The sequence below is a fragment of the Lithobates pipiens genome, unplaced genomic scaffold (genome assembly GCF_037356315.1).
Source record: "Lithobates pipiens isolate NorthernLeopardFrog02 unplaced genomic scaffold, aLitPip1_a1.2 Scaffold_8, whole genome shotgun sequence".
Lineage (NCBI taxonomy): Eukaryota > Metazoa > Chordata > Amphibia > Anura > Ranidae > Lithobates > Lithobates pipiens.
In genome coordinates this window covers 124,409,062-124,553,240 of record NW_027507903.1, presented here as the reverse complement: position 1 = coordinate 124,553,240, position 144,179 = coordinate 124,409,062, and the positions used below count along the sequence as shown (strand labels likewise).

General features: G+C 44.4%; 2 protein-coding genes across 4 annotated transcripts; one reads left to right on the top strand and one right to left on the bottom strand.

Annotated features, from left to right (window-relative positions):
- The first annotated feature begins 50,198 nt into the window (after positions 1-50,198).
- On the top strand, positions 50,199-82,341 carry FBXO22 (F-box protein 22). 2 transcript variants are annotated; one of them, XM_077468630.1, is made up of 8 exons: positions 50,218-50,404; positions 52,801-52,939; positions 56,191-56,278; positions 59,169-59,264; positions 69,647-69,811; positions 71,194-71,359; positions 72,322-72,366; positions 78,106-82,341. In XM_077468630.1, exons 1-8 carry the CDS (start codon positions 50,238-50,240, stop codon positions 78,515-78,517), a joined length of 1,278 nt encoding a protein of 425 aa, XP_077324756.1. In that variant the 5' UTR covers positions 50,218-50,237; the 3' UTR covers positions 78,518-82,341. The 2 variants fall into 2 exon arrangements, with proteins under 2 accessions (XP_077324757.1, XP_077324756.1); XM_077468631.1 differs by lacking the exon at positions 72,322-72,366 and having other exon boundaries at positions 50,199-50,404.
- A 322-nt stretch (positions 82,342-82,663) lies between these two features.
- Positions 82,664-136,636, bottom strand: NRG4 (neuregulin 4). 2 transcript variants are annotated; one of them, XM_077468633.1, is made up of 7 exons: positions 136,334-136,636; positions 131,622-131,963; positions 121,101-121,167; positions 110,491-110,581; positions 100,094-100,243; positions 84,102-84,173; positions 82,664-83,639 (listed from the first exon to the last, which is right to left on the bottom strand). In XM_077468633.1, the coding sequence occupies exons 3-6, from the start codon at positions 121,108-121,110 to the stop codon at positions 84,137-84,139; spliced, it is 288 nt and encodes a 95-aa protein (XP_077324759.1). In that variant the 5' UTR covers positions 121,111-121,167; positions 131,622-131,963; positions 136,334-136,636; the 3' UTR covers positions 82,664-83,639; positions 84,102-84,136. The 2 variants fall into 2 exon arrangements, with proteins under 2 accessions (XP_077324759.1, XP_077324758.1); XM_077468632.1 differs by lacking the exon at positions 131,622-131,963 and having other exon boundaries at positions 136,334-136,635.
- Between the last annotated feature and the right edge of the window lie 7,543 nt (positions 136,637-144,179).

Here is a 144,179-nt window from a genome sequence, read left to right as displayed (position 1 = left end):
AAAGGATGTCCTATCACCACTTTTATTTGAATTAATAATAGAACAGTCAGAATTTTTATAAGGTCAGATACAAAGGTGAGGGGCCTTTTTTGTAAACAGCCTAGAAGGAAAAAAAAAAAGTCACTCTATGCTGACAATGTTAACTTATCTCTTGGACTCCCACAACTGCCTGCATAACCTACTGTAACTGATGAATTTCAGTATGTTCTCTGGATTCCAGATAAACTGGGTAAAATCTATAATCCTCCCCTTGGACCAGAAGGCCGTCTGTAATATACCAAACGCCTGTCCCTTAAAATGTCATAAATTTTGCCCTTTAAATCTACTGGTCCATAGTGCTAAAAAGAGAATAAAAAAAGTGATTTCTATACATGCTGGGTAACTCGCCATTATATACGAAAAAGTAAATTTAAAGTCATTGACTTTATTAATAATACTTTCCTATAGGGAAATTAACTAGCCAGAATCTTCAGAGATACCCAACACTTACCACTAATAGAATGGTTTTTTCCCTGCCAAACCTACAGTTATACTATATGGCTTCTCAACTTTGCCATGCTTATTTGTGGGTTTCTGCAAAGCTATGAACGCTGCAACAGTGGTTGAAGCTGCCATCCTTCTCTCATTTGTGGCTCTGCAAAATGTTATGCACAGAAAACAGCCAATTATTTGGGTACAAAAGGTTGTCTGTATGACATGTATTATCTGCTTAACCAGTAAGCTTCTGAGGGTGAAACCTTTTCTTTCTTTTTTTTTTTTTTTTTTTTTTTTCCTTCTCCCCCCCCTCTCTCACTGAATAACCCCCTATGGTGTAGTCCTTAACTCAGACTCAACAGAATAAGTCTATTCAGAGTTGTGTATTGCCAATATCCCTAATACAAATGCAGACTGGTACATGATACTTTTTATAGGGGTAAAAAAAGGTTTGTATAAAACACGCATGTATATTTTATTTGTACAAGTTTACTATGTACCCTCGTTAAAAACATATGTTCTGGTAAAGTGGTACATCTCAAAAATGAGGGACACTAGATTGTGATACCCATATCCCAACTTGCAGGGGTTAATCATATATACACATTCAATATTAGAATTTCTTCACAATATCAACCCGTTTTGATTTATTTACAAATCTTCAGGGGAAGGGGTATGTCAGTCTACACTACAGAGAAAAAGAAAAAAAAAAATTAAAGGAACACTTTGCAAATGCATCAGATCTCAATTGGAGAAAAAAAAAATTATATATATATATATATATATATATATATATCATCCTGGATATCTATACTGATATGGACTGTGTAATGTTAGAAATGAAAGGATGCTACATTGTTAATGAAAATGATCAACCTACAGAGGGCTGAATTCAAAGGCACCCCCAAAATCATAGAGCAAATGATGCAGCAGGCTAGTCCATTTTGCTGAAATTTCTTTGAAACAAATTATAATGTAGTAGTTTGTATGGCCCCCACGTGCTTGTATGCATGCATGCCTGACAATGTTGGGGCATGCTCCTAATGAGACGACAGATGGTGTGCTGGGGTAATATCCTCCCAGATCTGAACCAGGGCATCACTGAGCTGAGCACACTGAGATGCAGCCTGGTGGCTTTGGATGGAGAGACACATCATGTCCCCAGAGGTGTTCTATTGGAATTAGGTCAGGCGAGCGTGGGGGCCATTCAATGCTATGAATGTGCACCAGGAGGAACCCAGGACCCACTGCACCAGCGTAAGGTCTGACAGTGGATTCAAGGATTTCATTCCTATACCTAATGGCAGTCAGGGTTGCATTGTCTAGCCTGTAGCGGTCTGTGCATCCCTCCATGGATATGCCAACCCAGACCATCCTTGACCCACCACCAAACCGGTCATGCTGAATGATGTAACACAGCATAAAGTTCTCCACAGCTTCTCCAGACCCTTTTACGTCTGTCACATGTGCTCCGGGTTAACCTGTTCTCATCTGTGAAAAGCACAGTGCGACTGTGGCGGACCTGCCAATTCTGGTGTTCAATGGCAAATGCCAATCAAGCTTCTTGGTGCCGGACAGTGAGCACAGGGCTCACTAGAGCACAATTGGGCCTTTAGGCCACCCTCCTGAAGTCTGTTTCTGATATTTTTTTATTTTATTTTTTTGGTCAGCCATTGCAGCATTGGCCTGGTGAAGGTCATTTTCTAGGGCTCTGGCAATGCTCATCCTGTTCTTCCTTGCACAAACAAGCATAGACTGGTTCTGCTGTAGGGTTAAGGACCTTCTTCCGCCCTGTCCAGCTTTTCTAGAGTAACTGCCTGTCTCCTGGAATCTCCTCCATGTTCTTGAGACTGCTGGGAGACACAGCAAACCTGGCAATGGCACATATTGATGTGCCATCCTTCAGCATTTGGACTACTTGTGCAACCTCTATAAGGTTCAGGTATCTCCTCATGCTACCAGTAGTGACACTGACCCTAGCCGAATACAAAACTAGTGAAAAACATTCAGAACAGAAAGATGAGTAGGGGAAAAAAAATGTCTGTGGCTTCCACCTGTAAAACCATTCATTTCTGTTTTGGAGGTTGTCTCGTTGCTCTGTTTCAGCTGCTTTGGTGTGAATACAATTAACAACCCCCTCTGCTACTTAACTGACCAGATCAGTATCCCAGGAGTTTAATTGACTTAAAGGGGTTGTAAAGGTTTGTTTTTTATTTTCTAATTGGGTTCCTTTAAGCCAGTGCATTGTTGGTTCACTTACCGTTTCCTTTGCTTTCCCTTCTAAATATATTTTTTCTTTGTCTGAATTTCTCACTTGCTGTTCCTCCTCTGTCAGTTTGCCCTTATCAGCCCAGCCGTTCTGGCTGCGGGTTAGTCATCATGCTCGCCCCCTCCCTTGGGACTACATCCCTGTGGGGAGACTCTGTATGTTCACAGGCACGGGGATTCGCAGGCGTATCTAAGACGCTGTAGCTCTGCCTTCTGTGCCTTGTTATTGTACTGTATAACCATCTAAGCTGCACAGCCCCGCCTTAAGTTCGCCCCCTAATTTGCTGAATTGAGAGTTTGACTCAGGATCGTTGGCTTGGCTGCAGAGTTTTATTGAAACGACAGTAGCAACTAGAAAATGTTTTAAACAATATATATAATAATATATAGCCTGATATTGAAACGAGAGCTAGGCTCGTTCTCGTTTTGTGACGCGCCGAAAAAGCAGCACTGCGCATGCACGATGCTTCTAAGCCTCAAGGGAATTGTAGTTCCTTTTGATTAGCATAGCTTTAATGAATGCGCTCCAAAACTCGGAATTTGAGGAGAGAATCAAGCGAGGGAACGAGGAAGTGGAGAAATAGCATAATTATTTGAGAGGTAACTAAATATTTTAAGCAGAAATAACTATATTCATTATGTATATAGCACAGAGAACACCTTGGCTAAAAACTTTTTACAACCCATTTAATGCTATACTCTGATTAAGTGTTCCTTTAATTTGTTTGAGCAGTGTATAAAGATATTATGTAGCATACTGTTATAAATTTTAATACATAGTTGTATACATATCTTCATTATTTATGATGTGCACTTTAATCTCGGATGTGTCACCACTGAATACCAACCAAAGAGCTTAAAAATGGATACCATAAAAGATGTTAAGAATTTTGCACGACTCCATCCCTACATTTCTGAAAGAATGGGAACCTTGGCTATCTTTTCCCATGTTACATCAAGCCAGTTTAGGCAACCTGTTACCCTCTATTTGACTAACAACGGAACCAGTGGGATTCTCTTCTCCTTCCTCTTTTCTTCCTCTAACTGCACTTCTGCCCTCCTCTGCTTCCTCTCTGGCCAGCTCTTTCCTTCTATATACTGTATTATGCTTGGGTCTTCTGACTTATTCAGAGTTGTTTAAGCCAATGGTCCACACCATATGGTTATGTGGCCATGTTTAACTTTTTAAATACTGTCCACAGCTTGCTCCTTGATTGTGGCTTGCATGTGGATTTTCTGAACACAAGTGGATTTTTTGAACTGAAGTGGAGAGTTAACAACCAGGAGTTGTGCTTTGACTGCTTCTGCTTGCAAGTGTTGTTTTTGGGGGTGTTTTATTTTCTCCCCTCCTTTATTTGATACATTTGCTAGCAGTTTTTAAAAGACCTTTTTTTCTGACACTTTTTAAACAGCATTTTTTTTCCCCTCTTTCTTCCTGCCAAATTAGGGGAGGGGTTAATTGTTCATAGGTGTATAAAGGTAGTTATACAAACTCCCCCTTGAGCTTGCTCCCTGATTGTGGCTTGCATGTGGATTTTCTGAACACAAGTGGATTTTTTGAACTAAAGTGGAGAGTTAACAACCAGGAGTTGAAAACAGGAGTTAAGACAGGAGTCTCTAACCTCTATCTTACCTCCATCCTCCCCTCCATTATAAAGATCCCACTGCAAGGGGCAACCAGACAGCTTTCCAGAAATGTCAGGCTGACAGCAAGCCAGATTCACCGGAACCAGAGTGTTTAAAGGGGACAACCGCAGCCAGGTAAGCTCGCACCTCCACTCCCCCCCCCCCCCCCCCCCCTAGTGATTGTTCCAGGGACTCCGTCCGACCGCCTACGGGGGTCAGGAAGGAATTTTTGCCCCACTGGTGCATTTGGCTGCTACTGTCGGGGTTTTTCGCCTTCCTCTGGAACAACCATAGGTTAGCATACCCCTACCTCCGGCCTCCTTTCCATTTTTTACGCTATCCTAGGACGACTATTCCAGATCACAGCCAGACTTCTTTTCTAAGCGGAGACCTCCACCTTAAGTAAAGGCAGCTGGAACAGCCAGCAACCGAATACAACAACTCCTTCCGCATCCATATAGGCATCCCCTGATCAACTTGCGCGCTAATAGCCTCAAGCACGGCGGCAAGTCTGATACCTAGCCCCACCTCAGGATCGATACCCTGATCAGGATCATCATCTTAGGCCCATAGTACCATCAACAGCATCCACAAACCATGTGCTATTTCAAATACTCAGCTGAAGTTCTGCACAGACTAAGGAACATCAACACCACATTGCCATCTTCCATACAAAAAATACTTCAAAGAGAACAACTATTAAAAACCGGACGACAACCAGCTCCCAACCACAGGAAGACATCTACTCGACCACTACAATTAGATTGCGCCTTGATTAACGCCAGGTCTGCAGTCAAACATAGACTGGAAGTACACGACTTCATCATCGAGAACAATGTAGACTGCCTCTTCATCACCGAAAGCTGGTTAACCTCTGACTGCAACACCATCTTCACCGAATTGGTGCCGGAAAACTACAGGATCCTAACCGAACACCGGATAGGGAAAAAAGGAGGAGGCCTAGCAGTGATCTTTAAAGGTCACCTGGATCTCACTAAACCATCATCTTAGAACCCAGTGTCTTTTATGGAAACCCTGACGCTACATTTTCAACCAACACCCCATGACACCACTCATATTCTACTGTGCTACAGACCACCGGGACCAAAGTCCAATCTTCTTTCACCCCTCACGGAATCCTTTGCAATGCACACCCTAAAATTCAAAAATTTCCTGGCACTCGGAGATTTCAACCTTTGGGCAAACGAGCCTAAAGACCCCATCGCGACTGCCTGCATCAATCAACTAGAAGAACTGGGTCTACAGCAACTGATAAAGACTCCCACGCATGGGTCAGGACACACCCTGGACCTCATTTTCAAACAGAACATCGACGTCAACATACTCGACAACATAACTCTGCCATGGACGGATCACCACGCCATCAAATTCAAAATCACTACCAACATCACCAACGCAAAACGGAAACCTGTAACAACGCACTGGACCAGATCGCATAAAAAACTGTACTCCGAAGGCTTCAAAACCACTCTGTCCAAAAAAATATCTACAATAACTTTAAACCACTCTACGGAGGAAACACTCAACTCCCTGAACAAGGAATTACTGCAATCAGCAGACTCGGTAGCACCAAAACGCAGGGCTCTCATCAGGAAGAAAAATTCTGGATGGTTTAATAGCTCCCTCTCCGTACTAAAGCAAGAACGCAGACGAGCGGAAAGAACATGGAGAAGAAATCCCACCGAGGAAAACCTATTTAACTACAAAGGTCTGACAGAGAATTATCGGAAAGCAATCTTCAAAGCCAAAAAGGACCACTTCTCATATACAATCTCAACGGCCGCAAACCAACCACGGGAACTGTTTAAACTGGTTAATATGAATCCGGTGTGCCTAGAACCCCCAGAAAGCGAATCCCAGGATTACTGTGACAAACTGTCGGATTTTTTCATCGATAAAGTCAAAACCATCAGGGAAACAATTTGTCAGAAGAAAACATCCAACCTCAGCCAGCACATACATAAAGAGGATGTCCGCACCAACATACCGCAACCGGCAAAATTTTCACTATCCCCAATTACCGTAGACACCGCAAAAAACATCATTAATAAACTGCGTGACAGTACCTCACCTATTGACATCATCCCCACAAAACTACTGAAAGAATGCTCCGACATCGTGGCTCCAACCATAACCCACCTCATAAACCGATCATTCCACGAAGGGATTGTTCCCAGCATCCTCAAACAAGGCATCGTCAAACCTCTACTCAAGAAACCAAACCTGGACCCTCAGGATCCAAACAACCGTAGGCCGATTACAAGCCTCAACACCATTTCTAAGATCATGGAGAAAGCTGTAGTACATCAGCTACAACTTCATCTGGATACTCACAAACTCCTGGACCCGCTGCAATCAGGCTTCCACCCGGGTCATGGAACAGAAACAGCTCTCCTCAAGATTTGGGATGACGCCCTCGAAGCAGCAGATGACGGAGAGCCGTGTCTCCTCGTACTGCTAGACCTAAGTGCAGCGTTTGATACAGTAGCTCACAATACTCTACTCGTCCGCCTCACAGAAGTAGCCGGAGTCCAAGACATAGATCTCCATTGGTTCGCGTCCTTCCTAGGAAATCCGTCACAGTGAAACTAGGAAAATTCCTCTCCGAAACTCGGGCAGTCACCTGCGGAGTCCCTCAAGGCTCTCCGTTGTCACCCGTTCTCTTCAACATTTACATTCGCCCACTCCTTCAAATCATCAGATGCTCAGATCTCTGCTTCCACTCTTACGCTGACGACACGCAACTTTTTTTTTTTTACAAACCAGAATGTTCCTTTATTGCAATCAATTAAGACACAGTCCAGATGGTAGACCAACATGGACCACATCCAAAACATTATAAGTAAACATAAGGCAAACAGTACAAGACATTGTGTAACAGTTTAACTGGTAACAAGCCATATTGTAAGTGCCGGCGTGGCCAATCCACGCCACCCACCGACATCCATTATTCCACCACCTACAATGAGGTGAGACTGGGGAAGCATAGGAGGCAGAAAAGTACCCAGGGATCCCACCACCCCCCGTGAGCCCCACCCCTTAATCCATCCACAACCCCCAAACCTTACGGAATTTCTGGGGGCAGTTCCTATTCATATAGGTAAGTTTGTACAATGGAAGCACCGCAGCAATAGATTTTTCCCACATGCCGATCGTAGGGGGGGAGGAGGCATTCCACTTCAGCACAATTTCCCTTTTAGCATAAAACAGAAGATATGTCAACAGCAGTTTAGTGTATCTGGGTCTTTGGTCATCATCCTGGATCCCCAGTAAGGCTAGCTCCGGCGACAGGGGGAGCTCCAACTGGAGACGCCCGTTAATGGTGTCAAACACTTGAGCCCAATAATCAGCGATCTTAGGACAGCCCCAGAACATATGCAGGTATGTGCCTATCGACTGTTTACATCTGGGGCAGTCCCTCGACCGCTGGGGGTAAACCTGATGGAGCCTCTGGGGAGTGTAATACACCCTATGCAAAAATTTAACCTGTATCGACGACACGCAACTTTATTTCCGGATCATTGGAAAAAAAGATCACCAACAACAACTTGAAAACTTCCTCAAATCAATAGAGGACTGGATGACCACCAACTCCCTCCAGCTGAACCAATCAAAGACAGAGCTTCTTATCTTACACCCAAATCATAACCCCGCAACCAAAACCTCCTGGTCTCCACCAACCGTCTTTGGGCAGACTATCTCCCCAAAGACCAAAGCGAAGAGTCTCTGGGTTATTTTAGACGCACAAATGTCAATGGATGCGCAAATAGGATCTGTAGTCAGTCGATCTCACCATCTGCTGCGCATGCTTCGCAGACTCATCCCTTTTATCCCAAAGAATGACAAAGCAGTGGTAGTTGGAACAATCATTAATTCACGACTGGACTACGCAAACTCGCTTTACATAGGATTACCACAATAGCAACTTGCACGATTACAACTGATCCAAAACACGGCGGCAAGGCTGATAACAGGAAAAAAAAACCCTGGGAATCCATTTCTCCTTCACTGAGGAGCTTACATTGGCTAACCGTAAAAAATCGGATCACGTTCAAGAACCTTTGCCTCACCCACAAATGCGTGCATAGAGAAGCTCCGCAATACCTAATGGAGAAAATAAATCATTACACACCAAACCGCAGTCTTCGATCAGCCAACAAAAACCTCCTCCTCGTGCCCAAAGCCCGGTATAAATCCATCGGAGATTCGCTGTCCAAGGGCCTCGGCTATGGAATGCTCTACCAATCAACATCCGCCTGGAAGAAAATCACCTGGCTTTTAGGAAAAAACTCAAGACCTTCCTCTTTTAGCAGATGATCAAAGCTCGCCACAGCGCCTAGAGGCGATTCAGTTCGCATTGTGCGCTATATAAGTATTTCATTCATTCATTCACACTGTTAAGCATGTACCCACCACCTTTCACATTTGCTATTTCAAAGTGTATATGATTTATGGTACAATAATTTTTATTCATGATCTTGAGTATGACAAAACAACTGGTCATCCACACAGGGGATCACCACAAAAGAGTATATGGTAGAAACATAGCTAAAATCTCGGTGTGTGTGGAAGATGCACGGTATCCCAGAAACCATCCAACCTGCACAACTTCACCAATATGCTGAAGACTTTATTTCAGCGTTCCTACCATCGTTACCCTCTTCAGAACTGGTCATTGATAAAATACATCACCTACCAAAACCGTCACATCTCCCGGATAACATTGCCAGGGATGTTTTGATGCGGGTACATTTCTTCCACGTAAAGGAGCAATTTCTGCTAGCCTTTTGGAAAAACGTACAATCCCCTGAGCAACACTCTGCTAGTGAGGTTTTCACAGGTCTCTCACAGTATACCATTCAAAAACACAAATCATTGATAACTGTGACCAAAGCACTGTGCAACCATAAAATTGTATACAGATGGGGCTATCCAACCAAATTTACGATTACCCGAGAAGGCAAATCCTCAGTGATCACAAACCTAGAGGAAGCCCTAGCGCTGTTACGCTCGTGGGATATCCTACCAGAACTCCTGAAGGATCCTCCTCCTCTTCTAGGTTGAACACCCAGAACAAGTGGCAGGTTGTGTCACACAAAAAGAAAACAAATCTAACACCCAATCGCCTCGATTGTAATAAGCTACCCAAAGCCACAAGATTCCTGATACACTCTGAAGCTCATAGCCCAAGAAGTTCCCCCTCCTGAGTAATGTGCAGCATATCTGCTGTCAGTTTCTGGTTGGAATCTACCTTTTTAACTTAACAGTCCTTTGTTTTTTTACTTTCTATTTTCTCCACTTCCTACTTCTTCAAGTTCACACAGGAGAAGACGACTTATTCCTCACCAACGCTCACAATTCACCAATTGAGAATTCGGGAGACCAAATTTGGATTTCCAAAGGTACTGTTATCATTCCCTCCTACATATCAGAAATGGCAGTTAAAGTGACTTCCTTTAATGTCCATGGCCTGAATCACCCTGTCAAAAGAGCCTCAGTCTGGAAGGAAGCTCTTTAACTACATTCTGATGTCTTGTGTATGCAAGAGACACATTAGGTAGCCTTGGCAGCCCCCAACTTCTACCATAAAAAATTCCCTCACGTATTTCATGCATCAGCTTCTAAAAAACAAAAGGGTGTCTTAATTACCATCAGGGACTTTGTGGCTTTCTCCCTTCAGGAGAATAACGCAGACCCGGAGGGACGCTACCTGATTATGGTCGGTGAATTTAAGAACCTCTACACGATAATAAATCTATATGCACCTAACACCCACCAGCTTCGTTTTCTGAAAAAACAAATCTGCAAAGTCAACACAAATAAGCGGGGTGTAGTCATACTGTGCGGTGATTTCAACATGTCAGTAGACTACAAGATGGACACCACATCCAAAGCACAACGCCCTCTACCTTCACTACAACACTCCATGCTGAAGAGATGTATGATGCCTGGAGGTGTCAACACTCTAATGAACGGGATTACACCTTCCATTCCTCCAGACACAATTCATACTCCCACATAGACTTAATTCTGGTGGGCAGAGCTCTGTTACAAAAGATATCCTCCTCTACCTTCCATGATATTGTGGTCAGACCACGCTCCTGTCTCTATTAAAATAAACAAGGGATCCACAACAGCTCCAGCCTTCAGTTGGCGTGCTAACCCTCCCTTAGTCCAACAAACCTCACAGGTTGCTCTTTTAACCAAACAACTAAATGAATACTTTGCTCTTAATGCTCATTCTGTGACCAACCCATTTACTGTGTGGTGTGCTCATAAAGCATTTATTAGAGGTATTTTGCTTCAAATGTGCTCGTGGGCAAAAAGGCAGAGGACACAAAGACTAGACGCTCTCCTAAAAGATATCAGATTCCTAGAGTCCCAAAACAAACATTTATCTGATGCTTCCACATCAAACAAACTAACTAAACTACATTTGAATCTCAGGCACATACTTTTAGAACAGTATGACAAACACATTAAATCTCGCAAATTAAAACATTATTCTTCTGGCAACCGAGCTGGAAAATTTCTAAAAGAGACTAAAAGATTGCAAAACACGAATGAAAATTCCCTTCTTAAAGGGGTTGTAAAGGTAAACTTTTTTCACCTTAATCCATTCTATGCATTAAGGTGAAAAAAAAACATCCGACAATACCAGCCCCCCCCCCCCCCCCCGTTTTACTTACCTGACCCCTCGAAAGTCCCGTGCTCGCCCCTGACATCCTCTTCGCCACTCACCCTGGCCGTTGATTGGCTAGAGTGGATGTATTGAAAGCAGTGCAGCCATTGGCTCATGCTGCTGTCAATCACATTCAATGACACATCCCAGTGGCAATTGCCGCTCACTGTATCACGGGAGCACGCCAGCAAGCACTCCACACTATGTGAGGGAGCTCGCATGAAGTTGTAGAATCCTTGCGGGAGGGAGCAGAGACAGCCGCCGAGGGACCCAGCAGGTTCGGGGCTACTCTGTGCAAAACGAGCTGCACAGCGAAGGTAACCATAACATGTTTGTTATTTTAAAAAAATAATAAAATTACCTTTAGTGATCCTTTAATTCGTAATTCAGATAATAGCAAAATTTTCAGCCCAAAAGAGATGGCAAATACTTTTGCGGAGTACTATTCTTCCCTCTATAATCTAAAAGAAGATCCACATAACCCACAACCCTCTGATGATGCCATTCAAAAAATTTTGGCAGATCTCTCACTCCCCTTTCTCTCACAATCACAACTAGAATCCCTTAACTCACCTTTCACAGAGACTGAGATCCGAGAGGCGATTAAAAACTCTTCCTAGTGGCAAATCCCCAGACCCAGATGGATTACCAAATGGCTACTACAAAACCTTTCATGAAGTCCTTTCACCTGCACTGAAAGAGATCTATACCGAAGCAATGTCCTTTGCCTCGTTTTCTGCTGAAATGTTCAAAGCATACGTTGTTACTATCTGAAAGCCAGGTAAAGACCCTAATATGCCAGCCAACTTCAGACCTATCTTTTTATTGAATACAGACGTAAAGCTGTATGCCAAAATCCTGGCCCACAGACTTCTGACAATCTTGCCAACTTTGATTGGGCCTGACTAGACAGGTTTCACCAAGGGCAGGCAAGCATCAGATGCCACAAGGAGGGTTGTTGATATACATTATGCTGGACCCTGTCAGGTGCTTTCTCTACTACTCTCCTTGAATACAGAGAAGGCATTTGACAGGGTCCATTGGGGATACATGACTCAAACACTTAAAAAAAATGTGGATTCTCGGGCCCCATTCTTTCTGCTATCTTAACTTTATACTCCTCCCCTTGTGCACAGGTATACACATCTAACACTCTCTATCTCCCCTTTTCCATTACAAATGGTACTAGGCAGGGGTGCCCTTTATCCCCCTCAATTTTTAACCTTCTTATAGGGCCCCTATCAGAAAAAATTAGAACACGACTGAACACACCAGGATTCTCCCTCTTAGGCAAGGGTCAAGTCCTGGGAAAAGAAGTCTAGGAATTCATGCAAGATTCCCCCCCCCCAGCCTTAAAAATAAAAATAAAAAATGCGTGTGTATATAATATATATTATGACAGGGAGGGGAGAGCAGCGTGACAAGGAAGAGCAGTGTGACCAGTAACATATAATACACAGCACACACACATCTCTCTGTGCACCAGCCTTACTTTTCCCCCAGCAGCCGCAGCAATGCCTCACACAGCTTACCCTCTGCCTCCTCCCAGCTCTGCCCCCTGTTCTCTCGTCTCATGCATCGCTCCGGAGCAGTCAGGTCTCGCAGCACTGCTGTCAGAAGCTTCCTCCCCACCACCTCCTGCTCCACTGCTGTACCTAGCTGACCCCAGTGTGAGGAAACCCAGAAGTAGCATGGAGCTGCACATGCAGTTGGACCGGGCCAGGCTGGAATCTGCAGGCCTTACTGCTAATGGGAACGTCGTTCCTGCTGTGCAAAAAGTACAGGAACGACGCTCCCATGCGTTCCCGCAGGACTCGAGCCCTGATATCCTGACAACATCATATATTATGTCTGTTTTTTTTATTTTTTGATACAAAAAACAAAATAAAAAACAAAAAGAAATGTTGTTCTTAGTTTCTGTTCTAACATTTTGTAAATAAGTAATTTTTCTCCTTCGCTGATGCACGCTGATGAGGCTTCAGTGATAGGCTGCAGTAATGGGCACTCATAGGCAGCACTGAAAGGCTATCATTGCGATGTGTGCTATAGATGCGGTGCATGTGATGTCATCACGTCTCATGCCATCATCAAGGCAGATGCGACTGATAGATTTTTCTGCCTCAGTACATTAGGATGCTGGGGGGACCAGGTGGGATGCACCTTTGGGCCTGTGCAGCAATTTAACATACTGTGGTGGTGCTTTTTAGGCCAGTCCTTCAACTTGAAACACACCTGGTGGCTTCAACACCATCATCTTATTGGTACAATTAAAGGGCAGACAATCTCTCCAACTACATAAGAAGGTTCAGAATAACATGTTAAAGGAGTACACCCTGCTATGAACTGTGTGCCCTCTTTTATACTACATTATAACACGTTTTACCTAGTGTTATCTTGTGTTTTCAAAGCTCCCCAGGCCTTGTGCTGGATGTGTCCAAACCTGACTTGGAACTTTCCTGGGCCTGCAAGTTGGCTGGTGCAGCACTGTCCTTGCACTGCTGCTTAATTTACAGAGGTCTCATGGGAATCCTACTCCACCCGGTCAATGTTACGCCTTGATATTATTGTAACTTCACTTTTATGCTGTAATAATTACAAGGAATCTGATGGCACCCTAACCTTTCTCCATTTCAGCACCTTTTCTCTCCTTTAAGCCATGCTACCCCTCTGTGGGTGGCCATGCTGGTTACGGTGTACCTAATATTCCCACATTTTTGGCTATTGTCTCCCCTTCTAGGTATCTTTTAAACGTAAACCACCCAGAACAGCCATGTATCTAGTGGTAGAGCTTCCCCACCTTTTTACAGTATCTCACAAAGGTGAGTACACCCCTCATATTTTTGTAAATAGTTTATTATATCTTTTCATGTGACAACACTGAAGAAATTACACTTTGCTACAATGTAAATTAGTGAGTGTACAGCTTGTATAACAGTGTAAGTTTGCTGTCCCCTCAAAATAACTCAACACACAGCCATTAATGTCTAAACTGCTGGCAACAAAAGTGAGTACACACCTAAATGAAAATGTCCAAATTGGGCCCAATTAGCTATTTTCCCTCCCTGGTGTCATGTGACTCATTAGTGTTACAAGGTCTCATGTGTGAATGGGGAGCAGGTGTGTGAAATTTGGCTTTATCGCTCTCACTCTCTCATACTGGTCACTGGAGGCTCAACATGGCACCTCATGGCAAAGAACTCTCTGAGGATCTAAAAAAAAAAAAAAGAATTGTTGCTCTACATAAAGATGGCCTAGGCCAGTGATGGCGAACCTTGGCACCCCAGATGTTTTGGAACTACATTTCCCATGATGCTCATGCACTCTGCAGTGTAGATAAGTATCCTGGGAATTGTAGTTCCAAAACATCTGGAGTGCCAAGGTTCGCCATCACTGGCCGAGGCTATAAGAAGATTGCCAAAACACTGAAACTGACCTGCAGCACAGTAGCCAAGACCATACAGTAGAGCTGCACAATTAATCATCAAGAATCGTTATCGCAATTTTTCCCCATTGCGATCTTGCCAAAAGTATTTTATGATTCTTCCTATGCAAAGAATTCTCTCTGCTCTTCTGAAACCACAGCCCTCAAAAGAAAGGAAGAAAAAAAAACGGGCAGTCTGCCAAGATTTGAACATTCTTTAGCAGTGGAACTGAGTCCAAACATTGTAACAATTTGTCAAAGGAATAGACTGTGTGTGTAAGTGAGGAACGTTTAACATTTAAACACTAAACCTTTTTCTGACATTTGTTGGTTTCAAGTTAAAATCATTATTTTTGCTTGAAAATTACTTAGAATCCCCAAACATAATATATATATTGGAAATATATTATATATTGGAATTTTTGGGGAAAAAATTACTTTTAATGAATTAAAAAAAGTAACCAGTTAAGTTAGCCCATTTTTTTTGTATAATGTGAAAGATTTTATGTTGCAAGAATCCTAATCTTTTTATTCTAAGCAAAAAAAATTGTAATTCTCATTTTGGCTAGAATTATGCAGCTCTACCATACAGCGATTTAACAGGACAGGTTCCACGCAGAACAGACCTTGCCATGGTCGACCAAAGAAGTTGAGTGCACATGCTCAGCGTCATATCCAGAGATTGTCTTTGGGAAATAGATGTATGAGTGCTGCCTGTATTGCTGCAGAGGTTAAAGGGGTCAGCTTGTCAGTGCTCAGACCATACAGTGAACACTGCATCAAATTGGTCTGCATGGCTGTCGTCGCAGAAGGAAGCCTCGTCTAAAGATGAGGCACAAGAAAGCCTGCCTTTTCTGAAGACAAGCAGACTAAGGACATGAATTACTGGAAACATGTCCTGTGGTCTGATGGGACCAAGATAAATTTATTTGGTTCAGATGGTGTCAAGTGTGTGTAACCAGGTGAAGAGTACAAAGACAAGTGTGTCTTGCCTACAGTCAAGCATGGTGGTGGGAGTGTCATGGTCTGGGGCTGCAGAAGATCTCCCGACACTGGAAAGCTTCAGTTCATTGAGGGAACCATGAATGCCAACATGTACTGTGACATACTGAAACAGAGCATGATCCCCTCCCTTCAGAGACTGGGCTGCAGGACAGTATTCCAACATGATAACGACCCAAACACACCTCCAAGACAATCCCTGCCTTGTTAAAAAATCTGAGAGTAAAAGTGATGGACTGGCCAAGCATGTCTCCAGACCTATACCCTATTGAGCATCTGTGGGGCATCCCCAAATGGAAGGTGGAGGAGCGCAGGGTCTCTAACATCCACCAGCTCCATGATGTCCTCATGGAGGAGTGGAATAGGACTTCAGTGGCAACCTGTGAAGCTCTGGTGAACTCCATGCCCAAGAGGGTTAAAGCAGTGCTGGAAAATAATTGTGGTCACACAAAAAATTGACATTTTGGGCCTAATTTGGACATTTTCACTTAGGGGTATACTCACTTTTGTTGCCAGCGGTTTAGACATTAATGGCTGTCTGTTGAATTATTTTGAGGGGACAGCAAATTGACACTTTTATACAAGCTGTACACTCACTACTTTACATTGTAGCAAAGTGTCGTTTCTTCAGTGTTGTCACACGAAAAGATATAATAAAATATTTACAGAAATGTGAGGGGTGTACTCACTTGTGAAATACTGTACATTGTATACTTGGGATGTGGTTCACTCTTGTAGTATGTGCCTTGTATTTTTTATTTTTCCTTTTTTTGAATGCTGTGCCCTTTTTTTGCTTTTCCCCCTCTATGGCTACACTTTTATGCCTTGGACACCCTGGCTCCTGGTCACTTTGGCTTACCTCCTTCCCTTCACCATGGCTAATGCACCCCTGCTGATCTATTCCCAAAACATACATGGCTTCAACTTCCCTATCAAAAGGTCAAATGTTTTCCACCATATTAAATCCAGCTCAATTAATATTGTGTGCCTCCGCTTTTTTTCCGGAAGTTTCTGTCCCTGTACTATCCCACCTTTTAATTGGCTTCAGCTCCTGAGAAATCCCAGGGGGTGCTCGGAGATGGCTGTGGGATGTTGATAGCATTCCATAGTAATCTATTTTCCTGCACAAAGGAAATCACTGATCCCACTTGAAGATACTTAATACTTCAGGGAACCCTGAATGGCCATGAGGTTGCCTTGGTAACTTATTATGCCCCCCACTGATTCCAAAAATAGGATTTTTAAAACAGCTTACCTGTAAAATCCTTTTCTTGGAGTACATCATAGGAGACAGAGCCTTAAGTATTTACTTAGTGGGTTATAGCTACCTTCAGGTGTTGACACTGGCACACCCAATACTGGATGTTGACTCCCATATAAAACCCCTCCTCCTTCCAGGAGTACCTCAGCTTTTGTAGCCAAGCAATTTAAGCAATATACTTACACCCCAAAAAAAGAGGGGTGGGACCTCTGTGCCCTATGATGTACTCCAAGAAAAGGATTTTACAGGTAAGCTGTTTTAAAAATCGTATTTTCTTTATCGTACATCATAGGACATAGAGCCTTAAGTATTTACTTAGTGGGATGTCCCATAGCAATTCTACTTGAGGAGAGGGAGACGCAACCCGTAGGGCACCCCCAGACTTTGAGGACTTATACTGCTGCCTGCAGCACACTGCGCCCGAAGGCAATATCCTCAATCCTTCTTACATCCACTTGGTAAAATTTTGTGAATTTATGGACTGAAGACCAAGTTGCAGGCTTGCAGGTCTGAGCAAAGGAGGCTTGGTGACGCACTGCCCAAGAAGCGCTAACCACTCTGGTCGAGTGCGCCCTAATTTCAATAGGGGGGATTTTACCCCTTAAATGATAAGTTTGAATTATAACGTGCCGAATCCACTTAACAACAGTGGATTTTGACACTGCCTGTCCTTTTTTAGGACTTTCTGGCAAAATAAATAAGACATCTGTCTTACGAATCTGAGCAGTTTTCTTTAAATAGATTTTCACTGCTCTCACTACATCAAGACAATGTAATGACTTTTCTTCCCTAGAACATGGTTTTGGGAAAAAACAATGGCAGGACAATATCTTCATTCAGATGAAAGCCTGAAACCACTTTTGGCAAAAAGCCTGGACGAGGGCGTAACACCACTCTGTCCTCATGAATAATCAAATATGGCTCTTTGAAAGAAAGAGCAGCCAATTCTGATACCCTCCTTGCTGAGGATATAACAACCAAAAATATCAGCTTCCTAGTCAGAAGGATTAAGGGAATATGCTGTAATGGTTCAAATTGCTGTTTTTGTAACACTGACAAAACAAAATTCAAGTCCCAAGGGGTTAAAGGTGATTTAACTGGCGGATTAATCCACATCACCCCTTGCATAAAACCCTGGACTAAAGAATGAGTAGCAAGCGGTCTTTGAAATAAAACTGATAAGGCTGAGACTTGGCACTGCAACCTCTTCCATATACTCTAGTTTTATTGCAGGAATTAGCCCTGCTGCAAAGCATTGCATCAAAAATTGTAATTAAACGCCCCTGTTAAACAGGGGCATAAAAATTGGGCCTTAGGCACTGGTGCTGGTGCCACCACACTGCAACCTCTGCCATATACTCTAGTTTTATTGCAGGAATTAGCCCTGCTGCAAAGCATTGCATCAAAAATTGTAATTAAACGCCCCTGTTAAACAGGGGCATAAAAATTGGGCCTTAGGCACTGGTGCTGGTGCCACCACACTGCAACCTCTCCCATATACTCTTGTTTGATTGCAGGAATTAGCCCTGCTGCAAAGCATTGCATCAAAAATTGTACTTAAACGCCCCTGTTAAACAGGGGCAGAAAAATTGGGCTGATGGCATCAACCAGAACCAGAAATGTTCTTCCAACATATCAGAGGAGGAGGAAGAGGATAGACAATCAACATAACAGGACAGTCACTCAGCATCAGCATAGGCAGTCTTGAAGGGATGTGATATTTCAAAAAAAATTATTCTGTTACATCAGCTTCAGGTGCTTGGTAGCTGTGGGTGATCCAAGACTGATTCATCTTGATGAAGGTCAGTCGATCAACTGATTCGGTGGACAGGCGCACCCTGTGATCGGTAACAAAGCCACCAGCAGCACTGAAGGTGCGTTCCGAAAGAACGCTGGATGCAGGACAGGCCAGTAGCTCAATTGCATACTGTGCAAGCTCTGGCCAGTGATCCATCCTCAAGACCCAGTAAGCCAGAGGATTTTCAGTGGGAAAGGTGTCCAAGTCTGACCTTGCTCCTAGGTATTCCTGCACCATGTAATTCAGACGCTGGCGATGGGTGCTGGAACCGATCATACCTTGGGGCTGCGGACTAAAAAATTGTCTGAAAGCATCAGTCAGATGGCCACCTTCTCCACCGCTCCTTCTGACCGATGCCTCAGCAACACGTTGTCCAGGACCAGGAGTTTGTAACCTCCCAGTCTCTGGGAACGCGTTGCACAGACCTTTCTGCAAGGCCTCCCGGAGATGTCTCATCCTCTGCTCCCTCTGCGATGGCAAGATAAGGTCGGCAACCTTACCCTTGTACCGTGGATCAAGGAGAGTGGCCAGCCAGTAATGGTCCCTCTCCTTGATCCGAAGAATACGAGGATCCTTCCGCAGGCTTTGCAGGATCAGGGAGGCCATGCAGCGTAGGTTAGCTGAGGCATTCGGTCCGGAGTCCTCTGGGTCACTAAGGACAACATGATCCGCAGCTACCTCCTCCCAGCCACGTACAAGTCCACGTGTTTCTTGGGACTGTAAATCATCCCTACAAGACTGCTGCTGCTGATGCTGAGTGCCAGCCTCCACCTCCATGCTGACACAATCATCCTCCTCCTCCTCCTCATCCTCTTCCTCTGTGATGGGTGGCACAGCAGGAACACTGTCTGGATAAAGGGGGCCTTGAGAGGCAAGGAAGTCCTCCTCTTCCTGCCTCTGTTCTGCCTCAAGTGCCCTGTCCATTATTCCACGCAGCGTATGCTCCAAGAGGTGGACAAGAGGTACAGTGTCACTGATGCATGCACTGTCACTGCTCACCATCCTTGTGGCCTCCTCAAACGGTGACAGGACAGTGCATGCATCCCTGATCATGCCCCACTGGCGTGGTGAGAAAAAACCGAGCTCCCCTGACCCTGTCCTGGTGCCGTAGTCGCACAGGTACTCATTGATGGCCCTCTGCTGCGTGAGCAGCCGCTGCAGCATGGCCAACATTGAGTTCCATCTGGTGGGCATGTCACATATAAGGCGGTTCTTGGGCAGGTTCAACTCCTTTTGGAGCTCAGCCAGCCGAGCACAGGCATTAAATGATCGGCGGAAATGCACACAGACTTTCCTGGCCTGCTTCAGGACATCCTGTAAGCCGGGGTACCTGCCCAAGAACCGCTGCACCACCAGGTTAAGGACGTGAGCTACACAGGGCACATGGGTCAGTTGTCCCTGTCGGAGGGCGGAGAGGAGGTTGGTGCCATTGTTACAAACCACCATTCCTGGCTTAAGCTGGCGTGGCATCAACCACCTCTCGGCCTGCCCCTGCAGAGCTGACAAAACATCCGCCCCAGTGTGGCTCCTGTCCCCCAAACAAACCAGCACAAGCACGGCATGGCATCGTTTTGCCTGCGTACTTGCGTAGCCCCTGGAACGCCTACGAAGCACCGCTGGTTCTGAGGACAGAGCACTGGAAGAGGCCATGGAGGAAGAAGAAGAGGAGGGGGTGGAGGAGAGAGGTGTGTCACAACCAATAGTAGCATTTTGGAGGCGTGGTGGCGGAACAACCTCCAACACTACTGCACCTTGTCGTGCATCCTTCCCAGCTGCCAGAAGAGTGACCCAATGGGCCGTGAAAGACAGGTAACGTCCCTGTCCATGCCTGCTGGACCATGAGTCAGCGGTAATATGCACCTTACCGCTGACCGCCCTGTCCAGCGAGGCAAGGACATTGCCTTCCACATGCCGGTAGAGAGCCGGAATCGCCTTTCGTGAGAAAAAGTGGCGTTTGGGGACCTGCCACTGAGGAACCGCACATTGTACAAACTCACGGAAGGGGGCCGAGTCTACCAACTGAAAAGGCAGCAGTTGAAGTGCTAGCAATTTAGCCAAGCTAGCATTCAACCGCTGGGCATGTGGATGGCTGGGAGTGAACTTCTTTCGCCGGTCCAGCAGCTGGGGCAGGGACATTTGCCTGCTATAATCGGACGTGGGTGTACCGCTAGCAGAGTTCCCGGAAGCACTTGGCTGTGACACACCTAATTCTACACCTTCATTCCTCTCAGAGCAGACTGAAGGTCTAGTGGGGTTGGAGATGCCAGCTGATGAGGAGCAAGGAGAGGTCCGCTTTGTTCTTTGGTGTGGGTCTTTGAGGTACGCTTGCCAACGAGCTGCATGGCAGGTCAACATATGTCTGGTCAAGCATGTGGTGCCCAAGCGGCTGATGTTTTGGCCACGCGAGATACGCTTGAGACATATGTTGCAAATAGCAGCGGTGCGATCTGATGCACTCGTCTCAAAAAAGGCCCACACCAAAGAACTTTTAGAATAACGCGCAGAGGCAGCGCCCTGCACAGGCGGAGCTCTGCGGTGTGATTCAGTCGGTGTGCTGCCCCTAAGCTGGCCCCCGGAGGGCATCCTGCCTCGTTGGACATGTGCCTCCTCCTCCTCCTCTCTCCTTCCAGGCACCCACGTGGAGTCAGTGCCCTCATCATCCCCTCCCTCTTCATAGCTGTAGCAAACCTGGCAGTATGCTGCAGCTTGTGGAACATGACTGCCAGATTGCTGTCCTTCTTGAGCATCCCCTCTCTCTGCGCTCACGCTACTGCCTTCCTCTAGCTGAGTGTCATCATCAGAGCCCACAAAACACTGGGCATCCTCCTGGAGCATGTACCCAACACTGTGCTCAAAGAGTTCAGGAGACTCCTCAGGAGGACGTGGTGGGTCTAGGGAAGGAGTCACTGATGATGACATTGAGAGGAGGGAAGACGATGCGTTGGCAGCTGCTTTGCTAGTACCCTGAGACTGGGTGAGAGATGATGAGGAGGATGAAGAGGGCTTGGTCATCCACTCTACCAAGTCGTTGGCATGTTGCGGCTCAACATGTCCAGCTGCCGAAAAGAAGGACAAGCGTGTCCCATGGCCACGTGCTGATGACAATGCACCGCATCCACGACCAGCACTGTTGTCTCTAGACACAGAGCCTGCTTGCCCTCTTTTATCGGCTCGCGCCTGTCTGCCTCTCCTTGCTGGCCTTCCAGACATGGTAATGGCCTGAAGGGAGTTGGGTAAAAAAGCAGTTGGGTAGTGTATATTGTGCTAGAGGCACACAACACCCACTTACTCCTGCAGATGCCTTTATTATAAAACACCAGAGATAAAGGGGTATATACAGATGTATACTGTGCTGTGCTGGAGGCACACACAACTTCCAATAACTCCTGCAGATGGCAAGTGGTCTCAAATAGAGAAGAGCTATGTAGGTGGATATAGCGGTATGTACTGGGTACAGAGCACGCAGACAGCACGCACTAGCTCCTAACACTACTGACTGCAAGCTCTATTATAAAAGATAGATCACTAGCTATATAGGTGAGGTGAATATAGAGGTGTATACTGCGGTCAGGGCACGCAGACAACAACCACTACACAACAGCAAGATCGAAAATCGTCCGAAAACGATCGGTGTGTACTGTGTTGAAGGTACACAGAACACCCACCAACTCCTGCAGATGCCTTTATTATAGAACACCAGAGATAAAGGGGTATATACAGATGTATACTGTGCTGTGCTGGAGGCACACACAACTTCCAATAACTCCGGCAGATGGCAAGTGGGCTCAAATAGAGAACAGCTATGTAGGTGGATATAGCGGTATGTACTGGGTACAGAGCACGCAGACAGCACGCAATAGCTCCTAACACTACTGACTGCAAGCTCTATTATAAAAGATAGATCACTAGCTATATAGGTGAGGTGAATATAGTGGTGTATACTGCGGTCAGGGCACGCAGACAACAACCACTACACAACAGCAAGATCGAAAATCGTCCGAAAACGATCGGTGTGTACTGTGTTGAAGGTACACAGAACACCCACTGCTTCAGACGCCAACACACTACACAAGGCCGCCGCGCTGGCGGCCTTATATAGTGTGGGGCGTGCACTACACAGCCTGAGCTATGATTGGCCACAGGCATCCTGCCTGTGGCCAATCATGGCTCTCCTCGCTGCTGGCGCTGCGATTGGCCAAGCATGCGGGGTCACAGTGCATGCTTGGCCAATCATGAGCCAGCAATGCACTGCGCCATCGCAGTGCATTGTGGGCCGTGAGCGCCACACGAATTTGGTGTGAACGGACCAAAATGTTCGGACTTCGCCGAACGGACGAACAGCCGATGTTCGAGTCGAACGTATGTTCGACTCGAACACGAAGCTCATCCCTAGTGCCAACCCTTGGATTCACACCAGGAAACGTAAGCTTTCTATACTCTTTAATATATAGTTGTTGAAGCTGGCTCCCTTGCATTTATTAAAGTTGAGATAACTGACCTGGAAAGCCTACGCTTCTTCAGAATGTGGGTTTCAATAGCCAAGCCGTTAAATTTAGCGTTCGTAAATTAGGATGGAATATCGGTCCCTGCGAGAGCAGGTCTGGCCTTAGTGTGAGGGGCCAAGGACCCTCCACTGCCATTTTTAAGATCTCTGTGTACCATGACCTTCTGGGCCATGCTGGTGCTACCAGAATTATCCGCTTTCTTTCCAGCTTGATCCTGCAAAGAAGTCAAGACAGCAACTGAATCGGGGGAAAAGCATAGATCAGTCAGAACTGATCCTACGGGGTTACCAGCACATCTGTTCCGTATGCGAGTGGATCCCTTGTTCTGGACACAAAGTTGACTAACTTCATGTTGAATCTGGACGCTAGAATCTATGTCCAGAGTCCCCCATCTTTGGGAAACAGCCCAAAACACTTCGGGGTGAAGAGACCATTCCCCTCAGAATAACTGCTGGCGACTTAGATAGTCCGCCTGCCAATTTTCTACTCCCGGAATGAAAACTGCCGATAGGGATGGGACATTCCTTTCTGCCTAAGTTAGGATATGGTTCACCTCTCTCTGAGCTGAGACTCTTGGTGCCCCCTTGGTGATTGATATAGGCCACAGCCGGCATTGTCGGATTGAATCCGGACTGGACAATTCTTTAACCTGGAGGTCCAGGATTTCAGAGCCAGATACACTGCCTGAATCTCTAGGATGTTGATAGGCAGGGCTCTTTCAAGTTTTGACCACTGTCCCTGGACAGTCGTCTCCTCTAGTACCACTCCCCAGCCTGAGAGGCTGGCATCTGTCGTTACTACTTTCCAGATTATTAGCCTGAAGGATTTGTAACCACCAACTGAGGCTTTGAGACACTCTTGGGGACAGCGGCATTGGCAAGTCCAAATCTTGGATCATCTTGTTCCAAGCAAAGAGGATTCTATTTGCAACAGTCTTGAATGGAACTGGGCATAGGGGACTGCTTCAAATGAAGCTACCATCTTTCCTAACAACCTCATGCAAAGGCAAATTGAAGGATTTGTTTTTGACCTGAACATCCGTACCAGTTCTTGTATGGAGCTGATCTTTTCTGGAGGCAAGAACACCCTTTTCTTGGCTGTATCTATGATCAGGCCTAAGTAATCCAGCCTTCTTACTGGTTTAAAGGAAGACTTCTCTAGGTTGAGGATCCAACCAAGATTTATTTTCTTACATCAGGGGACACAGAGCCATAGTAATAACTATATGGGTTATATCGGACCATCAGGTGATGGCCACTGGCACGCCCCTTAAGGCGTGTACTTCCCCCCATATAACCCCTCCCATTGCTGGGAGTCCTCAGTTTTTTCGCCAGTGTCTAAGGTTTTGGGCACGAGTAAGCATGTGTTGTGCTGAGCTCCACAGGCAGTAATCCTTTGAGAGCCAGCCATCCTGAATGGATCCGTTCTGATGTCTTTGTAATGGGCTAAATAAATGGTACCCAGGCCTCCTAATCCGAAGAAACAAGGTTTTGCTTGCTTCTCTTTAAGAGCTGGGCCCTGGGATCCAGTACTTTTTGGTAGTGAGGCCAATAAAAGTTTACGGGCAAGGTCCAGGATTGTGGGATAACCTGAGAGTTCCCCGGTTCCTGAAGGTTTCCTTTAAGGTCTCAGAGCCTATCGTGAAGGGCGAAGATTGTTTTTTTTTTATCTCTGATAAAACCCTGCTGCGAGGATAAGGTAGGGGAGATTTTCCCAGGATTTTCTCCTTCTATGTATTGTGTTGTCATGTCTATGTGTCACCACTGGGGTCTGTATTGAGCACTCACCATCCCTGATGCTGGAAACCGCAGAAGCTTTCACTCTCCTCTCCTTCAGCCGGCTCAGACCCTCTGGTAAGAAAAAGGGGGGTCTGATCTCTTCCTGGGCCCCCAGATTGGCGTTTTTTCTTATTTGTATGCCAGACCAGTTGCCTTGTTCTTCTAAAAAAAAAATTTTTGAGCAGACCTTTTGCTGGTAGTGCCTCTGCTTTGTGCTGTAAGCTATGAGTGGCAAAGGGACCAGGAACTCTTCTAAGGGTTCTAAGGGGTTAATGGTATAGAACAAGCTAAAAACCCTTAAAAAAGAATGTCATCCTCCCCTGAGAGGTATACGGCTAGTCAGAAGAGCCGTCAAGGGTAGAACACTTCTGTCCCTGTGTATTTCATAAAAACTGTTTTTTTTCTTTTACCATTTAAGATTATTGCTATGATGTCTCTCCATAGTAGGACTAAACATAGCAGATTCTCATCTAGTCCTCAGGGCCCTTTTGTTGAGGTGCAGGAGGCTGGAGATCGGATAGCTTGCTCCATGATGGTGGCTTGCATGTGGATTTTGTGAACACAAGTGGATTTTTGAACTAAAGTGGAGAGTTAATAACCAGGAGTTGTGCTTTGACTGCTTCTGCTTGCAAGTGTTGTTTTGGGGGTGTTTTTATTTATTTTCCCCCCTCCTTTATTGATACATTTGCTAGCAGTTTTTAAAAGACCTTTTTTCTGACACTTTTTAAACAGCATTTTTTTTCTCTTTCTTCCTGCCAATTTAGGGGAGGGGTTAATTGTGCACAGGTGTATAAAGGTAGTTATACAAACTCCTCTAGGAGCTTGCTCTATGATGGTGGCTTGCATGTGGATTTTGTGAACACAAGTGGATTTTTGAACTAGTGGATTTTTGAAAGAGTGGAGAGTTAATAACCAGGAGTTGAAAACAGGAGTTAAGACAGGAGTCTCTAACCTCTATCCTACCTCCATCCTCCCCTCCATTTTAAAGTTCCCACTGCAAGGGGCAACCAGACAGCTCTCCAGAAACGTCAGGCTGACAGCAAGCCAGATTCACCGGAACCAGAGTGTTTAACGGGGACCACTGCAGCCAGGTAAGCTCGCACCTCCACTCCTCCCCCTAGTGATTGTTCCAGGGTCTCCGTCCAACTGCCTACGGGGGTCAGGAAGGAATTTTTGCCCCACTGGCACGTTTGGCTGCTACTGCCAGGGTTTTTTTTTTCGCCTTCCTCTGGAACAATCAGGAACAACCGTAGGTTAGCATACCCCTACCTCCGTCCTCCATTCCATTTTTCACGCTATCCTAGGACGACTACTCCAGATCACAGCCAGACTTCTTTTCTGAGCGGAGACCTTCACCTCAAGTAAAGGTAGCCGGAATAGCCAGCAACCAAATACAACAACTCCTTCCGCATCCATATAGGCATCCCCTGATCAACTTGCGCGCTAATAGCCTCAAGAACGGCGGCAAGTCTGATACCTAGCCCCTCCTCAGGATCAATACCCTGATCAGAATCATCATCTTAGGCCCATAGTACCATCAACAGCATCCACAAACCATCTGCCACTTCAAATACTCAGCTGAAGTTCTGCACAGACTAAGGAACATCAACACCACATTGCCATCTTCCATACAAAAAATACTTCAAAGAGAACAACTATTAAAAACCGGGCGACAAGCAGCTCCCAACCACAGGAAAACATCTACTCGACCACTACAATTAGATTGCGCCTTGATTAACGCCAGGTCTGCAGTCAAACATAGACTGGAAGTACACAACTTCATCATCGAGAACAATGTAGACTGCCTCTTCATCACCGAAAGCTGGTTAACCACTGACTGCAACACCATCCTCACCGAATTGGATGGAAACTACAGGATCCTAACCGAACACCGGAGGGGAAAAAAGGAGGAGGCCTAGCAGTGATCTTTAAAGGTCACCTGGATCTCACTAAACCATCATCTCAGAACCCAGTGCCTTTTATGGAAACCCTGACGCTACATCTTCAACCAACACCCCATGACACCACTCATATTCTACTGTGCTACAGACCACCGGGACCAAAGTCCAATCTTCTTTCACCCCTCACGGAATCTTTCGCAATGCACACCCTAAAATTCAAAAATTTTCTGGCACTCAGAGATTTCAACCTTTGGGCAAACGAGCCCAAAGACCCCATCGCGACTGCCTGCATCAATCAACTAGAAGAACTGGGTCTCCAGCAACTGATAAAGACTGCCACGCATGGGTCAGGACACACCCTGGACCTCATTTTCAAACAGAACATTGACTTCAACATACTCGACAACATAACATTGCCATGGACGGATCACCACGCCATCAAATTCAAAACAACATCACCAACAAAAAACGGAATCCTGTAACAACAACGCACTGGACCAGATCACATAAAAAACTGTACTCCGAATCCTTCAAATCCACTCTGTCCAACAAGATAACTACAATAACCTTAAACCACTCTACGGAGGAAACACTCAACTCCCTGAACAGGGCATTGCTGCAATCAGCAGACTCGGTAGCACCAAAACGCAGGGCTCTCATCAGGAAGAAAAACTCTGGATGGTTTAATAGCTCCCTCGCCGTACTAAAGCAAGAACGCAGAAGAGCGGAAAGAACATGGAGAAGAAATACCACAGAGGAAAACCACTTTAACTACAAGGGTTGACAGAGAATTATCGGAAAGCAATCTTCAAAGCCAAAAAGGACCACTTCTCATATACAATCTCAACGGCCGCAAACCAACCGCGGGAACTGTTTAAACTGGTTAATCAATCAATAAATCTGGTGTGCCTAGAACCCCCAGAAAGTGAATCCCAGGATTACTGTGACAAACTGTCGAATTTTTTCATCAATAAAGTCAAAACCATCAGGGAAACAATCTGTCAGAAGAAAACATCCGACCTCAGCCAGCAAATACATAAAGAGGATGTCTGCACCAAAATACCGCAACCTCCAAAATCTTTCACTATCCCCAATTACCGTAGACACCGCAAAAAACATCATTAATAAACTGTGTGACAGTACCTCACCTATTGACATCATCCCCACAAAACTACTGAAAGAATGCTCCGACATCGTGGCTCCAACCATAACCCACCTCTTAAACCGATCATTCCATGAAGGGATTGTTCCCAGCATCCTCAAACAACGCATCGTCAAACCTCTACTCAAGAAACCAAACCTGGACTCTCAGGATCCAAACAACCGTAGGCCAATTACAAGCCTCAACACCATTTCTAAGATCATGGAGAAAGCTGTAGTACATCAGCTACAACTCCACCTGGATACTCACAAACTCCTGGACCCGCTGCAATCAGGCTTCCGTCCGGGTCATGGAGCAGAAACAGCTCTCCTCAAGATCTGGGACGACGCCCTCGAAGCAGCAGATGACGGAGAGCCGTGTCTCCTCATACTGCTAGACCTAAGTGCAGTGTTTGATACAGTAGATAACAATACTCTACTCGTCCGCCTCACAGAAGTAGCCAGAGTCCAAGACATAGATCTCCAATGGTTCACGTCTGTGACAGTGGGGTCACTTTGGGACACAGGGTGAATAAAAGAAACCCACGATATGGTCTGTGATAGCCATATTCAAGGCTGTATAATACATTGTATACTGTATGTGGGGGTTAAGTGTCATTGTTGTGAGGAATTAAGTTGTTTTGCATTTCTATTGTTCATTTAAGTCTATCCTTGTGTGTAGTGTAAAGTGCCAGACAGACTGGCTGCTAACCCTTTGTGAAAAGATGTGTATTGGGTGGGATCGTTTGAAGCATAGCAGACGTCTTGGGATGCTGGGCTCTTGTTCATGTTAAAGCATGTGCCTTAGAATTGTGTATAAAAATACATTGTTGGTTTTTAATAAAGGCATTCCTACTTCAGCAGAGTCAGAGTGCGTCTCGTCTTTTTGCCAGAGGGATCAGCTCCTATAGGAAAGGGTCGTTTAACTGTGGATATTGGTACCGATTGGATGTGTGTCTCGGAGAGGGAACATCGCAAACGGCGTTAACCCCCTTTATATTAGGGGAGCCGTTACAGCGTCCTTCCTAGGAAATCGGTCACAGACAGTGAAACTAGGAAAATTCCTCTCCGAAACTCGGGCAGTCATCTGCGGAGTCCCTCAAGGCTCTCCTTTGTCACCCGTTCTCTTCAACATTTACATTCGCCCACTCCTTCAAATCATCAGATGCTCAGATCTCTGCTTCCACTCTTACGCTGACGACGCGCAACTTTATTTCCGGATCAATGGAGAAAAAGATCACCAACAACAACTTGAAAACTGCCTCAAATCAATAGATGACTGGATGACCACTAACTCCCTCCAGCTGAACGAATCAAAGACAGAGCTTCTTATCTTACACCCAAATCATAAGCCCGCAACCAAAACCTCCTGGTCTCCACCAACCGTCTTTGGGCATCTCCCCAAAGACCAAAGCGAAGAGTCTCGGGGTTATTTTAGACACACAAATGTCAATGGATGCGCAAATAGGAGCAGTAGTCAGTGGATCTCACCATCTGCTGCTCATGCTTCGCAGACTCATCCCTTTTATCCCAAAGAATGACAAAGCAGTGGTAGTTGGAACAATCATTAATTCACGATTGGACTACGCAAATTCGCTTTACATAGGATTACCACAATATCAACTTGCGAGATTACAACTGATCCAAAACACGGCGGCAAGGCTGATAACAGGAAAAAAAACCTGGGAATCCATCTCTCCTTTGCTGAGGAGCTTACATTGGCTAACCGTAAAAAATCGGATCACGTTCAAGACCCTTTGCTTCACCCACAAATGCGTGCATAGAGAAGCTCCGCAATACCTAATGGAGAAAATAAATCATTACACACCAAACCGCAGTCTTCGATCAGCCAACAAAAACCTCCTCCTCGTGCCCAAAGCCCGGTATAAATCCAAGGGGGATCGGAGATTTGCTGTCCAAGGGCCCCGGCTATGGAATGCTCTACCAATCAACATCCGCCTGGAAGAAAATCACCTGGCTTTTAGGAAAAAACTCAAGAGCTTGCTCTTTTAGCAGATGATCAAAACTCACCACAGCGCCTAGAGGCGATTCAGTTCGCATTGTGCGCTATACAAGTATTTAATTCATTCATTCATTCATTCATTGAAAAATGTGGACTTCTAAGGGTTAAGGAGCAGTTTGTGAGATACCTGAAATTCTGCCAAAGGAGGTTCAATTATTTCTCCTGTAATTGTGCTGTCTCTCCTATGCCTGAGGCATCTGCCTTTAGGCAGTCTCGACAGTGTCTCAATCGTCAGGTCCCCAAGGGCAGCACAAGGATTTTGGGGGCCAAAAGCCTATAAAGCAGAATGCTAAAGCCTTCTCACGAAGGAACACACCCACTCATTTGCATGAGGGGAAAGGTCCTGCGATTCTCAAAGTCTGGCAGAAATGTCAAGAGCAGGGGGATTTCTGCTATTTTTTCTCTAGGTTATGACCAGAGTTCCAGGAGCCTGGATGGCTCAGTCGGCGCTGATCTGAGGGTTCGGGGTTCGGGTCCCTGTTTGGGTGCTGCCTGTGGGATCCTTGGGCTGCTGATGCGGCAGTCTTTTTGCAAGAGTTTCTGTCTCCTCAGAGAAGGTTCCTAAGGATCCAGAAAAAAAAGAGAAAAAAGAAAGGAAGTCTCTCTTTCTGGCTCTTGATCAGCTGTTATACCAGTCAGTGATATCAGAGGTTCCCTTAGTGGAACAGGGGGTTTTGGCTCAAACCTTTTAAGGTTCCAGAACTAAACAAAGAAGATCTGAATCGGCACTTAAACATCCAATTCTTTCATAATTCGATGAGCTGTGTCCATCCTGCAAGGAGGGTTGCATATCTCCATGTGCCAAAGTTTCCCACTTACCAGAAATTTCTGCAGTTTGAAATATAAAATGATTTTTTTCAGTTGTGGCCCTGCCATTTGGCTTAGCCACAGCACCACGAGTTTTCTGAAAGATTCTGGCATCTCCTTTAGCCAGGTTAAGGGCTAAAGGCATAGCCGTCCTAGACTGTTAGAAGATCTTCTTTTAATAGATCATTCAGTCTCAGGTCTAAAACCAGAGTCTGATCTCAGCCGTAAATATCTGAAATCTCTAGGTTGGATTCTCAACCTAAGAAGATTCTCCTTAAAACCATCAAGGAGATTAGAGTACTCGGGGGCTGGTTATAGATACCATACAGAAGGTATTCTTACCCCAGACGAGAATCAGTTCCATTGTAGGATTAATTCAACTTATCAGGACAAAGGAAAATTCCTTCATTTGACTGTGCAGGAGATTTTTAGGGGAAATGGTGGCCTCCTTCAAGGCTGTCCCTTACGTGAAGTTTGGCTCAAAGACTGCTTCTAGACACCATCCTGTCGGTCTGGAATAAAGAAGATTCAGGCCTTGTTTGTTTCCAATACGCTTGGCTCCCGACATAACCCTAGAGCCTAAATTGGTGGTTGTTATCCAGCAAAAGGGAAAATCTTTATCCTGGAAGGTGTTAACAACAGATGCCAGCCTTCTAGGCTCTATGTCGAACAAGGGGTCCACTAGCAGGCGGAACAGATGCATTAGTCTTACCAGGGGATCAGTTTTCGCTGATCTATGCATTTCCTCCAGTTCTGTAACTTCCATGCCTTCTCTGCAGGATTGAGCGGGAATGGAAGGAGGTGATTCTGGCGCCCCCGGCGGGTTCCAGAAGATCTTGATCTGCCGAGTTCATAAAGATGGAGGTGGGAGTCCTTTGGACTCTGCCGTTGTGGCCAGACCTCCTTGCACAAGGTCCGGTATTTCACCCTACCTTACGGACAAAAAGTTTAACAGGGTTGAATCCAACTCTATAAAAGATCATGGGTGATCTCCTTTGGTAGTTTCTACTTTGACTAATGCCAGGAAGACGGCTTCCAGAATCACTTACTTTAGAGTCTGGAAGGCATAGGTTTCTTGGTGTGGATCCAGGGGTTGGCACCCCAGGAAGTATGTCAATAGGCAGGATTGCTGATGCACATGGGATCTGAAATGAAGCTGGCCTTGTCTTCTATCAAGAGTCAGATCCAGGCCTTGTCAGTGTTTTTTCCTATGGCCTCTTACTTCCCACTCTTGGTACGTCGCTTATTCAGTGGGTAACATGGTTTATTCCCCTATCAAGGCACCTGACTGGGTGACAGTCAGGAAGGGTAGAGGGGCAAGTGCCAGGGAGGCCGATCCAGGGCTGGAGCATCCCAATAAGTACGCTCCATTGAGTGACATTGGTGATCCCAGTCAGGGACCAGCACTGCTGGAGCTGAGGGATTCTCCTAGCTGCCAGGGGAAGAACTCCTCCAGTGAGAGTGGGGGGGGGAGCGAAGGGAAAGGAAAGACAGATTCTGGTGGTAGGGGACTCAATTCTTAGGAGAACAGAGAGGCCAATCTGTAACGACAACCTGAAGTGCCGAACTGTATGTTGTCTGCCGGGCGCTTGGGTTCGGCACATCACGGATCTGGTGGACAGATTACTGGGAGGGGCTGGGGAAGACCCAGCTGTCATGGTGCACGTTGGCACCAATGACAAAGTCAGAGGCAGATGGACTTGGGAGCTAAATTGAGGAAAAGGACCTCCAAGGTAGTATTCTCAGGAATACTACTGGTACATCGAGCCACACTGGAAAGGAAGAGGGAGATTAGGGAAGTAAATAAGTGGCTCAAGGGGGGGGGCGTGGCCTGGCTGGCGATGGAGTGAGACGCATGTGAGCTGAGCTCCGTACCATCCGATATCCTTGGCGTCTATCCTGAGTGCCCGCAGGCCTCTCTGTACTGACTTACCGTGCTCATTGGTGCCCGAATCGAGTGTGGACATGTCCCCGCCGAAAAGAAGTACCACAGCGGCTGCAGCGCTCGATAAATTCCGGAGGCAGGAGCGAGACCACGAAGGACCAACATGGCGGCCCGGCCTCTTCACCAGCGGAGCCTGCTGCGCCGGATACGGCGAAGGTGCTGGAGGCAATCTCCTCTTGCCAGTCCGTTCTCACCTGTAAGATCGAGGAAGTCAAGGTGGACATTTCCCTGATCCGCCAGGATCTATCCAAGCTGAGAGACAGGGTTACAGAAACGGAGACCAGGATCGGCCAGGCTGAGGATGTCCTGTTCCCGCTACAGCACGCGCAGGAGGACATCCAACGGAGAATGCAGCAGTTGGCCCAGAAGCAGGACGACCTAGAAAATAGAGCCCGTCGGTTCAACCTACGGTTTGTGGGTTTACCAGAGGGCTCAGAGGGCGCAGACCCGGCTACGTATTTGGAGAACCTTCTTATCAAGTCCTACGGCAGGGAGGCCTTCTCTGCCTCATTTGTAGTGGAAAGGGCTCATAGGATGCCGGCACGTCCGCCGCCTGACGGAGCCCCGCCGCGTACCTTCATTGCCAAACTCCTGAATTACCGGGACAGGGACACCATCCTGCGACTCACCCGAGAGAGGGGAAACATCCCCTTCCAGAATGGTCACATTTCGGTCTTTCCGGACTTCTCGGCGGAGGTCCAGAAGCAACGTTCCCGCTTTGTGGAGATCAAGCGACGCCTCCGGGCCCACCACGTAAAGTACGCTAAGCTTTTTCCAGCCAGGCTTCGCGTGGTGGGGTAAGACCGTGCCCACTTTTTCGAAGATCCGGCGGTGGCTTGGCTGGACCAGAGGGACGCGGCCCGTAATCGGCCGCCGCGGGACTGATCGCTTCGTGGGCTTGTGAGTACACTACCTGCAATATCCTTTTCTCGATCCTTGCTGCCCCGGCTGACGGGGTATCGTGGGTCGGATCCTACTGCTACGGATATGATGACTGCTTATCTCGGCACCTGTATCCCCTTTATTTTTTCCCAGTTCTGCCTGTGGATGTAAGGGGGGATTATGTTTCCCCCCCCCCCGATGTCCCCTCTAATGCACGGGTGTTCTTTGACTATGGTTAGGCATCTAACTGTCATGGCAGGAGCCTCACTAATGTCACCAGGATCTGCACCAGGCTTCAGGTTCAACGGAACTCATATGCCGGCCTTCTTCCCCCCACCCTCCTTTTTTCCTTCCCCTTCCCCTCCCCCCTCTTTCCCCCCCCCCCTATCTCTGTTCCTCCTACTGCTTCATTTTTTCGTCCCCTTCTTTTTCCCCCCTTTCCCGATCTGATCTCCCCCCTTCTTTCTCCATCCTTTGTGTTCCTCTTATCTCTCCTTCTCCCTCTCTTCCCCCTCCTCCCTTCCCCTCTACCTCCTCTTGTTCTCTCTAACTTACTTTTCCCCCCTCCGTCTTTCCCCAAGGCCATGGTTCTTTTGGAAAGAGTTCATATTCTGCATAACGCTAGAAATTGCCCTGCAAGTGTATGCAGCTGAGAGACGGAACCTTGCTTGTGACAGACTTTTTCTAAGACCCACGGTACCGGAGCCTTGTTCTCTAAACTAACAGACTCTGCTATTTGTACGCACGGTGATGTGATAATGTAGGCACTTCATAACTACGGTGATGTGAGTTAAGTTCTACATGTTCAGCTGCTGGTTGCTACACCGGTGCGCGGTGTGCGTGTGTTGCACTCCATCGCTGGGAATACACCCAGCGAATCTTTCGCCCCCGTAGCTTACTGTGGTTAAGCCGGTTAGGAATTGTTCAGGAATGTATGCTCTGGCATGGTTGGGGTGGCTGAGAGCTGGGAGTGGGGGGTTGGGATGTTTATGTTCTAGTTCTGGTTGCAGGTTTTATTTATGCCCTATGGCTTCCACTATGTACTTAGACACGGGAAATGTTTACATGCCAATTACAATACGATTGTTTTTATATATGCTATACGACCGTTTTAGGTTGGGGAGGGTCACTGCTCTGGGGATTGTCCGCCTTCCTCGTATCCATGCATCTGCAGGATCTCCCTCATGGGTGAGTTGAAATTTCTGTCCTGGAATGTCCGGGGGCTACGCGACAAATTAAAGCGCACGGCGGTATTCAACCATCTTAAATCTTATAGGGCGAATATTATAGTTTTAGTGGAAACCCATATTACCGGACAATTACAGCTGGCACTGAAGCGCCCCTGGATTGGCTGGGCCTATCATGCCACCTATACCGCTTATTCCCGTGGGGTCACTGTCCTAGTGACTAAAACTACCCATTTTGAGTTGATTTCTTTGCGAACAGATCCCCAGGGCAGGTACCTATTCTTGCATTGTGTTCTCTATGGGGTTCAATATCTTGTGTTGGCTTTTTATGTTCCACCGCCATATAACTCTACAGTTATTAATGAGGGGCTTTCATACATGGCCATGCACCCCACCACCCCTGCCGTATGGCTTGGGGATTTTAACATGGTTCTAGACCGGGTGCAGACAGGATGCGCCTAGATAGGGGTGACCAAGTTCATGGTGAGACCAGACTAGGTCGTACATTCAGGGAGTTCTCCCTCATCGACCCGTGGCGATACAGGTATCCAGAGAAGCGGGAGTATTCGTGCTTCTCGGCAACCCACTCCTCTATGTCCCGCATTGACTACGTTATGACATCAAGGAGCCTACTGCCCAGACTGCTGGACGCAGGATACTGTGCCCGTTCGCTCTCGGACCACGCTCCTTGCTGGGCTGCATTTGAGCTGGCACATCAGGCAGGTCCGAGGCCGTGGAGGCTACACCCCTTTTGGCTGTCGGCACTGGGCGAATGCGAGGGCATAGAGGAGGAATGGCAGTTCTATTTTGATACTAACCGCGACACGGCCCGGGTGGATCACGTTTGGGAGGCCTTTAAGCTGCATGTCCGCTCCACCCTTTCACGGCGGATAGGCCGGTTGAAGAAAACGTCCCAGACCCAGTTGACACAGGCTGCACAGGCACTGGAGACAGTTAAAGCTGACTTTAGCGCTGCCCCCACTCTGGCCAAGGCACAGCTACTTCGGCATCACACTCGCGCACTAGAGCATCTACAGTATGAACAAGCTAAGCAGAAGCTCTTTTTTACTAGACAACGGGTATTCGAGCAGGGGGAACGTGCGGGGAAGCTTTTAGCTTACCTGGCGCATCAGGACTCCAGGCCTCCGGTGGTAGTCTCCTTGACTGATCGCCGGGGAGTGGAGGTGACTGATCCGCCAGCGGTGGCAGAGATGTTTCCGGAGTTTTACATGGCGATCTACACCTCCCAAGTGACTACTCCGAGAGTAGAGACCAAGACTTATCTGGAGGGAATCTCTCTCCCTAGACTGTCACCGGCACAGGTCGTGGGCCTTGATGCCCCCCTGACCAAGGATGAGGTCGCACTGGCAATAGCATCTCTGGCTTCCGCTAAGGCCCCCGGACAGGATGGTATTCCCCTAGATTTCTACGCCCAATACTCCAACGTACTAGTTCCGGAACTGTTGAAGTTATATAACTATATATTTGACTCGGAAACCCTTCCTGAGACTCTGCGACAGGCCACCATTATTGTGCTGCCCAAGCCGGGCAAGGACCCTCATCTTCCTGAATCTTACCGCCCCATTTCCCTACTTCAGACCGATATTAAAGTCCTAGCAAAGATTTTGGCCATCAGACTAAATAAGATAATATTGTCCCTTGTTCATCCCGACCAAACCGGTTTTATGCTGGGGAAAAACACGGCGATGAACATTCGTAGTTTATACATGAATATTCAAGCAAGGCACGACTCGGTGGGGTCGAGGGCGGTGGTGTCCCTGGACACGGCCAAGGCCTTCGACTCCATCGAGTGGGGTTACCTCTGGGAATGTCTGGGGCGTTTTGGTTTTGGCCCCAACTTTATAAAATGGGTCACCTTACTGTATTATCGGCCGATGGCTAGGGTCGCGGTAAACGGCTGGGTGTCGGATCCCTTCCCTGTTGGGAGAGGTACGCGTCAGGGATGCCCACTCTCCCCTCTTTTGTATGCCCTTGCGGCGGAACCCCTGGCGGCCAGACTCCGGCAACATCTGGAGATAGTCGGTCTCCGCAGTGGTACCCTGGTGGAATCAGTGAGTATGTACGCGGATGATACCCTTTTGTACTTGGAGGATGAGGAGCCGTCACTGCGGATTGCTCTGGGGGTGTTGGGGGAGTTCGGCAGCCATTTGGGCTTAAACATAAATTGGTCCAAATCACAGGTTTTGCCCCTGGACGTGTCGGTGCCGGACCGCTGTGCGGCCTCCCTCCCACTCTCCAGGGTATCCGAGATTCAGTATCTGGGGATACGTATTACCAGAGAACCGCGGGATTACCTTATACATAATATTGAACCTCTGTTTTTATTTCTAAAAACGCGCACTCAGGCCTGGTCCCGTCTCCCTCTTGGGGTGATGGGCAGAGTAAACTTGACAAAAATGATTTTGCTGCCTAAAATCCTCTATGCGCTCTGGCATTCCCCGGTTCTGATCCCTCTCCGCTTTTTCAAAACACTAGACAATATTCTGAATACATTTATTTGGGGTTCCTCCAGGCACAAGCTGGCGTGGAGTACTCTAAAAAACCCGTCGTGTTCAGGGGGGGTGGCCCTTCCGGACTTCCGGGCTTACTACATGGCGGCACAACTATCACATTTCTACCACCTGCACAGGTCGGATGGGGTAAGATATCAGGCGCTGGTGGGCGGCGGAGAGGGTCTACTTACTCATACTCCTCTGCAGTTGCTCTTCCGGGCTGGGAGGGCAGGAGATACCCAGACCCCATTGTTGTCCTACCATAGGAGGATCTGGAGGTTAGCGATGGGGGTTGTTGGCGCTGACTTTCACCATTCACACACCCCCCTGTGGTGTAACCCTGCTATGCAGGAGCTACTAGTTGTCCCTGGGGTTGCCTTATGGGCCTCTAGGGGTATTATTTTTCTACACCAGGTCATATCCCCACTCGGCATACGTGATTTTTCTTCATTGCGGGCGGAGTTTGACCTGCCCCAATCTATGCACTTCCGATACCTACAGTTGCGACACGCACTTAGATCCCAGTTTGCTGAAGGCCTCCCAAACGTCCAGACTCTGTCCTTGGTTGAGTTGCTGATGGGTGACACCTCGGCTCAACTGATCTCTAAATTATACACCTTACTGAGGGCAAGGGCGGTGATGCAGATTTCTGAGAGAGCCAGGATTAGATGGGAGGACGACACGGGTCCGCTGGAGGGGTCGGATTGGGATAAGATGCTTGAAAATGTTAAGCAGATTTGGGTTGGTCTACATCTTCATTCTGGGTATTCAAATCATCAGTTACGGTATGAGGCATTTTTGTGGTATGGGAGATATGGTTGTGTTCATAGAATGAGCTAAGAAGTTGAGCGGAGGGCTGCACAAGAAGGAGTTTGTTGGGTGGGGGGTGGGGGTTTGGGGTTTTGTTTTGGGGTCACTTTTGTACGTTTGTATGTTATATGTATGTTAAAAAATTTTCAATAAACATAAATTTTCAAAAAAAAGAAAATGTTAAGCAGGTATCATTGAAACTGCCAGACCGTCTTACGCAACTGTATATAATTCATAGATCGTATCTAACCCCTGTCAGGCTGGCGAAATTCCAGCCCGATCATAGTCCGGGATGCCCTATGTGCCCAAATCCCACTGGAACTTTTTATCATTTAATGTGGACATGCCCTGAGATCCAATCTTACTGGGCGCAAGTAATCAACTTCCTACACGACCACATGGGGTCACCCCTCCAACTAGACCCGAAAGTGTGTGTACTGGGGATGTTCCCGGACGTTACTATGGATACGTACCTGACCACATTTCTACAGTCAACGTTGTTTATCGCGAGAAAACTGTTAGCGAAACATTGGATGCGCCCGGCTCCTCCTATGGCCCGTGACTGGATCATAGAAGTTAACAGTAAATTACCATACAGAAAGTTAGTGTATAGACACCGTGGTTGCCCTGCCAAATACAACAAGGTGTGGGATAGATGGATGAATGCTGTGGAAACCTGTGTAGTTTAACATGGAAACAAATCGCGATTGTGGCCCGGGGACAAGGGGGGGTGGGGGGGGTGGCGATCCCGAGTTGGGGGTGGGCGGGAAGCTCCTATCGTAGTAATATATTGCTCTCCACGATGTGTCTCCTCAATGTATTGGGGGTGTACCCCCGTTGGCATTTGTATTATGTATAAGCTATGTGGTTGCACCCACTACTTTCTGTAATCTCTTTAAATGATTAATAAACCTGCGTTTGTTTAAAAAAAAAAAATAAGTGGCTCAAGAGCTGGTGTAGTAAGGAGGGGTTCCTGGAGGACTGGGACGACTTCCCAGTCGAAAAACGGTACTATAGAAGCGACAGACTGCACCTAAATGAGGAGGGTGCAGATCAGCTGGGATTAAGGATGGCCAGAAAGTTAGAGGGGTTTTTAAACTAGGCGATGGGGGAGAGGGTCCAGATATAGAGATAGTCAGCGTGGAGCATATTCCAGAGGGTAATATTAGGGGCATTAGTGATAGGGTAACCAAAGCACATAAATCCAAGGTAAATATAGTAGCAAGTCCTAGTAGTAATCTTGGAACACCCAAGAGGATAGTATGTGACCGATCAAAATATATTAATACATTAAAATGTTTGTTCACCAATGCCAGAAGTCTGCCAAGCAAAATAGGTGAGTTGGAAGCTCTGGTGCATCAGGAGAGCTATGATGTAATCGGTATTGCTGAAACTTGGCTTCATTCCTCACATGACTGGGCTATTAATATTCCTGGCTATGCACTCTTTCTGAAAGACAGAGTAAAAAGGAAAGGTGGAGGGGTCTGTCTTTATGGGAGAAGTGATCTCAAAGCGAGTGAGAAAGAGGACCTGGTGGACGGAGAGTGTGATGAGTCTGAAGCATTATGGGTGGAACTGCATACAGATGTACGTAGTTCAAAGTTAATCATTGGAGTTTGTTATAGACCACCCAATGTTAATGAGGAGGTGGAGACTCAGCTCCTTGCACAGATAGAAAGGGCTGCAAGGGCTGGGACAGTGATAATAATGGAGGATTTTAACTACCCAGAAATTGACTGGGGAAATGACACTGCTGGGACAGTTAAAGGGCAAAAATGTATAAACCTATTACATGACAATTTTATGGTCCAGTTTATTGAGGCCCCAACTAGGAATGATGCTCTGTTGGACCTGGTAATCTCAAACCATGCAGAACGTATTACTAATGTTCAGATAAAGGAACACCTGGGTAGCAGTGACCATAATATGATTTCATTTGATGTTAGCTGTAAGCAAAAATCACATACGGGAAAGATAAAAACACTTAATTTCAAGAGAGCAAATTTTCCAGGGATGAGGGCTGCTCTCCAGGACCTAGACTGGGAGAGAATATTGGCATCAATGGGCACAGAACAGAAATGGGAATTCTTCAAAAAGACTGTTTGTGATCTCACAGCAAAGTATATTCCCATGGGCAATACGTTTAAAAGGCTAAAAATAAAACTAATGTGGCTCACAGGCAAAGTTAAAAAAGCTATAAACTATAAAAAGAGCTTTTAAAAAATATAAAAATGAAGGGAAGCTAGTGTCATTTAAATGTTACAAAGAATACAAAAGAATATGTAAAAAGGAAATCAAGGATGCAAAAATTCAAAATGAAAGACAGATTGCAAAAGATAGTAGGACAAACCCGCAAAAATTCTTCAAATATATTAATAGTAAAAAGGTCAAGTCTGAGCATGTAGGCCCTTTACAAAATAATCTGGAGTGGGTGACTGGGGACAAAGAGAAGGCTAGCTTATTAAATACTTTCTTCAGCTCTGTGTATACAAAGGAGCACGGGGGAGCTCATGTCCATAATGGGGGTGGTAGTGACGCAGCCCCAAATCCACAATGGCTCAAAAGTGATACAGTCCAGAAATATTTGGACAGAATAAAGGTGGATAAAGCACCTGGACCTGATGTCATCCACCCACGGATCCTAAATGAATTGAGCTCTGTAATTTCAAAACCATTGTATCCAATTTTTAGGGACTGATTAATGACAGGAATAGTACCACTGGATTGGCGCAGGGCCAATGTGGTGCCTATATTTAAAAAGGGAACAAAGTCTTTACCAAGTAACTATAGACCTGTTAGTTTAACTTCTATAGTTGGGAAGATACTGGAGGGATTAATAAAAGACCACATAGACGAGTTCTTGCAGGAAAAAATATTTTAAGCAACAGACAGCATGGATTTATGAAAGATAGAAGTTGTCAGACAAACCTGATTTCTTTTTATGAGGTTGTAAGTAAAACCTTAGACAGAGGGGTGGCGGTGGATGTGGTATACTTGGATTTTGCAAAAGCGTTCGCTACAGTTCCGCACACACGGCTCATGTGCAAGATAAAGTCTACAGGTTTGGAAATATCAGTTTGTAAATGGATAGAAAACTGGCTAAAAGACAGAATTCAGAGAGTAGTGGTTAATAATTCTTACTCTGAATGGTCTAAACTTATCAGTGGTGTACCCCAAGGTTCAGTGCTGGGACCCTTACTTTTTAATATCTTTATAAATGATATTGGGTCTGGGATCAAAAGTAACATTTCCGTCTTTGCAGATGACACCAAGCTATGCAGTGGAATAACGTCCTTACAGGATGTCTCCAATTTACAAGCCGAACTCAATGCTCTGTCTAATTGGGCGACTATGTGGCAGATGAGGTTTAATGTTGAGAAATGTAAAGTTATGCACTTGGGGGCTAAGAATATGTATGCATCATACATGCTAGGGGAGTACAACTGGGGGAATCCATAGTGGAGAAGGGTCTGGGGGTTTTGGTAGATCAATAATAGCATGCAATGCCAAGCTGTGGTTTCCAAATCAAGCAAAGTCCTTTCCTGTATGTAAGAGTAAGAGAGGTATGGACTCCAGAGAGAGAGATCATTTTGCCCCTGTTCAAATCATTAGTAAGACCTCATCTGGAATATGCAGTTCAGTTTTGGGCACCAGTTCTCAAAAAGGATATCGGGGAACTGGAGAAAGTGCAGAGAAGGGCAACCAAACTGATAAGAGGCATGGAGGAACTCAGCTATGAGGAAAGATTAGAGAAACTGAATTTATTTACTCTTGATAAGAGGAGATTAAGGGGGGATATGATCAACATGTACAAATATATAAGGGATCCATATTGTGAACTTGGTGTCGAGTTATTGACTTTACAGTCAACAAAGAGGACAAGGGGGCACTCTTTACATCTAGAGGAAAAGAGATTTAATCTCCAAATACGGAAAGGTTTCTTCACAGTGAGAGCTGTAAAAATGTGGAATAGACTCCCTGCAGAGGTGGTTCTGGCCAGCTCAGTGGATTGCTTTAAGAAGGGCCTGGATTATTTCCTAAGTGTACATAATATAACTGGGTACTAACATTTATAGGTAAAGTTGATCCAGGGAAAATCCGATTGCCTCTTGGGGGATCAGGAAGGAATTTTTTCCCCTGCTTTAGCAAATTGGATCACGCTCTGCTGGGATTTTTTGCCTTCCTCTGGATCAACTGTGGGTAATTGGGTATATAGGATTGTATGATTTTATTATATATTTTTTTATTTTAATTTTTTTTGTGGTTGAACTGGATGGACTTGTGTCTTTTTTCAACCTGACTAACTATGTAACTATGTAAATCCTTGGGATTTAAAATTGGTCTTATCGGCTTTGCTGAATCAGCCGAGAAGTTCCCTTGGTTCTTTGACAAGAAAGATAGAGTATCGGAACTAACGGCTCTGTCTTGTAAGAGCCATATTTCATCATGCATAAGGATGAGGTGGTTTTATGTCCTCATCCTGAATTCTTAACAAAAGTGGTAACAGGTTTCATTTAAACCAAGATATTATTCTTCCTTATTTTTGCCTAGAGCCTTAATCTGGGGAAGAGAAAACACTGCATTCTCTTGATGTAGTAAGAGTGAGCAGAATCTATTTAAAGGCGACTGTTCAGGTTTGCAAAACACAGATTTTGTTTGTACTGCCAGAGGGTCCAAGATGTGGACAGGCAGCATCAAGATCCATATTTTTCAGATGGATTTTCAAGTGATTGTTCAAGCTTCAGCTTAACCACTTACAGACCGGAACATTTTGCTGGTCAAAGACCAGACCACTTTTTGCGATTCGGCACTGTGTCGTTTTAACTGACAATTGCACGGTCGTGCGACGTGGCTCCCAAACAAAATTGACATCCTTTTTTCCCACAAATAGAGCTTTCTTTTGGTGGTATTTGATCACCTCTGCGGTTTTTATTTTTTGCGCTATAAACAAAAATAGAGCGACAATTTTGAAAAAAACGCATTATTTTTTACTTTTTGTTATAATAAATATCCCCCAAAAATATATAAAAAAACATTTTTTTTCCCTCAGTTTAGGCCGATACGTATTCTTCTACATATTTTTGGTAAACAAAAATCGCAATAAGCGATTACTGATTGCTTTGCGCAAAAGTTATAGCGTTTACAAAATAGGGATAGTTTTATGGCATTTTTATTAATAATTTTTTATTATTTTTTTTTTACTAGTAATGGCGGCGATCAGCGATTTTTATTGTGACTGCGAGATTGTGGCGGACACATCGGACATTTTTGACACATTTTTGGGACCATTGTCATTTATACAGTAATCACTGCTATATAAATGCAGTGATTCCTGTGTAAATGACACTGGCAGTGAAAGGGTTAACCAGTGGGTGGCAGTGTAGGGGTTAAGTGTTCCTAGGGGTGTGTTACTAACTGTGGGGGGGTTGGGCTTTAATTTAGTGAACACTGATCTCTGCTCCAATCACATGGAGCAGAGATCAGCGTCACTAGTTGCTAGGCAGAATGGAGAAATGCTGTTTACAACGGCATTTCTTCATTCGGCAGCTCTGTGAGACGATCGCGGGTATGCCCGCAGCGATCGAGTCCGCGGGTCCCGCGACCGGACTCACGGGGGTCCCGACCAGCGATGGCAGGGCGGCAAATTTAAAGTGACGTACAGGTATGCCCATTTGCCTGCCCGTGCCATTCTGCCAACGTACATTGGCGTGCGCTGGTCGGCAAGTGGTTAAAGAAGAAAATTCTCCCTTCTCATATTAAGAGCACACTCATCCAGGGCAATTAGTGCCTCTTGGGTGGTGCATCATTGTTCCTCTATGGCCTCTATGGCTCGGATCTGTAAGGCCGCGACTTTGTCTTCAGTTCATACATTTATCCGATTTTATCAAATCGATATTAAAGGTCATGATGATATTGCCTTCGGGCACAGCTTATACTGCAGGCTGCAGTATGAGTCCTCTGGCCTCCTGTTTTTTGTTCTGTCTCCCCCCTTGAGTTGCCATTGCTATGGGACATCCCATATAGTTATTACTATGGCTCTGTGTCCCCTGATGTAAGAAAAGAAAATAGGATTTTTAAAACAGCTTACCTATAAAATCCTTTTCTTTGATGTACATCAGGGGACACAGAGGTCCCTCCCTTCTTCTTATACACTTATATTGCTTGGCTACAAAACTGAGGACTCCCAGCAATGGGAGGGGTTATATGGGGGAAGTACACGCCTTAAGGGGCGTGCCAGTGTCCAGCACCCGATGGTCCAATATAACCCATATAGTTATTACTATAGCTCTGTGTCCCCTGATGTACATCAAAGAAAATGATTTTACAGGTAAGCTGTTTTAAAAATCCTATTTTTCCAGGTAAATTGTTGTAATGCGTACGCTTTGCTTTAAACTAGTCACTGACTGATCTATTAACAATAGATGGTCTAGGTATGCCAACACTGTTATGCCCTGTGCCCTCAACCTGGCTAGTGGTGAGGCCAATATTTTTGTGAAATACCCATGGTGCTTTGGCTAAGGGTAATGCCGCAAACTGAAAGTGCTGTTCTACTTTGAATTGCAGAAACCTTTGGTGAGCTGGAAATATATACATGCACGTATGCATCTCTGATGTCGATGGATGCCAGAAGTTCTCCCCCTCGCAGGATGGAGACCACTGACCTGTTTGACTCCATCCAAAATGAGCGAATTTTCAGGAACCGATTTTAGATTTTTTAGATCCAGAATGGGTCTGACATCTCCATTCGGTTTCTGGTACCGTAAACAGGTTTGAAATAGAATCCCAAACCTTGTTCTTCTGTGGCAATCTGTATGATTACCCCTTGAGTCAATAATCGGCCTTGATCTCAGAAAATGAGATAGTGGAAACTCCCAAAGCTCTAGCTTGTATCCTAGAGTCACTGTGGAGAGAGCCCATCTGTCCTGAGTTTCCATTTGTCAGACTTCTGCGTAATGCAGAAGTCTTCCCCCCACCTTGTTGAGGGGAGATGCCTCTTCATGAAGAGGTCTCAGTATTCTGCTTTGCAGTTTTGCAGCTCCAGGTCTTTCTTTGAGCCTGGGCCTGACCATGCGATTTTCCTCTGGAATCTGACGGTGGAAGGCGTCGCCGCTGCCTGGAGGCGGATGCGCTTGGCGCAGGAGAGAAATCCCATTTAAATAAGGGACCTTTATACCTTCTTTTGACTGGCAAAAGAATGCTCTTTCCACTGGAAATTGTCTGGATGTATTTATCCAAATCATCGCCAAATAGCCCCTCCCCATGAAATGGGAAACTAGACAGAAGCTGCAGACCAACCCTTTAGCCAAAGGGTCCTACGCATGTGTACTTAACACAAGGGCCAGGCGAGACGCCTGGTGAATAGAATCTTTCATAGCATCTATGGCAAAACATAATGCTTTTGGTAATTCGGCCAACTCACAGGCCTGTTGTGCAGGGAGCTCTTTAAGAGCATCTGTGAACTGGTCCGTGACAGGTGTCTATGGCTACAATTGCAGGCTGAGCCACAATACCTGCTAAGGAAAGAACATTTTTTTAACAGGAATTTCAACTTTTTATCTGGATCCTTTAGCATTTGTGCATTGTCCACTGGACAAGTTAAACTTTTATTCACGCTGGAAATTGCAGCGTCTACTGCTGTAACTTTCCATTTTGGTGATTTTTAATTTTTTTCCATGGGATAGAGAACTGAAAAAACTCATTTTGTATCCAGCTCTCAAACTTTGTTGGTCGGACATTCCGACGGAAAAAGTCCGATGGAGCAAACACATGATCGTATTATCCGACAACACGGTCCGATCGGACATTTTCCATCAGAATTTCCGACCGTGTGTACAAGGGCTAACAGTTTCTAAACAGAAAGAAAGTACACACGACATAACACAATCCTTATTCCCAGGGTTCGAGTCCTGCGGGAGTGCATGGGAATGTCGAGTCCAGCCTGGCCGTGGCCAGTATGAGGTGTGCGATGGCTCCTTCTCCTCTCTCAGCGCCCGGTCCAACTGCATGTGCAGCTCCACGCTACTTCTGGGTTTCCACACACTGGGGTCGGCTATGTACGGCGGTGGAGCAGGAGGCGGTGGTGAGGAAGCTTCTGGTGGCAGTGCTGCGAGACCTGGCTGCTCTGGAGGGATACATGAGACGCTGAGCCGGGAGGAGGCAGAGGGTGAGCTGTATGAGGCATTGCTGTGGCTGCTGGGGGGAAAGTGAGGCTGGTGCACAGAGAGCTGTTTGTGTGTGTGTGATGTGGGGGTGATCTGGGTGCTGCTGTGCACGGTGTGTGCTGTGTATTATATGTTACTGGTCTCACTGCTCCCCCCACCCTGTCACTCTGCTCCCCCCACCCTGTCACTCTGCTCCCCCCACCCTGTCACGCTGCTCACCCCCTCTCTGTCACACTGCTCCCCCCTCCCTGTCACGCTGCTCCCCCCTCTCTGTCACACTGCTCCCCCCACCCTGTCATTCTGCTCCCCCCTCTCTGTCACGCTGTTCCCCCCTCCCTGTCACACTGCTTCCCCCTCCCTGTCACACTGCTCCCCCACCCTGTAAAACTGCTCCCCCCCTCTCTGTCACGCTGCTCCCCCTCCCTGTCACGCTGCTCCCCCCTCCCTGTCATGCTGCTCCCCCCTCTCTGTCACACTGCTCACCTCTCCCTGTCACACTGCTCCCCCACCCTGTAAAACTGCTCCCCCCACCCTGTCACACTGCGCCCCCTACCCTGTCACGCTGCCCCCCCTCTGTCACACTGCTTCCCCCTCCCTGTCACGCTGCTCCCCCTCTCTGTCACACTGCTCCCCCCTCCCTGTCACACTGCTCCCCCACCCTGTCACACTGCTCCCCCCACCCTGTCACGCTGCTCCCCCCTCTCTGTCATGCTGCTCCCCCCTCTCTGTCACGCTGCTCCCCCTCCCTGTCACGCTGTTCCCCCCTCCCTGTCACACTGCTTCCCCCTCCCTGTCACACTGCTCCCCCACCCTGTAAAACTGCTCCCCCCCTCTCTGTCACGCTGCTCCCCCTCCCTGTCACGCTGCTCCCCCTCCCTGTCACGCTGCTCCCCCTCCCTGTCACGCTGCTCCCCCCTCCCTGTCATGCTGCTCCCCCCTCCCTGTCACACTGCTCCCCCACCCTGTAAAACTGCTCCCCCCACCCTGTCACACTGCGCCCCCTACCCTGTCACACTGCTCCGCCCACCCTGTCACGCTGCCCCCCCCTCTGTCACACTGTTTCCCCCTCCCTATCACGCTGCTCCCCCTCTCTGTCACACTGCTCCCCCCTCCCTGTCACACTGCTCCCCCACCCTGTCACACTGCTCCCCCCTTCCTGTCACACTGCTCCCCCCTCCCTGTCACACTACCCCCCTCCCTGTCACGCTGCTCCCCCTCCCTGTCACGCTGCTCCCCCCTCCCTGTCACGCTGCTCCCCCAACCTTGTCATGCTGCTCACCCCTCCCTGTCATGCTGCACCCCCCTCCCTGTCACGCTGCTCCCCCCTCCATGTCACACTGCTCCCCCTTCCTGTCACACTGGTCCCCCCTTCCTGTCACACTGCTCCCCCCTCCCTGTCACAATATATATTATATACATACACATTTTTTTATTTTTAAGGCGGGGGGGATCTTGGGTGAGTTCCTAGACTTCTTTTCCCAGGACTTGACCCCTGCAGGATATCAAGCTGCTGCGCGCCCCTGACCCGAACGTTGTTGCGGCATGTCAGTCTGACACACCGTAACTCCGATCTAGGTAAAGAGTCTCTGACAGAGACTCTTTACTAAGTGATCAGCCTCAATCATCACGGCTTATCACGATGTAAACAGGAAGAGCCTTTGATCAGCTTTTCCTCACTCGCGTCTGACAGACATGAGTAGAGGAGAGCTGATTGGCTGCTCTCCTGACATGGGGTCTCTGTGCTGATTGTTTATCAGCACAGCCCCCCATCGGATGCCCGCTCAGGACCACCAGGATGCCGCCAGGACCACCAGGGATGGCCACCACACTGGACCACCAAGTATGCCACCCTAGACCACCAGGAAAATGCCTAGGCAGCTGCTAATCAGTGCCAATGATAAATGCCTGCCAGTGTTACCAGTGATGCCTATTAGTGAAATCTATCAGTGCCAGCCAGCAGTGCCATCTATCAGTGCCACCCATAAGTACCCATCAGTGCAGCCTTTCAGTGCCGCATATTAGTGCCACCTCATCGGTGCCGCCTTATTAGTGCCCATCAGTGAAGGAGACAACTCACTTAGACCCCTTTCACACTGAGGTGCTTTTCAGGTGCTTTCACGCTAAAAAAAGCACATGTAAAGCTCGTGAAAACCTATTTCCATTAAAATCAATGAATGCTTTCACACTGGGGCAGTGCACTTTCACGGCAGTGAAAAAAATGACCCTTTCCATTGAAATGAATGGAAAGCTCTTCAAAAGCGCCTGAAAAGCTCTTCAAAAGCACTGTTATTTACTGGCAGTTTAGAAGCACCTCAGTGTGAAAGGAGCCTAATTTACAAAATTTTATAACAAAAACAAAGAAATACTTTTTTTTTCAAAATTTTTGGTCTTTTTTTTTATTAGTTTAGTAAAAAATAAAAACCGCAGAGGTGATTAAAATACCACCAAAAGAAAGCTCTATTTGTGGGAACAAAATGAATAAAATTTAGTTTGGGTACAGTGAAGCATGACCGCACAATTGTCATTTAACCACTTTCCGCCCGGCCTATAGCAGAATGACGGCTGGCGGTGGTTCAGTTATCCTGACTGGGCGTCATATGACGTCCTTCAGGATAACAGCCACCGCACGCCTGTGGGGGTGCGTATCGCAGCAATTGGTGGTGCGGTGTGTCAGTCTGACACACCGCTACACCATTCTTGGAAAGGCTCTTTACCACGTGATCAGCCGTGTCCAATCACGGCTGATCATGATGTAAACAGGAAGAGCCGTGATCGGCTTTTCCTCACTCGCTTCTGACAGACGCGAGTAGAGGAGAGACGATCGGCGGCTCTCCTGATGGGGGGGGGGTCTGTGCTGATTTTTTATCAATGCAGCCCCCCCTTGGATGCCCACACTAGACCACCAAGGAAGCTGCCAGGACCACCGGGTAAGTGGGCAACATGTGGATGGCCAGGTATTTATCCCATGGCCATCCACATGTGCAAATGAATGCCCAATCTGTGCCAATCAGTGCTCACAAATGGGCACTGACTGGAACCATTATGTAACAAATGAAATCAGTGATGCCAGCGATGCCATCCATCAGTGTCCAGCAGTGCCACCTATCAGTGCCACCCATAAGTACCCATCCGTGCCACCTATGAGTGCCCACCGGTGCCACCTATCAGTGCCTATCATCAGTGCCCGTCAGTGCAGCCATATCAGTGCCTATCATTGAAGAAGAAAACGTACTTATTTACGAAAAAAAATTTAACAGAAACAAAGAAAAACTTGTTATTTTTCTAAGTTTTCGGTCTGTTTTTATTTGTTGCGCAAAAAAATTAAAATTGCAGAGGTGATCAAATACCACCAAAAGAACGCTCTATTTGTGGGAGCAAAATGATAAAAAATGTGTTTGGGTAAAGTGTTGTATGACCGCGCAATTGTCGTTCAAATTGCGACAGCGCTGAAAGCTGAAAATTTGCTTAGGCAGGAAGGTGCGAAAGTGCCCGGAATTGAACTGGTTAAATACCAACAAAAAGAAAGCTCTGCTTTAAAATTTTTGTTTGGTTACAGTGTTGCATGACTGCTCAATTGTCATGCAAAGTGCGACAGGGCTAAAAGCTGAAAATTGTCCTGGGCAGGAAGTGCCCGGTATTAAAGCGGTTAAAAGATCCTGCCCACTCACAGTCAGTTTTCTTTTTTTTATAAGTTCCATTTAACTGATGTTTCGTTTTTTTCACACCCTCCCACTATTTAGCATTGGATGACATAAGGTAGAATCTGGATGAAAAGTTGTTATGCAGATACTTGTGGCGAGTGTATAGTATGTTTACACATAAGACAAGCTCCTTCCAAGCACCGTATCAGCTCACTCAATGCCTCTTTGGTGCTTTCACTATCATTCCAGCTCCTCTTAGAACAGACATGCGCTTTACAGCTCTCTCCCTACACAGCTCTTCCCTGATCAAACATGGCGGCGACGTCAGCGGCCTGGCTACGGCTTACGTGAATGACGCCAGTTCCGGCGGAAGTGGAAGGCTTAGTAACAATGTCGGAGATGGATCTGGATCTGTATGGAGACATGGGGGACAGCAATGGGCCCAGGAGCCACAATAGCCTGGACACCCAGGAACACTACGTCCTCAGCAGCCTGGCCGAGGTGGTGGAGAGAGTGATGAGCTTCCTGCCCAGCAAAACTCTACTGAGAGCGGCCTGGTGTGTGCCTCTATTATGGGAAGGGCCCTTTCACTTCATGTATTTCACTCATGGGGGGCGGAGGTGCCATTGTTATCATTCAGACTTTGTAATGTAATTCCAATTAACCACTTAAGGACCGAGCCTATTTTTGAGATTTGTTTACAAGTTAAAAAGTTTTTTTTTTGCTAGAAAATTACTTAGAACCCCCAAACATTATACATTGTTTTTCTAACGCCCTAAAGAATAAAATGTCGATCGTTGCAATACTTTCTGTCACACTGTATTTGTGCAGTGGACTTACAAGTGTATTTTTTTTTTGTGGAAAAAATACACTTTTTTTTTTAATTAAAAAATAAAACAACGGTAAAGTTAGCCCAATTTTTTTTTTTTTTATATTGTGAAAGATAATGTTACACAAGTAAATTGATACCCAACTTGTCACGCTTCAAAATTGCGCCCGCTCGTGGAATGGTGACAAACTTTGACCCCTAAAAATTTCCATAGGCGACGTTTAAAAAAAACCTACAGGTTGCATCTTTTAAGTTACAGAGGAGGTCTAGAGCTAGAATTATTGCTCTCGCTCCGCCAATCGCAGCAATACCTCATATGTGTGGTTTGAGCACCGTTTTCATATGCGTTCTCTTCTGCACGCGAGCTTGGTGGGACGGGGCTCATTTACATTTTTTTATTGTACCTTTTATTTTTACATGGTTCTGAGCATGACAGGACCTCTTAAAGAGGAGCTGCACAAAAAAAAAAAATATTAAAAGCCAGCAGCTACTAATATTGCAGCTGCTGACTTTTAATAATATCACACTTACCTGTCCCAGGTTCCAGCGATGTCGGCGGCAGATGATGAGCGATCGCTCGTCTCGCTGCAGCCACCGCCGCCATCCTCTGTCAGGGAATCGGGAAGTGAAGCAAGAGGGCTTCACTGCCCGGTTCCCTACTGCGCATGCGCGAGTCGCGCTGCGCTGGTTCCCCGCTGTGTCTCTGGGAACTGTGTGTTTCCCAGAACACAACGGGGGGCGGAGCCATGCGGCGGTGGGCGGAGCCATGCGGCGGTCTGGCCGGAAGTGGGTGCAGTTACCTGGATTATCCAGGTAACTGCACCCCCCTCCCCCCCGAAAGGTGCCGATTGTGGCACCGGAGGGGGGAAGGGATAATACTAGCGGAACTTCCCCTTTAGGGTGAAGAACCGCTTTAAATATGAGATCTGGGGTCAAAAAGACATCAGATCTCATATTTACACTAAAATGCAATAACAAAAAAAAAAAAAATGGCTCTTTTAAGAGCTATAGACAGAAGTGACCTTTTGACATCGCTTCCGCCCTGCATTGTTATGGATGCAGGTGGGGGCCATCTTCCCCTCGCTCATCTCCATGCCCAGCAAGGGGAAACATCCGATCACCTCCACTGATGCTAACGGCTCCGGTAAGTGGCCGAGGCCCCCCCTCTCCCTCCGCCCATAGAAGAGATCTCTCCGCGAATCTGCCTCAGCGGACCGCCAGCCAAAGAAGAGGATATCGGGGTTATGGCAGCTAGCTGTTGACATAACAATGATATTCCTCTTCAAAGTTAGGACGTATATCGGCGTGCGGCGGTCCAGAAGTGGTTAAAGTGGAACTAAACCCTCAGCAGCTACAAATCTTGTAGCTGCTGACTTTTAATACGAGGACACTTACCTGTCCAGGGATCCAGCGCCATCCTCATCCAACCCAGTTGTTCAGGTTCCTGGCACAGGCATCCTAACTGTGGGCAGCTGACTATGCTGCCTTTGGCTTCACAGCCGGCTGCCCACTATGCATGCAAGAGCCACACTGCACCTTGTGGTACCGCAGTCTTCTGGGACCTGTGATGTGTCCTAGAGGACTGGTGGGGGGGGGCGACTTGTAGGCGATCTGGGCAGAGCTACACTTATGGGTGAAGTTCAACTTTAATATCTCTGTAATCTACTTTTCATAAAAATATATTTTACTCTTTTTTTTTTTTTTTTTTTTTTCTGCTTCCTTGTATTTTCATATATGAGCTACTAAACCTTTCCTTTCCCCCTCACATCAACATTAGTAGTCGGCCTGTACATTGCTCTATGCACACTATACAGCCTATAGTTCATCTCAGGGGGGAAACAAGAGCGGGTGGTCACATTCCTACATACAGTGGAGTGATAGAGAATAAACCTAGCCACCCTCTAACAGGAAATCCAATCACAGCAGCCAAAAAATAAATAAAAGGGATTAGGAGGAGCGAGATCAATGGAAATGGCTTTTTATTGTTAAAGGATAAATATGAAGTTGTATAAAATCAGATCGCTGCAGATTAGAATGTAATTTCAATTTGTTTTCATGAAGAAAGCATAGTGATCATGCCTTGTTTTGATATATTTCAATTTAATTTTCTGTTTTTGGTCTCAGTGTTTGCAGACTGTGGAGGGTTTGTGCTTGTCGAAAGCTGAAAGCAAGGCAAAAAATAACCTGGATATCATCCATTGGAGCAGGAAGCATGGATTCAGGTGGTCATTCTCTGGTCCATGCTGTGACAGAAGAACTTGAGGTATGACACTTTAATCCAATCTAAAGGCACAGGCCATCATTTAAAAAAATGTAATAAATGAACCCACAATAAAAAAAAAAAAGTGCATTTATTAAACTTTAGCATTGGAGAGCATTGCAGATGCAGTGCACAGGCTCCTGTTGACTCTTCCTTTAGCCCCATGTTCATACAGAGCTATGGACCTTCTGTTATGGGGCTGGAAGAAGTGATCAGTGCTGTGACATCACTTCACTTGTGCTCCCTTGAGCTGTAAGAGTCCCGCAGCCAAAGAGGCAGATGGGACTTGTAATCATCTTGTTCACAGATCCCTGTGACTGGATGATGTGGTTGTGCAGGGGTGGTTTGAGTGGGAAGGATAGCTGGGGAGTGTGACCATGTTTCATGTTATACCCTAAAAATAGCTGTAACCTGAAATATGGTCAGAAAGGTGGACTATGCTCTTCATTTGCATTGCAATTTTTTTTATGAATAAGATAAAACATTTCAGTGTACATACATGAGCTGCACGATTCTGGGCAAAATGAGAATCACAATTTTTTTGCTTAGAATAAAAAGATCACGATTCACTCACGATTATTGCGACGTAAGATCTTTCACATTATACAAAAAAAAATTGGGCTAACTTTACTGGGTATTTGTGTGTGGTTTGTTGTTTTTTTTTTTTTTTTTGTTTTTTAATTCATTAAAGTAATTTTTTCCCAAAAAATTGCATTTGAAAGACCGCTGTGCAAATACAGTGTGACATAAAATATTGCAACAACCACCATTGTATTCTCTAGGGTCTCTACTAAAAATATATATATATATATATATATATATATATATATATATATATATATATATATATATATATATATATAATGTTTGGGGGTTCTAAGTAATTTTCTAGCAAAAAAGATGATTTTTAACTTGAAACCAACAAATATCAGAAAAAGGTTTAGGGGGTTAATCTTTCCTCATTTACACACAAAGTCTGTTCCTTTGACAAATTGTTACAATGTTTAAAACTTGGTTCCACTGCTAAAGAATGTTGTGATTCTTGGCAGACTGCCTGTCTTTTTTTTCTTCCTTTCTTTTAATGGCTGTGGCTTCAGAAGAACGGAGAGAATTCTTTGCATAGCAAGAATCGTGAAACACTTTTGTCAAGATTGCAACGGGGACAAAAAATTGCAATAACGATTCTTGACGATTAATCGTGCAGCTCTAACATACATTAAAAAACATAAACTTCCAGACATACCCTAAAGTTTGAGAACATGACATAAATATACTCTAGGGGATTTTAAAGTTTCTAAACAAAGGGCCAGTTTACTGTCCTTCAAACTTTAGGGGAGGCCGGACTGTGGCCAACAGGAATAGATTTTTTTTTTCTGGCATGGGGGGGCAGTAAACCCCTTGGTATTAGGGGAGGAATAGTGCCCCATTGTTGGTGTCATTGGGAGAAAGAGCACTCCATTGTTGATGTCAGTGGGCAGATTAGTGTCTCATACCAGTGGGATGAATAATGCCCCAAGGGCCGCATAAAGGCAAGCAAAGGACCGCATCTGGTCCCCGGGCCACAGTTTGGAGACCCCTGCGCTTGTAATGTAGAGTGTTAATCATAGAGTAAGCCATCTCAAAAGCAAAACCAGAAGAAACAGAACCCAGATGTAAAGAAAACCATACATTCTCTCAGTGTACATTGCAATTTATGATTTGTTTAATGTTTACTACATGTCATGGTTTTAGCATAAATGAGGGAGAGCACTGAAGCAGGACATGACGGCAATAGCAAATAAAAAAAAAAAAATATTGCATTTATTAGTTTTTCCTGCATAATCTCCCTCCAGCTTTCTTGTAGGGCTTTCAGTTAGAATAGTTATCAGCTCACTTGTAGTCTGTTGCGGACTACAATCCGTCTGCCATGGTGGAAGACAGCAGTCTACAACAGTAGTTTCTTCATTCACAGGTCTCAGGTTTAGCCTGCACAGCCACTTTGATTTTCAAAGTGACAGCAGCTGTGGGGGGAGGAATCTCTGCCCACTGTCACAGGAGGGGGGTAAGGGGGAATGGTTGCTGGAACATGTTACACCATAAATATGGTTCTAAAGGTGAACGTAGCCTCTGCATTGCCTGACCCTTTGTATTTGTGTTATTTACAGCCTCAGGAGATTTTTTTCTGTTTGGTTAAGATGTGTGTTACTTTTTTATATAGAATTTTTCTATTGATGTGTACCTGTTTATTAAAGCGGAGTTCCAGTCATGTTTTTGTTTATTAAAAGTCAGCAGCTACAAAAAATGTGTAGTAGCTGACTTTTAATAAACAGCCACTCACAGGTCCCACGATCCAGAGATTCACTTACCTGCGCTGTGTTCTCCCCGTGTCCTTCCTTGGCGGCGCCAGCATCTCTGCTATGGGCACCCAGCTGTGACAGCTTGCATCTTCACAGCCGGGTGCCCACAACAAATGCATGAGTGGCACTGCGCTCTGTGACTGGTACAGAAGTCTTCTAAGACATGTCATGTGTCCCAGAAGACTTCGGTAGGGAGAGCTTCCGATCTCAAAATTGGGTACTTGCTTCCCTCCAAAAGCTCTGTTTCGTAAACAGGAGCTGGGGAGGAGGCCTTAAAGTGGAATTTCGCCGACAAACCATTGTATAACATAGTACTAGTACTGTATTTTTTGTAGATTTTTTTTTTTTTTTTTTTTTTCTTTTTTATTCTAGAAAGTGGGTACCCCCCTTATCATCACAGGTATTGACAGAAAGAAAACAGTTCCACCCAGTGGCTCTCAGGTGTCTGAAAGCATCATGTCATCCACAGCAACCAATTCCATTTTGGCGCTCTGGACAACACAAGCATTTGGTTTTAAACATGATACATGAGTAAATCTGATGTCTGATAGGTGGATAGAGTTTGTTTTTTATTCTGCAGCCAGAGGTTCAATTTAGTAGCCAGCTTGCACCAGGGTTTAGCATATGATGCCAACTATGTAACCAGAAGATTGTTTTCTTCTTAGAGGTGATCAGGAAGTTTTACAGACTTTTTTTGTGACTATATCGGAGCGTAGGAAGGTATCCATTGCATTTAGTAGAGAGATTGGTTGACGACTTTAAACATAGCGTTCCCCATCAGTCAAGATGTAAATGGATCCTTTCCCACTCCTTTGTTGAAGCTCTCCTTTTAAATATAATTGTACTGTAAATCTGTCATATAATACATTGATTATGCTTGGATATAACTAAATGTTTAATATGTCCTCTCTCTTGTAGAAAATATATATTATTCCAGAAATGTTTCTGTACTTCACAGACTTTGAGTCACTTAATGACCATGGGGCACACGGTGGACCAAAGAAAGGTAATCTGGTGTAAAATACACTTAGACTTTGTTAGTGCATGGCTGCCCATAGTAACTCTATGTCAAGCTTGTCCAGGCTTTCCCATTGAGTCCCACATTAAAAATACAGTGTGTACACAGTTGCAGGGACCTGGAGCATTAACAATCCCACAAGTCAATGCTGTTTAGAACATCTGAAAACATTTGATGTGGAACATTAAAGCCAGATTACAACACTAACTTTGTTTTTAAGAATCTGCAAGTGTTACTAGATACGATTATATCACCAGAAAGAAAGCATTGTTAGACTGGCATGCACCCATGGACATGTGACATGTGATTTTGTTTCAGGACGCACAGAGGGTACGTAGGAATTCTAGTACTGATCAGAAGCTGGGCTAGTAATTTCCCTGCACGGTGTTCAGGAATCATACATTACTGCACTAAACTGCCATAATATCAGCCCCTGCCACCAAAGAGTTGATAGCCTGGAGCTATAGATAGTATACCTGCAGGATATATGTTGTACAATATTGCTCTAGTCTATACAATGGTAGACCCTCAAATTTTCCACTCGCCTACCCGCATTTTGCGAGTAGAAAATGAGGGCTGGTGAGGAGCTGGGCTGCCTGGGAGCCGTTCTCCTGGTGGAAGAGTGCATGGAGTTAGAGGAGAGCCACAGGTTAATCGAGCGGTAAAACACGCTGTAACAGCTTACATTGAGACTGTCTCCGCTCAGCTCACTCTCACACAGCCCCGCCTCCTCCTATCCCCGTGCCTGTAATAGGCAGAACGTGGGTCCAACGCTGGAATGCATTCTGTCTTTTACAGGATGGGGTTAGGAGGAGGCGGGGCTGTGTGAGAGTGATCAGGAGAGCGGAGACTGTTTCAATGTAAACTGTTACAGTGTGTTTTACCGCTCGTGGCTGTCCTCTAACTCCAGTCACAATCCGGTCTCCCCTCTCACTTCCTTCCGCCCCTGGCAAGGCTGCAATGTGGGGCACGGTGAGCCTGCATTGATGGGTACTGGTTAGGCTGTGCTGAGGGGAATTGATAAAGTTGTTGTTAAAATGTATTTTTGTAACTTAATTCTGCATAAAACATTTAAGTGTAATTTTCATGAGATAATTTATGATGGCGTGATTAGGGGCAGGACAGGGTAAGGGTTGGGTGGGGCAACTGGTGGGGAGTAACCCTTGAGGCCTGGCTAGTAGCTCAGGACTTGAAATTTTGAGCCCTGCAATGGTGTATCCCTCCACAGGACTTAGTTTTTTTTTTTTGTTTTTTTTGTTTTGTTTTTTATATATCAACAACTGTTTGTTATTATTTTTATATAGTGCCTGCAGTTTACACAGCTCTTTATAAGGGCTGACAGTAGTTACAATACAATTTAATGCAATAGGACTCAGAGGGCCTCTGCTCATTAGACTTTACAATCTAAGAGGGAGGGTCAAGTGATACAAAAGATAACTGTGGGGTATGAGCTGATGGAGAAAAATAAAAGTACAGTTAATAGATGGGGGCAGGATAGGCCTTTCTGAAGAGGAGGGTTTTTAGGGATCAGGGATTTAGGTATATATTTAGGGGTCCAAATGTGTACAGACAAGGAGATAGTCAAGACAGATTGAGGGTTGCAGAGGTTGGGGGTGAAGTCCTGGGGATGAGTATGGCAGGAGGTGACAAGGGAACTAGAGAGGAGGAGGAATTGGGAGGAACAAAGAGAACAATGAGGTTGGTATTTCGAAATTAGGTTACTGATGTATCTGGGGGCCAAGTTGTGGATGGCTTTGTAAGTTGTTAGTATTTTAACATGAATTAGTTGGATGAGTGGAAGCCAATGGAGGAATTATCAGAGAGGGGTAGCATACACTGAGCGGTTGGTAAGATGAATGAGTCTAGTTCATCCTAGTAATATCTGTATGATATTCAGTCAGGGGCCGCTGGCTTGGTGCACACACTAAGACCTGTTTATGGAATGACAAGAGTCAGAATCACCCACTAAGCACCTCCCTTACAAACAAAGTGTAAACAATACTCAAGTGAAAATGTTTTTTCTTCATTTTGATAGGGAAAATATTGGATTTTGCTGGACCACAGGCACAGATGAAAATAGAGTGAGGAATGATTAGACATCTGACTGTATATTTGATGTACATGCCTTCTTGGACTCGGTGACCACTGCTGTCCCCTTTACTTGTACAGGCATCGAGTTCACACCTCCGATGGATGCGGCTTGCAGTGGGGGTCCGGTGCATCCCTGTTCTCTGTTTCAGTGACGAATCAGAGCCAAATTTTTGCCTGAATTCGGCCCTAAATGGAGCGAAAGACGCACAGTTCAATCCGCACCTGAGATATGTGAACTAGCTCCATAGAGAGTCTGTCACAATCTCCTGTCATACGAATTGGATGTGGAGAAACCTGCATCCAATTCTTATAGGTGTGCCCAGCCTAAAGGGACAGGGAGTAAGGGAAATTCTCCACAATGTGGCTAAAGACTAATCTAATGACATGAACAGTGATATGTGATCAGAGTGGCAAATATAATACGAGCATACAGCAATCTAGTTTAAAAAAACTAGTTATGAGATTAGGTCACTTTCATTTGTTCTTCAAGATATCTGACTTGTAAGTATTTAAAATATATGGTTAAAGCAAAACACAGTTTTTTTGGTGTTCTTAAATTAAAAAGACGAAGCTATAATTATTACACTTATTCACAAAATGGAGTTAAACACAAATTTTGATTTTGTTTTTCGGGTAGATGACTATGCACAAAATTAAAAATGATCCGGGACTGGATTTTGGTAACCTCATTATGCTGCACCGTCTGGTTTGTCCTTTGATTTGTATTACCTATTCATTCTGCATGTCTACTGACTTCTGCTTAAGTTGTCTTTTTCTCTTTTCCCAGCAAAAAAGAAACATGGTTCAGAAATGGCAACGGCCTTGGAGAAGCTTCTACCTAGTGAATGTCAAATTGTTGGACTTGCTACACCAGGAATTGTAGGTAATATAAACTCAGGGCAGGTTGTATCTCCGGTAAATTTCCTTTTGTGTGTTTGTTTTTTGTTTTGTTTTTTCTTTCCCCTTTCATGTCTAAGCCTTTTTCTGATATTTATTGCTTACAAGTTAAAATCTGCATTTTATTGGTAGAAAATTACTTGGAACCCCTGAAAATATATAATCGGAGACCCTAGAGAAAAAAACGGCGATCGTTTGCAATTATGCCACTTGGAATTTTGCACAGCGGTCTTTCAAACACAATATATTTGTAATAAAAAAAAATTAAAAAAAGACACTTTCATGAATTAACAAAACCGTAAAGTTAGCCAAATTTCTTTGTATACTGTGAAAGATGATGTTACGTCAAGTAAATCGATACCTAACATGTCATGCTTTGAAATTGCGCACACTCGTGGAATGGGGACAAACTACAGTACGTCACAATCTCCATAGGCGACGTTTTAAAAATTTCTACAGGCTACCAGTTTAGTTAGAGGAGGTCCTGTGCTAGAGTTATTGCTCCCGCTCTAACAATCGCGGTGATACCTCGCTTGTGTATGCGTTTGCTTCTACACACAAGCACGTTTTTATTTTATTTTTTTACACTCTCTTTAAAAAATTTTTTTTTTTTTAAATCCTGATCATTTTATTTGTTGTCACAAGGAATGTAAACATCCCTTGTGACAGTAATAGTCAGTGACCCCAAATTTCTCCTTTGCACTTAAAAGTATTCAAAAAGCCGAAATCTGCATTTTGGAATACTATGGATTTTTTTAAATTTGTGCCATTAGCAGCCGAGTAACCCGGAAGTGATGTCATGACATCACATTTGGGTTACTAGATCGGAGACCTGATCGAAGCCGATTCCAGCTTCATTCGGCTGGTGGCCGAATTAAGGTGTTGGCTAGTTGCTCGGGCCTCCCAGTGGGAAAAGAGAGCTGCAGGAGGGGGGGACGGCCCCTCCCGCTCTTTAGGATAACAGCCGAGCGGCTTTTAGCCCAGCATCAGTTGTCATCCCAAGAAAGCCAACCATTGGCTCTAAAAAAAATAAAAACAGTACCAGGGTGATCAGGCATCCCCCCGGTATAACACCTTCAAGCCGAGAATGCATATTTGCATACGGTCGGCGTGAAAGGGTTAATATTGTAAATTGGCAGTATACTTTTTTTTTATAATTGACATTTGTACCAAGAATACTTAACAGCATGTGTGCCTCCAAGAAGGGATTGTGGAGCAAGGGCCAGTTCACACAAGGAAGGATTTGAGTGCAGCGTATTTGCTGCCTGGCTTTAGGATGTCACTAGCATTGCTTTGACACCTGCTGAAGATCATTTTCCACATTCTGGGCCCTTAAAGCGGGAGTCCACCGGGACTCCGCGTTTTTTTTTTTTTTTTTTTTTTTTTTTTAAAGCCTGCATCTACAAATACTGCAGCTGCTGACTTTTAAAATAATGACACTTACCTGTCCAGCGCGCCCGCGATGTCGGCACCCGAAGCCGATCTCTAGGTCGTCTGTCGGGTCCTGCCGCCGCCATGTTGGGTATGGGAATCAGGAAATGGAGCCTTTCGGCTTCATTTCCCGGTTCCCTACTGCGTGAATCGCGCTGCGCCATAAGGACGCTCCCCACTGCCTCTGGGATCTGTGTGTTTCCCAGCAGGCAGCGGGGCACTTGCGGGAAGGGGCGGGCACTTGCGGAAAGGGGCGTAAGTTACGCCCCTTTCCGCAGAGAGCTATCCCGGAAGTGGGTGCAGTTACCTGGATTATCCAGGTAACTGCACCCCCCTCCCCCCTGAAAGGTGCCGATTGTGGCACCGGAGGGGGGGAGGGTTCCGATGAGCGGAAGGTCCACTTTTAGGGTGGACCTCCGCTTTAAGCATTTGTTTTATACGTGTACTGTTTAGGTCAGTGGGTGAGTGTGAGGTGCAAGTAAGGACAGGGAATGCAGGACAGTGTTTTGATGGAGGATTTTAATTTCCCAAGTGTTCTTCCAGGACAGCCCTTGAGAGATGGAGCTCCTCCCATCGACACAGGAAACACATTGCCACAGTTCAAAAGGCGGTCCCTCAGGTCCCTGGTCAGTCATTTGTGTTTCCTCCGTCGGAGGAACATGTTGCCAGGAACCTGGAGGCCCCTCTCAGGGGCTGCCTGAGAACCTGCAAGCCTAAGGGACCGGGTCCTGGTTTATGGCTGCAGTTTGGGTCCATACCTTTTTTTCTTTGGCTCGGGTACCGTCCAGCTGAACCGGAGCAGACCCGTTACCCTCCTCCTTCCAGTGCCGAGGTGGCCAGGGGCAGAATGACGCCGGTTTCCCCCAGGAGTGGTGAGTGGAACCTTCCATCTTCCCTCCTCGTTGCAGGGGGTCGGAGACGCCGAGCGTTCACTTCCGGCGGAACCGCGTCATCACTGCGTGCCGAGACTTCCGGTTCCGGGTCTCTAAGGGTACAAGGAGGAGAGGGAGAGCCAGCGCTGTGCCTGTGAAGCCCGACCAGCGTCCAGCTATACCGGATTAGCGGCGGGATTCGGAGCGTCAGAGGGGGACCATGGAGGCTATTCCCCAGGATACTCCGGCGGAGACAGGCACCAGCCAAACCCAGGTAGGCTGCTGGGCATGCTATTACTCTGGTGGAGTGGTGGTGTTTGTAGGCTGGGCCCTGTAGTACCCCACGGTGGCGGTTTACTCACAGTGAGGTTGTTTGTTAGTGGTGATTCTAAGAGGGACATGGTGCTGACGCTAAGAAATCCTTTTGTCTTCTTATTTTCAGGCTAAAGAGATGCCAAGGGAAGACAAGACAGGCCGCAAAAAGTGCCCTAATTGTGGGAATAGGTTGTCCTCGGGCTCTAACAAAGCCCTATGCAAGCAATGCATTGCAAGCTTGCTTAAATCTGAGGCAGATTCCCCTTTAGCAAAGTTTTTGGGCTCCTTTAAAGAGGAAATGGCGTCGACCTTTAAGTCCCTCCGGGAGTTAATCACTGACGTGGGATCAGCTGCAGCTGCCTCCACGAGTAAAACAACTATAATCTCATCCTCACCATGCCTTACAACACCCAGCTCAGGGGAGCCCCGTATGGTCAGGGAGCCTAGCCCCACGTTGATTAGTCCCGAATCCTCTGACACTGACTCGGGTCAGGAAGAGGATCAAGCAGCATCTAAAGCCTCAAAATATAGATTATCTCTCGAGGAAGTAGATGAGCTAATGGGGGCTATCTATGATACGCTGGAAATTGAGGAGGAAGAAACTCAGTTATCCAGACATGATCAAATGTATGAGGCTCTGGGGAAAAAGAAAGCAAGGGTTTTCCCTATACATAAGGTGCTTTCTGACCTTGTCCTTAAGGAGTGGTCTGAACCAGACAAGAAGGTTTTCTTTCCTAAATCCCTTAAGAGAAGGTTCCCTTTTGATGAGAGCCCAGAGGCGGTCTGGAATAAAAATCCAAAACTAGACGCCCCTCTGTCCAAAATCTCAAAGCAGGCTGATCTGGCCTTTGAGGATATGGGCCACCTGAAAGATCCCATGGACAGGAGAACAGACATTGTCTTAAAGAGGGCCTGGGATGCCTCTATGGCAGGCTTAAAACCAGCTCTAGCCACTTCCTGTGTAGCTAGAAACCTGGAGTTCTGGTTATCGCAACTACAAGAACACTTAAAGGCAGGCACTCCTAGGGGGGAGCTTTTGAAATCCTTCCCTATGCTTTTTAAGGCCACCAGTTTCATCTCTGACGCCTCCACGGACTCCGTTAAATTTACGGCTAAATCTGCAGCACTTTCAGTGGCAGCAAGGAGGTCAGTATGGATGAAAACCTGGGGGGGAGACACGGCGTCTAAAACCCGCCTGTGCAGCGTCCCTTTTACAGGAGACTTAGTCTTCGGGCCTGAATTAGACTCCGCCTTAGAAAGGACGGCGGACAAAAAGAAAACCTTTCCCGCAAAAAAGAAAAATTTTCAAAGAAAAATTTTTCGTCCCTTTAAGGAACCCTCTAAATCAGAGAAGAGTTCAACCCCCAAAAAGCATTGGTCGGGACATAAAGGGAAAGAAAAAGGGGGCATACTGTTTAGCCGCCCCAATCAGGATCCCAAACCCCAGTGACGTCAGGGTTCCTGTGGGAGGAAGATTAAGCAAATTTCTTCCTCAATGGGAAGAGACAACCTCGAACGAGTTTGTCTTAAATATAATAAAAAGGGGTCATGCGCTGGAATTTCACAGCAACCCTCCTTCCAAGTTTCTGGTGACAAAGCTTCCAAGTCACTCAGAAAAGGCCAGGGCCTTACCTTTACTAATAGGGGAAATGGTAGATCAAGAAGTATTGACACCAGTCCCGATTCAGGAACAAGGGGACGGTTTTTACTCGCACATCTTTGTGGTAAGAAAACCGTCAGGGAGATTCAGACTAATTATGAACCTCCGTCCACTGAATCGCTCCATCCGTTACAAGAGATTTCGGATGGAGTCCATTTATTCCATAAAGAATCTCCTGCAGAAAGAGACATTTATGGCAACCCTGGACCTAAGGGATGCTTATCTGCACATTCCAATAAGGGAGGAATGCCAGAAATTTCTTCGAATGGCAGTGCAGATAGACACAAAGGTTTACCACTTTCAGTGCAGAGCACTTCCCTTCGGTCTATCATCCTCTCCGAGAATCTTTACCAAGGTTCTCGGAGAGGCTTTAGTTCCTCTGAGGCTTCAATCAGTCTCAATTATCCCCTACCTAGACGATCTGCTCCTAACAGCCCACTCAGAGAGTCGTCTTTCTCAGGACCTAGAATTGACTCAACTCAGGATTAGGGTGGATTGTCAGTCAGGAGAAATCCAAGACAACCCCAACACAGGAGATCCTGTATCTGGGGTACTGGATCAAGTCTGTAGATCAGAAAATTATACTGCCGGAAGAAAAGATTTTGAATCTGTGGCAGAGAATATCTTTTCTTCAATGCAGCCCCAAGTGTACGGTGAGGGAAGTAATGTCGGTCTTAGGTCTTATGACGGCAGCCATTCCAGCCGTACAATGGGCCAGGTTCCATCAAAGAGAACTTCAGGGTTTTCTGTTAGAACAATTAAAAGGCAGAGATCTGGAGGAGGAGGTATCGATCCCCTCAAGGGTAAAACGCTCCCTCTGGTGGTGGAAGGACAGGGAGAACCTAAACAAAGGGGTTCATTGGGTCCTTCCTATCACTTCAACACTAACAACGGATGCGAGCAGTTGGGGCTGGGGAGCCCACCTAGGCTCAAGCTGGGTCCAGGACAAGTGGACCCCGGAGGAGAAATGTTTCTCTTCCAATTGGAAAGAACTAACAGCAATCCTGAGAGCTGTTCTAGCTTTCCACCCCGCAATACAGGGTCACCATCTACAAGTCCGTTCAGACAATACGACGGCTGTAGCATACATAAACAAACAAGGAGGAACCAGAAGTCCTCGTTTGATGGTGGTAGCCAGACGCATTCTCCAGTGGGCAGAAGCCAATCTGGAATCCATTTCTGCAGTTCACCTGAAAGGGGAGCTGAACAACAAGGCGGACTTCTTGAGTCGACAAAAGATTTCGAACCAAGAATGGTCCTTACACCCAGAGGCATTCAATCTCATAACAGCTCACTGGGGAGAACCAGAGGTAGACCTTTTTGCGAGCAAGAAAAATGCAAAGGTTCCCAATTTTTTCTCGCTAAACCCAGGAGATCAACCCCTGGCGGTAGATGCCTTGCAAACTCCATGGACTTTCAGTCTGGCGTATGCATTTCCCCCTCTTCATCTCATTCCGAGGGTCCTAGCAAGATTCCTCAAGGAGAAAACCTGTTTGATTCTAGTAGCACCTTTTTGGCCCAGGAGACCGTGGTTCACAACGTTGCTACAATTGACAGACTGTCCGCCTCTAAGACTTCCCTACAGACAGGACCTCCTGTCGCAGGGACCTCTTTACCATCCGCAGGTCGCCACACTGAAGCTGTCAGCGTGGTTACTGAGGAGGAAATCTTAAGGAGTAAGGGCCTGTCAGACGAGGTAATTGCGACCTTACTACAGAGTCGCAAACCAGTCACGAGAGCTATTTACAAAAAAGTCTGGAAAAAATTCAATAGCTGGCTGAATAGCCGGGACATAAATACGGCTAATATTCTACAGTTTTTACAGGAAGGTGTAAACAAGGGTTTAACCCTAAGTACTATTAAAGTACAGATAGCTGCCTTAAGTGTATACCTAGATGAACGCTTACAGGAAAATCCTTTTGTCGCTAGATTCTGTAAGGCAGTCGCTAGACGCAAGCCAGTCAGAATCACAAAAGTCCCATCCTGGGATTTAGCAGTTGTGCTAAAGGCTTTCTTGGGGTCACCCTTTGAGCCTATCTCAGAGGCCTCCCTAAGGCTTATTACCTTTAAGACAGTTCTCCTGGTGGCAATCACTTCAGCCCGTAGGGTCAGTGAAATCCAAGCACTTTCCATCAGGGAACCATTCCTACAGATCCTAGAAGACAGAGTCATTCTAAAGACAGACCCTGGGTTCTTACCAAAGGTAGCATCTAGCTTCCATAGGTCCCAAGATATTGTCCTCCCTTCATTTTGTCAAAATGCAGCAAATGAGAAAGAGGAACGTTTTCATTTATTGGATGTGAGGAGGTGTATTCTAGAATATCTTAAAATAACAAATCCATTCAGAATCTCAGACTCCCTTTTTGTCCTTTTTTCCGGACAGCGTAGGGGACAGAAAGCTTCAAAAGTAACCATAGCTAGATGGATTAGGCTAGCTATAGCAGAGGGGTATAAGGCCTTGAATAGAGATCCTCCTGAGGGTGTTAAAGCTCACTCCACAAGAGCGTTGTCTGCATCCTGGGCAGAAAGAGCTGGTGCCACCCCGGAGCAGGTATGTAAAGCAGCCACATGGTCAAGCTTTTCCACCTTTACAAGGCATTACCGACTGGACTTAATGTCTAGTCAGGATCAGGCCTTTGGGAGGAAAGTCCTCCAGGCCGTGGTCCCCCCCTAATCTGGTAAGTACTTGGGGATCCTCTCAAGGGCTGTCCTGGAAGAACACTTGGGAAAACTGGAGTTAGTACTTACCGGTAACTCCTTTTCCGGTGGTCTTCCAGGACAGCACGATCCCACCCTTTAGTTGATTATAGTGATGTACTAATGTTATTACCTGTTATGGTTTATATGTTTTTCAGTTCCATCCTTCGGTTCTTGGTGAATGACTGACCAGGGACCTGAGGGACCGCCTTTTTAACTGTGGCAATGTGTTTCCTGTGTCGATGGGAGGAGCTCCATCTCTCAAGGGCTGTCCTGGAAGACCACCGGAAAAGGAGTTACCGGTAAGTACTAACTCCAGTTTTTTACCCCAGGACTTTCTGAAGTTCAGCATTTTATTGTAGTCCTAGAATAACTGGAATTAAAAAAATGTGAACCAGGTAACTCAACACATCATGAAACACAACTTTTCTTTAATGTTCCGATTTCCTAAATAGACTACATTTTAGGAGATATATTTTACACTTTTATAAGTTGTGGTTGCGATTGGCATAGCACAGTTATTTGCTTATTGTCATGTGCATCCCAGGCATGTACAGCCGTGGCCAAAAATTGAGTGACACAAATATTAATTTTCACAGTCTGCTGCTTCAGTGTTTTTAGATCTTTTTGTCAGCTGTTACTATCATATACTGAAGTATAATTATAAGCATTTCATAAGTGTCAAAGGCTTTTATTGACAATTACATTGTTTATGCAAAGAGTCAATATGTGCAGTGTTGGCCCTTCTTTTTCAAGACCTGCAATTCGCCCTGGCATGCTGTCTTGACTGATGGCAGCCCATTCTTGCTTAATCAATGCTTGGAGTTTGTCAGAATTTGTGGGGTGTTTTCTTTGTTCACCGCCTCTTGAGGATTGACCACAAGTTTTGAATGGGTTTGAGGTCTGAGGAGTTCCTGGCTATGTTTTGTTCCCAAGCCACTTGGTTATCACTTTTGCCTTATGGCAAGGTGCTCCATCATGCTGTAAAATGCATTGTTCGTTACCAAACTGTTCCTGGATGGTTTGGAGAAGTTGCTCTCGGAGGATGTTTTTGTACCATTCTTTACTCTTAGGAAAAATTGTGACTGAGCCCACTCCCTTGGCTGAGAGGCAACCCCACACATGAATGGTCTCAGGATGCTTTACTGTTGGCATGACACAGGACTGATGGTAGCACTCTCCTTTTTTCTTCTCAAGTTTTTTTCCGGATACCCCAAACAATTAGAAAGGGGATTCATCAAAGAAAAATACTCCAGTCCTCCAGCATTCCAATCCATGTACCTTTTTCAGAATATCAGTCTGTCCCTGATGTTTTTCCCGGATAGAAGTAGCTTTTTTGCTGCCCTTCTTGACACCAGGCCATCCTCCAAAAGTCTTCTCACTGGGCGGCCAGATGCACTCACACCTGCCTGCTGCCATTCCTGAGCAAGATCTGCACTGGTGGTGCCCTGATCCTGCAGTCAGGACACAATCTGTATGGTTGAATTTGCATCGCACATATATCGCATGTGATTTGCACTGCAGTGCACCAGTATGAACCGGGAGTTAGTTGATTTTCATGGCAAAGAGGGACTTTGCAATTCATCTAATCACTCTCCATAACATTCTGGAGTATATACAAATTGCCATCTTAAAAACTGAGGCAGCAGACTTTGTGAAAATGTAATATTTGTGTCATTCTTAAAACTTTTGGCCACTGCTGTACTGGTCAAGTTGTGCAAGGCTTCCTGTGACATGTCTTCAACTGGCTGCACATGCTAGCCATACATTTATTATTTTTTCATTATTGTACAGGATTTATATAGCACCAACAGTTTGCCCAGCACTTAACAAAATGAAAGTAGAGATTACAGGTACATTACAATTTGGTACAAGAGGAATCAGAGGGCTCTGCTCATTAGAACTTACAATCTGAAAAGGAAGGGTCAATTGATACAAAATGTAATAGCTGTGGGGGGTGAGCTGATGGAGGAAGTAAAACAGTTCTTCATTTAGAAGCAGGATAGGCTTCTTTAAAGAGAAGGGTTTTCAGGGATCGTCTAAAGATAGGTAGATTAGGAGTTAGTCGGACAGATTGGGGTAGGGAGTTCCAAAGGATGGGAGAAGCTCTGGAGAAATCCTGGAGGTGAGCTTGGGAGGAGGTGACAAGGGAGCAGGAGGTCTTGGAAGGACTGGAGAGAGAATGGCTTGGTTGGTATTTTGGGACTAGGTTAGTGATGTAGCTGGGGGCAGTTATGTATGGCTTTGTAAATTATTGTTAGTACTTTGAATTGTATTTGTTGGGTGAGTGGAAGCCAGTGGAGGGATTGGCAGAGAGGGGTGGAGGACACTGAATGGTTGGTAAGGTGGATGAGTCTTGCAGCTGCATTCATTATGGACTGAAAGGGGGGGGGGGGGTTAGTCTATGTAAAGGTAATCCAATGAGGAGGGAGTTGCAGTAGTCAAGGACGAGAGATGACCAGGGAGTGAATTAGAAGCTTGGTGGTGTCATTAGTTAAAAAGGGGCACATTGTGGAAATGTTGCGGAGGCTAAGGTGGCATGATTTGGACAGGGATTGTATGTGGGCCTGAAAGGACAGTTTAGAGTCTAAGGTTACCCCTAGCACCCTGGCATGTGGGGACGGACTGATGTATGTGCCATTGATCTTGACAGAGAAGTCAGGAAAAGGGGCACGTGTGGGAGGAAATATTGAGAGCTCAGTTTTAGATTCAGTTGGAGGGAGTGGTTTGACATCCAGGCTGATATGTCTGTTAGTAAATCGGTAATGTGAGAGGAGATTGATAGGGTGAGCTGAGGGGCAGAGAGATAGATTTGTGTGTCATCAGCATATAAATGGTAGTGGAAGCCATGGGAAGCTATCATCTGACCCAGGGAGGATCAAGAATAGTAGAGGTCCAAGTACAGAACTTTGGGGGACCGTAACGGTAAGAGGAGTTGGGGAGGAGAAAGTGGACGCTGAAGGTACGGTGAGATAGGTAAGATTCAAACCGACGGAGAGCGCAGCCATGGAGACGAAGCAAATTGGAGTTTTTTGAGGAGGAGGGGGTGGTTTACTGTATCAAAGGCAGATAATTTTTTTCATGCTACTAGTCATTTGGTCCCATTGTTTTAATCAATCTGATGGCTAAAACCATCACTTGATACAACACAAATGTTATATTCAGCTGAAAATGTATTTCTATGTTAAAGATTTACAAAAAAAGAAAACAAATCAAATGTAATCTATTATTTTTATTATTATTAGCATGTATTAACCCTCTGATTGTTTTCCTTGACTGCAAAGTCAATTGAAAAGAGTATTGATACATGTATGCTCCATATTGGATAAAATATTTGATGTGAAGTCACTACAGTTCTAATTTCTCACTTTTTTTTAATTTTTTATTAATCAGTTACTCCCATAGGATCCGCAAATAATCAGCCAGTGGAGATGGAAGATGGAGAGTGTGGCTTTGCACTTCTGTTCCCCAAAATCACTGGAGTTAAAATCCAAAAATTTCAGTTCTTTAAAGACTCCAAGTGCAAAGTGTTTGATGAGAGCAAACTTGAAGAGGCTGGTGAGCTGATATTGTTTAGTACAATGCACAAATAGGGACCTGAAATTAGAGTGTGTGATAAATATAAAAATTAGTGTGTGTGATTATATATCCTTATCGGTGTGGGTTAAAGTGAAAGTATGGGCTAAAATTGTTGCCTTCCCCACTCCAATTACCTGTGTCGCATATCATTTGTAAGAGAGATCTGTGTATATACCATATTTGATTTTTTTTTTTTTATATATATAATTTCTTTGCGGTCATGTGATCCAGAAGCTGCAGCTTCTCAGTTTCAGGGAGTGCTTGACAGCTGTGCTGGATTCACAGAGCCATAATGCCACCTGCTGGCTTCCATTTAACACTCATCAGTGCTCCCTCCCATCCACTGCAGCAGCTGATTAAATAAAAAGTATTTATGCTGATCTCTTTTACAAATTGTACACGGCAAACATACAACGTATATAACATAGCGTGAGCTATACTGTCTGATGCATCCATGTTGGATAGCACCAGCACCCTTGATTCTTCAAGAGAATGAAGATTTGACTCTGTTCGCTTGAAATGTAAGAATTTGCTTGAATTCTTTCACTGCAAGAATCTTTTTCTTGCATTTTTTGCATACGTAATTAAAAAAATAATTTTAACCCTGAAGATTGCATAAAACTTCCAAAACATTAAATATTTTCTGCAAACACCCTAGAGCAGTGATGGTGAACCTTGGCACCTCTGATATTTTAGAATTTACATATCCCATGATGCTCTTGCACTCTGCAGTGTAGATGAGCATCATGGGAAATGTAGTTCCAAAACATCTGGAGTGCCAAGGTTCACCATCACTGCCCTAGAGAATAAAGTAGTGGTAGTTCCAATTTTTTATGTTGCATAATAGCGCAAAGGTTTATGAAATGAAAAATTTCAATAAAAAAATGCACTAAAGTTAATTTTAGGGAACACAAAATTACCTATTTTTTCATATATAAAAAAAAAAAGATGAGGTTGCACCGAGATACCAAACATGTTAAACCTTAAAATTGCGTGTGCCCCTGAAATGGCAACAGACTTCAGTACCCCTGTTTTCCATGAACGACTCTCTAAAAGCCCTCTACAGATCAGCAGTTTTTTGCGTTGCCCAGAAGCTTTAGTGCTAGAGTTATTGCTCTCACTCTGGCATGCTTTAGATAGATGGAGAGATATAGCGATAGATGTATAGATAGATATACAGATGGGTAGCTATGTCATATAGATACATACTCCCGTGGCTGCAGCCATCATGAGTGTATGTAAAACTGCCCACTGTCAGGTTCACATCATGTACGGACTGGACAGTAAAAGGGTTTAGGCTGATTACAGCATTAGGGTTTATTACTTCCTAGTATCATGAGCTTCTTTATTGTGGTTAACAGGTCTTAAAAATAATCCAGACCTACGTGTGGTCCTGATCTTTGGATACAACACATGGAGACATGGAGCAACACGCTTCTTACATCAAGTCTTAAACCCTCTAAATGAGAAAAGCATTATCATTGCCGGGGGCCAGGTTGAGTACCTTGCATCATTTTCCTCACAGACGTAAGTACACCTGGTTTGAATTGTATAGAAGTTAAAGGGGAGGGCCAGCTGGGGAAATTTTTTTTAAAGTCAGCAGCTACAAACACTGTAGCTGCTGACTTTTAATAAGCACACTTGCCTGTCCTGGGTGCCCGCGATGTTGGCCGACCGTTCCTTGGCTCTTGGGTCCTGGCGCCACCATTCCAACTAAGGGAAACAGGTAGTGGAGCCTTGCGGCTTCACTGACCATTTCCTACGGCGCATTCGCGAGTCGCGCAGCGCTTTGTGAATGGGACGCGCTGTGTTCTGGGACACGAACAGTTCCCAGAACACACCGTGCCCCATTCACTAGAAGACGACGCGAGGAAGAGAAGACTGAAGATCACCACGGAATAGGAAGAGGCAGCTTAGGACGATCTGCCTAGCAACAAGCATTTCTGGTAAGTTAACTTTTTTTTTTTTTTTCTCCAATTTTTTTAGGAACATTTGTTATGTTTGTTATGGCCCTCCACTTTAACTTTTTTTTTGCCAGTAGTAGCATTTTCTAGCCTTAAAATGTTTTTTAACCCAATTGCCATATATTGCTCTGACACACATTAAATGCTTTCCTAAGCATTGCAGCATGTGTCATTTTATTTCTAGTTCAAATACCTTGTAATTAGGTGTTATTAACTCAGTCCCATAACCCCTCTTCCTTGCTGTCCAGAGCAGACAGAGCCAAGTAGGAGGGACCCAGATTCCTTCTGAGGTATGCAAGATACAGCAGAAGAGGAAGCTGTGATATTTCATTCTGTCACATGACTGATAAGAAGGAAAAAAAACCCCCCACAAAAAACAAATAAAAATGATGTGTAAATGCACCAGAAAGTTTGAAGACAGGTACACAAAGCATATCTATGTTGTAAAAATATAAATTTTGATTCCAAAAACAAACTTCGTGGGCAGGGCGGGGTTACTATTGATTGACAGTTTCACTTTTGCAGACTGGGATCATTACCATTGAGCAATCAGAGGAATTATAATTCCAGGTAATATAAATTGGTCTAGCTTGCTCAATTCTTATAGATGCATGATGGCAACTTACTGTTACATGATGTATGCATGTCATGTATATTTTTTTTAAATATTTTATAGAATTATATTAGATATTTTGGTGTAAATTATGTGAATATATCTATCAATATGTGAATGGATCATTTTAAATAATTTAGAAATAAAATGCACATACAATCTATACATTTACATACATTCATGCATTCATACATGCACGCATGTAAATACTCACGCGCATGTAATATAGGAAGTATCAGTATAACGCATTTAAGACAGAGGCACTGCAGACATGGTACAGGAGGAGTTGTCAGAGGCAGTGCGGACATGGTACAGGAGGAGATGTCAGAGGCAGTGCGGACATGGTACAGGAGGAGATGTCAGAGGCAGTGCAGACATGGTACAGGAGGAGATGTCAGAGGCTGCAAAGCAATAACGAGAGATGGTCAGGGGCTATGAAGGGGTCCACTATTACACGGAAATGAAGAGTTGCATGTGCCACTCCGGAGACCTCACAGAGTTGAGTGCCACTGCTGACTTACATTTCAAAATTGCGCCGCCAGACACCATTTCCCTAAAATGTCTGAACATGGGCTTTTACGGAGTGGTGGCAGCCCATGCGCATTTGACATGTCAGTCGGGGCCCGCATCCAAATTTTTAAACGGCGCCAATGTCTTCAAAGTGGACCCAGGGCAGGTGGTCTTTCTCAGTGCATTTGTGTCAAAGATCAAAATGCATGATTGGGAAAGATTGATTATTTAATGGTACCTTAAACACGTGGTTCACAATTGTAATGTGGCAGTTGTGCCAAATCACATTATGCGAAGCTTCTCCTCAAAAAAAAAAAAAAACTTCCTTGGGCGATAAGCTTTGCATAATGATGTCTGCCACTCAATTCTGTTGTGCAACAATTACGTCAAAAATGCAACGTGTTTGAGGTTACACAACAAACGCCTTAAACAGATGCACATTTTACTATAAATGACTGTAAGCTTAGGTTAACATTGATGCAATTTGACATGCCAAATCAGCGGCTATTGCCAGAAATGGCACCGTCTGAGTAGGTGCAGCACCAACTTTGCGGTGTTGCACCAGTTCCCAAAAGTATTTTCTGTACTAGTTTTGGAGACTTTGGGTGCAATTTAAATAATCATCTGTGCATGAACCCGCACAGATGTCCCTGAAATCGCCCCCAAGTCGGACTGACATGTGGATGTGAAATCGTGCTAGCGTTCAGATGAACTTGCACAATTAAAATTCCGCAGCAGTGTGAACTTAGGCTCAAAGTCTTTAAAAGGTTCAAGAGTTTGTGTGGTACATTTTGTTGTGTGCAGTTTAGCCCATTACACTCAATATGCTGCCCTATGTGTAACCATGTGTGCATATGAAATGACAATGTTGGAGAAAAAATTAAACGCAAGTGTATGCTTGATGCAGATATAAATCTATCTTTCACACCATGTTTTCACATGAATGCTCTGTGTGTTTCTGTGGAATAGTTCACACTTGTGGGATATAGACACCACATATGATTGAAAAATGAATCTCACTGCATTCATGTGCACATAATATATGATGTACAGTGCAATTTGAAACATACATTTTGTATGGCTCATATCACATTAGCCAAAAAATGGGGAATTGCATGATTATTTTTGCAGTTGAAAGTGAATTGTTATGTGATTAGGGCAATTGCACTGAATTTAGCAATCCTATTCTGGGTGTGGTTAAGATGACATTGACCCCTGCAGCAGACTGGAAGTACACAGTGTGTTGCTGGGTGAAAACAGACAGGATATGCTGCTTTTCCAGCATTCCTTCAGTGTGAACCGGGGCTCAAACAGATCGAAAAAAGCAGTCTGACACAATCGCATTGCATAGGGGTGGAGGAAATGAAAGGTCCAGCACCGTTTTGGTGTGTATTGCAGCCATACAAACTGTATGGCTGAAATGGCACCACACAGTTACATTGCATGTGATACACAGGATTATGCTATGATTCCTGTGTGAATCGCATACTGTGGGTGTCTGCATCAAACAAATATAAACCCATTGTGGTTATATTTGCATGATCTATTAGATGATCTATTCAACATGATTGCTTTAAATGATATACAGTGGGGATGGAAAGTATTCAGACCCCCTTCAATTTTTCACTGTTTGTTATATTGCATCCATTTGCTAAAATCATTTAAGTTCATTTTTTTCCTTATTAATGTACACACAGCACCCCATATTGACAGAAAAACACAGAATTGTTGACATTTTTGCAGATTTATTAAAAAAGAAAAAAAGAAATATCACATGGTCCTAAGTATTCAAACCCTTTGCTGTGACACTCATATATTCAACTCAGGTGCTGTCCATTTCTTCCGATCATCCTTGAGATGGTTCTACACCTTCATTTGAGTCCAGCTGTGTTTGATTATACTGATTGGACTTGATTAGAAAAGCCACACACCTGTCTATATAAGACCTTACAGCTCACAGTGCATGTCAGAGCAAATGAGAATCATGAGTTCAAAGGAACTGGCTGAAGAGCTTAGAGACAGAATTGTGGCACAGATCTGGCCAAGGTTACAAAAACATTTCTGCTGCACTTAAGGTTCCTAAGAGCACAGTGGCCTCCATAATCCTTAAATGGAAGACGTTTGGGACGACCAGACCCTTCCTAGAGCTGGTCGTCCAGCCAAACTGAGCTATTGTGCAAGAAGAGCCTTGGTGAGAGAGGCAAAGAAGAACCCAAAGATCACTGTGGTTGAGCTCCAGAGATGCAGTCGGGAGATGGGAGAAAGTGGTAGAAAGTCAACCATCACTGCAGCCCTCCACCAGTCGGAGCTTTATGGCCCAACGGAAGCCTCTCCTCAGTGCAAGACACATGAAAGCCCGCATGGAGTTTGCTAAAAAAAAAAACACCTGAAGGACTCCAAGATGGTGAGAAATAAGATACTCTGGTTTGATGAGACCAAGGTACAACTTTTTGGCCTTAATTCTAAGCGGTATGTATGGAGAAAACCAGGTCCTGCTCATCACCTGTCCAATACAGTCCCAACAGTGAAGCATGGTGGTGGCAGCATCATGCTGTGGGGGTATTTTTCATTTTAAGAGACAGGACGACTGGTTGCAATCGAGGGAAAGATGAATGCAGCCAAGTTCAGGGATATCCTGGACGAAAACCTTCTCCAGAGTGCTTAGGACCTCAGACTAGGCCAAAGGTTTATCTTCTAACAAGACAATGACCCTAAGCACACAGCTAAAATAACAAAGGAGTGGCGTCACAACAACTCTGTGACTGTTCTTGGATGGCACAGCCAGAGCCCTGACTTAAACCCAATTGAGCATCTCTGGAGAGACCTAAAAATGGCTGTCCACCAACATTTACCATCCAACCTGACAGAACTGGAGAGGATCTGCAAGGAGGAATGGCAGAAGATCCCCAAATCCAGGTGTGAAAAACTTGTTACATCTTTCCCAGAAAGACTCATGGCTGTATTAGATCAAAAGGGAGCTTCTACTAAATACTGAGCAAAGGGTCTGAATACTTAGGACCATGTGATATTTCAGTTTTTCTTTTTTAATAAATCTGCAAAAATGTTAACAATTCTGTGTTTTTCTGTCAATATGGGGTGCTGTGTGTACATTGAGGAAAACTTAAATTATTTTAGCAAATGGCTGCAATATAACAAAGAGTGAAAAATGTAAGGGGGTCTGAATACTTTCTGTCCCCGCTGTATTTCCAGGATGTCATTGTATATGACAAGTAATACAGTCTAGAATCAAGTATCATCTGCAAACAGTCTCTTTAGAATATAATATCTATGAAAAGCTGTATTTATAAATATAGTTATTTTAATTGTACAAAAACTAATCTGCAAGCTGCTTTCTCCCTCGATTATTACAGTGTTACTACCAGTAAGGGGAAGGAGTAGATTCAGGTAAACATTGCAATCAACCAAGACCCCTTTCACATGTTTTTCAGTCGCCTGCATAGTGCCTGAAAAAAGCCTCAGCTGCAAACCCGGTAAAGCCTGAGTTCTTTCACATTGGGGCGCTGCGCTGAAAGGGCGTCACAAAAAGTCCTGCAAGCAGCTTCTTTGCAGCACTGTAGGAGCGGTGAATACACCGCTCCTATAGCGCCCCTGCCCATTGAAATCAATGGGCATTGCTGCCGTGCAACTGTGCTTTACCGCCGACACCCGTGCGCTTTCGGTGTGAAAGGGCTCAAAGTCTTTACGAGAGGAGGGGGGGGGGAGAGGAGAGAGGCGAGGTGGGACAAGGCGGGACAAGGCGAGGGTGGGAGTGAAGGAGATTGCTTTTCATGACGATTGTTTTATGACCCATGACTATGTTGTTGACAGGGAGGAGGGGGGAGCTGGAGACTGACACAGAGGAGATAGGAGACCTGCGGATGACGCAGGCACGCGTTTAGACTACGGTATCTTGGCTCAGCAGCCACGATAATCGTGGTCTGTTCTCGGGGGAAGACAGGAGCTGCCATGATCAAACAGGTATTATAAGAGATACAGAGAACTAATGCAAAAAGCACCAAGCTGCAGCTTTCACATTAAAGGGATGGGATCATGATATTTTTTATTTTATTTTTTGACGCTTTAACCCAATTGCATGGATGTTATTCTGCACCCATTTCGGCATAGTAGAAAGATGTTGACAGTAGGCTGCCATTTAAATGAATGTCATTTGGTTCAGGTGTAATTTCTGATGTGCATAGTTGTATCCAAGGGTGCCATTCAAGAGCAATCTCAACACCAATATATGAACTAAATTTACAAAATTCTTATTAATTTGCGCCAGTAGCCACATTTTCTTTTATTATACAGAATTTATTGTGTGCAAGCCTTTTGTGCAGTGTTTACTAAATGGAGTTAATGTAGTTACAATACAATTAAACACAAGATAACAAAAAGTAATAACTGTGAGGCATAAGATGGAGAAACCAAAATTCTAGTTGTTAGGTAGAGGTAGAATAGGCTTGCCTGAAGAGATAAAAAATATAAATGTTATTCTATTGTTGATCCTATTTTAAAATGACATTAAAATTATGACTGGTGCAGAGCAATGCAGAGGTTTTACAAATAAACTAAAGGTTTTTTGTAGGGTATTTTTTAACGCAACATAAAAAACAAAATAAAGGGGGGGGGGGGGTTAAAAGGAAAAAAATAAATAAATCCCTATCCCTTTCTTATGTTTCTGAGAGGGGGTTTTCAGCTGTAAAAATGCTCTAACGTCAAACGCTGCTAAACGCTCAAAAACGTGTATTTTTTTTTTAACTCCTCAGCTCACCTCTTTGATTTTCATATTAACAAAATAGTAAATACAAAAATAACAATGTTCCGCATTGTCATATGTGTAATGGTTCTTTTTTTTTTTTTATTATATATGATACAAATGAATAAAAATGTAATTTTGGGGAAAAAAACAGCAATGTCATCTTGTATCTCCTTTTTACTCCTACTGAACAGTAATTAACACTGTCAGATAACCTGAGTAATTGGATAGCACATGCCCAGTGTTCACAACTTGTTTAAAGAAATAGATTTTCACATCCAATTCTCCCTTTTTTTATTTTTATTTTATTGGTTTCATGCTTCTAGACTTGTTTGCTTGTAAGAGGTTGAGTAGGCAAATTTAAATAAAAAAAACTAATGTTTTTCTTAAATATAACCAAACTGCACAAATTGTCCACTCTACATTCTAGAAATACTCAGGGAACAGACTGTATTGGTGTTGTTGGCCTGGCACTGAGTGGACAGCAAATCCAAGGAGCCACAGTTCTACTTGACCAAGATGTCTATGATGAAAAGACTGTAGACTCTGCTATGCAGCGCCTGAAAGCAGCCAATATACCCACAGAAAACAGCGTGGGGCTTATGTTTGCATGTGTTGGCCGAGGAGAACAGCACTACAAGAAGAAAAATGTTGAAGCCGACTCTTTTCGGAAGCACTTTCCCAATGTGCCTTTACTTGGTTTCTTTGGCAATGGCGAGATTGGCTGTGACCGGGTAGTGAGCGGAAGTTTTACATTACGAGAATGTAACGGTGAAAAAGACAACCTTTTACATGGATACACAACAGTGATGACACTGATTCACTTTGGACCATCAAAATAGTGTCCACTGTTCCCAACAGAAGTAGCAGATGGATTATGAAATTCTGTTACCAAACCTATACATCAGGGTTCTCTACATTACTGCCAGCAATGTGGGCTAATGTTTGCCAGTCACCTCATGTGATACTGCCTCAAATGAAGAAATAGTTCCTTTGTCAAGATCTAATAATTCTCCTTCAGTGGCTTTAATAAATGTGATGCCTTTATTGCTTTAATAGAATTAAGCTGGCACCATTCTCAGTGTATGATTATATGTACAGTATATCAGATAACATCTAAATTGCTTCTAAGAATATATAATGGTATAAGTAATGATTAGAGAGAGGTAGAGATAGGAAAATAAAGTAAAGAGCACCTATCCCCCCCCCCCCCCCAAAAAAAATAAAATAAAAAGGCGTCTGTGTGAGAAATTCAAAATGGATGATTTAGAATACAGATACTAATGCTTTGGGATTAAGTAGATCCTCAGATAGGGGTTTTTGTGTGCAGAGAATGTAGCACAATAACATTCAGAGACAAATTAAATAGCTTGGAGCATTTCACACTAGATAAATCATTAAAGTGGTTGTAAACCCTTGAGGTTTTTCTCCTTGATGCATTCTAAAAAAACCTCCTGTGATGCAGCAGCCCCCCAGAGCCCCCATTTTACTTACCTGAGCCCGGTCTTTCCAGCGATTGATAGCAGCGCAGTCATTGGCTCCCGCTGCTGTCAATAAAATCCAATAACGTGGGGACGGGCCCAAGTCCTGCTGTCCGTGTCCAGTAAACACAGCAGCAGTACACAGGAGCACGAGTGCCCCGAGGGAGAGCAGCTCTCCAAGGGGGCATTTAAAGAGGAGGAGCCAGGAGCGCCACCGAGGGACCCCAGAAAAGGAGTAATCGGGGCCACTCTGTGCAAAAGCTAAATACACAGAGGAGGTAAGTATGACATGTTTGTTTTTGTTTTTTAAAAGCAAACATTTTAGATATCCTTTAAATCTGATTGGTTGCTATTAATGACTGTTATGCTTTTTGGTTTTCTTGTGCCTGGCGTTAAACATTCTTCCTATAATTTATCTCCAATATTCTCAAAAAAGAATGTGTTAAAGTAGACATCTAGGAGATGCTATTACTGCTTTGTTGTCAAGGTACAGCGTCTAGAGCTATCATCTTATTCCTTGCTTCACTAACCAGTAAGACCCTAAACTGTAATAATACTACAAGCAAATGGGCTGTTCAGTTTGCAAGGGAACTTAGTAAAAGAATTGAAGCTCTGCAAACTTACATTATCCAATTGTTCAAGCAAAGATGCTGTGTTTTTGTTTTTATTTTCCTTGCATGAAATTGTGTTTTCTTTACAAATTGAATTTTGCAAAGTAAAAATTCCTTTGCAATCGAACAACATATTTGTCTTTAGTATCAACCCCAATGACTTGCTAGATAGCAATTGGCAGGATTGAGATGACAGACTCTGATTCGAACCGAGTCAACAGTGATAATTCCCATAGGTTTACCTTAAAGCCAGCCATACATGGATCAAAATTTGGCCCGTTCAGCAGGGACCGGCAGAGATTTGAACCATGTAAGGGCAGGCTGATTGTACCAAAGTTGATCCATTGATTGACTTCGGTACAACCAGCCTTTCACATTTTTTACATTCAATTACTGCCTGCACTCTTTCAACAGCAGAACACAATAACGCTGTGAGAGACAGTGTTGGAGGGGATCCAAGGGATTTTCTTTGCTTCCACCAGTAAATTGAGTTATCTTAGGGCTCCGACATGCGGAATTGCTTCTTAAGTGATTTGTCAAGGTGGATATGTTGGAGCAAGCAGTGTTTAGATTCACGTTTGGTTTTCCAAAGCTGAATACGTTATTCTGCCATTAACCACTTCTGTAATATGCTTCTAGAGTTTACTTTTACCTTTTGTGTAAGATGGCAATCAATCATTGATTTGCAGAGGTTAAAATAAAAAGCTTGGTTCTCCCCCTATATAATACCTTGTATAAAGCAGCAGTAATTCACTATACCCAAATATTTGGACCTTCTAAAAACATGTTGCCGCTAACATCAGCTGGATTTGATTTGTCTTAGATAATTGTCATGTTTCTGCATTTTTACACATGGGTAATATTGATTTGTAGTCCCTAATTTAATTGTAAAATGTATGTGGTCAGCATACCATAGCAGTGATTTCTTCTTAGGATTCATTTATTTTAAAAGGTAGCAGTCTGTTTTTTTTTTTTTAATATGCTTGTAGGATGACCTATGCAGTCTTCTCAGTTAGTCTAACAAATTAATAACTAAAGCAAAGGAAGGAAATAACGTTTCCAGGTTTTCTCCAGCCTTCTAGTTGTGAACACCATTGTTCACTTTTTTCAGGCTTACTATTTTCTTTTTTAGGCCCGATCCTTACTTAGTGTCTTTACTGACCTAAGGGATGGGTACATATTAACATTAAAGCTGATCACCTTTTAATCCAGTTATGGATTCACAAAATCAATAAATGTTTTACCTGAAATGTCTTTGTTTTGGCTACCCCTAAACAGAAGTGAGGGGCAAGGTAAGTTTGGTAGGACAGTCAGGCTCAGTTTCATTACACAGTATAGACAATCTGACCAAATTTAGCACTGTTTATGGTTTTATAGTAAGGCTTTGATCCCTAGTCCCAATGACCTGAGTTGGAAAATCATCTGGCTGATTGCACTAGCTGTGTCATGCTTTTACTGTTCCATTTTGCTTTATGCTGCAAACTAACCTGAACAATTGTAGCTTTTGTTCTTTGGAAATACAGTTTTATCATACCCATTTATGTTTGTATAATCATTTTGGTTATTTCTTCATTTTTTTGCATATGCTGATCTGTCAATGAATTGATGAATGTATATAAAACTCACATTTTGTACACCCACTTGTCCTTTTTATTTCCATGAATGTAGTCGGTGAATGGTGGCAATTAAATATTCTCTTCAACATCTCCAGTTCAAAATGTAACCACCAGAAAGTGACATGGGGTGAGTGGGACTTGTTTAGCAAGATTTACAGTGATCTAAGCTTAAAGACTGCGAAGCATCATCACAAATCTTATAGATTTTTTATTTTTATTTTACAGTTATCTGTATGCTTACACTAGTGAATTTTTTCAGGATTATGTCCCCTCTCAAATATTACATTCCATATAAAAAGGCAGCCATTCTCCGCAAAGGTTCCCTGGAAGTTTAGGGTTCCTCTAGAGTTGCTAGGTGTTCCTTAAGCTGTGGTTAAATTGGTTTTAGCAATTGTTCTCCAAAACCTTAAATGATTTCAAGGGTTCCTCGGGCGTAAAAAGGTTGAGAGGCTGTGTGAGGATTTTGTTATGTTCTGTACTACAAAAATGACGTATATAATGATTGCCTGGTTTGACATCTCCATCTTCCTGTGGTAATTTTTCTTAAAGTTTAAGTTTTTATCTTTACAGAAAATCTGTAAAGTTGATCTAACACTGGACCCCCTTCCCCAGTCCCCACTGTATTTGTATTTGTCTCCTGTGAGCCTGAACTGTCAAGGCTCTTGCAAGCCGTTCAATGGTCTGAAGATTTGAAATCCCCGCTACTCCCTCTCCTTTCTGTACAGCTCTGCAAGTACAGACCACATGGATTATAAATGGTCAGCATGGTCTGTGTGAGGTGGGTTGTGGAGGAGGGGGTCTATTGTGAGGTGAACCATAACCAATCTTCTGTGCCAACATAAACAAGCTGTTTTATAGTAGCCATAACATTATGCTGTGTTTCCTTTGTTATGGTCATCTTTAATTTTGTTCAATTATTTAGTCTTTTGCATAAAGCTGAATAAAACCTATAAATCAGTTTTGTTTTGTTTTTTGTAGCATCATTGTAACATTTGTTTTTCATGATTGAATCACTACTAATTGATTGATTTGTAGCATGGATAATTTTACTTCGTGAATTGCATTTGATGTAAAATATGCTGATGGCAAACTGTTAGTAATAGTATAGAAGAAATACCAACAGGCTTTTGATTACTTCACAAGTCTGAATAAGCTCAGAAGCATCTCAAACTGATGCAAAGCTGATGTCATCGACACAAGCTCATAACTGCACTTAGGATTCCTATAACTACAACATGCTTGTGAGATAAAAAAAAAAAAAGTCATAAAACAAGTTTTTCTTAGAAGTGTTTTAATTACAGCCACATTGCAAACCTTGGAAAGATAACTGGAATAAAATGCATTTTGAGGACTCGTTATCAATTTCTGATTATATAATAGTAACAACAAGACTATAACAGCAACTGGAAGTACAAGATGGCATTGAACTATAAATTGTAATACAGAAAAGTTGCAAAGCAGTCCAGATACTAGGTTCTCCAAAGTCATATTTAAAGGCCAACTCCAGTCAAATCTTTTATTTAATTTTTTTTGGAGTTTGGACAAAGGGGTTTGTGTGGTGCATGGATCTTCTGTCGGATTTGTATTGACCTTGGAGCTTTCCACTCACAACCTCTGGGGATAGGAAGTGATGGTAAATAAAGAGAGATTTTACATCCCTCATACAGTGATCAATATATGTGGTGGGTTTAGAAAGACCCTGTTAACTATACTTCCATATTTCCTACATTCCTGACTTAGCAGATCTACAGTCATAGCTGGTCCGTCTGTGAGACCACTGATTTCTTGCTAGCTCATAAATAAATCTATGGAACAGTAACCTATAATCTTAGTTACTGCTGTGGTATTTTTGTGTATAAGTCATACCGTTTAGAATCTAATGCATCCTCTCTCTCCATCTTGATCCCATCTAGGTTAACACTAGACTGAGACCAGCCCTTATTAGCTACCTGCTGATTTCTTCATGTTAGGGTGTACATCAGACCAAAACCATAGCAGATTAAACCTGGAATTATTACATATTACCGGCTTTTAGTATGGCAAAGCAGTTTTCATTCATGTAATGAGATCTAGTGTATGCATAAAAAGTTTCAAGATAGTCTCCCAAACCACGTAAGAGCAAAGCCTACCAAAGAGACCGGACCCCAAATCTTTGAGAGCCACGAACGTGTTTGTGTCTTTACAAATCATTTTACTATTTGTAGTAAATTCCTCCTTGAGGGCAGAGTTTTCAGGAAAGCAGCAGTCTTCTATTTCCTAAAATAAAGATTAACAGTGGTACTTTCTGAAAGACATGTTTTCAAATAATTACTGTACTGCTGACATTAGTATTAGAAATGCAGTTTAAGGGCTAGTTCACACCACATGCAGTCCAGTGCATTTTTGTTCTGCATCAGAAACGTATGGATAGTAGGTTATATGGTTTCCAATGGCATAGTTCACACCAGTGTATTCCCGTTCCAAAAAAAAAATGCTGCATTTTTTTTTCTGCACTGAGCTGTACTGGAATCAATGCACCAAAAACACACCGTAAGGCACATGTCCCATTTTTAAGGTGAAGGAAGAAAGTGGGTAAAAAATGCACAGGAAAGCATCAGAAATGCACCGGAAACACCTCAAAGATGCACATGAAGAAATACATTTGGAAAACATCGAGACTGCATTTCTATGGTGTGAACTGGCCCTAAAGCAGCTTGACACTGGAATGGTGCTGTATACCTTGGGTTATCTAGATCTTGCCATTATTGACATATTTATGGATCTTCTTCACTTCGATTCTTTAATTTTCTTCTGCAAAGTTTCAGAAAGCAGTAGAATTAGATTACCAAACAGCCAACACAAAGTTAGATTTGATTGTCAAGAGGCCCTATAGGGATCATTTATTCAAGAAGTAATTTTGACTTCAATTATTAAATATGATGCAGAAAAAATTCTCATGTGGTGTGTAGAAGAATAGTGGAGATTTATCATATCACAATGTGCACACTCTCACATCTAGTTAAACATGTCCCACCTAGTACCGTTCAAACAGCTGACAGCATTCTGAAACACATGGGTCAACCATGATCTAATGAATTTAAGACCTCCATTGTAAACTTATTGGCATTTTACCAGTTACACATGCTGCTGGCTGGCCATTTTTGGGGGAAAGTTTAGCCACGTTGTATTTATTTTTTAGACAACTTCTGTTTCCATTTGTATTAGGCTGCCATTTAGAATATCTGGATGACCGCCTGCTTCCTCCAGAGGTTTGCCCAAGTGTGCAAAAAAAAAAAATAGTAATATTGTCACTCATATCTTGGCTGCGTGACCAAACACCATTTATCGCTTTTTTTTAGTAAAGCATCTTAAAGTGGTTGTAAAGTCAGATTTACAAATAACTGGCATCATCCCCTCTTCTGTAGGAAGATATAAAGTACGCTGTGTCAGTTTTTCTAAAATCCTAAATACCCTTTTGCACAGCTCTGTTGTGCGGTCACACGACCTCCCTCTGCTCTCCTTCCCTGATCTAAGGAGAGCAACTTCAGGGGCTGAGATTCCCCTCTGATGTCAGCTAGCCAGCTAACAGAGGGAGAGCACGTGACCGCACAGTGGCGCTGTGCAAGAAGGTATTTAGGATTATAATTTGAGAACATCTGACACAGAGTACTTTACATCTTCTTCATACAACAGCGGGGATGCCAGTTTTTTGTAAATCTGACTTTAAAACTGCAGGAAATAGTGGCAGGAGGATCAGGGAGGAGATCTGTTCTCACGCACAGAAATGACAGGGAGGGACTGAGCACACAGCGGGATGACAGAGGCATGTAAACTGTCCACCGTATCATGGATCAGCAGACGGGATTACCGTGGTCTGTACTCGCGGGAACATGCAGGATCAACCAGGTATTTTACAACACAGAATGGGACAAATGACACTGCAGAAGAGCTGTGGTATTTATAATGCTTTAAAGGAACAGAAGCTTTTCTTTTTAGGGTTACAACCGCTTTAAGTGCAGTAAGCCATAAAAATAAATGACATTTATTCACTTGCAATATGCCTCTGGACTTGCTAGAAAATTTGACTAATCCAGTGAGAGTCAATTCCCTAACACAGCCTCCTCCTTTTCTGAGATTATTTACCTACTGTCTGTGCTGGCCCAGCTCCTCTGACCCTCCCCTCCTCTACCTTCCATAACTTTTTATGTAGCAGTTATAAAATACTATAGAATGCCATTTGGGTGACAGCTCTGAGTCTACTGGGCCTGCTGACATCACATCTAAAATAATAGCACTCAGCAAGAGTCGCGGGGCTTTTGGATGTCTATACTGTATAATAGAGGCTTTTACACTTAAATGACTTACCTAAATTAAATGCACATGTAATTCTATGGGAAGATGTTTGTTGAAATACAACTGGTCTTGTGCTAGGGTCTCTATTAACTACTTCCTGACCGCCGGCCGTCAAATGACGACCAGGCTGCGCACCTATTGTGGTGAGAGGCTGTCATATGACGGCCTCCCGTTTAAACAGGGAATTTGCGCGATCGTGTGCACGAATCCCTGTTTCTTCGGTGGCGGCGTGTCACGGAGACACCGCTCGCCACCGAAGGGGGTGAACAGCCATTGGTTATGGCTATTTACCATGTGATCGGCCATGATGAAGTCACGGCCGATCACAGATGGTCACACCCCTACTGTGCACAGCACATGCACGTTGGTGGCGGCGTGTTCCCCGGGAACACTACTCGTCACCGGCGCTAGTAAACAGCCATTGGCTGGCTGTTTACCCATGTGATCGGCTGTGATCCTTTCACAGCCGATCACTAAAATGTAAACAAACGGCGGTAACGAGATGTTACCGGGTTCTCCTCACACACCGATCGTGTGTGAGGAGGAGATTGCGGTAACATCTCGTTACCGCTTACAGTGTACACCAATCACACTGATTGCCTCCCCTCCAATAAAGAGGACCTGTCACCACCCCTCATAGTACCTGTCACTCACAGTCCAGCAGAGTACCCGAGTACTTGTCACAGCCCATCAGAGTACTCGAGTACCTGTCACGGCACATCAGAGTACCCGAGTACCTGTCACGGTCCATCAGAGTACCCGAGTACCTGTCGCGGTCCATCAGAGTACCCGAGTACCTGTCGCGGTCCATCAGAGTACCCGAGTACCTGTCGCGGTCCATCAGAGTACCCGAGTACCTGTCGCGGTCCATCAGAGTACCCGAGTACCTGTCGCGGTTCATCCGAGTTCCTGTCACAGCCCATCAGAGTACCCGAGTACCTGTCCCAATCCATCTGAGTACCCGAGTACCTGTCCCAATCCATCTGAGTACCCAAGTACCTGTCCCAGTCCATCTGAGTACCCGAGTACCTGTTACAGTTCATCTCGGTACCTGTCACAGTCCATCAGAGTACCCGAGTACCTGTCACAGCCCATCAGAGTACCCAAGTACCTGTCACGGCACATCAGAGTACCTGAGTACCTGTCGCGGTCCATCAAAGTATACGAGTACCTGTCGCGGTCCATCAAAGTGCACGAGTACCTGTCGCGGTCCATCAGAGTACCCGAGTACCTGCCACGGTCCATCAGAGTACCTGTCACGGTTCATCCGAGTTCCTGTCACAGCCCATCTGAGTACCCGAGTACCTGTCACAGCCCATCTGAGTACCTGTCCCAATCCATCTGAGTACCCGAGTACCTGTCACAGTTCATCTGCGTACCTGTCCCAGTCCATCTGAGTACCCCAGTACCTGTTACAGTTCTTCTGAGTACCTGTCACAGTTCATCTGAGTACCCAAGTACCTGTCACAGTCCATATGAGTACCTGAGTACTAGGGATGAGCTTCGTGTTCGAGTCGAACGCATGTTCGACTCGAACATTGGCTGTTCGTCCGTTCGGCGAAATCCGAACTCTTGGTCCGTTCGCGTCAAAATTCGTGTGGCGCGCGCGGACCACAATGCACTGCGGTGGCGCAGTGCATTGCTGGCTCATGATTGGCCAAGCATGCACTGTGACCCCACATGCTTGGCCAATCGCAGCGCCAGCAGCGAGGAGAGCCATGATTGGCCACAGGCAGGATGCCTGTGGCCAATCATAGCTCAGGCTGTGTAGTGCACGCCCCACACTATATAAGGCCGCCTTTGAGGCGGCCTCGTGTAGTGTGTTGGCATCTGAAGCAGTGGGTGTTCTGTGTACCTTCAACATAGTTACACACCAATCGTTTTTGGCTGATTTCCTATCTTGCTCTTGTGTAGTGGTTATTGTCTGTGCCCTGACCGCAGTATACACCACTATATACACCTCACCTATATAGCTAGTGATCTAGCTTTAACAATAGAGCTTGCAGTCAGTAGTGTCAGGAGATAGTGCGTGCTGTCTGCGTGCTCTGTACCCAGTACATACCGCTATAATCCACCTACATCGCTGTTCTCTATTTGAGCCCAATTGTCATCTGCAGGAGTTATTGGAAGTTGTGTGTGCTTCCAGCACAGCACAGTATACATCTGTATATACCCCTTTAACTCTGCTGTTTTCTGGTTATTGTCTGCGTGCCCTGACCGCAGTATACACCGTGATATTCACCTCACCTATATAACTAGTGGTCCATCTTTAACAATAGAGCTTGCAGTCAGTAGTGTCAGGAGATAGTGCGTGCTGTCTGCGTGCTCTGTACCCAGTACATACCGCTATAATCCACCTACATAGCTGTTCTCTATTTGGGCCCAATTGTCATCTGCAGGAGTTATTGGAAGTTGTGTGTGCTTCCAGCACAGCACAGTATACATCTGTATATACCCCTTTAACTCTGCTGTTTTCTGGTTATTGTCTGCGTGCCCTGACCGCAGTATACACCGTGATATTCACCTCACCTATATAACTAGTGGTCCATCTTTAACAATAGAGCTTGCAGTCAGTAGTGTCAGGAGATAGTGCGTGCTGTCTGCGTGCTCTGTACCCAGTACGCTATAATCCACCTACATAGCTGTTCTCTATTTGGGCCCAATTGTCATCTGCAGGAGTTATTGGAAGTTGTGTGTGCTTCCAGCACAGCACAGTATACATCTGTATATACCCCTTTATCTCTGCTGTTCTATAAAAAAGGCATCTGCAGGAGTTAGTGGGTGTTGTGTGCCTCCAGCTCAATATAAACTACCCAACTACTGTTTTACCCAACTCCCTTCAGGCCATTACCATGTCTGGAAGGCCAGCAAGGAGAGGCAGACAGGCGCGAGCCGATAAAAGAGGGCAAGCAGGCTCTGTGTCTAGAGACAACAGTGCTGATCGTGGACGCGGTGCATTGTCATCAGCACGTGGCCATGGGACATGCTTGTCCTTCTTTTCTGCAGCTGGACATGTTGAACCGCAACATGCCAACGACTTGGTAGAGTGGATGACCAAGCCCTCTTCATCCTCCTCATCCTCTCTCACCCAGTCTCAGGGTAGTAGCAAAGCAGCTGCCAACGCATCGTCTTCCCTCCTCTCAATGTCATCATCAGTGACTCCTTCCCTAGACCCACCACGTCCTCCTGAGGAGTCTCCTGAACTCTTTGAGCACAGTGTTGGGTACATGCTCCAGGAGGATGCCCAGTGTTTGGTGGGCTCTGATGATGACACTCAGCTAGAGGAAGGCAGTAGCGTGAGCGCAGAGAGAGGGGATGCTCAAGAAGGACAGCAATCTGGCAGTCATGTTCCACAAGCTGCAGCATACTGCCAGGTTTGCTACAGCGATGAAGAGGGAGGGGATGATGAGGGCAATGACTCCACGTGGGTGCCTGGAAGGAGGGAGGAGGAGGAGGCACATGTCCAACGAGGCAGGATGCCCTCCGGGGGCCAGCTTAGGGGCAGCACACCGACTGAATAACACCGCAGAGCTCCGCCTGCGCAGAGCGCTTCCTCTGCGCGTTATTCTAAAAGTTCTTTGGTGTGGGCCTTTTTTGAGACGAGTGCATCAGATCGCACCGCTGCTATTTGCAACATATGTCTCAAGCGTATCTCATGTGGCCAAAACATCAGCCGCTTGGGCACCAGATGCTTGACCAGACATATGTTGACCTGCCATGCAGCTCGTTGGCAAGTGTTCCTCAGAGACCCACACCAAAGAACAAAGCGGACCTCTCTTTGCTCCTCATCAGCTGGCATCTCCAACCCCACTAGACCTTCAGTCCTCTCTGAAACCTGCTCTGAGAAGAATGAAGGTGTAGAATTAGGTGTGTCACAGCCAAGTGCTTCCGGGAACTCTGCTAGTGGTACATCCACGTCCGATTATAGCAGGCAAATGTCCCTGCCCCAGCTGCTGGACCGGCGGAAGAAGTTTACTCCCAGCCATCCACATGCCCAGCGGTTGAATGCTAGCTTGGCTAAATTGCTAGCACTTCAACTGCTGCCTTTTCAGTTGGTAGACTCGGCCCCCTTCCGTGAGTTTGTACAATGTGCGGTTCCTCAGTGGCAGGTCCCCAAACGCCACTTATTCTCACGGAAGGCGATTCCGGCTCTCTACCGGCATGTGGAAGGCAATGTCCTTGCCTCGCTGGACAGGGCGGTCAGCGGTAAGGTGCATATTACCGCTGACTCATGGTCCAGCAGGCATGGACAGGGACGTTACCTGTCTTTCACGGCCCATTGGGTCACTCTTCTGGCTGCTGGGAAGGATGCAGGACAAGGTGCAGTAGTGTTGGAGGTTGTTCCGCCACCACGCCTCCAAAATGCTACTATTGGTTGTGACACACCTCTCTCCTCCACCCCCTCCTCTTCTTCTTCCTCCATGGCCTCTTCCAGTGCTCTGTCCTCAGAACCAGCGGTGCTCCGTAGGCGTTGCAGGGGCTACGCAAGTACGCAGGCAAAACAATGCCATGTCGTGCTTGCGCTGGTTTGTTTGGGGGACAGGAGCCACACTGGGGCGGATGTTTTGTCAGCTCTGCAGGGGCAGGCCGAGAGGTGGTTGACGTCACGCCAGCTTAAGCCAGGAATGGTGGTTGCGACAATGGCACCAACCTCCTCTCCGCCCTCCGACAGGGACAACTGACCCATGTGCCCTGTGTAGCTCACGTCCTTAACCTGGTGGTGCAGCAGTTCTTGGGCAGGTACCCCGGCTTACAGGATGTCCTGAAGCAGGCCAGGAAAGTCTGTGTGCATTTCCGCCGATCATTTAATGCCTGTGCTCGGCTGGCTGAGCTCCAAAAGGAGTTGAACCTGCCCAAGAACCGCCTTATATGTGACATGCCCACCAGATGGAACTCAACATTGGCCATGCTGCAGCGGCTGCACACGCAGCAGAGGGCCATCAATGAGTACCTGTGCGACTACGGCACCAGGACAGGGTCAGGGGAGCTTGGTTTTTTCTCACCACGCCAGTGGGGCATGATCAGGGATGCATGCACTGTCCTGTCACCGTTTGAGGAGGCCACAAGGATGGTGAGCAGTGACAGTGCATGCATCAGTGACACTGTACCTCTTGTCCACCTCTTGGAGCATACGCTGCGTGGAATAATGGACAGGGCACTTGAGGCAGAACAGAGGCAGGAAGAGGAGGACTTCCTTGCCTCTCAAGGCCCCCTTTATCCAGACAGTGTTCCTGCTGTGCCACCCATCACACAGGAAGAGGGTGAGGAGGAGGAAGAGGAGGAGGAGGATGATTGTGTCAGCATGGAGGTGGAGGCTGGCACTCAGCATCAGCAGCAGCAGTCTTATAGGGATGATTTACAGTCCCAAGAAACACGTGGACTTGTACGTGGCTGGGAGGAGGTAGCTGCGGATCATGTTGTCCTTAGTGACCCAGAGGACTCCGGACCGAATGCCTCAGCTAACCTACGCTGCATGGCCTCCCTGATCCTGCAAAGCCTGCGGAAGGATCCTCGTATTCTTCGGATCAAGGAGAGGGACCATTACTGGCTGGCCACTCTCCTTGATCCACGGTACAAGGGTAAGGTTGCCGACCTTATCTTGCCATCGCAGAGGGAGCAGAGGATGAGACATCTCCGGGAGGCCTTGCAGAAAGCTCTGTGCAACGCGTTCCCAGAGACTGGGAGGTTACAAACTCCTGGTCCTGGACAACGTGTTGCTGAGGCATCGGTCAGAAGGAGCGGTGGAGAAGGTGGCCGTCTGACTGATGCTTTCAGACAATTTTTTAGTCCGCAGCCTCAAGGTATGATTGGTTCCAGCACCCATCGCCAGCGTCTAATTTACATGGTGCAGGAATACCTAGGGGCAAGGTCAGACTTGGACACCTTTCCCACCGAAAATCCTCTGGCTTACTGGGTCTTGAGGATGGATCACTGGCCAGAGCTTGCACAGTATGCAATTGAGCTACTGGCCTGTCCTGCATCCAGCGTTCTTTCGGAACGCACCTTCAGTGCTGCTGGTGGCTTTGTTACCGATCACAGGGTGCGCCTGTCCACCGAATCAGTTGATCGACTGACCTTCATCAAGATGAATCAGTCTTGGATCACCCACAGCTACCAAGCACCTGAAGCTGATGTAACCGAATAATTTTTTTTGAAATACCACATCCCTTCAAGACTGCCTATGCTGATGCTGAGTGACTGTCCTGTTATGTTGATTGTCTATCCTCTTCCTCCTCCGCTGATATGTTGAAAGAACATTTTTGGTTCTGGGTGATGCCAGCAGCCCAATTTTTCTGCCCCTGTTTAACAGGGGCGTTTAAGTACAATTTTTGATGCAATGCTTTGCAGCAGGGCTAATTCCTGCAATAAAACTAGAGTATATGGCAGTTGTTGGAGTGTGGTGGCACCAGCACCAGTGCCTAAGGCCCAATTTTTCTGCCCCTGTTTAACAGGGGCGTTTAAGTACAATTTTTGAAGCAATGCTTTGCAGCAGGGCTAATTCCTGCAATAAAACTAGAGTATATGGCAGAGGTTGCAGTGTGATGGCACCAGCACCAGTGCCTAAGGCCCAATTTTTCTGCCCCTGTTTAACAGGGGCGTTTAAGTACAATTTTTGATGCAATGCTTTGCAGCAGGGCTAATTCCTGCAATAAAACTAGAGTATATGGCAGAGGTTGGAGTGTGGTGGCACCAGCACCAGTGCCTAAGGCCCAATTTTTCTGCCCCTGTTTAACAGGGGCGTTTAAGTACAATTTCTGATGCAATGCTTTGCAGCAGGGCTAATTCCTGCAATAAAACTAGAGTATATGGCAGAGGTTGGAGTGTGGTGGCACCAGCACCAGTGCCTAAGGCCCAATTTTTCTGCCCCTGTTTAACAGGGGCGTTTAAGTACAATTTTTGATGCAATGCTTTGCAGCAGGGCTAATTCCTGCAATAAAACTAGAGTATATGGCAGAGGTTGGAGTGTGGTGGCACCAGCACCAGTGCCTAAGGCCCAATTTTTCTGCCCCTGTTTAACAGGGGCGTTTAAGTACAATTTTTGATTCAATGCTTTGCAGCAGGGCTAATTCCTGCAATAAAACTAGAGTATATGGCAGAGGTTGGAGTGTGGTGGCACCAGCACCAGTGCCTAAGGCCCAATTTTTCTGCCCCTGTTTAACAGGGGCGTTTAAGTACAATTTTTGATGCAATGCTTTGCAGCAGGGCTAATTCCTGCAATAAAACTAGAGTATATGGCAGAGGTTGGAGTGTGGTGGCACCAGCACCAGTGCCTAAGGCCCAATTTTTCTGCCCCTGTTTAACAGGGGCGTTTAAGTACAATTTTTGATGCAATGCTTTGCAGCAGGGCTAATTCCTGCAATAAAACTAGAGTATATGGCAGAGGTTGGAGTGTGGTGGCACCAGCACCAGTGCCTAAGGCCCAATTTTTCTGCCCCTGTTTAACAGGGGCGTTTAAGTACAATTTTTGATGCAATGCTTTGCAGCAGGGCTAATTCCTGCAATAAAGCTAGAGTATATGGCAGAGGTTGGAGTGTGGTGGCACCAGAACCAGTGCCTAAGGCCCAATTTTTCTGCTCCTGTTTAACAGGGGCGTTTAAGTACAATTTTTGATGCAATGCTTTGCAGCAGGGCTAATTCCTGCAATAAAACTAGAGTATATGGCAGAGGTTGGAGTGTGGTGGCACCAGCACCAGTGCCTAAGGCCCAATTTTTCTGCCCCTGTTTAACAGGGACATGTAATTACAATTCTTGATATAATATTTCACAGGAGGGCCCCTTCCTGTGCCCACCCAGAGTAACGGTGAGGACTTATAGTGTTGTGGCACCAGCACCACAACCACCAAAGGTCAATTTTTCTACCACTGTTCAACAATGGCATGTAATTACAATTCTTGATATAATCGTTCACAGCAGGGCGCTCCAGCGCCCACCAAGAGTCACTTTGAGGGCTTACAATGTTGTGGCAAAACCAACACCTTGTTCCGCCATTTCTGCAGAGCATATAGGGCAGGCCCCTACTTTCAAACATCCAATTTACAAACATCTCCTACTTGCAAACGGAAGGAGATAACAGCAAGTGAGATGAAAAAAGATGGACGACAAAATAAATTATACAGGGGTGATAACCCTTCCCTATGTTTTCCAAAAAGCTTTAAAATAGTTTTTTTGACTGGAACTACACTTTAAAAATGTACCAGTTGAAAATTACAAACAGATTCAACTTAACACAACAAACCTACACAGTCCCTGTCTTGTTTGCACCGCCTGTATACTGCTGTTCTGAGTATATAGGGCCTGGGGGCCACACGCATTTCCTTTTTTTAATATGGGTACGGGGTTCCCCTTAATATGCGTACAAGACCCAAATAGGCTGGTAATGGGCAGGGAGGGCTACCCATGCCATTTTTCTGAATGATTTTCAACCATATTGCAGGAACCAGATATAACATTAAAACCGCAAGCAGTTTTAAATGGTGTTATTTCCGTTTAATGTCATTTTGTGCAGGGACTGTTCTAAACACGGGAAACACGTGGCACTTCACAGGCATACTACAGACACCCCCCAGGCACCATATTTAAAGGAATATTTCACTTTTTTTTTTTCACTTTAATCGTCATTAAAATCAGTGTTCCCGCCAAAACGGCCATTTTTAAAACTTTTTTTTGCATTGACCTATGTCCCCTGAGGCAGGAGTCAGGTCCCCAAACCCTTTTTTAGGACAATACCTTGCATATTAGCCGTTAAAATTAGCACTTTCCATTTCGAACGTTCGAGTCCCATAGACTTCAATGGGGTTCTAACGTTCGTAACGAACGCGGGGTCCGTTCGAAAGTTCTGATGCGAACCGAACCGGGGGGTGTTCGGCTCATCCCTACTGAGTACCTATCACCGCCCTTCAGAGTACCCAAATATCAGTCACCAGGCCATCAGTGTACCCAAGTACCTGTCACCAGGCCATTAGAGTAACCGAGTACCTGTTACCAGGCCATCAGAGTACCCGAGTACTTATTTGCAGCCCATGCCTCATAGAATATAAGTTGGGGTGTTTGCTTTCCAAAATGGGGTCATTTTGTGGGTAATTTCACTGTCCTGGTGCTCCAGGACCTTCAAAAGTGTAATAGGTAGGAATGAAATGAGATCTGTCATTTATGCTCCTAGAACGCCTGAACATAATACTTCAATGTTCGGCCTCTCTATGTGACCAGGCTGTGTAAAAGTCCTACACATGTGGTATCGCCATACTCGGGAGGAGTAGCGGAATGTGTTTTGGGGTGTAATTTTTGCTATATACATGCTATGTGTTAGAAATATCTTATAAATTGACAACTTTGTGTAAAAAAAAAAAATGCGTTTTCATTTTTTTTCCACATATTCCAAAAACTTCTGGAAAAAAATGAACCATTCAAAAGACTCATTATGCCTCGCAGATTATATGTTGGGGTGTTTGCTTTCCAAAATGGGGTCATTTTATGGGAAATTCCATTGTCCTGGTACTCCAGGGCCTTCAAAAGTGTAATAGGTGGTTGAGAAATGAGATGCGTCATTTTTGCTTGTAGAACGTCTGAAGGTACTACTTCAATGTTGGTGTTCTGTATGTGGCCAGGCTGTGTAAAAGTCTCACACATGTGGTATCGCCATAATCGGGAAGAGTAGCAGAATGTATTTTTGGGTGTAATTTGTTCTATGCATATGCTGTGTGTGAGAAATAACCTGATAATAAGACAATTTTGTAAAATAAAATAATAATAAAAAAAATCTTCATTTTGCAATTGGAATTGTGGGAAAAAATGACAACTTAAAAAAACTCACCATGCTACTTACTTAATACCTTGGAATGTCTACTTTCTAAAAAGGGGTAATTTTGGGGGTATTTGTACTTTCCTGACTTGTTAGTGTCTCAAGAAATGAGATACACCTGATGTACTGAAGGCCTGATCAGATGTGATCAATTTTCAGTGATTGGCACCATAGTTTGTAGACTCTATAACTTTCACAAAGACCAAATAATATACACTAATATGGGTTATTTTTACCAATGATAGGTAGCAGTATAAATTTTGGCCAAAATGTATGAAGAAAAATTACTAATTAGCAAAAAATTATGACAGAAACAAAGAAAAAGGCATGTTTTCACAAAATTTACGTGTTATTTTATTTATAGCACAAAAAATAAAAAACCCACTAGTGATTAAATACCACTAAAAGAAAGCTTTATTTGTGTGGAAAAAAGGACGCAAGTTTCATATGGGTTCAGTGTTGCATGACTGAGTAATTATCATTCAAACTGTAAGAGCGCTGAAAGCTGAAAATTGGTCTGGTCAGGAAGGGGGTGTAAGTGCACTGTATTGAGGTGGTTAAATACACCTATTGAACGTGGCACAGTAAAATGTCTTTATATATGGATTAATAGAATATTTGGCACAATAAATTGCCCAAACTAACTATGAAGTTTCAGAATGTATGACATCTGTCTTAGGTATACTGTACATGCCTGTCCCATCACTGATGCTGCCCTGAGAACACAATGTCAATGTTGATTTTAGGCAAATTGTGTCTTAAAAAGGCAAAATGTCCATAATGCTTTGTTAATGTTTTAATGGACTGGTGGCAAATCATGGCGCAGAGATTAAAGTGGTTGTAAACTCTTAAGCCGCGTACACACGGGCGAACTGTCTGGCCAACTTAGTCCGTCAGACAATCCGACGGACAGTCCGTCATACTTTCGAATGAACGGACTTGACCACACACGGATGAACAACAGTCCGTCGAAAGCTTGCGCGATGACGTGTACAGCACGTACGACGGGACTAGAAATAGGAAGTTCAATACACAGCAATGCAACCTTTCGCCGTGTAAATCCTTTCTGAGCATGCGCCATACTTAGTCCGTCGAACTAGCCTACTCACGAGCGGACTGTCCGCTGAAACCAAAGTTGGACGGACAATATTACGGAAATTCCGAAATACTTAGTCCGCCAGACTGCACGCTGAAAAAGTCCGCTGAAGCCCACACACGAGCGGACTGTCTGCTGAAATGTGTTTCGACGGACTAAGTTGGCCAGACAGTCCGCCCGTGTGTACGCGGCTTTACATATACCCAGTGAAATGACTGGCCTCCGGTGATACACAGAGATTCATACTGATAGCAAAAGAACAAATCAGCAGATAGAAATGGCACTTAATGCTCCTAATTGAGACAAGTCCACACTATAGAAGGACATGCTTTATTCATATTTCATGTCTGAAGTTTCCAACCACATTAACCACTTGACCTCCAGAAGGTTTTGCTCCCCTGCATAACCAGGGCATATTTTGCTATTCAGCACTGCTACTGGCTATTGCTCGGTCATGCAACACTGTATGCAAATTAAATTTATATATTTTTTTTTCCCACACAATTTGAGTTTTGTTTTGGTGGCATTTACTCACCACAGTTTTTTTTTTTTTTTGCTATATAAGCAAAAAACATACCAAAAAGTTTAATTAAAAAAACACATTTTCTTAGTTTCTGTCATAAACTTTTGCAAATAAATATTCTATCTTCATAAATTTAGACCAAAATGTATTCTGCTACATGTCTTAGGTAAAAACTAACCCAAAATCAGTGTATGTTATTTAGCCTGTGTGAAAGTTAGAGTCTACAAATTATGGTACCGTATATACTCGAGTATAAGCCGAGATTTTCAGCCTCTTTTTTGAGGCTGAAAGTGCCCCCCTCGGCTTATACTCGAGTCATCGCTGTCTGCCTGCTCGATCAGTGTATCGAGCAGACAGACAGCGGCCATTCTAACATTCAAACGCCGCGCCTCCGCCTCCGCCTTCGCCTGTGATAGGCGGAACACTGAATTTCCCAGCAGCCTGTGTTCCGCCTATCACGGACATCGTCTCATCCTCGTACTACGGACGAGGATGAGACGATGTCCGTGATAGGCGGAACACAGGCTGCTGGGAAATTGAGTGTTCCGCCTATCACGGACATCCGATAGGCGGAACACTCAATTTCCCAGCAGTCAGTGGGAAATTGAGTGTTCCGCCTATCACCGACGGAGGCGCGGCTTTTGAATCCTAGAATGGCCGCCGACGAAGAGCTGAAGGACGGAGGCTCGGCTCGGGACGGGACGGGCCGGGCCGGGACGGGACGCAGGCTGGACGGGACGCAGGCTGGACGGGACGCAGGCTGGACGGGACGCAGGCTGGACGGACACAGGCAGGCTGGACACAGGTAGGCTGCACGGACACACACACACACACACACACACACACACACACACACACACACACACGGATGCATGGACACACACACACACACACACACACACGGATGCATGGACACACACACACACACACACACACACACACACACGGATGCATGGACACACACACACACACACACACACGGATGCATGGACACACACACACACACACACACACACACACGGATGGATGGACACACACACAGGGATGGATGGACCCACAGGGATGGACGGACACACAGGGATGGACAGGCATGTCTCACCCTCGGCTTATACACGAGTCAATAATTTTTTCCAGTTTTTTGGGGGTAAATTGGGGGCCTCGGCTTATATTCGGGTCGGCCTATACTCGAGTATATACGGTATATATATTTGAAAATTGATCAATCCTGATGTACTAATGGCCTATCATTTCTTGAGACCCTAAAATGCTAGGACAGTACAAATACCCGAATTATGTCTTTTTGGAAAGCAGACAGTCCAGGGTATTTAGTAAAAGGCATGGTGAGTTGTTTGAAGTTGTAATTTTATATATATATATATATATATATATATATATATACACACAGTGGTGCAGTACAGGGGCATCATATGCCTGATGTGGCAGTAATCCAGGGATGCTGGCTGAAAAAAATAATTCTGAATTTTTATTCTATTTTGTAAACATTTTTCTTTTCTTTTTTTTTTTCTATTTTTACATCCTGTCATCAGAGTAGTTTTTACACTGTTATTGCTTATAACAGTGATGATTGCTGTTAAAAGCAATTGTTAAAGTGGTTGTTAACCCACTATATTACGATTACGCCACCCCCTCTTATACAGTGTCCCTGTGGCTATGTTATATTAAAAAACAAAACAAATGCCCATTATACCGTATATCAGAGCAGCTCCTGGCACTCACGTGACTCCTCTTCTCTTTCCTATGCCTGGCTGAAATATAGTGGGTTGGACCAAGCACTACAGCGGACATCAGCTGGGGAGGAGAGAGAGCTGAGGAGTCACGTGAGTGTTGAGAGCTGCTCTGATGCACTTTTTTTTATATAATGCAGTGACACAAAGCGTTATAGAACTGAGGGGATGGCATAATCGTAGTATAAATATGATTGCACCAGGAGGTGGGGATTGTGCAGTGGACAGAGCTGACAGGCAGGGAGGGGTAGGAGGACACAGCAGAGCAGGGCTGCGGATTACGGAGGCACGTAAACTGACGATGGTTTCAGGGCTCTGCAGCCATGATATACCATGGTCATTTTACAGTGGGGGAGGGTATAGCCAGGCAGATCACCCAGGTGTTACAGGGGGCCAAGTTATGAAGCACAAGCACTGCGCTGTATAAAATGCATTAACTGCCAGGGCCATTTGTTTTTGTTTGCACAGTTTAAAAATCATTTTAGGCCTGAAGATTACACAAAACCCACAAATTATATTTTCTGAAAGCAGATACCCTAGCGAATAAAATAGTGGTAGTTCAAATTTTTTATGTCACACGATATTACAGAAAAATTTCAGTAAAAAACACACAAACGTGAATTTTAGGGAACATAAATGCAATAAATTACCCACATTTTTGGTAAAATTTAAAAGACGAGGTTGCACCAAGTAAATAGATACCCAACATGCAAAACCTTAAATTTTTGTGCGCCCAAACACCAGTACCCTATATTTTATTATAGGGGATGCTTCAAAAGCCCCTACAATTGGGCGGCAGTGCCGCGGCACGATTACCCTCACTTGACAGGCAGACTTCTGCCTGTCAAGTGAGGGTAATCGTGCCGCGGCACTGCCGCCCAATTGTTTGACACACAATTCTGGTGGCTGCAGCCTCAGGATTAGGTGTAATACACCCCCCCCCCCCCCCCCACCCCACTGTCAGGTCTGTATGACGTACAGACTCGGCAGCAAAAAGGTAAAGTACTGGATCAATTTTTTTTTTAGGGTAACAAATGCTTTAAATGTCATGAATGGCTTGAGCGTATAACACAACATTTGTAAAAAAACAAATATTTAAAATTGTGATTATTGCATTGCGAAGAATTCATTTTTCATTACATTTAAAAAAAAAGTAAATATAGATTTAAATTCTAGACACAACTGTCTAGAGTTACTGCGGAAGCATTAGCTTACCTGCAACAGAAATAGATGAAACCTAAAAATAGGAGGCCCAAAAAAAATCCTAATACCAGAAAATTTATGGAAAAGTCACTTTGGGGCTCTCTTTCCACACTAGCCAAAAGGATACCTTCACAGCGTTCCCCTGTGTAATTGTTAATACATCTGAAAAACAAATATGAAATATTACATAAAGTGACCACTAAATGCATGTGAGGTGTATATCTCCAATAACAGTACATTATTACAAAAAAAAAAAAAGAAAAGAAAAGCAAGGTTGGTCACTATTAGGGAATGCACCCGAAGATAATCTATGCAGCCACCACTGGCGTGTCATAATGTAGATAGAAAATGTCTGCAAAGGGGCTTCAGAAGATCAGCTGAACTGAGATAGGACAGAATGAAGAGTGGAAAAAAAATATTTTTTCCTAAACACTGTAAAATCCCTTTTTCTGAGTTAATTGACAGACGCAGCTTCTTGTTCTTGACCATAGAGCTTATAGCGCCAACTACGGGAGTAGGGCATGAGGCAAAAAGGAAACTCGCCACTGCCTAAGGGCAGTCCTAGCTGGTATAAACTCTGTCTCTACTATAGGCAAACCAGATGGTAACAAATCAGTACAAATAAAAAATAAAATAATCAAAGAGGGGTGGGTGTTGTTTCCTCCAGAGAAAGGGATTTTACAGTAACAAAAATTCAGTTTTATCTTTGTTCATTGATGGCAGCTTCTTACAGTGGCAAGAAAAAGTATGTGAAAACATTGGAATTAACTGGGTTTTTTGCTGTAATTTACCATAAAGTGCTTTTGGTAGCTCTGGATCAGACCTGCACAACACTCAGGAGTAATTTTTGACCATTCCTCTTTACAAAACTGCTTCTGTTCAGGCACATTTGTAGGATGTATGGTGTAAACGGCTCTCTTGAGGTCATTCTATGAGGATAAGGTCTGAGCTCTGAGTGGGCCACTCTAAGCCCTTATACACACGGTTGGACATTCCAACGGAAAATGTCCGATCGGACTGTTTCCATCGGAATATCTGACTGACAAAGTTTTAGAGCTGGGCTATAAAATTTTCCGACAACATGATCCGATCGGACTTTGTCCGATCATTTGTAGAGAATTCCGATCGGACAAAGTGCCATACATGCTCAGGTCAAATTCCTAGACCAAAGCTATTGGCTACTAGCCTGAACGTAGTCCCGTCGTAACGAAATAACGTCATCACGTTACGAATTTTCCGCCAACTTTGTCCGACCGTGTGTATGCAACACCAGTTTCGGACAAAATCTGACGGATTTTGTTGTCGGAATGTCCGACCGTGTTTACAAGGGCTAAAAGGTGCATTTTCTTTTTCTGAAGTCAGTCAGTGGTGGATTTACTCACTAACATTGTGATTTGCAAAGGTCTTTGGTGTTCATCTGAAGTTTGCCAATGTTTTTTTTTTTTCAAGCAGTGACTTCCTCTGTGGTGTTCTGCCCTGGACACCCTGCCTGTTCAAAGACTTATGTATCTGGGTTCTTCTTTACCTTATGGAGGATTGTGGGTGTGTGTTATCAACCTAAGCACATTTTGTTTGTCTATTATTGTGACTTAGATGAGAATCAGATCACATTTTAGGCAAATTACTGCAAAAAAATCATTTCACATGCTTTTTCTTGCAACTGTATTCTCGACAATAGGGACGCCTCAAAGCAGTGCCAAAGGTGAGGAGTGGGAAAAACAAAAGCCGAAACAGGCCAACAGGAGCTCAAATGGGAAAACACAAGCCTAATCGAAAAAAATAGCCCCCCAGAGGGAAAAGAAACCTGCAACATTTTGCAGCCAAAACTAGCATCTGAAGACACAAGAACACCCACCTTGTAAAACTTAGTGAAGGTGTGCACAGACCTTAGCCACCTTAACATTTGAGACCCAAATGCCTGATGTTGAAAAGCCCAAGGGGCACTGAGCTCACTGTAAGAATGTTCCATAACAAGGAAGGGAGGAACCTGACCCTTAATGGTATAAGCCTGAACAACCATTTGCCTAATCCACCTAGAAATGGTAGCAGAAGAGGCCGCCAGACCCTTAGCGAATCCGATCTCTGAAAAGACTCTGCAACAAACAGATACACCCAAATTGCATGGACCACATTTTAAGGATGTGAACTTAAAGAAGTCAGGACTATGTCCACATTCAAATGAAAATCAGACACCACCTTTGCAAGAAAGGAGGGGCACAGAAGGAGAACCACCTTATCCTTGTGTAGAACCAAATAAGGAGACCTACATGACAATGGTGCCAGCCCCGACACTCTGCTTGCAGAAATGATAGCCACCAAAAATAGCTACCTTCTGAGAGAGAGTAAGCAAGTGGATATCCCTAAGATTCTCAAAGGAGGCTTCTGAAGGACCAAGAGAAGCAAGGTTAACGCCCACGGCGGCAACAAGTACACACAGGAGGTGCCACACGCTGAACCCCTTGGATGAAAGTACAAATCAAAGAATGCATGGCCAGGGGACATTGAAATAAAATCACCAGGGCAAATACCTGGCCCTTAATGGTACTTAAAGCGGGATTCCACCCTAAAGTGGAACCTCCGCTGATCGGAACCCCCCCCCCCCCTCCGGTGTCACAATTGACACCTTTCAGGGGGGAGGGGGGTGGAGATACCTGTCAAAGACAGGTTTTTTTTTACCCACTTCCGGGCATAGACTCCCACGGGAGTCTACGCCATTTCCTGCCCTGCCGCGCTGTCTGCTGGGACACACACGGGTCCCAGTGACAGCGCGGAGATTTCCTATTGCGCGGCGCAGCTCGCGCATGCGCAGTAGGGAACCGGGAAGTGAAGCCGCCTAGAATGGCAGCCGAGGCCCGAGCGGTCGATCGGCCTCGGCTGCCGGCATCGCTGGAACCCGGGACAGGTGAGTGTCCATTTATTAAAAGTCAGCAGCTGTAGTATTTATAGCTGCTGGCTTTTAATATTTTTTTTTTGGGCGGAATCCCTCTTTAAGGCCAGCCTTTGCTCAACAACCCGTTGAAGAAAGGTCAAAATCGGAGCCACCGAGAAAGAACATGGCTGGACACTTGCAGCCTCACACCACAATATGTAGGCCTTCCAAGTACAATGGTATATCTTCCTAGAGGTAGATTTTCATGTTTTTAGCATGGTAGGGTTCACTAACATTCTCCTGTCCCTCAGAACCTGGCTTTCCATAGCCAAGCCTTCAAAGCCAGGAATGGTAAAGCAGTTTGGAAGATCAGCCCTTGAGATAGAAGATATTCCCTGAGAGGCAGCTGCCAGAGGACATTCATGACCAGCCACACCACACCAGCGTATCGGGATTGGCGAGGCCAATCCATAGCTACCAGAATAACCAGAATTCCTTTGCCCCCTATCCTGTGCAGTAAGCAGAGTGGAAGCTTGAGAGGAGGAAATACATAAATGAGACCATACCTGCTCAATGGTGCCACCAAGGCTTCTGTTGCTTCAGCCAAGGGATCCGTTGTAACAAACCTCGGAACCTTCCTGTTGAAATGAGACGCTACAAGGTCCATGTCCGGAGTGCCCCACTTCAGACAAATCTGATGAAAAACTTTCACATGCAGAAACCACTCTTCTTGATCCAACATCTGAAGGCTGAGGTAGTCTGCATGCCAATTTTCCACACCTGGAATATGCATTGCAGATCTGGCTTGCATGGCAGAGCTGGCACGTGACTTTCCACCAACCGGAGAATTCATGAAGTCTCCAGCGCCACTGCCAAACTCTTTGTCTTGCCTTGGTGATTGACATAGATCACTGCTGTGGCTTTTTCCAACCGAATCCTTACTGGGCATGCCCAAAGAAACTCTGTCTACTGTTTCAGGCATAGCTTGATTGCCCAAAGTTCCAGAACATTGATTGGCAGTCGAGGATTCTCCAGAATCCAGTGACTTCGGGCTGGGCTTGACCCAGGACCGGACTCCCTCCCAGCCAGACAGGCTGGCATCTGTCGTGATCACTGTCCAATGTAAGGAAAGAAACAATTTTCTCTCCTGAAGGGCAGGAGACCGAAGCCACCAAATCACCTATACTCTGGTCTTTCGACCTAAGCAGATCTGGGCATCCATTTATTTGGGGAACTTGTCCCATTTGGACAAGATTTCCTTCTGCAGGATACTCACGTGGAAGTGCGTGTACAAGAATGCCTCAAAAGTAGACACTATCAGAACCTGCACGCAAGAGCAGAGAGAGAACCATCTGTGGGACAGCAGTAGTCGAATCACTGATTGAAACTTCAGGAGCTTGTTCAATGGAAGGAACACCTTGGCCTGCCCTGAGTTGACAGTTACACCCAGATATTCCAGCTTCCTGGTCAGGAACTTTTGTAAAGTGCAGATCATAATTGCCACATCATCCATCAGTGCCGAGTGAGTCTCCACTCACAGAAGCAAGTCATCCAGATAACCAATCAAAGCAATTCTCAAAGGCCAGAACTGGAGCCAGCACCTTGATGAAAACCTGAGGAGCACAGGCAAGACCAAAGGGCAGCGCCACAAACTGATCATGTGCCTCTTCTACAGAAATGCCTGGCTCAATTGGGCATATGAAGGTACACATTCATCATGTCTTTAGAGGCCAGGAAATCCCCCTGATGAACAGAGGCTACCACGGACTGGATGGATTCCATTATGAACTTCTGCACCCTCACAAAGCAATTCAGGGCCTTGAGATCCAGAATTGAATAAACCTTTCCTTCATTCTTTGGAACAGTAAACAGGTTGATGTAAAATCCCCGAAACCTTTCCAAAGTCGGAAACGGAGCAATCACCCCCTGGAGCAGCAGATTCTGCACCACACCTGAGAGAGAGCCTGCGGATGAGACGTGGAGAGATGAAGAAAGGAATGACATAACCTCTCTGGTGGATAGGAATGAACTTCTATTTTGTAATCAGACAAAATCAGTTTGTGGACACACTTTTCGGAAAGTAGGGAGGTCCACAGAGCTGTAAAACAGTAAAGATGACCCCCCCCCCCCCACCCTGGAAACAGGTTGGGGCAAGCCTTCATGCTGAGGAGGACTTGTCCATTGGCTTGATAGGCTTGGTAAATCAGGGCTGCTTGGCACTTCCTGCGTGGGCATTTAAGGGTTTGTCGCCTTTGTCCACAGATCCATGAGTATGAAATATCAGAAAAAGGACCACATTTGCAACATGGTTTCTCCCCCCTTCTGGACTGTGAAAGAAAGGCCCAGGGTATCTCTAAAAGGTGTTCACCTCAAAAGGATATATCCACAAGAGCCTTTTTAGTTGTCTGGTCTGTAGACCAACACTTGAGCCACAGCACCACTGCTAAGGTAGAGAGCTTGGAAAGCAAAGGAGCCACATTTAAGGATGTATCACACACGTACTTAAAACTCTCGACCAACTGGTCTTTCAGTTTCATGTAGGTCAAAAGAACTTGCTCCCCCCCCCAGGCTTAGCCCATTTGGTGAGTGTCTGAGATACCAGGGTCATGGCCAAAACCAGCCATAGAGCCAAACCAGCAACAATAAACATAATGAGAGTGACCAATTCCACCTTCCTATTAACCGGATCCTTAAAGGAAGGGGATTCCTCCACCGGCATCATGGTTGCTTTGCTCAACCTTGAAACGGGAGAATCCACGACAGGTGGAGTGGTCCACTTTTACAGAACGGATGTCTCGAAGGGATAATGTATGGCAAAACATTTCGAGACCACAAAAGGGCCCTTTGGTCAATCACAATCCTTGTAGATAAATTTGCCAAAATAGGTGGGATAGGGAAGCACCTTAGCTGGGTGAGGTTGTTTGTGTGTACCAAAGGGAGCAGCCACTTACTCGGCAACCCTAGAGGCATCTTCTCTACAGTAATAAGTAAATAATACGTAATAAGCAATAAGTACTTCCACAATGTGTGACAGCTGCAGCAGAGGACTCATCCTTACTGACAGAAGGGTTGGGTATTACATCGTCAGGTCCTTTAGGCAGGACCGTCCCTGCAGCGGAAGTGTCAGATTCATGAGCCAACAAGACCAAAGAAGCAGGAAAGGGCGGGTCCATTTCTTGCTCACCTTTCGCCACCTTCACCTGGGAAACAAAGGACTCCAGAACTGCCAACAGTGCGTGAAGGGGAACAGAAGATCCTGAAGAACTCGCTGCCTCTAGGAGGGGATCAGGTGGTGAGGTGTGATCCTGAGACTCCATGAAGTAAGGAAACCCACTGAGAAGGCACCACCAGGGAAGCCCACCAGTTGCAAAGGAACGACCAGACACCCCACAAGGCAGAGAGGAGGGATACCCAAGCAGGACTCACCACTGCCCAGTCCCTAAAGAGAAGAGCAGCAGTCCAACCACAGGAAGTGCAGACCCAGGAGGCCACATGCAGTGCGCACCTGAGTAGACAGAAATTCTGGGGAAAGCTGCTCCAGTGAGCTAATAAGAAAAACAGGTGGCTAAGATGGCCAACGCCTCACTGCTCCAAGAAAATGGCCGCTGCATTGATCCCCTCTCCCGAAGCTCAAGTGACCAAGCAGTTCAGTTCACCATAAGATGGCCACCAGTGGTGTAAAAGAAAATGGCAGCCATCAGAGCCCAGGAGATAACCCAGCAGCAACTTAGGACCAGGATGGGAGGAGAAGAACCCCGCAGGGCCGGTCATCCCTAGGAGCACCCCGCCCCACACCACACTTGGAAGGGAGAGGGGGAGCACTACTTACCTTTCCCATGGAGTATGCAGGTGATGCTCCCTAGACAGGTTTGCCTCCCAATGAAGTGGGGGGGGGGGGCTGTCAGCCAGGGTAGTGCTGTGACATGGAGGTTCAGGAAGACGTTTAACTCTTCAGCTGCCCCGGTCCCAAGTGGGGCTGTCGCAGCTGACCCAGCGCATAGCTAAAGATCTGCATGCACTTGCTGGCCAGACTGGGGTGATTATCCAGCCTCGCTGTTGATTGAAAATCTCCACAGGCAGAAATCCCAGGAAAGTAAAAAAGAAAAGCTATGAAACCACAGGTTCCAGCAGGGAACTATGTACTTACTCCTAAACACTAGGCAGAAATAGCTGAGAAGGAGTTTATACCAGCTAGGACTGCCCAAAGGTGGTGCCAAGTTTCGTTTCTGCCTAGTGTTCTACTGTGGGTGTCGCTATAAACCCTATGGATGAGAATGAGAAGCTGTGTCCATCAAAAAAAGAAACAGTATTTTATTTTAAAAAATAAATAAAAAATACCTGCCAGCTGATTGAGCTATACAGTGCTTTCATTGGGGTGTACATGTATTTAAATTCTATGTTGAACTGTAAATTATGAACAATATAGTAATGGAATCCTATATACTTAATAACACACATTATTTATCAATGGAAACAGACTAGGCTTTTATATTCAGCAAGAAAGTCTGAAACATATTAGGTTAGATATGGGGATTTTGTGTTGAATGGTGTGTGCATGCTGTCCTTACAAACTGCATTTGTAAACTGGTAGTTGGTGCTTCTCTAATATAGGACAAATCTCTGCTGTTTTCAGATTAAGTAAACATAACTATATATGTATATCCTGAGTACAAAATGCAGCAGTTGCTTGCATTACCTGCAAGTTAAACGTTTTGGAGGCAATTTGATAAGGCATTTGCGACGCATAGATACATGTGTATGTAGTCAGAAGTCTTGCACCTAATTTATGAAAACCCTGCAACATTTTAATTCAGTACTAACAAGTGCACAAAGAAATACCACCATAAGTGATAAGGAAAGTTAGGGTAAACAAGACCTCTTCCATGTTGAAGAAAATTGATGATTGAGTCATAAAAGTAATTATTGTGTTTCTTCTCTGCCTGTAAGGCTGGCTATAGACAGAGTGATTTTCTTTCTTGAAACCACAGGTTGCAGGAAAGAAAATCATTGGATTCCCCCGTCAGCACAGTTAGTGTTGAAGGAGGAATCCCTCCCGCTGTGCCATTATGTTCTTCCAGACGGCAAGGCTGTCCCCGCCGGGAGAACACAGTGATTATTGCTAGTTTTGGCTTTAACAGCTGCTAGAAATAATTGTATGTAAAACCTTACAGGCTGGTTGTACCCCAGTTGATCGATCGATCAATCAACCGGGGTACATTTAGCCTGCCCATATATGGCCTGAACTGTCTATGGCCAGCGGTGACTCTGCTGCTAGCAATTTCTCAAAATCGCCAGTGGTAGGATCGCCAAGAAGCTGCCCATTTATTTCTATGGAATTGCTATCTCTGTAGCTAGTGATCAAGAGTTAACAGCGTGCGGGTCAGCCACAGAGACGCCTCATTGTCTCTCTCTACAAAGGGACCGATTCCATAGGGACAGACAAGCAGCCTTTTTAGTGACACTACCACAGATTTTTCTCTAGTGGCAGAATCGCCCAGATAATACCAGCTTAATGGTGGCAATACATACTTTGATAAATTATCAATTTCCTGATCTCTTTGAATGGGAATAATCATAGTTACATACATAGTTACATAGTAGGTGAGGGTGAAAAAAGACACAAGTCCAACCTATGTGTGTGATTATATGTCATTATTACATTGTATATACCTGTATGTTGTGGTTGTTCAAGTGCTTATCTAATAGTTTCTTAAAAACTACCAATGCTCACCGCCGCTGAAACCAACAAAATCAATTTATAGTCAACAACCTTTTCAATTGATATGCCCCACAAGAGGACAGTTAACCACTTAAGCCCCGGACCAATTTGCAGCCAAAGGACCAAGCCCCTTTTTGCTATTCGGCACTGCGTCGCTTTAACTGACAATTGCGTGGTCATGCGACATGGCTCCCAAACAAAGTTGGCGTCCTTTTTTTCCCACAAATAGAACTTTCTTTTGGTGGTATTTGATCACCTCTGCGGTTTTTATTTTTTGCACTATAAACAAAAATAGTGGGACAATTTTGAAACAAATGCTATATTTTTTACTTTTTGCTATAATAAATATCCCCAAAAATATATAAAAAAGCTTTTTTTTCCTCAGTTTAGGCCGATATGTATTCTTCTACATATTTTTGGTAAAAAAAAAAATCACAATTAGCGATTATTGATTGGTTTGCGCAAAAGTTATAGCGTTTACAAAATAGGGGAAAGTTTTATAGCATTTTTATCAATTTTTTTTTTTTTACTAGTAATGGCAGCGATCAGCGTTTTTTTATTGTGACTGCGACATTATTGCGGACACATCAGACATTTTTGACACATTTTTGGGACCATTGTCATTTATACAGCAATCAGTGCTATTTAAATGCATGGATTCCTGTGTAAATGACACTGGCAGTGAAGGCGTTAACCACTAGGGGGCGGGGAGGGGTTATGTATGACGTTATGTGTTTTTTTTTATTGTAGGGGGCGTGGCCTGGCATGTGACGTCACTGATCGTCCTTCCCTATATCAGGGAGCAGACGATTGGTGACAGCCACAGTAGGAAGCACGGGAAGAGGTTTGTTTACACAGACCTCTCCTAGTTCTTCAGCTCTGTGACCCGATCGCGAGACACCAGCGGCGATCGGGTCCGCTGGTCCCGCGGGCATGGTCACGGATCTCAGGACCGGGTCGGGAGCGCGTCGCCCCGACCCACGGCTAGGCACTTAAAGAGCACCGTACCGGTACGTGCTTGTGCCCAGCCGTGCCATTCTGCCGACGTATATGTGCAGGAGGCAGTCCTTAAGTGGTTAAGATATGATCATAACTTATGATTCCACCTCTGTTTCCACCATGAAATTTCAGAATCTCATTATTGATAAAAATATGATCGTATTCATGAACAATGTATCTCGGTGCTACTGACTGATGCACAATAATATTCCACCCTGGTTGATCAACCGATCATCTCGGTTTGATCAAATCCGATCATAATTGAATCTAAATGGATGAGAAGGGAAGTTATAGCTATTTGATTGTTTGTGGATTCCATTGTTTTGATCATTGAATGGCACATCGATCAGATAAAAAAAAATTAACTCCATAAAACTCCACCACTTCTCAGGAGAGATGCTTGTGACGGTTTTGTCATAGTTGCAAAAGATTAGTATACCATACCAACACAAGTATCTGATTTTTTTTTGCAGGTTCTACCATTTGTCACACAACCTGGAGACAAGTTTCTAACAGTATCTACGACACACTGAGCTGTTTTTGTACCAGCAATTATCACAGAGATCAAGGGGGTTAGCAATCATGACCTGCACATATATACAGGCCAGTAAATCAGAAGACACAACTTAATTGCTAGTCTGTGTCCTCATTTAATATATAATTACAGGATTGCTGTTCAGAGATAAAGGAATAATAATGATCTGCAGTCATTATAACCTATAACCAATCGCTTCCCAACGCCACAAATTCTTCATATATCTGATATGGTATTTTTTTTTTATTTCTGTCTGGTTTAGCTTATACAGACACACAGTTACTTACCTGCAAAGTTGATTAGGTCCTATGCTATAACATATGCCTCCATTCATACAGAAACCCTTCTGTTCTTTCTCTGCACAGGGTACTCCATGACCTGAAATGCAAAGTGTAAATCATGTGATCACCACAGTTACACTCAGAATGCTGTCATCGCTTGTTTATTTAAAACCACATTTTACGCATGAAAGTCCACCTCTTCCTGTCTCCAATTTATCTTTTCACAATGTCTCCATTAATGATTTTTACATCTACTACTGATCGAGCTAGGCTGAACTTTAGCCAGCAACGCATTTCCGAAACAGTTTAGTACTTGTGAGCATAATATTAACCTACCCAGTTAAAACTGTTAGGATGTTGCTTTAATACATGAATATGTTACTTACTTGTGAGGTTTTCAAATTACGCCCGATTCTAAACAGGCACAACATTATTTCTGACCACTGAAGGGAGACTTACAAATTAGGCTTCATGCTGATAGAAAACATTTCTCTACATTTAAATTAAATTACACTTTTATCAAGTCTTTCCCCTTTGCTGCATAATCTGCTCAGTAAATGCCTACGATCTCAAAGATTTCTACTGTTGTAAATCAGCTGCCTTGGGAACCTCCCTATTTGTCAGATATCACATTTTTTTAATTTAGAAGAGCTAAACATTTCCTGATATGTAACTCTTCCATACATCAATCATTATATGATGTTAACTAGCCCACTTTATTACTGCTGTCCTTTGGCCTAAACAACATATCGTGTCTTGGAATTTTCAAATCTCATAAACCCAAATTTTATTCACAATAAAAAACACATCAATAGTTTAAACTGAGAAAATATAAAATTTTAACCACCTCAATACCAGGCACTTAAACACCTTCCTGCCCAGACCAATTTTGAGCTTTCAGCGCTGTCGCACTTTGAATGACAATTGCGCAGTCATGCTACTCTGTACCCAAATGAAATTTTTATCATTTTTTTCCCACAAATAGAGATTTATTTTGGTGGTATTTGATAACCTCTACGGTTTTTATTTTTTGCTAAACAAATAAAAAAAAGACCGAAAATTTAGAAAAAAATATGTCTCCTTCACTGATGGGCACTGGTGGGGCGGCACTGACGGGCACTGATAAGGCGGCACTGATGAGGTGGCACCAATGAAGTGGCACTGATGAGGTGGCATTGATGGGCACTGATATGTGGCACTGATAGGCGGCACTGATGGGCACTGATAGGTGGCACTGATGGGCGACACGGATGGACACTGATAGGTGGCACAAATTGGCATGGATAGGCGGCACAGATGGGCATGGATGGGCACTGATAGGCCGCATGGATGGGCACTGATAGTTGGCACGTATGGGCACTGATAGGCTCCATTGTATTGTACTGATGGGTGTCAAACAGTGTCAAACAATAATGCATGCCAATCAGTGATGCCCATTGAGGGCACTGATTGACATCCATTGTGGGCACTGACTGGCATCCCTGGTGGTCTAGGGCGGCATACCTGGTGCTGGGCATCCCTGGTGGTCTGGTGGCGTCCCTGGTGGTCCAGTGTGGGCATCCTCGGGGGGGCTGCTCTGATAATCGATCAGCACAGACCCCCCCTGTCAGAGGAGCAACCGATCGGCTCTCCTCTACTCGCATCTGACAGACGCGAGTGAGGAAAAGCTGATCACCGGCTCTTCTTATTTACACTGTGATCAGCCGTGATTGGACATGGCTGATCACGTGGTAAAGAGTCTCCGTCGGAGACTCTTTACCGAGATCGTAGTTGCGGGGTGTCAGACTGACACCCCGCAACAACGATCACTGCGATGCGTGCCACGGGGGCGTGCAGTGGCTCAAAATCCTGAGGACGTCCTATGACGTCCGGTCAGAATTTTGAAACCACTTTGCCGTCGTCATTTGTCTATGGGCGGGCGGCAAGTGGTTAAGAAAAGAATAAGGTCATTTTGAAATTGATGGCATCAACATGTCTCAAAAAAGCACAGAGCAACAAAAAGCTGGCAAAGTACAACCCCAGTTCCAAAAAAAGGTGGGAGGGGGCCATGTTTACTATGGTGTAGCATCCCCTCTTCTTTTAAAGTGGTTGTAAACCCTAATAAAAAAATAAAAAAACACCCTGCAAAGTAAAGGCATAATGAGCTAGTATGCATAAAATACTAGCATATTATGAATTACTTACCCAAGAATGAAGCCCCCACAGCCATCCTCGTCTCCCCCTCCGGCCGGCGACATCTATCCCGGAGCTTACTTCCAGGTATCGTGGCTCCGGCGATGTGATTGGCCGGAGCCGCGATGACATCACTCCCACCAATGCGCGAGAACCGCCGGGAACGGCACATTACAACTGAAGCAATGACACATACTGCTATTGCTTCAGTTGGCTTAAGTGCGCATGTGCCACATGACTTCGGCACATGCAAATACAGGGATATCCAGTGCAGCTACAGGTAAGCCTAATTATAGGCTTGCCTGTAGTTTAAAGTGGTTGTAAAGAGTTTAAAACCACTTTAACAACACTCTGCAAATGTCTGGGAACTGAGGAGACCAGTTGCTGGAGTTTTGGTAGAGGAATGTTGTCCCATTCTTGCCTGTGCATATGCTGCTCTAAAACCTGGATATAACTTTTAGCATTGATGGTGCCTTTCCAGATGTGCAAGCTGCCCATTCCATACACACTAATGTACCCTCATACCATCAGAGATGTAGACTTTTGAACAAGCTGGAAGGTCCCTCTCCTCTTTAATCCAGAGGATGCGGCACCCATGGTTGCCAAAAAGAACGTCAAACTACTATTTGACTACAGAACAGTTGTCGACTTTGCAACAGACTATTTTAAATGAGCTTTGGCGTAGAGAAGATGGCAGCTTTTATGAATTATGTTCAGATATGGCTTCTTCTTTGCATGATAAACCTTTATCTTGCATTTTTGAATGGTGCGGCAAACTGTGTTCACAGACAGTGATTTCTGGAACTATTCCTGAGCCTGTGCAGTGATGTCCTTCACAGAATAATGCCTGTTTTTAATGCAGTACTTTTTGAGGGACCGAAGATCACGTGTATCAAATACTGTGTTTTGGCCGCGGCCTTTGCACACAGAGATTTCTTCAGATTGTTGGAATCTTTTGATTATATTATGTACTGTGGATGATGATTTTTTTAAGTCTTTGCAATTTATTTATTTTTATCCAGAAAAAAAAGTTTATTGAGGCCTTCTTCCTCCTGCACGTGAACGCCATGTCCACTAAAAAGTACAAAAAATCCATTCTATGTCCTCTGGTGAATGCCGCAAGAGCATGTATACCGCTCCACTGGAAAAGCCAGGCCCCTCCATCGGTGGCGTCCTGGGTTCGTAGGGTGGAGGAAATTAGTAGACTGGAGGACCTGGTGCTTACGGGGAGGCAACAGCAGGAAAGATTTAGGAAAACATGGGCACTCTGGCACCAATTTATCTTCTCGCCCGAAGGGGTATCTCTGAGGACCTTGTAATATGATCGGCGATATATACTGCATGGGGGGTAGGGCAGTCCTGAATCAACCAGAAATCCCCCCCTCCCCCCCTCACCTCACCCCCCCTCTCCTTCCCCCCCCCCCTCACCTCACCCCCCTCTCCTTCCCCTCTCAGTCTTCCCTGTCAGTGTCCCTTCCCCCACCCTTAATGGTCTCTGCCTTGATACTGGGTTTTTACCGGGGTATCGAGGTTCTGATGAGAGCCGGAGCTGGGGGAACTGAAGGGATCTAGGCTCCCGAACACGCTTCGGCATTGGAGGTGTTATGGATGGGCCATGTACAATGTTTTCTATGATCCTGTCTCTCCCGTGATCTCGGCAATATGTTTGATGTATGTCTCCCTTTTCCTCCCTCCCCTTTTTTTGTTTGTATCCCACTTCTATGTTGTATTACATGTCCATGACCATGTTGGGCATTGTTTGAAAATTAATAAAATTTATATTTGGAAAAAAAAAAAAAAAAAAGTTTATTGAAAAACACATGGTAAACTTACACCGAGGTTACATATTCACTTCTACACCTTTACAGCCATCATAGACAGTCTGTATACACGGTCTGCAGATCGAGTTTAACATTCTTGACTACTTGATCTTACCCCAAGTCTTGCTTCAGCCAGAGGTAGCCCTGCCCAAGTCATGAAGCACATGGCCTCCCAAACCACCTTTTCAAGTTAATAGTCTGCCCATGACCAGATCCACCGGGGCAAGCCCCGGTACATCCAGCCACGGTCTCCACAACTTCTCGAGTTTCTGGGCACAGCCCCTATGTTGGAAAATAATTTTTTCCTTCCAGATCATCTTTCCCATTGTGTTGATCCACTCTTTAAGAGCAGGGGGATCCTCCAAAATCCAGTGGGTCATTATTAGCTTATGTCCTAAAAATAGAGATCTAATGACAGCCACCCGTGTGCATTCTTCCTATTCCAATTCCCCTAGCACATTGAGTAAGCAGTGTTTTGGGTCTGCTGGTAGCAAGACTTGAAATACCTTGTTTATGGTGTCCACCACAAGTCGTTGCAATTTTACATTGTGGAACATTATTCTGAAATTGTCCGAAAAATGACATTTAAACACAGCTTTTAACAGATTGGTGAATCTCTGCCTATATTTACTTCTAAGACACTCTGACTCTCTAAGATGCCCTTTTTATACCCAATCATGTTACTGACCTGTTTCCAATTAACCTAATTAGTTGCAAAATGTTCTTCCAGCTTTTCCTTGTGATTACCACTTTGACAGTTTTTCTTGCCTTGTCCCAACTTTATTGAGATATGTTGCTGCCATCAATTTCAAAAATACCTATTTTTTTCTTATAATTGTACATTTTCTGAGTTTAAACATTTGATACCTTTTCTATTTTGTATTGTGACTAAAATATGTGTTTGCCCTGGTTCACATTGGTACGATTTGACATGTCAAATCAGCGGCAATTGCCGGCAATGGCACTGTCCTAATTGGTGCGACACTGCATTTGCGGTGCCGCACCAATTTAAAAAAGTAGTTTGTATACTACTTTTTGCAATTTTGAGCTTCGATTTACATTGACATCTGTGCAGAAACCCACACAGATGTCTCTGAAATCACGGCCGATATCGGGACTGACATGCGGCAGTGAAATCATGCAAGTTCAGCTGAACTCGCACAGCTTCATTCCCGCAGCTCAATGTGAACCTGGGCTTTATGAAATTTGCAAATCATTGCAATGTTTTATGTACATATTTTATGTAGATTTTACACAGTGTCCCAACTTTTTGGAATTGGGGCTGTAGAGTTAATCTATTATCTCCACATGGTAAAGAGTCTTTAACCCTCTCTTATTGTGGTACTCAAATTAACTTAGAGTTTACAGGCTACTTAATTTAGATAGGTATGCATACTCTAGCTTAAAGGCGGGAATAGCACTGCTTTAGAGATAAAGAATGTTTGTCTCTCGACCCTGTTTCAACGTATCTGCATGGGACATTTCTCAGTTTCATCTCCACCCTCTATGGCCAAATAGAATAGGAACCTATTTTTCTTGTTAAAAAAAAAGAATAGGAACCTATAAATTCATACTGTTTTATATATCTAAAATTACCTATTTCTCACAATATCTAATGAGAAATTGAAGGATCACGCTAAGGTGGGGCGAACCATCTTACGTGTAGTTTCTTTGTTTTTTTACAACTACTAATAGGAAAAGGTATACAGTGCCTTTAAAAAGTATTCATACTCCTTGAAATTTGAATACAAATGCACGCCACACTTTTCTAACATTTATTAGTAAACCATTTTGAAAACCCATTTTTTTTTTCATTTTCCTTCCACTTCACAATTATGTGCCACTTTGTGTTGGTCTATCACATAAAATCCCAATAAAAAACATTTACGTTTTTGGTTGTAACATGACAAAATGTGGAAACTTTCAAGGGGTATGAATACTTTTTAAAGGCACTGTAGGATGTAGAATAGTAAGCAACCTATCATCAAGTATATAGAGAATATTTGTCTCCATACAGATGTTTCTGTCAGTGGATGGTCACAATCATTACTTACGGAGAACCATACCTAAGTCCCTCGAGGCAGGTTATATCAGGAGTGGTTGGTAGCAGTTAGCAGGATAAGAGTTGAGAAAAAAAAGTCACAAAATGCCTCAGTTGCAGAGGTTCCCTGTATTGTTGGACTTTTTTGTAAAGAGCAGACAACTAAATTGATCTTGTATCCACAATAAAATGTACTGTATTTTATTGTTGTAGTTTGGATAAAACACCATAACATAATACTGAATACTAGCTTTTAGGTGATAACTACATACAGTTACCAAATACTTTTTTTGTTAAAGTGGTCCTTTAGCTTATTAAACTTTAACTTATAAAAGATGAGCTCTGCTGTTCATTAAATAAATGAAAAGCTAACAACACTTGTGAAAACAAATTATGAGCACTGAGTAACTCCTACAATCCTGACGCTTTCCATGCTCTCTTGTTGCAACATGCTGGCACTTCATCACAATATGGAAATTTACCTTCAGATATAACATTTCAAAACTGCATGCTCAGATAATTTTGCATAGGATTTCCTGTTGCAACATGACCATGCATGAACTCCTGTAACGTATCAAGGTAATATCGGTTAAGGATTACATCATGTTATTCAAATGAACCAGTGTGCACTAAGATAGGGTGTGCCTGCCTAGGATTTATTTACAGCAATAGTGACGTAATTACTTGCCACTTTACAATGGAGCAGTTTACATGAAATATAGGATAAAGGGCCGCCATACGTGGGCAGATCTTGATAAGTGCTTGTTATTAAATCCTGCTGAAACTTCTTGGGCATGACAACCAAAACAATGGAGTGCTATCCATGATACTTTTTTATTTGCACTAACATTCAATTTTTTTGAAAAAGCTGTTGGGGTATACCCCCTTCTACTAAGGTCCAAGCAGTACTAATACACAAAGTTTAGTCAAGCTGGCTATGTACTACTTTAGACCTTGGTCACAGAATACGTGTACTTGGCTCCATACCAGATATTTCAGGGGGGAGATATTTTTCTCCAGTCAGATTGATTGTAAAAAATAATGGTTCCTTTAGTCTTTTATGTTTTGTGAAATGTAACGGCTATATACATTGCAAGGATCTCAGCAAACCTAACTGCAAATCTTTAACCATTTCTGCTTTGTAGATATTGATGTAGGCTTTCTCCGCATTTCCTGAAAGGGTCTGTCTGAGGTAGATCATACATGGTTTGAATATCAGTGGGTTCACCAGAAACCAGCTGAGATTCAAACCGTGTATGGGCAGGCTTAATGTACCAAGTTTATTAATCAATCAACTTGGGTACAACCAACATGCTGGGTTATAGCAATAATCACATCATATTCTCCCAGCGGGGAACACAATGGCTCCGTGGGAGGGACACTTCCATCAACACTGACTGTGTTAATGGGGGAATCGAGTGATTTTCTTTTCTGCAACCCATAGTTGCAGGAAAGAAATTCTCTGTGTATGGCCGGCCTTATTCAGTCTAAAATATGAGGTAGTGATGCCGCTCCAAGCGTGTTGGTGTCTCTAATAACCGCCCTCCTCACTCACAACTCCAGGTGTAGGCTCTGCAATGGTGTAGAGAATTCAAGAACACAGCTGAATGGCCACACTCTGAATAACACCTTTTATTCGTGGCAAAACAGTGTAGAAGATCCAAAATCTCTTGCATCATGGTGATCAAAGGTACAGACAGGCTAACACATTTCACATCAATATAGGTGCTTAATCAGAGCCATGATCATATGATTAATCATCTATATTGATGTGAAAAGTGTTAGCCTGTCTGTACCTTTCATCGCCATGATGTAAGAGATTTTGGATCATTTACATTGTTTTGCCACGAATAAAAGGTGTTCGGAGTGCGTCCATTCAGCTGTGTTCTTCAATTTTCTATGGCCAGACTTAGTTACAGTGTTACAATGATCTGTCCTAGTACTGCATCCCCAGCATCCCATTATGATCTTAGGGTATGTAGGGGAAAACTTTTTTTTCTTGGATAGAGTAGGGAAGGTTAACCACTAGAGATCGGCGCTATAGCCGAATGACGGCTACAGCGCGGACCTGCTTTTCCGGGACTTCGTCTATTGACGTCGTCCCATGCACGAGCGGCCGCTCTGTGATCAGCGAGTCTATAAGACTCGCCTGATCACGGATCAGAGCAAGGGGTCGATCCCGACCCCTTACCACGTGATCAGCTTTCAGCCAATGACAGCTGATCATGTGACACAACAGAGCCGGTAATTGGCTATTTTTCCTCCTCGCGCTGAACGCGCGATGAGAAAAAAAAAAGCCAATCACCGGCGGCCGTGAGAGGGACTTCAGTCCCAATCACGGCCAGCTCATCAGTGCCCACCTGCCCCCTGCCAGTGCCACCTAAATATTAAAAAAGTGCCACCCATCAGTGCCACCCATCAGTGCCCATAGTGCCACCCATCAGTGCCCACAGTGCCACCTATCAGTGCCCACAATCTGCATCAACAACAGTGTGCCTATCGGTGCCACCTTATCTGTGCCTATTAGTGCCCACCAGTGCAGCCTCATCAGCGCATTTCAGTGAAGGAGAAAAATGACCTGTGCAAAATTTTATAACAAACTTTTAAACATGATTTTTTATTTTTTTTATTTTGCATCTTTTTTTGTTTGTTTAGCAAAAAATAAAACTCCCAGCTGTAATTAAATACCACCAAAAGAAAGCTCTATTTGTGGGAAAAAAATGATAAAAATGTCATTTGGGTACGGTGTTGTATGACCGCGCAATTGTCATTCAAAGTGCATCAGCGCTGAAAGCTGAAAATTGGTCTGGGCAGGAGGGGGGTTTAAGTGCCTAGTAAGCAAGTGGTTAAAAACACCTTTCAGTTTATTTTTTACTGTCTTTGTCCTGTCTGTGAGGTTTCTTTAGCAATATGAAGTGAGAGCATATCGATAAAAAGTTTTACAGAACAGGTATCCCACTTGGAAAGGAAAGATTTTTCGTCACCTCTTGTTTTGGTGACATCTATTATAATGTTCAGCAAAACAAACTGAATTTTTCCATAGAGAGTAATACAACTTGTCCAGAACAAAAAAAAAAAAGTTTTTGGCTATACACACATTTTAAATTCCAACGGTATGTCACCAAAGAAAAATACTCTACTACAGGGATGTCTGAAATTTGATTCCAAAATCTTTACAGATCATCTAGGAATAGCTATTCGCACATTTCGGAAAAAGTTCAGTTTGTCAGGAAGAGCCTTCTCTCATTACCATACAATGAAGAGGGCAAGCTTCTAAATCTATAACCCTTTGATAGGACAGACAGTGTTCCAAAGCTAATTTACAACTGATAATAGAGATCTTCCAGCACAGTACAGACAGGGTTGATTATGGCACACATTTCCCTAGCTGTCAGAAAAACGACGAAAGGAGAACTGGCAATACTGCCAATATTCGAAATGACTGCATCGTGCGCACCTCCATGCGCATTGGTGCACGTATAGCGAATTGGCACATGCGCTTGTGCAGTGGCACACGCAGAACGTGATAGATGTTGGTGCTCACTTGCCTATAAAAGGTTGCTGCTTTGCTCAACAGATTGTTGAATTATTGTCAGCACTCTTGTGTTTGTGTACCTCTGAGTGTTTTAACTCCATTCCTGGCTCTGAACCCTGGCTTGTACTGCTGGCTTGTATCACCAACTCCGCTGCTATCCAGTTCATGCTATCTACCTCTGCTCCTGACTGATCTACCATGCATGAGCCCTGGCCTGGCTTCTAATACTGTTTCCTGTTTGCCCCGCTGCCAAGTACACCTGGGACTGCTCAAGGACACCTGCCTTACAGTGCATCCTGCTTGTTCCTGCTTCCATCCGGTGACCAGCTCTTCAGACTACTAGAGCTGGCAACCCGTGCTTCTTTGGGCACTGCATTCCCTGTACCACCTTCAAGGGTTCCCTGCACTCCGCTGCAAGGGGAGCCCTCTCAGCACTCCGACCTCTGACCAGGTACATGACACTAGCCCACATAAACAATGAGACCTAAGAATGTTTTTTTAGTGCTGAAGTTTCCAGAAAAGCACATCTGAAATGTAAGCTGAAATTCCTAAATGTTTTTTACTAAGTGAAATGGAACATATCAAATATAAAGATGGTGTTATCCCAATTTTGGTTGCAAAAGTTGAAACAAACTTTAATTGTCTGTTTCAGCAGGTGGGTGCCCTTAAGGAATCTAGTATAACATTTGTTCACAACAATCCACATGTTGAACAAATCCAACCTTCTCATCACAATTAATTAAACATTTTCCATAGAGACAGACAATGTTTTAACTGCATATTGTAGAAAACAATTGATATACTTGTATATGTAAGTGCTATAAAATAACACAAATCATGGGTACATTTTGGGGATTATTAAAATTCATTAATTTCAACACTAACCCATGATTGTGGGGTTTCTTTATATACCAATCATTCTCAACTGTTTTCCCACTTAACACATGTTTAATGGATCGACATAAAACTTACAATACATGCTTTAGCAAATCACCCATTTCTGGTAAACAGATTCTCAACACTATGAAATGTTAACATATGAAAGTACCTGTTGTCATATTATGCTGACAGAAATCTTGGTCTTGGTGTGAACACAATCTATTGGAAAACAGAATCTGGAAATACAAAACAATAGAATAAGTACTTACCAAGTTTGTAGAATTTGCAATTAAACTTTAAATTCAGAACAGAAAATATAATTATGCATTTACTTGATACTAGAACTTGATGATGAGAGATACAGGTAAAGATAAATTCTGCTCAAAACTAATATCTTGAAGGCTTCAATGGTAAAATGTTACTCCGTTAATAAATATTCATACCTCATCCTACAAGACCACAGGAAACCGGTCACTCATGCAAATTCCACCCCCCCCCCCCTTTTCTTGTGTTAAGGTCAGAAATTCACAGCACAAATAAAAATAAACTACCGTATGTTGCGCTAAAATTTCACATACCAATATATTCAATAAAACATCAGCAGCCAGCAAAATATTGAAGAAAGTAAATAAAAAAGTATATATAATAAAAGTGCAGTACTCAAGTAATAGTCCCAAGAAATGATTCAGGAACAGGTTAGATAATGGTTCAATTCCTGGTAAGCCAAAGATAGGGAGACATGTCACCAGCACCCAACAATACAGTGCATTTAATTTGCAGGTACTGACTGTAGGGAATTGAGTTGACCAGTGGTCTAGGCTAGAAACTCAATGAATGCAGAATAGTATTACCTTCAGTAGGCTTCCTAAAAAGTTTACATGATATTAAATTACTAGAATCTTTGTGAATTTCAACATCTAAGAAACTGATTATTATGACTATTTTTTTTTCATTGGATGGCCTATTCTGTGCAGTCCTTTATTATGGTAAAAAAAAATTCCAAGACCAATAGCTTAGTCATTGTAGTAGTGACAAATTTCTCCAGTTTCTTGGTTTCTTGCCTACCATAGACTCTGGCATGCAGCCTCGCTTAATTTTATCCACTCTTGATCTGTTTTCCACATCATCAACCTTAACATCTAATGGCGCGTACACACGATCAGACTATCCGGCAAACTTAGTCTGGCGGACTTTCCGAAGGAGCGGGCCTGCCCACACACAATCGGACTTTTCCGGTGGACTAGGTCCGCCGGACTACGGCGGGAGTCCGCCGGACTTTTGAAATGAACGAACTTGCCCACACACGGAGGAAAGTCCATTCATTTTGAACGCGGCTCCAGGTAGCTGGGACTAGCGAAGGAAGTCAATGTCAGCGGCGAGATTGACACGTCGCTGGCCCTGTCACCTGGTATGGACTTAAAGGGGAAGCCGTACGCTGAAAAAATGGTGTGGGGGTCCCCCAAAGTCCATATCAGACCCTTATCCGAGCACGCAGCCTGGCCAGTCAGGAAAGTGGGTGGGGACGAGCTAACGCCCCCCCTCCTGAGCTGTACCAGGCCACGTGCCCTCAACATGGGGGGGTGCTTTACCCCCCACCCCAAAGCACCTTGTCCCCATGTTGATGAGGACAAGGACCTCTTCCTGACAACCCTGGCCATTGGTTGTCGGGGTCTGCGGGCGGGGGGCTTATCGGAATCCAGGAGCCCCCTTTAATAAGGGGGCCCCCAGATACCGGCCCCCACCCTATGTGAATGAGTATGGGGTACAATGTACCCCTACCCATTGACCTGGTAAAAAAAATATAAAAAAAAAACACGCAAGGGTTTAAAATTATTTATTGCATAGCTCCGGGGGTCTTCTTCCGTCTTGGGGGGTCTTCTCGCCGGACTCCTCCGCTATCTTCTGCTAGCTCTTTTACTAGCGGAGGAGCCCGGCTTTCTTCTTCGTCGCCACCCGGGGGTCTTCCGACTTCGGGGGTCTTGTCCCCCTCTTCGGGGGTCTTGTCGGGCCTCCGCGCCTTCTTCTGTTGCCGCCACCTCTTCTTCCGACTTTGGGGGTCTTGTCCCCCTCTTCGGTTCTTGTCGGGCCTCCACGCCTTCTTCTAGCTCTTTTACTAGCGGTGGCCCGGTCTTCTATCGCCGCCGTCTTTTCTTCTTGTTCTTCTTGTTCTTGTTCTTCTTCTTCCTTGAGATGTTGACTTATGATGTCACAGTCCCAGAGGATGCTGGGACTGTGACATCATAATGGGCGGGAACATCACCCGGCGATGTCCCTATATAAGTCACCGCACACTGTGTCCCTGTCATTGCGGCCAGAGAGAGCGTCGAGTCAACATCTCAAGGAAGAAGAAGAAGAACAAGAAAAACAAGAAGAACAAGAAGAAGAGAAGGCAGCGGCGATAGAAGCCCGGGCCACCACTAGTAAAAGAGCTGGAAGAAGGCAGAGGCCCGGTAAGAAGAACCGAAGAGGGGGAGAAGACCCCCCGAAATCAGAAGAAGACCCCCGGGCGACGACGAAGAAGAAAGCCGGGCTCCTCCGCTAGTAAAAGAGCTAGCAGAAGATAGCGGAGGAGTCCGGCGAGAAAACCCCCCAAGACAGAAGAAGACCCCCGGTGCTGAGCAAAAAATTATTTTAAACCCTTGTGTGGTGTTTTTTTTTTACATTTTTTTCACCAGGTCAATGGGTAGGGGTACATTGTACCCCATACTCATTCCCAAAGCACCCCCCATGTTGAGGGCACGCGGCCTGGTACGGTTCAGGAGGGGGGGGTGCTCGCTCGTCCCCACCCCCTTTCCTGACCGGCCGGGCTGCGTGCTCGGATAAAGGTCTGATATGGACTTTGGGGGGATCCCCACGCCGTTTATTTGACGTAAGGCTTCCCCTTTAAGTCCATACCAGGTGACGGGGCCAGCGACATTGACTTCCTTCGCTAGTCCCGGTTACCTGGAGCCGCATTCAAAATGAACAGCCTTTCCTCCGTGTGCGGGAAAGTCTGTTCATTTCAAAAGTACGGCAGACTAGCACACACACGGCCGGATTGTCAGCCGGACAATTTTTGAGTCAAAACTACTTTCTAAGTCCGCCAGACTTTTGGGGAAAAAAAGTCCGCCGGAGCCCACACACGGGCGGAGCAAGTCCGCCGGATAGTCTGATCGTGTGTACGTGGCATAATTGTTCTCTTTTTGTAATTTTGCAAGTACTCTTTCATACGCCAGATAAAGTCATATTGATGATAAAATGCATCTGGATGTGAAGTCATATGACGAAACTCGTCTGGACATGGCCTGGTGGCAATCGCATATGAATCTGTGAGGCAGGAAGCCAGGGAGAAATACTGAGAAGCAGGGCAGCTGGCTTGAAGTCTGTAAACAGTGGGAGAAGGGATCCTTAGGCAGCCCATATACTGACTTACATTTGCTATTTGTTTCATGTGTTTGCTTGTGAGTATGCCTACTTGTTTTAAATAAACACGGGATTTAAGCAATATCACAGGATGTGTGCTATCTTGTTTTTTTTTCCATGATCTTATGATACAAATGCTGTGGAGAAAGAAGAGGAGGAGGATTTCTATGTTTTGACTGGATTACTGCAGCTAAGAGTTTTAGCAACCAATCTTTGTAAAAAAAGAGACAATTTAACCTGGTGAGTGTCTGTCTATCAAAGAGGTGGAAGGACACATGATTTTGAGATTACACAAATATATTGAGGTGTTGCATGAAGAAGCACTTTGAATATTAGTTGTCTGTTCGTTTTGGATGGATTTGAATTTTTTTGTACTGGTGATAGTTCATTTGTGACTCTCACATTTGATTGCAGAGACTTAGGTTCAATAACATTGCATATATACAGTATATATATATATATATATATATATATATATATATATATATATATATATATATATAAAGTATCTCACAAAAGTGAGTATACCCCCCACATTTTTGTAAATATTTTATTATATCTTTTCATGTGACAACACTGAAGTAATTACACTTTGCTACAATGTAAAGTAGTGAGTGTACAGCTTGTATAACAGTGTAAATTTGCTGTCCCATCAAAATAATTCACCACACCGCCATTAATGTCTAAACCGCTGGCAACAAAAGTGAGTACACCCCTAACTGAAAATGTCCAAATTGGGCCCAATTAGCCATTTTCCCTCCCCTGTGTCATGTGACTCGTTAGTGTTACAAGGTCTCAAGTGTGAATGGGGAGCAGGTGTGTTAAATTTGATGTTATCTTTCTCACTCTCATACTGGTCACTGGAAGTTCAACATGGCACCTCATGGCAAAGACCTCTCTGAGCATCTAAAAAAAAGAATTGTCGCTCTACATAAAGATGGCCTAGGCTATAAGAAGATTGCCAAGACCCTGAAACTGAGCTGCAGCACAGTGCCCAAGACCATACAGTGGTTTAAGAAGACAGGTTCCACTCAGAACAGGCCTCAGCATGATCAATCAAAGAAGTTGAGTGCACAAGCTCAGCATCTTATCCAGAGGTTGTCTTTGGGAAATAGATGTATGAGTGCTGGTGGTGGAGGTGACGGGGGTATCCCTCCCGATTGATCCCCTATATTGCTTGCTGGGTCTCCCTATACCAGGTATACCTAAAAACACCAATCGACTGGTTTCCTACATTTTGCTTGCTGCTAAGAGGCTTGTCCCATTGTGTTGGCTGTCCAATGCAACTCCCCCCTGGCCTAGGTTACTCCAACTGGTGTCTGAAATTCGGAGAATGGAGTATTTGACAGCCTCGGTGCATGATTTGGTTCCCCAGTTCGAAAAAGTGTGGGGACCCTGGGATCGATCGGCATATGGGGGCCCCCCTGCCGGTACGTCCATCTGACTGCAGCTACCGATCGGGGCCCTTTGTTGATGGCTTCCGTCCCCCCCCCTTCCCTACCCTGTCTTGTCCCCCTCCCCTCCCGGGGACATACTATGTTGACCATGTGAATATCCGTTTTTTATCTCTTTTTGGCCTCCGGCCTCTTGATGCTCAGAATAGTTTGTTTGATTTACACCGACTGTTTGTTATTTATAGTACGAGATATGGATACGCAGTTCACCCTTGTGCCTGCGTTTGTGGACATTTTTCTCTGTCCGTTGTAACGTATGCCTTACATCTTGATCTATATCTTTCTATATTTACTGATTTTTCTAATGCTTTAGTGTATTGTTTTTGTTTTTGCTTTAAAAATTAATAAAAAATTACAATTATAAAAAAAAGATGTATGAGTGCTGCCAGCATTGCTGCAGAGGTTGAAGAGGAGGGGGTTGGCCTGTCAGTGCTCAGACCATACGTCGCCCACTGAATCAAATTGGCCTGCAAGGCTGTCATCCCAGAAGGAAGCCTTTTGATGCACAAGAAAACAGAAAGCAAACAGTTTGCTGAAGACAAGCAGACTAAGGACATAGATCACTGGAATCATGTCCTGTGGTCTGATGAGACCAAGATAAACTTGTTTTGTTCAGATGTTGTCAAATGTGTGTGGTGGCAACCAGGTGAGGAGTACAAAGACAAGTGTGTCTTGCCTGGTGGTGGGAGTGTCATGGTCTGGGGTTGCATGAGTGCTGCCGGGACTGGGAAGCTACAGCCCATTGAGGGAACATGATCCCCTCCCTTCGGGGACTGGGCCGTGGGCAGTATTTCAACATGATAACGACCCCAAACACATCTCCAAGACAACCGCTGCATTGCTAAAGAAGCTGAGGATAAAGGCGATGGACTGGCCAAGTATGTCTCCAGACCTAAACCCTATGGAGCATATGTGGGGCATCCTCAAACAGAAGGTGGAGGAGCGCAAGGTCTCTAACATCCACAAACTCCGTGATGTCGTCATAGAGGAGTGAAAGAGGACTCCAGTGGCAACCTGTGAAGCTCTAGTGAACTCCATGCCCAAGAGGGTTAAGGCATTGCTGGGAAATAATGGTGGCCACACAAAATATTGACACTTTGGGCGCAATTTGAATATTTTCACTTGTACTCACTTTTGTTGCCAGTGGTTTTTCAACATTAATGGCTGTGTGTTGAGTTATTTTGAGGGGACAGCAAATTTACACTGTTATACAAGCTGTACACTCACTATTTTACATTGTAGAAAAGTGCCATTTTTCAGTGTTGTCACATGAAAATATATAATAAAATATTTACAAAAATGTGAGGAGTGTACTTACTTTTGTGAGATACTGTATTTATTTTTATTTATTTATTTTTTTAATTTATGTTCATTTTTTGTGTATGATTTATCACTACAGTTCTGTATTCAAGAGTGATATCCCTTTTATTGATTTAAACACTTTTATACTGAACAATTTGGTCTTCTAGAGCAGAGATTTGTTTTTCTGCCCTTAACTTTCTTCTCAGAAATGACTGACAACTTTTTTTTACCGTTTCTATCTCTTTTTCTACACTTTCCATAAATAGTTTTTTAAATTGGTTATACATGGCTTTTCTCCATATAATCCTAGCTCACCAATTGTTTCCTATCCATAAAGGCATAATTTGAACCCTTTTTGTGGGTATTCCCTCAGGTTTTTTTTTTTTCTTTTTCTTTTTTTTTTTCTTGGCAAGTTCAGTCTATTATTTCTGATCAAAATTTTTTTATATAAAATGTTTGTTTCTTGGACTATATACAGGAGATTAGCTTCAATAAAATCAGGAAAAAAATCAGGCAACAAGCCAGTGCTTTCAGTAAAGTTTCTTTTTTGGCCGGTAGACTCTGGGTATTAGCCACCAACAACTAAATGACCCTTAGCCCTTGTACACACGGTCGGAGAATCCGTTGGAATGTGTCCTATCGGACCGTGTTGTCGGATAATCCGACTGTGTGTGGTATGCATCAGACTGATTCCGTTGGAATATCCGTCGGACCCAATTTTCCAACTTGTTGGAAATATTTTCCGACCAACTGGTTCGATCGGACATACTCCGATCATATGTAGAGAATTTTGATCGGACCAAGTGGCACGCATGCTCAGATCAAATTCCTACATCAAAGCTATTGGCTACTAGTCTGAACGTAGTCCCATCGTAACGAAATTACGTCATCACGTTCTAAATGATCGGATTTTTCGACAACTTAGTCCGACCGTGTGTATGCAACAGTTTCGGACAAGATCCGACGGGCAAAATCCGACGGACAAAATCCAACGGATTTGGTTGTCGAAATCTCCGACCGTGTGTACAGGGGCTTACAAGGAGTTTTTAAGGTAGACATTCATACAGGATCAGCACAAATCAATTGCAGGCTTAGGAGGGAGGGCGGTATATAGGCTTATGAGGCATATCAATAAAATGCAGGTTAACTTGCAAGCAGTAATTACTGCAATAACTTGTCCACCCTGTAAGCAATCACAAATCATCCGCGGAATGTCCAAACTAGAGTATGGATGATGCTTGAAAATTGAGAACAGTATATTCACAAGAATTAAAATATAGCCTTCAATGATGACAACAAAGTCTCAGCAAATCTCTAAAGCTAAAGAAATAGGAGTTGATCGTTTAAAATCAATGCAAATTTATTATAGATTTAGGTGGCAGGGTGTTATATGCACATGTACGGTATGATTTACATGAGGATTAACCTGGGAATGGTAAATACTGGAACAATTCATCCACCCTCAGAACAATCACAAATTGAGTGAGTGCTGTAATTGACACTTGAAAGTCAATAGTATTCACAAGGATTATAATATAGCCCTCAATGTCAGCAAAGTTTCAGCAGATCCTTAAATCTATTAACATAAGAGACATGCATTTAAAAACAGCACAGATCAAGGAGAGAGGGTGTCATGTGAAATGTAGTAAATTATAGACATGCAGATGGTAAATATAGAGCATACATTTCTTATCTTTCTTAGTTTGCTAGTTCCAGCTCTACTGGTGCTGATCTCCCCTGCACCCGCTCTTTGGTCCACCCAGCTATAAGGACTGTCCGCCTTTATGAACACCAGTCTCAAGCTTCCCCCCCCCTCTTCCACAGCAATGATGTACATAGTTTCATTCCCTGGGCACCAAGCACACTATCAGCATTTCAAAGAGGAATTAGGCAGCTAGCACCCATGGATTTCCCTTTCTACTAACTGTTATGGTGCACACACAGAGCCTACCTCCTCCCATGGTGGTCCTGGGAAGATTCACTCTGCAGGTACAGTTCTAGCCACAACTCTTGCCACAACCCGCAGCAATGCACAGCAGCCAATCACATTTCACCTTTAACCAATTTGATTACACTGTAATAAAATCTGTTTGGCTGGTACGGGATATTGGAAAATAAGGCAAGGTAGGTGTGGCGCTGTTCTGGGGTGCAATGTTCCATGCCCCTATGTAACACTCTCTATGTCCTGCTGTTTATATAAAAAATAAATTAAAAGTGTCATGTGCATGGTGCAACTGACAATGAACTTAACAAGAAAAAATAAACATAATGACAAGTGCTCTATAAATTGCACCAGCTGCAATCAACATGTGGCCGGGAACTGACCAAAAAAAGTCAGCTCCACGGCACATGTTGATTGCAGTTGGTGGGAGATACGGAGGGAGATCTAAAGGATACGTAATATTGCACCCCAGAACAGCGCCACACCTACCTTCCCTTATTTTCCATTATATTTCCATTCCCTTTAGGTGGTTGTAACGGTAGAGGCAGCAGTTCTTTTCACTTAATTCCGTAAGCGCGGGGCCACCAACACATTTTTATGGTACACCCCAAGTTTAGGAGGGAATTTTAAGTAAAAAGCTTTTAGGAAGGAAGTTTAAGGAACAAAAACTTACATTTAAATGCCTATCAATGCAGCCTTATCAGTGTCCATCTGCAGCCTTGTCCATCATTGCACCCTTGTCAGTGTCCATCTGCAGCCTTGTCAGTGTAATTTGCAGCTTTGCCATTTAAAAATAGTGCTGCCGAGATACAGAGCCGGATGTCCTGTGTATTGGCCGTTCTCGTCGGCTTTCAGCTGCTTTAGGCTGCACTCGGCCGCCGAGAGCAGCTGAGAGTGCCCGAAAGTGGATCGGCGTATAACACGCACCCGCGATTCTCCCACAATTTTAAGTGTTATACGTCAATAAATACGGTAATTAGTAAACAGAGTCCACCTGTGTGTAATTTAATCTTTGTATCAATTCCCTATGAAGTTTGTTAGAGAACATTAGTAAACAAGGAGCATCATGAAGGCCAGGGAACACACCAGACAGGTCAGGGATAAAGTTGTTGGCAAGGAGAGCACTAATCAGAGAAGCAGCCAATAGGCCCATGATAACTCTGGAGGAGCTGCAGAAATCCACAACTCAGGTTGGAGAATCTGTCCACAGGACAACTATTAGTTGTGCACTCCACAACTATGGTCTTTATGGAAGAATGGTAAGAAGAAAGCCATTGTTGAAAGAAAGCCATCAGAAGTCCCGTTTGCAGTTTGTAAGAAGCCATATGGGGTACACAGAAAACACGTGGAAGAAGGTGCTCTGGTCAGATAAGACCAAAATTGAACTTTTTTGGCCTAAAAGTAAATCGCTATGTTTGGCAGAAAACTAACACTACACATCACCCTAAATACATCAACCCCGACCATGAAACATGGAGGTGGCAGCATCATGTTGTGGGGATGCTTGTCTTCAGCGGGGACAGGGAAGCTGGTCAGAGTTGATGGGAAGATGGATGCAGCCAGATACAGGGTAATCTTAGAAGAGAACCTGTTATACCGTGTACACACGGTCGGACTTTCCGGCAGAAAAAGCCGACAGAATAATTTCATTGTATATTCCGATCTTGTGTGGGCTTCATCTGACTTTTTTTTTTTATTCTGAGGGGCCTAGAAATAGAACATGTTTTAAATCTTTCAGACGGAATCAATTCCTATGGGGAAAACTGTTTGCCTGCATGCTATTCCGATGGACCAAAAACAACGCAAGGGTAGCTATTGGCTACTGGCTATTGAACTTCCTTTTTCTAGTCCCGTCGTAACGTCATCGCATTCTATTCTAGTTTATTCTGACAGAAAAAACAGTTGTGTGTACACGGCATTAGAGTCTGCAAAAGACTTGAGACTGGGGTGGAGGTTCACCTTCCAGCAGGACAATGACCCTAAACCTACAGCCAGAGCTACAATGGAATGGTTTTGATCAAAGCATATTCATGTGTTAGAATGGCCCAGTCAAAGTCTAGACCTAAATCCAATTGAGAATCTCTGGCAAGACTTGAAAATTGCTGTTCACAGACAATCCATCCAATCTGACAGAGCTTGAGCTATTTTGCAAAGAAGAATGGGCAAAAATGTCACTCTCTAGATGTGCAAAGCTGATAGAGACATCCCCAAAAAGACTTGTAGCTGTAATTGCAGCGAAAGGTGGTTCTACAAAGTATTGACTCAGGGGGGCTGAATACAAATGTACGCCATACTTTTCACATATTTATTTGTAAAACATGTTGAAAACCATTTATCATTTCCCTTCCCCTTCACAACTACGTGCCACTTTGTGTTGGTCTATCACATAAAATCCCAATAAAATACATTTACGTTTTTGGCTGTAACATGACAAAATGTGGAAAATTTCAAGTGGTATCAATACTTTTTCAAGGCAATGTATTCAGCTTGAATTTTAGATCACTTTCAGATGCTTTTGACCTGCTTCTAACTCATTCTAAGCAGCTTAAAATTGCTTTTGCCTTCTCATTGTAAGCCCTTTGTCACATACCTGGTAGGAGACTGAAATAATGAGGTTGCCCTCTTATGCATCTCCAGCCCAGACCCCAATGAAAGTGGAACAGATGGTGCCGAGGGACAGCAGGAACATGAGGAACACGAGTGCCGACAGGTGTTGATAGTAGAACTTGCAGTAGGAGATGCGATCCCGGATGGTCTGACAGGACACTGGACCATAAACAGAAGCCATGCAGGATGGACCAGTCAAGGTTAAATGGGTACTCTGCATGCACCGCAGGTTCTGGACTTGTGGATTGTAAGAGTTCCCAGCAAGCTTACGACAGCAATGTGCTGCGACGATTGGAGCTGATGTAGATGACAGCCAAGGTAGGCACTAGAAGCAACATATAGCCAAATCAGAACCAGAAGCGTGGTCGCAGGGTCAGCAGAGAGCGGGCAATGAGGTACAGAAGCATAGGCAGAAACGTAGTCAAGCGTAAAGCAGAGGTTAGGAAATGGTGGGCAGAAAAGCAAGCAGAATCCAGGGTCAGGTGAGTAAGAACAGCACTAAGCATGAATAGGAGCATCCTGTAAATAGGCTATCTGGCACCAGCAGATACACTCCCACATGCATACGCAAACCTGTGCACATGAGCACACCTGGTTACCCATTCTATGGGAAATACCATGTGCATGCCTGCGTGCCAGATGTCTCACAGAAATTCCCTGACACCCTTATATTGGTGAAAGAGAATGATGTACTGATTTTAGTGTAAAGGAAATCCATCTGTAGCATAAATATGGCCCATGATCAATGCTTAGGGGCCCCCACACAGACTGACAAGGTACAGTATGTTCGATGCTGCTGACTAGTGAGGGTGCAGGCTTGGGAGAGGTTTGTCCAGATCTAAAGCACACTGTAGAAATTGAAATAAATAGCCCGGCCACCACACACCTCACCTGGCCCGAGTAATTAGTAGGCACGGCCTGGATGAATCGAGATGAGACTGCTTTTACCTGCTAACTTCTCAGGCCGGGCAAGGTGTGTGGCGGCCTGGGCTATTTGTTTCTATTTCTACAGTGCCATTAATATGTTAAACTGGCTACAGGAGTACAATGCACCTACTGTAACTTCACACTGTGACCCCTCCAGTTCTGGTTGCTGCCCCACATCTAGGGCTGCAATAAGAAGCCAGTTTCATCACTTCTTGAAAGGGTTTAAGGTTGACTCTTCATTTCCTGCTGCTTCCAGTGAACCATCACTGTGATGGATAGCCTTACTATCCAATAGAAACCTGAGAGGGAGCAGGCTAAACTTAAAGGCCAACTTTACCTTTTGCGCCATGTTACCTGTCACACCCGTATTTAGGGTGTAAGGTGTCAAATGGACCCCCACCCCCAGAACACCCCCTGTAACAGCCTGCAGGGGTTCTTCTTCTTCTTCCCTGCAGCAGCTGTCCATTTTGAAAATTGACACGGATTTGCCTGCACAGCATCATTCATTCACAGACATTTTTAAGTTAATGAACCACAAGTCCCTCCTACCACTGCGGCAGAGGGATTTTAGTTCTTGTTAGAACACAAGTGCAGTGATTACTGCACTCATAGTCTAATGATACTTCCTCCAGCTCAGTAACTGAAAGCCTGTACCTCTATACAGAAATAGCGCTGGAGGAAGTGTCTGCAGGAGCCTGGCATTGCACCCATGACCCTCTGAACATGAATGCAATGCTTTGAAGACTCCTATGCAAAATATATATATATATATTAGCACTTTAGGTTCATGGTGTCAACATTGCTGAATGAGATATGTAAAGATATGTGCTGGCATGGTCAGATGTCTTCATTACTTCATTGTACTGCTTCAGCCTCTCTGGAATCCTCATGGTAATTAAAGGTCTACTTAATACCACACTTTATCTACCTCATACCTCTTAAATTGAAATTCATAAAGATGCATGAAAGGCTTTATTTAACTTGCTCTGTATGTAGTGGTATTTTACCACAGCTAGCACTGTTATAAACCTCATTGTTATTTTACCAACTGTTATGAAAAAATCTATGTAAACTCCAAAGCTTAGCTCATTTGTAGGCACCCCTTAAAAGAAAAGTTCTAGATTTCTGGTATATGTTATGGTGCAGTATAAGTCCTCTGTCTCCAAATTAAGGGCCAAGGAATGAACCCTTCCCTGAAGATATGCTGGCACACATTGAAAGAAGCATCTAAGGCGTGACGGGGATCCCAGCAGACCAGGGATCCCAGCAGATCAGTGTTTCTCAACCTTTTTATGGGTCAAGTCACCCCTTAAAAATTATGTACAATCTCAAAGCACCCTTTAAAAATCATGGACAATCTTGAGGCACCCCATTCTAAAATGTAAAAGATGTAAAAACTATTCTAATAATGCAGCAACATCCACAAGTCCAAGTAGAACACCCAACATTAGAGGTGATTTATTCTTCCAAACTGGTACTGACTAGTATTCCAATGTTTCCCCATCACTCAGCTACTGTGACCCTATCTCTGATGGAGACGGGCAGGGGAGGGCCAAAAAAGGATGCCATACAGGTGACTGACATCCTCCTTATCAACCTATGACGCCATTGGTCATTAGGACGCCGGCAGCTAGAAGGTTTTAATGGTGCACTATAAAAACCTGTAACTTAGTGTAACTAAAAGGCAGCCTTCATCCACATGCCGCTTTATACAATTTTTGGGCAATTTTTAGGCATTTTACTAAGGCACCCCTGAAATAACCTCAAAGCACCTCAGGGTGCCTGGGCACCCTGGTTGAAAAAGGCTAAATTAGATAATCTTTTGTAAAAACAAATATGCCTACCTGATGTACACTCTTTGTACAGGGTAGAATTGGACTTTAAAATAACATCAGTTTCAGGGTAGTAATAACAGGGAGGAAAGGAAAATTAGGTGTCTAAGATGGTTATAACATAAAACTTGAGCTAAAATAATGATTTATGAGAAGTTCCTTTGGAAAATGTCTGATGGCATTTATCTTTGTGAACTGAATTTAAAGCGGGAGTCCACCGGGACTCCGCGTTTTTTTTTTTTTTTTAAAAGCCAGCAGCTACAAATACTGCAGCTGCTGACTTTTAAATAGTGACACTTACCTGTCCAGCGCGCCCGCGATGTCGGCACCCGAAGCCGATCGCTCGCTCGGCTGCCGGGTCCCGCCGCCATCTTGGGTATGGGAATCAGGAAATGGAGCCTTTCGGCTTCATTTCCCGGTTCCCTACTGCGCATGCGCGAGCCGCGCGGCGCAATCCGGACGGTCCCCGCTGCCTCTGGGAGCTGTGTGTTTCCCAGCAGGCAGCGGGGCACTTGCTGAAGGGGGCGGGCGCTTGCGGAACGTACGCCCCGTTCCGCAGAGAGCTAGCCCGGAAGTGGGTGCAGTTACCTGGATTATCCAGGTAACTGCACCCCCCTCCCCCCTGAAAGGTGCCGATTGTGGCGCCGGAGGGGGGGGGGGGGATTCCGATGAGCGGAGGTCCATTTTAGGGTGGACCTCCGCTTTAAAGGATACAATATGCAGAGGTGTTACATATATTTTATATAATGTCGTACACATGAGCAAAATTTCCGTCTGAAAAATCTTGGATGCTTTTTCCGACGCAATTCTGCTCAAGCTTGGCTTGCATACACATGGTCACACAAAAGTTCTCTGAACTTTCGACTGTCAAGAACGCAGTGACGAACAACACTATTGACGAGCTGAGAAAATGAAGTTCAATGCTTCTGAGCATGCCTCAAATTATTTATGAGCGTGCGTAGGAATTTTGCGCGTCGGAATTACTACTGACGATCGGAATTTCCAATTGGAACTTTTTCTGTCGGAAAAATAGAGAACCTGCTCTCAATCTTTTGCTGGCGGCCAGCAAAAGTCTGATGCAGCATAGACAAAAGCTCACATCGGACTTTTGCTGGCGGAATTTCCGATCGTGTGTATGGGCTTGAGGCTTGGTTCATATATATATGCGGTTTCACCGCAGCCGCATTTCCCAATGCACAAAAACCCATTCATCTGAATAGGCTGCTGTATCCACTGAAAACACAGGGAAAAGGTGCCTGCAACTTTTCAGAAAATGCAACCGCAGGGAAAACGCACTGTGCATCGTGGTTTCTACTGCGTGGGGATGCCATTAGGATTAATGGTACTCACACACATCTTGTGAGTGGCAGCGCGTTTTTCTCTGCAGGTGGTTGCAGACATATAAAGAATGCCACTACTGACCTTCATCTAAAAATGCTAATTGCCTGGCTGTCTTTGGCTTCAACACTTTGGAGTCATTTATCCAGAATGATCATGCCGAGTGCAGTCTGGACTCCTAAACCTGTATACTTGTACATGTTAGGATGCTTAGATATCAGCAGCATGTACAGTCATACATACGTACATTTCCTACATTTTATAAATGAACTAGTAAAGTTGTGTTCTACCAGATTCCAGGAACAAAATCATAAACACAGGATTTCTATTCTATAATACAAATATCCAGTGGTAAAATGTTAGATACAAATACATGTATTCTAAATAAGTATAAACAGCACAATAATTTTAAGACTAGATCATCAAAAGATAGCATACAAGCAATGTAAAAAGACAGCATAGCTTATAGCTATATACAGGCCCTCTCAAAGAAGAAATACTGTTAAGCATTTCCATATTTATCTTATCCACGTGGATTACACTGCTAACCCCAGGCATATAGTACTGGCACATACAGCTGGTGTGTTTAGTTACTTACAGTATTCTCGCATGTACGGGAAATATAGTAGAGCTTCTCGCCTGTAACTGCTCAGTGCAATGTCTGTGCCAACCCATGCAATCCTAGATTGGATATAGAGCTTCTGCAGCCAGAAACAGCTGCTCCTCCCCTGGGCTGAGTCTCTCCCTGTTCACCGTTTTCCACTATCTCTTCTTAAAATTTTTTTTAGTTTGTGTGTTCAGTTTACTATTACTGCATTGTGCTCTCTTTCCTCTTTGTCCTAGCACATTTTCACAGCTTTTTTTTGTATCCCCACTTACGCTTCCCTCAAGCTGTGTTGCATCACTGGAATTTTGCTGATTGCATAATTTCATATGCGATATTATTAGCTAAGACGCACAATATTCTCTGGGGTTGCTATAAGAATTTTTAACTGGCATAGTTTATTCGACAAACCATATTTTCCTTTCTAACTAGAGGATCATGAAACAATTATAAATACCACAGCCACATGTCATTTAGTACATTTTTTTATGTTTTATTTAGTAAGACAGATAGCAATGAAAACCATGCATTGCCTATTCAGCCACGTGAACAAATACAACACTAAAATTACTCTAATCTGCTGAAAGATGAATTCTGATTGGTTGCATATATTTTTCCTTTGCAGAACAAAAGTTAAACAGCAACAATTCTGAGCAAGCAGACTCTTTATTTTAGAAGAGACATGTCATGACTCTTCTACAATAAAACAAGCTTACCTACCTGTTTGCAATCTTCTTTAGAATGTACACCAAGCTGCATATGCGCAGCTCAGTGTACCTTCTAGGCGCGCCTCGGTGCCAGGATGAACAAACAGTTGTGGATATGCACAGAAATTACATCATCCTGTCACTGCCTATCAAGATGTCAAAAAAGGGAATATAATTGCCTAAAAGAGCCTGTAGCTGAGAGGTAGACTCTCACAGCACATACCATGTCAAGACAGTGGAGAGAAATTTCCTTGGGATGTTTTGGAAACGGACCTGGTTGATGTGGAAGTAGGAAAACATCTTAGGGACAAAAGAGGCTTTACATTAAGCCTCAAGACAACCTTGTCTTTGTGTGAAACGAATGCCACGTACACACGATCGACTTGTCCGGCGTAATGTGGTCCGGCGGACTAAGTCCGCCGGACAATTCGATCGTGTGTACGCGGCATAAGAAAGGCTCTGTACAGGGAGATTCTAATTCGTAGGCATTCCACGGAGAGGTGATAGCAACATGAAAAGCCACCTTGCAAGTAAAGTCAGATAAGGGAATATCCCTAAAAGGTTAGAAAGGCAACCTCTGAAGGGCTGAAAGAACCAAGCATAAAGTCCCATGAAGTCAGAAAGGAATGTAGGGGGTAGAGATGTGCGCAACACCCTGCACAAATGACTTGAGTAAGGAATGGGAGGGCAAGGATCCCTTTGTTGTTATCAGATGTTGGTCTAGAGGAGAATGGAAGAAGCACAAGACACTTCCCAGATATGATGGTAGATTTTCAGAGAGGTTGACTTGCTAAGCTTCAAGGAAACAGAGATAACCAAATCCAAAAGGCCTACTTCTCAGGACCCAGGCTTCAACAGCAATGCCATTAAAGCCAGTGAATGAGAAGCAGGATGGTGGACGGGCCCTAGGGACAGAAGGACCAGACAATCCAGAAGGGCCCACAGAGAATCTGCCAGGAGTCTGAGTATGTTTGAGTAGAACATCATCCTGGATCCTGGGCCAGTCCGATTAGATAAGAATCCCTAGAATACCCTACATCTCTATCCCGTGGAGCGGATGAAAAAGAAACTGGAGAGGCATAAAAGCATACATCAGGTGAAATTGATTCATCAGGGTATACACTGTAAAGCCCTGATAATCTGTGGATCTGGAACAAACCTGTCCCATTTATTGTTGCATTTGGATGCCAGAAGACCAAGTAGTCTGCAGGAATAGGGCATCTAAGACTCCTCCCTAACCCAACAGGCTGGCCTCTGTCATGAGAACTTTCCACATCTATGGGGGAAAGGGTTTCCTTGACTCCAGCACCGGACTGTATATCTACCATGCCAGGGAGAGTGTGGTCTTGCAGGTCAGATGCATGGTACAATCTAAGAATCTAAGGACCAAGTCTATTTGTCCCACGTTGCCATGTTGAGTTGCAGCAGTCTGGAGGGAACCTGGGCAGTTGGCACTGCTTCAAAAGAAGATACCATTAGATCCTCATGCAGACATTAATCGAGGAGGTACAAGAGCGGAGAAGCAGAAGTTTGTCCCGGGCATGAACATTCTCGACAGAGCATATCAAATGTCAGGCTGAGGTACTCCAATTAGTGAGTCTGTTCCAGGGACGACTTTCGCCTAAAGTCTGTTTCAGACTTAGACTTAAAGCTGGAGGCCTGAAAGGAACAAAATGAAATTTTTCCGGCCATGAGAAATAGAAAGACTACCCTCAGAAGCGGAAGCCTTCTCTTTGTAGGGGAGGAGAATACTCCTATCCCTTGTGATCTCCTTGATGCACTTATTCAAGGAGGGACCAAATAGGCATTACTCTCAAACGGATCGGACCTCCCTTGGCTTCACCCTTGGTGAGCAGTGAAGGGGTCCTCGGGGACAGGGCTCCACCATTGGCACACTATGGCCCTGGACCTGTATAGCACCCTGTGACTAACTCAGCATTATGCACCACATTCATCATGTAGCCCCCACACAGGATCCGATGCCTGAAGTGACATTACAGGCTGGGTCTACTCATTCATCCAGCTGGGGTGGGGTATGACCCCCCAGACTCAGTCAAGGAGTCAACCAATCAGTAAGCTGCAGAAGGAGACATCTTTTTTTTTTTTCTTGCATGTTATGAGATATTCTTTGCAAAGTGAATGTTGACTTACAGTAGTGTAATTTCATTCACTAAACTAAGTAAAAATTCACTTTGTAAACTGCACATGCTCTACTACTTTAATAATTCAACCTCACAGTATAAACCCAACAGTAGGAATAGAGATGTGTTTGGCAATATATCTATGGGGACCATACTGCACAGTACATGTTTTTATACATAAGTGTACAGTACCTTTATGGGAGCATATACTGTATTTTCAGTGAACATATCTTTTAAGAAATTATTGCATTGTTTATCTTAAAATATTTTTTTAGATGACAAAACAAAAACTTGCACTTCCTATATTTTATTCATGTATTCAATTTAGGGATTTGTAGATAAGCCACTGGAGGGAGCTGTATCTTTATCTCAGCTTTATTCAATCTCCTAACCATTCTTGGGATATGATACCAACTATACAGGCTGTGCATAGTTTTCATATATCAACTGACTCTAAGCCTTGTATTGTGGTAAGTTGCAGTAAAGTACAACTACAGTACTGTGTAGTACTGCAAAAACAGCAAAAACAAAGCAGAGCCTGTGTATGTAAGAAGCAAATATGACAATCCCTATACTGTACATACTCATACTGTATAGTTAGATATACCATATATATATATATATTCACAAGTTAGACACAGAAGAGTTTTTCAAATCATTACCATTATAATAATATAAGTAAATAATATAAGTAAAGAAATCAAGAATTTGTAAAATATGAAAATAAAAAACACAATACGTTTCTTTAAATTGCAACTACTAAACAATACAGGTGGCAAAAAATGCAATGTTCTGAAAAAATAATAACATTTCCTCCAGGGGTTCAGTTACATAAACATTCCATTTTGCACAGTACCTACCTAATTTTATAGTATATAGAAACAAAAAAAAAGGAATAAACAAATAAAGGAAAAATAATTAGAAAGGACATTCATCTTATAGCAAGGGAGCCAAAGGAACTAAAGAAGTCCTCATTTTATGCATTATAAAGTACAGTATTGTTTGCTAAAAAAGAAGGTAAATGCATATCTTCACATAGCTAAACATATAGAATCGTTTCCTGGTTCAAATGAGACTGGTCTCTGAGGGGTTAATGTACATACCCTGGAGACTGAACACTGAGGAGTTATAGCTCGTGTTGTAAATACCGGTCAGAACAAAATATTACATCGCACACATGCATGTCTTTTTTGCATGTGCGTTGTAATATTTTGTTCTGTTGTATGGTCTTATGGTTGCACCATCTTTAATGCATCTTTTATTGTGTGCCCCCCAAATATCTTGTTTGTAAATAACGGTCACTGACAGGTTTATAAAGTCTCATTTTTTTAAATTATTATTATACACGATTTATATAGCGCCAACAGTTTAGGCATCGCTTTACAATGTATAGGGGGGACAACACAATTACAGTACAGTTCAATACAAAAGGTACAGGAGGGCCCTGCTCGTAGAGCTTACATTCTAAAGAGAGGGAGTGGTGGTACAAAAGGTAATAGCTGCAGAGAATGATTTGATGAATTTTCAGGGATCTCCTAAAGGGGGACAGGGTAGGGGCTGATCGGATATATCAGGGCGTTCCAGAGGATGGGAGAGGCTCTGGAGAAGTCCTGAAGGCGAGCATGGCAGGAGGTAACAAGGGAGCTAGAGAGCAGGAGGTCCTGGGAGGAACAGAGGGGACGATTTGGGCAATATCTGCAGATGAGGTTGGTGATGTCAATAGGAGTAATGTTGTGAATGGCCTTGTATGTTATGGTTAGCATTTTGAATTTTACACGGTGGGGTAGGGGAAGCCAGTGAATGGAATGGCAGAGGGGAGCAGCATTAAAGTGATACTAAAACTACATTCCTTGCATTAAAGTGATATTAAAGACTTTTTTTTTTTGTTTAAAAATAACAAACGTTATACTTATACTACACATTCTCTGTGTAATGGTTTTGCACAGAGCAGCCCAGATCGTCCTCTTTCTCGGGTACCTCACCGGCACTCCTGGCCCCTTCCTCCTGCTGAGTGCCCCCACAGCAAGCAGCTTGCTATGGGAGCACCTGAGCCAAGCTGCTGCTCTGTGTGACATTCAGACACGGAGCCACAGCTCTGACCGACCCCCTCTCTCTCATTGGCTTACTGACTCTGATTGATAGAAGCGGGAGCCAATCAGATGGGAGAACCCCAGACAGCCTCTCGTGTAACATCGCTGGATTGGGATGGGGCTCAGGTAAGTATTAGAGGGCCTGAGGGGGGAGCTGCACACAGAAGGTTTTTATCTTAATGCATAGAATGCATTAAAATAAAATAAAAACTTCTGCCTTTAGAAACACTTTAAGGTAAAAAAAATTATATCTTTCGATCCTCATAGGGGAGAAGAGATCTAGTGCTGTACATGGCTGCATCTCCTCTTCCCTCTCTTTCTCTTCATACAGGGACTTGAGTAGCAGTGGCTCCTGCAGCTGTCAATCAAATGCAGTGAGGAGGAAGTGGGGGAGGTGGGGCTAAGCCCAGTTGTGTGCGTCTACAGAGTACGCAGGTTAGCTCTGTGCACTGAAGGCCACATCTGGGCCTACTTGAGAGCAAGGTCCACTTTTTTTTTATTCAGGTAATTTTCTATTGAACATACTTAGGTGCACATATTATATCAGGCATCTTGCCTTTGATAACATTTAACCAAACTCCATTTACACAAACTGGCAAGTTACAATTGTCATTATGTGCAAGAAAGGACAGATATTTTCAGCTATCCAGCAACAAATGTAAAAGGGGGTAGTTATGGCGCTCTCCTGTTTTTGTATCTACTAGGTGTCTACAATAGACTCATCTAAATTATCCACTAGTAGCTGACATGTGAGAAGAAATACTAAGGAAAAAATGAAAATAAACATACAAATAAAAAATGAAAATAAAAATCCTTATGTGCAGTTATACAACTAACAATATAAACCGTGCTTCAGAATATATACCAAAAAACTATTTGGAATGCATTTCTATATACTATTATACAATTACAATATGCATCTTATAGAAGTACTCAGTATCCAGCAACAAAGCCACAAGTCTGGAAATAGGGTTCCCAGCTGCCGTTTCTTTCCTCAATTATCACCGGGTATCTAAGCTTGTCACTGCAGGGCAAACTACATCTGAAGAAGTCGATGGAGAATCAGTTGGGGATGAACTAGCCACAGAGTATATAACCAGCTTTGCCATATAGACATACATTTCTTTGTAAACATAAATTTTCATTTGAGTTACAATATTGATAGGTTAGTTTTTCATGTATCAAAGTACAGTTCACCTGCTTGATCCACTGTTGCCTTGTAGGGGCATGAGGTGATAATCAAAAATATTCTTTCAGTTTATGGGAAATGAAGAGGAGTCGCAACACTGCAATAAAGCAGAGTGGGTGTAAAAAGTTCCTCATCTATAACTCCTGGGAGGTATACTACATGGTCTTTAGGTATAATATTAGTAAATATCCCTGCTATAGTTTATTGATAACATCATTCCGATATTTGGTTAACTTCAGACCTCTCTAGAATATATGTATTAAATCCCACTCATCTCTGTTACATTTGGGACACAGGGGAAAGTCTCTTCTCCCCCACCTAAACAATTCAGCCAGAGAGAATAAAAAGATTAGGGATATACATGCCAAAGCTGCCTCCCATCTCTCTCCATCCACTTTGCCAACAGCAAGCTCCCATTCCCCTCTTCAAAATAAACAGGCAGCATTTTGAGTGACTGTGAAAAAGATTAGCATAGACATTTGAAACCATACTTTTCCTACCAGTTTCATTATATTATATTATATTATTATATTTCATTATATCAAGAATCAGACATGGCTCCTCTAAAATTAATTAGAGTGGGGAGATTGGGCTTGAAATACCTATAAAACTGTTGTCTTGGGATATCAACACGTTCATGAAATATAATTGAGCAATGAACCAAACACCCAGTGCCTGCCAGGGATGGAACCCTTGTAGTTTAGCTAGTTCTGCATAGTCACAATTATGCCAAAGTAGTGTGTTTTTAAGGTAACCATTAACCTGCAAACCTGTTTTTAAATACTTCCAAAGTATACTTCCAAAGTATTTTCAATAGGGACACAGTGGGACAACATGACAGGACATATGGAAGACCCATTTCAAGGTGTGACATTACTACTAATTCTATATCAGGGAAAAGAAAAAAATATACCTACTATCGGGTCCATTCTATGCTCCAAATCCCACCCAGTAAGATGTTGTAGTTGGGCAGCTATGAAATAAGTCCTAGAGTTTGAGACTGCCAAGCCTCTCTGACTCTAACCATACTCTAGCATAGTTTTATTCTAGCAGATTGATTTTTCCAAATAAGCTCCCTAAATTGGGTATCCATATGGGTGAACCATTTACGTGGTATCCACAAGGGAGAATTATGGAGTGCATAAGTATTTGTGAGGTCCATACCATCTTGACCAAGTTGACTCTCCCTACTAGTCAAGGCCAGTTTTCACCAATTAGAACATTTTTGTTTAAATGAGAGCAGAATAGGCTGGAGGTTCAAATCCAGGTAGGTCTTAGGGTTAGGTGTTATCACAACTCCCAAATATTTAAAGGATTGAACCACTTTAATTTGTTGGGCACAGTTGGGCAGTGGATGAATAATCTCATCCAAGGACATCAACACAGTCTTAGTCCAATTGATAGCAAACCCTGAGAGTCCACCAAACTGTTCTGCAAGGGACATATTGTTTGGCAGTGTGTCCCCTAGATACAATAAAGCATTGTCTGCATAAAGAGAGATTTTATCTTCCAATGTTCCCCTGCAAAAAAAACAAAGGTTTACTTATTTTGCGAGTTCTTCCTACCTTTCTAAAATGCTGAACTATTCTGAAAAGTGCATGATCACCTTCTCACAAGATTTGGACTACCCAGCATTCTGCGGGAATTGGCTGGAAGGGTGGCCACCTTATCTTTGCCTAGGCACTCTGGAATCAGAAGAAAAGTAAGTTTTTC

What these genes read in the sequence shown, in the direction of transcription:
- FBXO22 (XM_077468630.1), top strand. Translation starts at nt 50,238, where the DNA reads ATGTCGGAGATGGATCTGGATCTGTATGGAGACATGGGGGACAGCAAT. An exon ending in ACTCTACTGAGAGCGGCCTG is followed by an intron (nt 50,405 to 52,800) that starts GTGTGTGCCTCT and finishes TTTTGGTCTCAG; the next exon opens with TGTTTGCAGACTGTGGAGGG. An exon ending in GCATCATTTTCCTCACAGAC is followed by an intron (nt 71,360 to 72,321) that starts GTAAGTACACCT and finishes TCACTTTTGCAG; the next exon opens with ACTGGGATCATTACCATTGA.
- NRG4 (XM_077468633.1), bottom strand. An exon ending in GGACCTAATCAACTTTGCAG is followed by an intron (nt 100,244 to 110,490) that starts GTAAGTAACTGT and finishes TTTGTTTTTCAG; the next exon opens with ATGTATTAACAATTACACAG. An exon ending in TTCATCTATTTCTGTTGCAG is followed by an intron (nt 84,174 to 100,093) that starts GTAAGCTAATGC and finishes GAAACTTTGCAG; the next exon opens with AAGAAAATTAAAGAATCGAA.